The 144179-nt window shown below is 45.1% G+C and overlaps 1 protein-coding gene across 1 annotated transcript; it reads left to right on the forward strand.

The window, feature by feature from the left end:
- The first annotated feature begins 22186 nt into the window (after positions 1-22186).
- On the forward strand, positions 22187-75053 carry ERH (ERH mRNA splicing and mitosis factor). Its single transcript, XM_056546334.1, has 4 exons — positions 22187-22333; positions 41797-41884; positions 55867-55987; positions 74587-75053. Exons 1-4 carry the CDS (start codon positions 22331-22333, stop codon positions 74687-74689), a joined length of 315 nt encoding a protein of 104 aa, XP_056402309.1. The 5' UTR covers positions 22187-22330; the 3' UTR covers positions 74690-75053.
- The last annotated feature ends 69126 nt before the right edge of the window (positions 75054-144179 follow it).

Genomic DNA, 144179 nt, shown 5'->3' on the forward strand with positions numbered 1-144179 from the left:
TTAGTAGTGGAAGCTGTCTTATTGACGGAATCCATTACTAGGCCAGGGCTTAGTGCTAGCCACAAAAACAGCTAGTGCTAACCCCCAATTATTACCCCGGTACCCACCGCCACAGGGGTGCCGGGAAGAGCCGGTACCAACAGGCCCTGAGCGTCAAAAATGGCGCTCCTGGGCCTAGGCGGTAACAGGCTGGCGTTATTTAGGCTGGGGAGGGCCAGTAACAATGGTCCTCGCCCACCCTGGTAACGTCAGGCTGTTGCTATTTGGTTGGTATTGTGCTGAGAATGAAAATACGGGGAACCCTATGCGTTTTTTTTTTTACATTTTTTTATATTTAAATAAAAAAAAAAACGCATAGGGTTCCCCGTATTTTCAGGAGCGCCGGGCCTGTTGGTACCGGCTCTTCCCGGCACCCCTGTGGCGGTGGGTACCGGGGTAATAATTGGGGGTTAGCGCTAGCTGTTTTTGTGGCTAGCACTAAGCCCTGGCCTAGTAATGGATTCCGACAATAAGACAGCTTCCACTACTAACCCTGAAAATTCAATAAAAATAAAAAACAAACACAACACATTGGAAAAATTATTTTATTTAAAAAAACACTCCCCCACAGCCCTCGTTAAACATTTTATTAAAGGGAAAAAAAATAATCTGCCGTAATCCATCAAATCCGCAGTAATCCTCTGCATACACGGATCTGAAACGGAAAAAAAAACAAAAAAAATGGTTATGACATTTCTGGTGCTGTCTGCTGGGGAGAGCACCCATGATGCAATGTCTACCCAAACAGGGAGCCACCAATTGGTGCAAAACTACAACTCCCAGCATGCCCAGACAGCCTTTGGCTGTCTGGGCATGCTGGGAGTTGTAGTTTAGCAACAGCTGGAGTCTCCCTGTCTGGGTAGACACTGCCAGAAGGGTCTGTTCACATTATACAAAACGTACAATGTGAACAGAGCTTCAGATTAACTAGCCTTGTTCCCTTCTGTAGCTCCGCCCCTAATGACGTCATCACTAGGGGGCGGAGCTACACGAACCCGGCCCGGGACTCGAGGGAAGTAAGCGTGACTTCGTCTTCTGTATACACTGTATACAGCTATCTATAGATAGCTGTATATAGTGTATACCGCCCAAAGGGTTAACCTACACTGTCCAGCAGTGTAAGTTAACTCTTCCCTTGCTGGGCTTGCGCATAGCGCACAGCTCAGCAAGGGGTTAAGTGAGCCAGCAATGTGTATACTGTATACACATTGCAGGCTCACTGTAAGTTCTTGCTGGGCAGTAGATATATGATGTATACCTACGGCTCAGCGTCAGCTGTTCTCCCGGCTCTGTAGCCCTGAGAACAGCTGATCCCGACATTAACATCAGGAGGATCGCAGTGGGTGTCAGGAGGAGTGACATCCCTGTGATCTGTCCCTTACTGCAGGTACTAATACTCCCAACATGGAGCACACTCTGCTCCATGCTGGGAGCTGTAGTACCTGCATTAATAGACAGATGGCAGCGAGTGTAACTTCTGACACCTGCTGCGATCTGTCTATGAATGCAGGTACTACAGCTCCCAGCATGGAGCAGAGTGTACTCCATGTTGGGAGTGGTAGTACTTGTAGTAAAGGAAAGATCACTGCGGGTATCACTCCTGACAGCCGCTGCGATCCTCCAGTATAATGTATGGATGCGGTGGCCGTTCTCCTATGGTCCCCTGCAGGGCCATATATATATACACATATTCCTATTTCTCACAGAGAGCTGTGATTGGCTGGAATGATCTGGCCAATCACAGCTCTGCGGGAAATATGAATATGTGTATATATACGTGAGTGCAGGGGACCATAGAAAAGCAGCCACCGCATCTATACATTATACAAGAGGATCGCAAGGGACCCCTGCGATCTGTCAATTAGTACAGGTAACTACTACTCCCATCATGGAAGAGTGTGTTCCATGCTGGGAGTAGTAGTACTACCTAAAAAATGTTTTTTAAAAAAAGTGAAAAACACGCACACACTACATTTTTACTATTGTCGGCTACATTTTTAGTGCTTTACCCGCTCACATAAATTGTTCCCTGTTTAAAAATGAATAAACATTTCATAATAAAAATGATACATTTCGTTAGATACAATTTTTTCCATCACTACTGTATCTTTTTATTATGATTTTTTTATGATACCCTACGAAATTTTAATAAAAAAAGGTATCTCCATAATTTTTTAGGATCGCTAAAGTCCAAAAAAAGAATAAAAAGATTTACCGAATGTTCGGGAAATAACGAATGTATTCGTTACTTTGCTATTCGTATTGTCGTGGCGATTCGGGAATGTTCAAAATATGTTTTCATGCATCCGGATCGGTCCGAATGCACGAAAACGGTAAAATTCGGTAAATTAGACATTCGTGCCGAACCGAATTGCACATGTCTATTAGATACATTCCTGGAACAAAATAACAATAATGCTTATGAAGAAATATAAAATCCCATCCCTACCCCAATATTGCGCCACACCCCTACCCCTTAATTCCCTGGTTGAACTTGATGGACATATGTCTTTTTTCGACCGTACTAACTATGTAACTATGTAACAACTGGAGCGCACATATACAACTCTCAGCATGCCCTGAAAGCCATTTGCTGTTCATGCATCTTGGGAGTTGTAGTTATGCAAGATCTTAATGGCCACAATTTAGAGACCACTGCACAGTGATTTGCAAACTGTGGCCTTTCAGATGTTGCTAGGTAACTACTCACCTCCTGGCTCCCATCAACAGCACGATCGCCAACTGCCACTGCTTGAGGAGGACATGTTCACATCATAGTTCCCCTGCTCTGCCCGGACTACCATGGGTGGGCAGAGCGGGGGAACTGAACTTTAACCCTCGCGCCACCTCCACGATCTGCTATTGGTCGGTCGCTTCTGACCAACCAATAGCAGAGCTGGGTGGGGTGGCACTGCTGCCACCTCACTCCTATCACTTCAGGGTGATTGAAGCTGTCTTGGACAGCCTTGAACACCCCTATTTACCGGGTCACCGGAGACACATATGACCTGAAATCTCTGCCAATCTCCGGTCTGAATTGACAAATTGTCCTAGACAGGTTAATGAATTAATCAAATGTGGCATCCGCCGCCAAAATCTGTTTTCTCCTCCTCAATTTCTCCAGGATGAAGCTGTACAGTCTACTGTGTTATTTCTCCTGTACATCCCTCCTGACATGCATTTCTCTCGAAGCTGCTGTGCAATGAACGCTGACATGAAGACCACTGTACAAACCACGTGCATCTCTGCTTCCCTGTATGGACCCCCGTACATCTCTGCTTCCCTGTATGAACCCCGTGCATCTCTGCTTCCCTGTATGAACCCTGTGCCTTTCTACGTCCCTGAATGAACCCTGTGCATCTCTGCTTCCCTGTATGAACCACATGAATTTCTGCTTCCCAGTATGAACCCTGTGCATTTCTACATCGCTGTAAGAAAGTTTACTGTTCATACAGAGATGTTCATGCCTGTACAAACCCTGTACATTTATTTCTATGTCCTCTTTATGGGGCTAATGAACACCCCATGAAAAAGCAGAAGCCAGCCCGTGCAGTTCGTCCTCCACCTTGCAGCCCGAGGAAACCTGCGTTATACACAGCAAACTAATATATATATATATATATATATATATATGTATATATATATATATATATATATATACAGCGTTATACACGGCACACAAATATATATATATAAATATATATATATATATATATATATACAGCACACTAATATATATATACTGAGTTATACGCAGCACACTAATATAATCAGTCCTGTTGGGATATACTCGCATACACACACAAAAGGGACTACAACTCCCAGCATGTGTCATTCAGGAGTCTTCAGTCTGTGGTATAACACCAGCATGCTGTCTCTGTAGTCTCCTGGGAGTTGTAGTTCACCAACACCTCTATTGTATCTGAGTAGTCTCCTGGGAGTTGTAGTTCACCAACACCTCTATTGTATCTGAGTAGTCTCCTGGGAGTTGTAGTTCACCAACACCTCTATTGTCTTAGTAGTCTACTGGGAGTTGTAGTTCACCACACCTCTATTGTATCTGAGTAGTCTCCTGGGAGTTGTAGTTCACAAACACCTCTATTGTCTTAGTAGTCTCCTGGGAGTTTTAGTTCATCAACACCTCTATTGTATTTCAGTAGTCTTCTGGGAGTTGTAGTTCATACACCAGTGTTTCCCAACCAGGGTGCCTACTGATGTTGCAAAATTACTACTCCCAACATTCCCTGTTTGGGAAACACTGGCATACACACATAACAGGGACTACAACTCCCAGCATGTGTCATTCAACACCTCTACTGTATCTGAGTAGTCTCCTGGGAGTTGTAGTTCACCAACACCTCTATTGTATCATTCGTCTCCTGGGAGTTGTAGTTCATACACCAGTGTTTCCCAAACAGGGTGCCTACTGATGTTGCAAAACTACTACTCCCAGCATTCTCTGGTTGGGAAACACTGGCATACACACACATAACAGGGACTACAACTCCCAGCATGTGTCATTCAGTAGCCCCCCCGCCCCTCCCCTCACACATAGAAATCATCCCCAGTATATTTATTCCCCTGCAGTCTATACATCCTCATCCCGTGTATTATGTCCTCTCATCCCCAGTGTCTCCTCACACACAGCAGTCATTATGGAGGTGAGGAGCTCTGCATGTTCCCTCTCCCCTCCCCCGCTCCATGTTTCCCCCGTGAAAACATCAAACCTCCCCGTGAAGAATGAGGTCCTGTGTGCACAGAGCTGGGGGAGAGAGGAGCTGTGTACATCCTCATTCTCCCCCTGCACTGTCTTGTATTATGCAGGGCTGCGCTCTCGCGCTCTCCATCCTCCGGGAGGGGGGATGAGGGGGCGTGGCTTAATTATCTGCAGACGTGCCATGAAATAATTAAACCCATGGCTCTGCTCCCGCTCCTCCCCGCTGTAGCTTCAGCATACTTGCTCCTCCCCCTTATAGCTTCAGCAAACTTCGGAAAGGGGAGGTCCGATTTTACCACAGGTTTGAAATTCGGCCCCCAGCTGATTTCAGTAGCCGGGGGCCGCTGCTCAGAGCCCCCCAGCCGGTGTGAGGGGATCTCAGGAGCGAGGGCAGAGCCTGAGGTCGCCGTCTGCAGGGGATGATTAAGCCACGCCCCCTAATCCCCCCCCCCCTCCCGGAGGATGGAGTGCGCAGCTCTGCATAATACAAGAAGACATGGGGAGAATGAGGACGTCCACAGGACTGTTGAGACCCAATTAGCTCCTAGCAGGCTATAACTACCCCTCCCCCTTACTACAACAAATACTTAAATAATAACTGACACAACAACAATTTAACTTTTCCGTGGGTGAGAATCGGCCACAGCTTTATTTATAAAATTACTTATATAAATAACAATTTAACTCTAACAAAGACACCGATTGGCTTCTTACCAACCCGAGAGGTGCTGCCACACCGTCCTGTGTGGAGGTCTACCCCGGGTTGACCCCGCTTTCACCGTCTTCTTACCGCCAAGCTGTGACTTACAATAAACAGAGATACAAAAAAAAAGGGAGGGAGGGCAAAACTCCGGGTCCTGGGCAGATTGAGGGGGAAAGGGAGGCACCCCAGCTATAAATACCCAGGGGAGGGCCCCTGAAAGCCCGGGAAACTATTAAACCCCTGATTGGTGCACTCCTTCCCCCCTACCCATGGGACATACCACTGTAGCCACTGGCAAGTTTTACAGGCGGGGGAGGGGGCTAAAACACCTTGCCTGTACATTTCTTAACCCCCTAACTGCTCACCAGTCAGGGGGCAAGCTAGTTATGCACAGCTTTCCCCTCCACTCCTCCCTCCCCCACACACATCCCCTCCCTTCCCCCTGCTCTGTCTACACAGGACCTCATTTGTCACGGGGTGGTTTCAAGTATTCACTGGAAAATACAGAGCGGGGAGAGGACGTGTGTGTGAGGAGACTGCACTGCACGGGCTGGGGATTTCACCTCACACCGGCTCAGGTGAGGAGGCCGAGCATGCAGGCGGTGGGAAGGGTGGTTGTATATGTATGTAATGTATCAGTGGCAGGTGTATGTATAATGTGTGCATATGTATGGTGTATGTGTCGTGTATATATGATGTGTGTATGGTATCTGTGTATGTGTGATGTGTGTATGTAATGTATGATATAGGGGGCAGTGTATATATGATTGGGCATATGTATGGTGTATATTTATGGTGTGAGTGTATGTGTATATATGATGTGTGTATGGTATATGTGTGATGTGTCTATGTAATGTATGATGTGGGGGGGGGGGGGGAAGCAGTGGCGGGTGTATGTATGATGTGTCGATGTATGTAATGTATGATATAGGGGGCAGTGGCCGGTGTATGAATATGTGTATGTATGATATGTGTATGCATGTATGTTTTGTTCAGGGGCGGACTGACAAGTGCTATCTAATTATAATTTTTTTTTGTGGTTTCTGGCCACCTGCACTAAATTTCACCTCCAGAATCCCACCCCTTCATACTCACCTGCCGACCAAGAGCCCCACGGATGCACGCAAACACGCCCGAACCAATACTACAACTTCCAGCATGTTACACTTTATAGTTCTACAGTTTAGGTTATGGTGTAACATGCTGGAAGTTGTAGTATTGGTTCGGGCGTGTTTGCGTGCATCCGTGGGGCTCTTGGTCGGCAGGTGAGTATGAAGGGGTGGGATTCTGGAGGTGAAATTTAGTGCAGGTGGCCAGAAACCACTAAAAAAAAATAATAATTAGTTAGCACTTGTCAGTCCGCCCCTGAACAAAACATACATGCATACACATATCATACATACACATATTCATACACCGGCCACTGCCCCCTATATCATACATTACATACATCGAGTTGGGAGTTGTAGTTTTGGTTTAGGTCCACTGCAGAGCCATATGCTGCATCTGGGTATGCTGGGTGTTGTAGTTACTAACTGTAATTCCCTGTATTCCTTGACAAATCCTATGGCTCTGCAGCTGACACGAACCAAAACTACAACTCCCAGCATGTTAACACAATAACCTTAACTGTCCTACTATACAGTGCAACATGCTGCAACACCCACACAACCATAGGCTGTATCAGGGCATGCTGGGTGTTGTAGTTATCTAGTAACTAAATGCAACTTCCAGCATTTTCTGACACATAAATTAGAGTAAATAAAAGGCAGCACATAAACTGGAGAAGCAGAACCCCCCCCCCCCCCCAGTAACACAGCACTGTTCAGTGTTATCCAATCAAAAGACTCCATATATAAGTCCCTATGAAGACTGAAAAATAGTGATTAAAGTATTTTAAGAAGTGCGTATATATGTGAATAAGCCCCTTTCCTAATAAAAGTTCCGATAAAAACTACAGATCATGCCACACAAGATTACCCTCATCCCTGTATATGGAAAAATTGGAGTTATAAGGGTCAGATGGGGGGGCAATTTTCTGGCCTTGCCTCGGGCGTAAAAGGAGCTAGCTACAGCTCTCCCGCCGCTAATAGCCTGGCATGCTGCGATCGCCAGGGCCACTATTAAACCATGATTAGATCACCGCTGTTAAAGTTGACAGCAGTGTCTAAAGGAATCCTATATCCATCCCTGGTGGTCTAGTGGGGTGAATCGTACTATTTTGGTTGAAATTATTTTATCTACCAGGATAAGTGGATTTTCTTGAGGGGGCAAGTAGATTGTGTTTCGCTTTAGTCCCTTGGACAAGTAGTTTTTTTTTTTTTTACATTTCCACACCCCTGTAGATAGCCCTCTATGCTCACCCACAGCCCCCCCAACACTTTTAATATACTGTACATATGTCCCCTCACATCGTTCATTTTTAAATTCCCTGCTGGGATCCCTGATTGGCTCCCCAGTATTGACCATTCAGGGCTCCCAGCGGGGAATTTGAAAATGAAAGAGAAAAATACATTGTGATCGCAGGGTTGCGGAACTTGCCGCCCGCTTCCCTGCTTAATAACTTATGATCGGATTGGGCCTCAAAAGTGAGACGTGGTGCGATCAATCCCTCAGCCCCTGTACTACAACCCCCATCATGGAACAGAGTCTGATCCATGATGGTGGTTGTAGTACAAACACTAATGTTGCCTCCCCAGCTGTCTGCAGACTCCCGCAGCCAGGGATTTACTACTCCCATCAAAGAAACAAGTCTTTTTCCATGATGGGAGTAGTAGTAGTCCCGGCTGTGGGAGTCTGTAAGCAGAGGTGTTAGAACAGGTCTTAATAGCACGTAGCAAGGGACTAAACTGTAGGAGGGTTCTGCTGATGTTTTCAAAAGGTTGCCTCTACCCTGGTCTATATTTGCGCATTTTTTGAATGATATGCGCCGATTAATGCACTTTATTTAAAAAGGCAAATATAGTAAATATCTTCCACTGCCTATGTCAAAACAGAATTCTGCTTCTCCCAGTATTTTTTGTTAAAATGGCATATATGAAAAAGGCGCAAAAAATTGCGCAAATAGCAAAAAATGCGCAACTATGCGCCTTTTCACAGCAAGAACAAAGACGGGAACAGCTTGATAAATCTCCCCCTATGGGTGGAATATCATGTTTACACATGCCAAGTAACACATTTGACCTATTTCTGATAAGAATATGGCTATAAATATTTTTACATGGGGATTATGGGAGGAATATCATGGTTACACATGAAAAGGAACACAATTTACCTATTTATGATAAGAATATGGCTATAAATATTTTTTTTACATGGGGATTATGAGTGGAATATTATGGTAAAACATGCGAAGAAATAACTGTATACATTGAGGTGCAGCCCGTCCCTACGGTATAGCCGGTAACCGACAGCGAAGTCAGCCCAGTTCTCCATGAACCCAAACCTCTCCTTACTACACCAGCTTCTGAGCCACTTGTTTATCTCCCTAATCTCCTGCTGTCTCTCTGGTGTGGCTCGTGGTACAGGTAATATTTCAGAAAATACTACCTTGGAGGTCCTTGCCTTAAGCTTGCAGCCTAAGTCCCTGAAATAATTTTTAAGGACACTCCACCTACCTCTTACTTTGTCATTGGTGCCAATATGTACCATTACTGCTGGGTCTTCTCCAGCCCCACCCAGCAACCTGTCAACCCGATCTGCGATGTACCAAACTCAAGCGCCAGGAAGATAACAAACTGTTCGGCGATCCCGGTCTTTGTGACAGATCGCCCTGTCTGTCCCCCTAATAATTGAGTCCTCCACTACCAGTACCTGTCTGGCCTGCCCTGCACTCCTCCCTCCCTCCTTACTGGAGCAGACACCCCCCTGGCGGTCAGAGACAGAGTCTTGCTGCAGTACCGCTAGCTCTGAAATGGCATCCCCCTTATCTGCCAACCGGGCAAACTTGTTGGGGTGTGCCAGTTCAGGACTAGCCTCCCTGACACTTTTCCTTCTACCCCGTTTTCTAACTGTAACCCAGCTAACTGCCTGACTGTCCTGCACCTCCGTCCCACTATCCTCCCCCACCTCTACCCCAGAGAGTACTTGCTCAGTGAGCAGGAGACTCCTCTCCGGGTTGTCAATGCATCTCAGTGTTGCCAGTTGCTCCTCTATATCCAGGATCTGGGCTTCCAAATGAACAACTCGCACACATCTCACACAACAATATGCACCCTCAAACTGCTGTTCAAGGATTGCATACATATTGCAAGATGCACATTGGACTGCATTTTCCAACATGGAGGCCATACTAGATTTGGGGATAGAAAAAATTTACAGAAAAGAAAAAAAAAATGAAATATTTCAATTTAACCCCTTCATGACCCAGCCCATTTTCACCTTCAGGACTTGGGCATTTTTTGAAAATCTGACCACTGTCACTTTAAACATTAATAACTCTGGAATGCTTTTACTTATCATTCTGATTCCGAGATTGTTTTTTCATGACATATTCTACTTTATGTTATTGGTAAAATTTCACTGATATTTGCATCCTTTCTTGGAAAAAAAACTAAAAATTTCATGAAAATTTTGAAAATTTTGAATTTTCCTAACTTTGAAAATCTCTGCTTGAAAGGAAAATGGATATTCCAAATAAATTACATATTGATTCACATATACAATATGTCTACTTTATGTTTGCATCACAAAGTTGACAAGTTTTTACTTTTGAAAGACATCAGAGGGCTTCAAAGTTCAGCAGCAATTTTCCAATTTTTCACAAAATTTGATTTTTTCAGGGACCAGTTCTGTTTAGAAGTTGATTTGAGGGGCCTTCTTATTAGAAATACCCCATAAATGACACCATTATAAAAACTGCACCCCTCAAAGTATTCAAAATGACATTCAAAAGGTTTGTTAACCCTTTTGGTGTTTCACAGGAATAGCCGCAAGTTGAAGGAGAAAATTCAAAATCTTCATTTTTTACACTCGCATGTTCTTGTAAACCCAGTTTTTGCATTTTTACAAGGGGTAAAAAGAGAGAAATTTTCTTAAAATGTGTAACCCAATTTCTCGAGTAAGGAAATACCTCATATGTGTATGTCAAGTGTTCGGCGGGCGCAGTAGAGGGCTCATAAGGGAAGGAGCGACAGTGGCATTTTGGAGAGTGAGTTTTTCTGAAATGGTTTTTGGGGGGCATGTCACATTTAGGAAGCCCCTATGGTGCCAGAACAGCAAAAAAAAACACATGGCATACCATTTTGGAAACTAGACCCCTTGAGGAACGTAACAAGGAATAATGTGAGCCTTAATACCCCACAGGGGTTTCACGACTTTTGCATATGTAAAAAAAATTTTTTTTTTTCACAAAAATGTGTGTTTCCCCCCAAATTTCCCATTTTTGCAAGGGTTAATAGCATAAAATACCCACCAAAATTTGTAACCCCATCTCTTATGAGTATGGAGGTACCCCATAAGTTGACCTGAAGCGCACTTAGGGCGAACTACAATGCTCAGAAGAGAAGGAGTCATATTTGGCTTTTTGAGAGCAAATTTTGCTCGGGGGGCATGTTGCATTTAGGAAGCCCCTATGGTGCCAGAACAGCAAAAAAAAAACACATGGCATACCATTTTGGAAACTAGACCCCTTGAGGAACGTAACAAGGAATAAAGTGAGCCTTAATACCCCACAGGGGTTTCACGACTTTTGCATATGTAAAAAAAATATATTTTTTTTTCACTAAAATGTGTGTTTCCCCCCAAATTTCACATTTTTGCAAGGGTTAATAGCAGAAAATACCCCCCAAAATTTGTAACCCCATCTCTTCTGAGTATGGAGGTACCCCATAAGTTGACCTGAAGCGCACTTAGGGCGAACTACAATGCTCAGAAGAGAAGGAGTCATATTTGGCTTTTTGAGAGCAAATTTTGCTCGGGGGGCATGTTGCATTTAGGAAGCCCCTATGGTGCGAGAACAGCAAAAAAAAAACACATGGCATACCATTTTGGAACCTAGACCCCTTGAGGAACGTAACAAGGAATAAATTGAGCCTTAATACCTCACAGGGGTTTCACGACTTTTGCATATGTAAAAAAAATATATATTTTTTTCACTAAAATGTGTGTTTCCCCCCAAATTTCACATTTTTGCAAGGGTTAATAGCATAAAATACCACCCAAAATTTGTAACCCCATCTCTTCTGAGTATGGAGGTACCCCATAAGTGGACGTCAAATGCACTGCAGGAGCGCTACAATGCTCAGAAGAGAAAGAGCCACATTTGCTAATTTTGCTGAAATGGGGGGGGGGGGGGGGGCATGTCACATTTACTGCCAGAAAAGCAAAAAAAAAAAAAAATTACATTTGTAAATACATTTCTTTGGAAAAAGGACATACCTCATATCTGGGCATAAAACAGATCTCCGGGTGCACACTGGTCACGGAGGAACAGGAGGGCAGTCAGGGGCCTTGAGCTTCTGCCTATGGAGCCAGAACAGTGGGACCCCCCCCTCAAGGGGCATTACATGGGGTACACTAATAACTAACAAGGGGTACAGTGGGACATAAAAGGATAAAACAGGTTATGTTCCCAGAATGATGACCCAGAGCATAGCCAAAACTAAAAAATATGCCCACCCCAAACCCTATGCTCTGAATCATCATTCTGGGAATGTGATGTGTGTGGCCGTCCCTAACCTGTTGCCTCAAATGCGCAACCCCCTCAGGTGGAGATAGAGAGCGCTGCGCATTTGAGGCAACATAAAAAGTCCCCGATGATAGTGACTCAGTGACCCATGACCCAGAGAAAAAAATACCCCCAGAGGTCATTTTTTTATTTTTTTTTTTAATGAGAGTTTTTTGGGCAATTTAGTGGTTTTATGGGGTTAAAACTTGGAATGTACTCTGGACTTGGTACATTGGGGTCAAATTATGGAAAATTAAAATGAAAAGGGAAAATTTAGTACTGCATGGAAGTGTGATTGTCACGATGCCGGCTGGCAGGAGGTGGATCCTCTGTGCCAGAGAGGGAGTGGCGTGGACCGTGCTAGTGGACCGGTTCTAAGTCACTACTGGTTTTCACCAGAGCCCGCCGCAAAGCGGGATGGTCTTGCTGCGGCGGTAGTGACCAGGTCGTATCCTCTAGCAACGGCTCAACCTCTCTGGCTGCTGAAGATAGGCGCGGTACAAGGGAGTAGACAGAAGCAAGGTCGGACGTAGCAGAAGGTCGGGGCAGGCAGCAAGGTTCGTAGTCAGGGTGGATAGCAGAAGTTCTGGTACACAGGCTTAGGACACACAAAACGCTTTCACTAGGCACAAGGGCAACAAGATCCGGCAAGGGAGTGCATGGGAGGAGGTCAGATATAGTCAGGGACCAGGTGGAAGCCAATTAAGCTAATGCCAGGTGCACTGGCCCTTTAAGTCTCAGGGAGCTGGCGCGCGCGCGCCCTAGAGAGCGGAGCCGCGCGCGCCAGCACATGACAGCAGGGGACGGGAACGGGTAAGTGACCTGGGATGCGATTCGCGAGCGGGCGCGTCCCGCTGTGCGAATCGCATCCCCGACGGCCATGACAGTGCAGCGCTCCCGGTCAGCGGGACCGACCGGGGCGCTGCGGAGAGAGAGACGCCGTACGCGCTCCGGGGAGGAGCGGGGACCCGGAGCGCTAGGCGTAACAGTGATACTCCCTGAAGCAGTTTTTAATGCAGAGGCCCGGATGATCAGGGCAAGTGTCACATTGATAGGTGGTGTCCTTCCGTATCCCCCTCCTGTTACACACTCTGCATTTTTTCTGGGATCGTCCCTTCTTTCCAGTGTGGGGGACCTCACCTGGAAAGTGTTGGCCTGGGACGATCCTGGCACCTATTACTCCAGTTCCTTCTGAACTCCGGCCTGCTCTTTCCCGGTCAGCAAAGATCAGGACCTTTAGGACTTCTTCTTGGAACTGAAGGTATGTCCCTGTGTTGCCAGCGTTCTGGTACAGTACAAAAGAGTTGTACATGGCAACCTGTACCAAGTAGACCGCAACTTTCTTGTACCATACACGTGTTTTCCGCATGGCGTTATATGGCTTCAGGATTTGATCAGAAAGATCAACTCCCCCCATATACCGATTGTAGTCCAGAATACAATCGGGCTTGAGGACCGTTGTTGTGGTACCTCGCACAGGGACAGGTGAGCTGCCGTTACCATGAATAGTGGTCAGCATAAGGACATCCCTCTTATCCTTATACTTGACCAGCAACAGGTTTTCATGGGTAAGGGCACGGGACTCACCCTTGGGAATAGGTGTCTGAACAAAATTTAGAGGGAGGCCTCTCTGATTCTTCCGCACGGTCCCACAAGCGGACGTCGATCTGGCGGCAAGGGATGTGAAGAGAGGGATGCTGGTATAAAAGTTTGCACGTACACGTGGTAACCCTTATCCAGCAATGGGTACATAAGGTGCCAAACGATTTTCCCGCTAACACCCAGAGTGGGGGAACAATCTGGGGGTTCAATACGGGAATCTCGTCCCTCATACACCCTAAACTTGAGAGTGTACATGGAGGTACTCTCACAAAGTTTATATAGCTTCACGCCATATCACGCCCGCTTCGAGGGAATATACTGGCAGAAGATGAGTCTCCCCTTAAAACTGATGAGAGATTCATCTACAGAGAGCTCCCTAAGCGGTACATAGGCCTCCAAAAATTTGGCCCCAAAGTGATCGATGACCGGCCTCACTTTGTAAAGCCGGTCATAGGTGGGATCACTTCGGGGTGGACATGCCGCATTATCTGCATAATGCAGGCATTTCCGAATGGCCTCGAACCGCTTCCGTGCCATGGCCATATTGTACAGCGGGGTCTGGTATAGGACGTCCCCGCTCCAGTACTGCCTGACACTTGGCTTTTTGACCAGGCCCATGTGCAGCACGAGGCCCCAAAATGTCCTCATTTCGGCTGCACTGACGGCGTACCATTCATTGGACCTGGCCAAAAAAGAATCAGGGTGGTGGGCGATGAACTGCCTGGCGTACAGATTCGTCTGCTCCACCATGTGATTGACCAGGCTGTCACTGAAAAAATAACTGAAAAAGTCAAATTCAGTGAACCCAGCCGTGTCAATCCGGATTCCGGAGTCGCCAACAAACTCCTGAATCCGTGGCTGATAACCCTCTGGGGGTCTCCAGACAGGTTCACCGGAAGGGAGCTCCGGTAAAATTGCCTGGGGGGTCGGACTCCTAGTACGAGCGGCATCACCACTCGCACTAGTGCCAGCCACTGGGGCACTTTCATGGGGGGTGCGTGGCCTCGCCTGGCGGCGTCTCCGCCGCCGTGCAGGGGGCTCATCATCAGTACTAGATGATGAGGAGGACGATGAAGAACACAGGAATGTTGGAACTTCATCGTCCTCACTGACAGATTCGGAGTCGGAGGCAAGAAAAGCGTATGCCTCCGCTACCGAAAATGCCCGGCGAGCCATCGCCTTTTTCTACGGTGGCGGCGGGCGGTGGTGGGGGAGAGGGGTGGGAGGGGGTGTGTGTGGGGGGTGGCGGGGATGTATGTAGTGTGTGTGCTTGGTGTATACTATATATAACGGTGTGTGATTAGAAATTACACACCGTTATATGAACAAAAATAAACAGCTGCGGCCAAAAAAAATGGGGGGCCAAATGCAGCGCCCTGAATCCCTAATAGGGCCCGGGTCAAGCTAAAAAATCTCAGGCAGACCCTTGGGGACCTATTAGGGGGTCAGGGGGGGGATTTTTTTTTTTACTTTTATTTTACTGTTTTACACTATTTTTTCCTACCTTTCCCTGGGGGTTTTTCTGTCCCTGCTCTATGGGGGATCGTCGGTCCTGAGGGGGCTCCAATCCTCACAGGGGGGGGGGGGTCCCTGGCACCTTCGAGCAGCTTTGCCCGCTGACTGAACTCAGCTAACGGGCAGAGCTGCAAGAAGATGCAGTTAACCCCTCCCCCGCCGGCTGCTATTGGCTGGACGATCGTCCAGCCAATAGCAGCGCTCTTGGGGGGGTGACGAAATCGCAACCTCCCCATAGATACAGTGGGTGATAGGGGGTGTATTGTACACCCCCGATCACCTTGTATCTTCGGTTCAGCGGGTCACACGTGACCCGTATGACCCGAATCGCGGCAGATCGTTAGTGTGAATTCACCAACGATCTGCCGCGATCGCCGACATGGGGGGGTCTAATGACCCCCCTGGGCATTTGCGCGGGATGCCTGCTGAACGATATCAGCAGGCATCCCGGTCCGGTCCCCGCCCGGCGCGCGGTGGGGACTGAAATTCCCACGGGCGTATGGATACGCCCTGGGCCCTTAAGTACCAGGACGTCAAGGCGTATACATACGCCCTAGGTCCTTAAGTGGTTAAGGGGTTAATAACTCTGGGATGCTTTTACTGAACTTGATTCCGAGAATTTTTTTTTAAAAATTTTTTAAATGTTGCACTTTTCTAACTTTGAAGCTCTCTGCTTGTAAGGAAAATAGACATGCCAAATAAATTATATATTTATTCACGTACACAAAATGTCTACTTTATGTTTGCATCAGTAAGTTGACCTGTTTTTACTTTTTGAAGACATCAGAGGGCTTCAAAGTTTAGCATCAATTTTTCACGTAAATTTCAAAATCGGAATTTTTCAGGGACCAGTTAAATTTTGAAGTGAATTTGAGGGTATTTATGTTAGAAATCCCCCATAAATGACCCCATTATTAAAACTGCACCCCTCAAAGTATTCAAAATGACATTCAGAAAGTGTGTTAACCCTTTAGGTGTTTCACAGGAATAGCAGCAGTGGAGGAGAAAATTCAAAATCTTCATTTTTTATACTAACATGTTCTTGTAGACCCATTTTTAGAAGGGGTAATAGGAGAAAAAGCCCCACAAAATTTGTAACCCAATTTCTCTCGAGTAAAGAAATACCTCACTAAAATGCTGTTGTTACCCCAAATTTGTAATTTTCACAAGGGATAATAGGAGAAAATGCTCCTAAAATTTGTAACCCCATTTCTCTTGAGTAAGCAAAAACCTCAAATATGGATGTAAAGTACTACAGGGCTCAGAAGGGAAGGAGTGAGAATGGAATTTTGGAGAGAATGGGATTTTGGAGAGCAAATTTTATTGTAATGGTTTTTGGGGGCCATGTCGCATTTAGGAAGCCCCATGGTGCCAGAACAGCAAAAAACAAAAACAAAAAAACTACACCCCTCAAGGAACGTAACAAGGGGTACAGTGAGTCTTAACACCCTACAGGTCATTGATGAACTTTCGTTAAAGTGGGACATAAAAGTGACATTTTTTTTTTTTACTAAAATGCTGGTGTTACCCCCAAATTTTCCATTTTCACAAGGGGTAATAGGAGAAAAACCCCACAAAATTTGGAACACCATTTCTTTTGAGTATGGAAATACCCCATGTGGGTATAAAGTGCTCTGCGGGCACACTACAGGGTCCAGAAGAGAAGGAGCGCCATTAAGCTTTTGGAGAGAGAATTTCCATTGTGTGCTCTGCCAGAACAGTGAACTCCATTTTGGAAACTACACCCCTCACAGAATGTAATAAGGGATTCAGTGAACATTTACACCCACTGGCTTTTGACAGATCTTTGGAACAGTGGGCTGTGCAAATGAAAAATAGCATTTTTCATTTTCACTGACCACTGTTCAGAAAATCTGTCAAACACCTGTGGGGTGTAAATGCTTACTGCACCTCTTATTACATTCCATGAGGGGTATATTTTCCAAAATGAGGTCACATGTCTACTATTATGGCATCACTTGGGCTTTGTAAACGTACATGGCCTTCAATTCCAGCCAAATTCTGTCTCCAAAAGCCCAATGGCACTCCTTCTCCTCTGAGCCCTGTAGTGTGCCCTATTACCCCTTGTAAAAATGAATTTGGGGTAACACCAGCATTTTTGTAAAAAAAAATTAATTTTCACATCCAATTTTAACGAAAATTTGTAAAACCCCTGTGGGGTGTTAAGGCTCACTATACCCCTAGTTACATTCCTTGAGGGTGTAGCTTCCAAAATGGGGTCCCATGTGTTTTTTTTTTTGCATTTATGTCAGAACCGCTGTAACTATTAGCCACCCCTGTGCAAATCACCAATTTAGGCCTCAAATGTACATGGCGCACTTTCACTCCTGAGCCCTGTTGTGCACTTGCAGAGCACTTTACGTCCACATATAGTGTATTTCCGTACAAATTTTGGGGGTCATTTTTTCCTTTTACCTCTTGTGAAAATGAAAAGTATGGGGCAACACCAGCTTCTTAGTGTAAAAAAAAAAAAAAAAATGACACTAACATGCTGGTGTAGACCCCAACTTTACCTTTTCATGAGGGGTAAAAGGAGAAAAAGCCCCCCAAAATTTGTAACGCACTTTCTCCCGACTATGGAAATACCCCATATGTGGCCCTAAACTGTTGCCTTGAAATACAACAGGGCTCCCAAGTGAGAGAGCGCCATGCGCATTTGAGGTCTAAATATGGGATTTGCATAGGGGTGGACCCAGATGCAAGTATTACAATTGCCTATACCAAAAATACCTTACGGCAGTGTTTTCCAAACAAGATGCCTCCAGCTGTTGCAAAACTCCCAGCATGCCTGGACAGTCAATGGTTGTCCGGCAATACTGGGAGTTGTTGTTTTGCAACAGCTGGAGGCTCCGTTTTGGAAACAGTGCCGAGACGTAAGGGTGTGTGTATATGTAGTGTCTTACTCTTATTTTGTGTCAGTGTAGTGTAGTGTTTTTAGGGTACATTCACACGGGCGGGAGTTCACAGCGAGTTTCCCGAAGGGAAAATTTTCCACAGCTCAAGCTTGAAGTGCCTCCAGCTGTTGCAAGCCTACAACTCCCAGCATGCACTGACAGACCGTGAATGCTGGGAGTTGTAGTTATGCTGGAGGCACACTGGTTGGGAAATACTGAGTTAGTGACAGGCTACCACAGTGTTTCCACACCATTGTATCTCCAGCTGTTGCAAAACTACAACTCCCAGCATCCACGGTCTGTCAGTGCATGCTGGGAGTTGTAGTTTTGCAACGGCTGGAGGCACACTGGTTGCGAAACACGGAGTTAGGTAGCAAACCCTAACCCAGTGTTTCGCATCCAGTGTGCCTTCAGCTGTTGCATAACTACAACTCCCAGCATGCACAGACTGCCAAAGGGCATGCTGGGAGTTGTAGTTGTGCCTCCAGCTGTTGCATAACTACAACTCCCAGCATGCCCTTTGGCTCTGCATGCTGAGAGTTGTATTATACAACAGCTGGAGGTACACAGCCCTCACCTCCAGCTGTTGGAGGTACACAGAATTCACCTCCAGCAGTGATGAGCGGCATAGGCCATATTTGAATTTGCGATATTATGCAAATATATATATATGAATATTTGTCCTATATTCGCAAATTTTGCATATTTGTTCACTTTTTTTCATGCACATGCGCGAGTATATCTTTCAACTAACTACTTTCCTATTGGTCTGAATTGACATGGGTTGTCCCAGGACCCCCCAGGGGTTTGCATGGGGTGTCTGCTGAATGATTTCAGCAGGAGGTGAGTGCCAAACACTGCCCGGTTACCGGCGGTGAACAAATACGCCGAAGGCATACAGGTACGCCCACCCTTGTCCAGCTCCTCTTCTATGATGGGTGCTCAGATAGCTGCCAGGACCCGTGCCTAATGCCGGACATCACCGATCGTGGTGATGCCCAGCATTAACCCCTAAGATGCCATGATCAAAGTTGATTGCGGCATCTAAAATACAAAAAAATAAGGCTTTGTGGCAGCCCAGCGGAGCTGATCAGGATCACTGCGGTAAAACTGCAGAGTCCCGATCAGCTGAGAGGACGGTGGGAGGGCCCTTATCTGCCTCCTCGCCATCCAATCTGTCCCTCGATGCTCCAGTCAGCCATGGCAGGCTGGAGCAGTAGAGAGCACAGATAACACTGATCTATGCTATGGCATAGCATTGAACAGTGTATGCAATCTAATGATTGCATGTTATAGTTCCCTATGGGGACTATAAAATAGTGTAAAAAAAAATGTTAATTAATGTGATTTAACCCCTTCCCTAATAAAAGTGTGAAAATCACCCCCTTTTCCCATTTAAAAAAAAATATATGTAAAAAAAATTTATACATAAACTTATGTGGTATCGCCGCATGCGTAAATGTCCGAACTATAAAAATATATTGTTACTTTAACCATATGGTCCATGGCGTATACGTAAAAAAAATACCAAAGTCCAGAATTGCGTATTTTTGGTCAATTTGTACAAAAAGTCCAATCAAAACACAAATGGTACCGATAAAAAGAGATCACAGCGCAAAAAATGCACACTTGTATACCGAAAAATAAGTTATAGAGGACAGAAAAGGACAATTTTATGCACATTACCGTATGCGGAAAAATAAAAAAAGTTATAGAGGTCAGAAAAGGAAATGTTTTTGTACCAAAAGTTATAATAATAAAAAAAAAAAAAGAAAATCAAACTTATATAAGTGGATATCATTTTAATCGTATGGACCTACAGAATAAAGATAAGGTGTCATTTTTACCGAAAAGGGCACTGCATGGAATTAAAAGCCCCTAAAAGTAAGAAAATTTTTTTTTGTTTCGCCATAGATTTTGTGGGCGAAATGCCTGATGCCATTACAAATAGCAAATTTTTAACACAGCTACGACTATGGAGCAGAAAAGTCACAGAGAAGAGGAGGCCAAACCTCCCAACTTTTGCTGAGAGCAAAGAGGGACAAGCCACCCCCCTGACAACACTCACGGCCCTCCCCTAACCACGTCCTCAGTCATGCCTGCACCTTCAGAATGGGAATACCAGAAATAATTTTGTCAGTCTGTCACCTAAGTTTTGGAGGACCTCCTATACTGACAGATTGACAACAACCCCCATCATTACCACTACAGACCATATAAGTGATTACATGCAGTTATATCAGATGACTGACAACGATCCCCATCATTACTACTATAGACCATATAAGTGATTACATACAGTTATATCAGGTTACTGACAAAAACCCCCATCATTACCACTACAGACCATATAAACAATTACATACAGTTATATCAGCCATTCACTTTACTTTTTCTTCTCCAGCTTAGACTGCCATGATGATTTCTTCTGGCTACGACTCCACTCCGGAGCTCATGGTGGGGGAAAAAATTTAACAATGCCCCCCCCCCCTTAGTAGAATGGGTAGCAGATGTCCCCCACTTTAGGTAGGCAGCAGATGTGCCCACATTAGGTTGGAAGCAGATGTCCCCCACATTAGTTTGGCAGCAGATGTCCCCCACATCAGGTAGACAGCAGATGTCCCCCACATTAGGTAGGCAGCAGATGTCTCCTTCATGGTAGATTCCACCCCCCCCAATAGTAGGTGGCAGATTCCCCATAATGGGCAGCAGTACACCAATAGTAGGTGGCAGTACCCCCATAGTAGGCGGCAATTTTCCCCATAATAGGTGGTTGTGTCCACCATAGTAGGCAGTGGTTTCCCCCATAGTAGGCAGCAGTTTCCCCCATAGTAGGTGGCAGTGTCACTTTCAGTAGCTGGCAGTGTCCTCCCCACAGTAGGCAGCAGTGTCCCCCCACATTAGACTGAAGAAGACTCCAAAGATTGTCGGCACTCGCCACGTCTTCAAGTTTCTTTCTTTATTGATACTCACATATCCATTACATAGTGAGGAGGGCATACAGAGGGGGGGGGGGGGGGGGTACCACAAGGTGACAGGACTGTTTCACACTATAGCATGCTTCAAGTGGCCTCCCCCCACATTAGGCAGCAGCAGAGTTCCCCACATTAGGCAGCAACAGAATCCCCCCCTTTCAGGCAGCAGCAGAGTCCCCCTTTTTGGCAGCAGTAAAGTCCCACTTTTAGGCAGCAGCAGAGTCCCTCCCCCCCAATTAGGCAGCAGCCGAGTCCTCCCTTTTAGGTAGCAGCAGAGCCCCCCCATGGTTGACAGTGGCAGTTCTCTCCCCCTCCCCGATACTTACCTACTGTGACTCCTCTGTCTTCTTCCCAGTGGCTCCCTCAGCACGTCCTCTTCTTCTTCCTCTGCGCTCCGGTGTCTGATGACAACACTTGTGCGCCGGAGCCAATGGCTCTTCACCCTGTCAAACTTCCCACTGAGCGCCATATTTAACTGTAGATGCCTCATTAGGAGGCATTTACAGTTAAATGCGGGACATGTGGGGGCTGTTCTGAGACAGCGGGACATCACCCCAAAAGCGGGAATGTCCCGCCGGAACGGTTGGGAGGTATGGAGTAGGTAGTGTTACTAAGTGTTGTTCTGAAATTATTTATTGGTTTTCGCTTGTGTGTGCTAAAAAAGTGGTATTCTAAAGTGATGTATTGTTTTTTGCTTATGTGAGCCAAATTTATCAACCTCCTGTGATAGTATGATAAATATGTCACAAAGAAGCAAAACTAAAGTAATGAAATGAACCCCCCCCCCCTGAAAAAAAAAAAATATATATATATGAAAAAAAATTCAAGTGTAATTTTTTTCTTTTTTCAATTTGGTTTCACAATTTTTTAAGGGGGTCAATTCTGACTGCCTCTGTTGTGGGTATATAAGAGAAAAAGAGGGCAGCGCCCCAACAAAGACCCGGCATCCTAATGATAAACTGTAAGATGTACATCCAACAAACTCCATGACTGTAAACACAGCAACAACGTCTGAAAAACAGTAAAATATCGCGAGATTCATTGAAATCCCGGTGTCCGCGTACGTCCTCAGATACGCCTTGCGTGTGAGGTCATTTCCGGCTTGCCTCACTACATACAGCCTCGTTTTTGCTGAACCTGCAAGTAGTCCTTCCGGGCGCATTTACGGTTGGTTTCTGTTTGCTGCATTGCTTGAGAATGGTGAGTATGGTGGCGTCGGCGTGTGTTATACTTTATAATGCATCTGTATTGCTGTGTTATTTCCTCAGACTCAGCGTCATAGAAGTGCGTGCTCTATCTATATGTATTGAGCGGGCGCCTACTGTGGCTTTTATTGGTCATGAGCTCGTACTGGTATGCCATAACTAGTGTGCTCATTTGGAGCCGATGAACAAATGTTCATGAACTCACTTTATGCTTATGGGTGTATTGCATATGAATAATACAGAAAAAAGGGTTTTGGGAGTTCAACATGGATCAAGAAAATATCCCAACCGAGTATACTGTTACACACTACCCTATAGGCGAGATTTATCAAAACCTGCGCAGAAGAAAAGTTGCCCATAGCAACCAATCAGACTTCTTCTTTCGTTTTTAACCCCTTAGGGATGCAGGGTTTTTCCACTTTTGCATTTTAATTTTTTTTTCCTCATCACCTTCTAAAAATCATAACAATTTCAATTTTGTGCAAAAAATTCCATATGATGGCTTATTTTTTGTGTGCCACCAATTCTACTTTGCAGTGACCTTAGTCATTTTACCCAAAAATCCACGGCAAAACGGAAAACATTCATTGTGTGACAAATTTGAAGAGAATTTCATTTTGTAACTTCTGGGCTTCTGTTTCTGCGCATTGCATTTTTCGGTAAAAATAACACCTTATCTTCTGTAGGTCCATATGGTTAAAATGATACCCTACATATATAGGTTGGATATTGTTGTACTTTGGAAAAAAAATCATGACTACATGCAGGAATTTTTTATTTCTCATCTAACCCCTATCACTATTTTTTTTATTTTTATGCCGTGTACGAGCTGGTATGAGGACTCATTTTTTGCGCCGTGTTCTGAAGTTTTTATCGGTACCATTTTTGTATTGATCTGACTTTTTGATCGCTTTTTATTCAATTTTTTTCATGATATAAAAAGTGACCAAAAATACGCAATTTTGGACTTTGGAATTTTTTTTTTTCATGTACGCCATTGACCATGCGATTAAATTAACAATTTTTTTATAGTTCGGACATTTCAGCATGTGGCGATACCACGTTTTTAGTCAACTGAGCTGCTGGGAAGCCTTTACTTTCAGTCGCGGCGGTCAACTTTGATCGCCGCGTCTGAAGGGTGAATAGTGCGCAGCACAACGATCGGTGCCGCGCGCTGTTAGCCCAGGGTCCCGGCTATAAATAGCAGCCGGGACTGACCCGGTTTGACCCCGTTTTAAACACTGTGATAGGACGTACAGGTACATCCTTAAGAGGTTAAAAAGACAAATGAGAAATGAAAGAAATCTGGTTGCTATGGGCAACTTTTCCTCTGCACAGGTTTTGATAAATCTCCCCGTGTGTCAAATTATACCTACAACAACAATACTATACAGTCCTATGTTGAGAATAGAAGAGGAATGAAGGAAAGGATATACTAGGGGTCCTCAAACTTTTTAAACCGGGGGGGGGGGGGGGCAGTTCAGTGTCCCGTTGGAGGGCCAGACAATAGATAATAAAAAAAAACTAACAAATTACTGTGCACACCTTATTAGTGAATTACCCCTTTTAAGTATGCAGCACAGTCTATGGCTATAGCAGTAGGTCTCGGGACCAGTGGTCGAAGCACCGAAGATGACGTGCCGCTGGTCCCTTACCAAGCTGGCCAGCGCGCGTCTTCCTCCTTTTCTGTCCTCGGCGTCTTCGTTTCCATGGGCGCATGCACGGGATGTCAGAGGCGGCCCTGCGTGTGTAAACTTAAGGCGGGGCCGCAGGGAGTTAATAGTGATGGGGGCATAGGTGTGGAAATAAATGTAAAAAAAAAACTACATGTCCAAGGGACTAGAGCGGAACACTATCTACTTGTCCCTCAAGAAAATCCACTTGTCCTGGTAGATAAAATAGTACGATTCACCCCACTAGACCAATAGGGCTAGATATAAGATCCCTTTTAGACGCTGCTGTCAACTTTAACAGCGGTGATCTAATGGTTTAATAGCCGGCCATGGCGATCGCAGCATGCCAGGCTATTAGTGGCAGGAGAACTGTAGCTAGCTCCTTTTACACCCGAGGCAAGCCCCCCCCATCTGACCCCTATAACTCCAATTTTTCCATATACTGGGATGTATGAGGGTAATCTTATGTGCCGTGATCTGTAGTTTTTATCGGAACCATTTATTATCAGAACTTTTATTAGGAAAGGGGCTTATTCACATATATATACGCACTTTTTAAAATATTTAAATCACTATTCTTCAGTCTTCATAGGGACTTATATATGGAGTCTTTTGATTGGAAACCACTGAACAACACTGTTACTGGGGGGGGGGGGTTCTGCTTCTTCAGTTTATGTGGTGCATTTACTCTAATTTATGTGTCAGAAAATGCTGGAAGTTGCATTTAGTTGCTAGATAACTACAACACCCAGCATGCCCTGATACAGCCTGTGGTTGTGTGGGTGTTGCAGCATGTTGCACTGTGTAGTAGTACTGTTAAGGTTTTTGTGTAACATGCTGGAAGTTGTAGTTTTGGTTCGGATGTGTTTGCATGCATCTGTGGGGCTCTTGGTCGTCAGGGGAGTATGAAGGGGGCGGGATTCTGGTGGTGCAATTCAGTGCAGGTGGCCAGAAACCACTAAAAAAAAAACACAACTGGCAGCAGCACTTATCAGTCCGCCACTGCCCCCTATATTATACATTACATACAGACACCATATACATACACCCGCTGCTGCCCCATAATACATTACATACACACATCACACATACTTAAACCATACATATACACCTGCCGCTGCCCCCCATTATACACCCACCGCTGATACACCCCCCCCCTAATTATGCATTACATACATATACAACCACCCTTCCCGCCGCCTGCATGCTCGGCCTCCTCACCTGAGCTTCACCCCCCCCCCCCGCTCTATATTACACAAGAAGCAGGGGGAGAGCGAGGACGAACACAGCTCCATCCCCCTCCCGCTGCTCTGTCTCCACAGGACCTTAATCCACCACGGAGAGGCTGCAAGTTTGCACGGGGGAGAGAGGAGAGGATGCACTGCACGGGGCTGGGGAGGATTTCTGTGTGTGAAGGAGATTAGACTGCACTGCACGGACTGGTTCGGAAATCTCGCCTCACACGGCACCTCAGGGGGTAAGAGCAGACCTGTGCCTGCACAACTCACGTCTGCAAAATCTGCTCCCAGCTACAATCACGTAGACAGGCAGAAACGCCGTGGGGGAGGGGGCGCGGTGGGGGTTCTCTGAGCAGCGGCCCCCGGCTACTGAAATCAGCTGGGGGCCGCTGCCCCCTCCATACACTCTGAGCGCCGGTGTGAGGTGCAGACTTGCATCGGCTCCTGCGCCTCACACAGTCATTAAAGAGAAATACGGGGGAAGTTGGTCGGTCCCTGCTTGCCCGATACAGTGCTAAATATACGAAAAATGCAATGTCCTAAACTACTTGTCCGGGGCGTTATTTCATCTGTAATTATACATCCGTTTTTACACAGAAAATTGATGTTTAATAATGGATGAATACTCAGTGAAAGGAGCCTAATCTGTCTTTATTTTTTTTTTTTTTTTAAATTGGGCTTGCCATTTTGCCTTACATAGTAACATAGTTCATAAGATTGGAAAAAGACCAGAGTCCATTAAGTTCAACCCATAACCCTAATGAGTCCCTACTAAGTTGAGTTGATCCTTAGTTGTGTTAACAGCATTTAGTTATGATTTACTGAAAGCCTCATGGGTATAGGTGACAATAGACAGGAGCTTTCCCATTCACGTGAATGGGGAAGGTGTCTGGGAATGCTTTGTGACTTTTGAAGGTCATTCTATAGGTAGGGAAGCTGACCACTGAGCTTCAGCTATTGCGTGGTGGGGAATTCCTCTCGCCCGACGCCCGGGACATGCAGTTCCGGGCAGTTGAATTTTTCCGGCCCTTAGCCTTGCTTCAGGCAAGCATGGCCGGACCTGACAAGCACAGTGGCACTCAGCAGTCTGTATGGAGCGGGCTCTGGACTTGTGCCTGCTCCATACTCTGCAGCCCCGGCTGTTTTTAGTAGCCGGGGGCCGCCATTAATAGCCCGCATGCGGAGATTGCCATGGCTTGCTATTAACCCGTTATATCGCGTCTAAAGGGACATGTGAATGCTCGCTAGTGGGGTGGATGAACGCCCCCCCTGCAGCGTGATCGCGGTGGGAGGGTGATCCACTATATAAGTAGCCGGAGGGCTTACCTCTGTTCCCTGGCTTCATCATTTATAGAGCCTGGCTGGACTAGGCTCTAGCAATGGATTGCAGAGCACACAGATCATGAGTTCAATAGAACTCTATTGATCTGTATGAGGAATCTAATGATTCCTCCTAAAAGTCCCCTAAGGGACTAATAGTGTGTGTGTGTGTGTAATGTAAATGTAAAAAAAAAAAAAAAAAAAAAAATACCAAACCACAGAGTTGTAACTTTGATAATATCCCAGTAAAAAAAGTTAAAATTTTGGTATTGATCTGACTTTTCAACTATGCAAAAAACAGATTATGGCGCAAAAAATTAGCCCTCATACAACCTGGCATGCAAAAAAAATAAAAAAGCTACATGGGTCAAAAAAGGCAATTAAAAAACAACTTGAAAAAGTTCAGCTTTATTTTTTTGTAAAACATGACAAACTATACAAATCTGGTATTGCTGTAATCAGGCCGGCCTAAAGTACCAAAATAATATGTAAGCTCAACCACAAGGTAAATAGCGTAGAAAAGAAAACGATAAAATTAGCAAAAATTGTTTTTTACTATTTAAATTTCACTTCAATTTTTTTGGGTTCGGAGAATGTTATAAAAAAATTAAAAGGTATCATTATAGTAGGTAGTTATGGCTATTATAGGGCGAGGAGGAAAAAATTAGTGTAAAAGCAAAAATTGGTCTAGACAAGTGGATCGTCATGAGGGACAATTAGATTTTGCTCAGTTTTTTTTGTCCCGTCGACAAGTAGTTTTTTTTAATTAAATTTCCACACCCCTGTATTGTGAATCACTGTTTCGGATAGATATACTGTCTGAGTACACGGACAAATGCGAAACACTCAGATTAGTAAACCTCCATAGAAATGTCACAGAACAAATCTACCCTTAAGGACCAAGGACTTACCGGTACGGCCTTGGTCCTGCTCTCCTGATATAACGCGGGGTTACACGGTAACTCCGCATCATATCACGGTGGGCCCGGCGTCATAGTGAAGCCGGGACCCGCCGCTAATAGCGCGCAGCGCCGATCGCGGCGCTGCGTGCTCTTAACCCTTTAGCCGTGCGCTCAGAGCTGAGCCGCGCGGCTAAAACCGAAAGTGAAAGCTGCCGGTTAACTCAGTGGGCTGTTCGGGATATCTGCAGCGAAATCGCGGCATCCCGGACAGCGGGAGGGCCCCTACCTTTCTCCTCGCTGTCCGATCGCCGAATGACTGCGCAGTGCCTGAGATCCAGGCATGAGCAGTCATGCGGCAGAATAGTCGATCATTGGTTTCCTATGAAAAACCAGTGATCAATGATGATCAGTGTGCGTAGTGTTAAAGGTCCCTATGGGAGCTATAACACTGCAAAAAAAAGTGGGAAAAGTGAGTGAATATAATTTAACTCCTCCCCTATTAAAAGTTTGAATCACCCCCCCCCCCCTTTTCCCATAAAAAAAAAACAGTGAAAATAAAAATAAACATATATGGTATCACCGCGTGCGGAAATGTCAGAATTATAAAAATATATAATTAAACCGCACAGTCAATGGCGTGCGCGCAAAAAAATTCCAAAGTCCAAAATAGTGCATTTTTGGTCACTTTTTATATAATTTAAAAATGAATAAAAAGCAATCAATAAGTCCTATCAATGCAAAAATGGTACCGTTGAAAACTTCAGATCACAGCGCAAAAAATGAGCCCTCATACCGCCCCATACACGGAAAAATAAAAAAGTTATAGGGGTCAGAAGATGACAATTTTAAACGTATTAATTTTGCTGCATGTAGTTATGATTTTTTCCAGAAGTCCGACAAAATCAAACCTATATAAGTAGGGTATCATTTTAATCATATGGACCTACAGAATAAAGATAAGGTGTCATTTTTTAACAAAAAATTTACTACGTAGAAACGGAAGCCCCCAAAAGTTACAAAACAGTATTTTTTTTATTTTTTCAATTTTGTCACACGATTTTTTTTTTTCCCGTTTCACCGTAGATGTTGGGGCAAAATGACTGACGTCCTTACAAAGTAGAATTGGTGGCGCAAAAAATAAGCCATCATATGGCTTTTTAGGTGCAAAATTTAGAGTTATGATTTTTTAAAGGCAAGGAGCAAAAACGAAAATGCAAAAAAACGGAAAAAACCCCGGTCCTTAAGGGGTTAAAGTACAGATATGAAAAATTTAAAATAGCTTTATTATACAATAAAAAGGTACCAACATGGAGTAAACAAACACAGGGATAAATGTGGATAAGAACATTTTGCAGAGTTACAAACAAGGTAGAGTGTGACCTAAAATGGAAGATGTGCCTATATATTAGGCCCTCCCCTTTTTTTTTTTTTTTTTTTTTTAAAGACTTGCCCTGCCTTTGAGGGGTCAGGTTTGCACTTGACCATGTTTGAGTAGGTATTGGTATATACAATATATAGTTCCTAAAAATTGTATCTTTACTTAGCAAGTAGTGATAGTAAATTGAGATATAATTTGGCTATGTTGGAATGACCAATTAATCAAGCCAATTACACCCTAATGTTACACTACTGGTTAAATAGTCCTTAATACCTAGCTGCTGAATATAACAGCAATCAGACCACTAAATAAACAGTGGACCAGAAGATAATCAAAAATTTTAACAGCAAGATGCTCAAACCACTAACTAGTCAACAATGGACTAATGGGCTGTTTACCCGGGGAACTTGCAGGTCCCAGTCAGCTGAGAGGATGGGCAGAGGGTTTCTACTTAGCTCTGTCCCGTCTGATCGGCACTGCAGTCCTGAAGGAAGCCATGGCAGCCTGTAGCAATGAATTGCCTACAACACTGATCAATTCAGGGCTTTAGCATAACATTGTTACTTTTGACCTTTGAGTCAGCGGGGGCCTGACGAAGCGCGCAAGCGCGATAACGGACCGTTCCCCCACCCCGCTCCACCTGTCCACTCTCCCTGTACGAATTCAATCGCTGTAAGCTGATATGAAATCAAGAGCTGCCGACATACCTCAAGACCTGGTGAGTGCATCATTTCTATGTGCCTTTGCTTGGTATACATTATATTTTTAGTTTGATGAACAGAGCGGGCTTCTGGTTCTGGAATTCATCGACGTTGACCGGGAGAAGAACACCAGACAGGTAAAATGCCTTCACAGAGGGTTTTATTGTGGATAATGCAATGCGTTTCACCACGCATGCCTGGCTTCATCAGGCCTGATGAAGCCAGGCATGCGTGGTGAAACGCGTTGCATTATGCACAATAAAGCCCTCTGTGAAGGTATCTTACCTGTCTGGTGTCCTTCTTCCGGTCAGCGCCGATGAATTCCTGAACCAGAAGCCCGCTCTGTTCATCGTGGTCTTACATCAGGATATATATATATGTATTTTTTTTTTTTCCCCTTACATTATAGTGATCTTACTCCACAAGGAGCGCCTCCGCCTCTCTTCTTTCCTCTATATTTTTATAGTTTGGACATTTATGCAGGTGGCAATACAATCATACCACCACATGATTTTTTATTTTTATTTTTTTAATAATCTTATATAAACACCTTTGGAACCAAGGGCGTACCTGTACGGCCTGGTCCCGCTCCCCTGCTATGACGTAGGGTCACAGACTGACCCTGCGGCATAGCCAGGTGGTCCCGGCGGCTATCAGCCGCCAAGACCTGTGTCTAATGCCAGACATCACCGATCGCGGTGATGCCGGGCATAACCCCTGTAAGTGAAAGTAAATGGTTTCCGGAAGCTCAGCGGTGAAATTGCGCTGTCCCAAACAGCTGAGGACAAGATGAGGGTCCCCTATCTGCCTCCTTCCGATTGGTGATCTGCTGCTCAGCAGGCTGGAGCAGCAGAGCACTGATAATGCTGATCAATGCTATGCTATGGCATAGCATGGAACGGTGTATGCAATCAGTCCCTGTTTAGTCCCTACTGGGACAAAAAATGGTGGTAAAAAAAGTTAATATGTGAATTAACCCCTTCCATACTAAGTTAAAATCACCCCCATTTTCCAAAATTCCATATAAAAAAAATATGTAAACTTAATAAAAAATAAGCATATTTGGCGATACCGCGTGTGTAAATATCCAAACCATTTTGTATCTCTAAAAAAATAATCAAAAAAGTGAGCAAAAAGTCTCATCAAAACAAAAATGGTACTGATAAAAACTTCAGATCACGGCGGAATAAAAAAAATGAGCCTTCATACATCCCTGTATGCGGAAAGTTATAGGGGTCAGAAGATGACCATCTTAAACATACAAATTTTTACCGAAATGTGCGTTGCGTAGAATCGGAAGCCCCTAAAGTTACAAAATGGCTTTTTATATTTTCCTGGTTTTGCCGTAGATTTTGTGATGAAATGATTGTCATTACAAAGTAAAATTGGCGCAAAAAAAGCCGTTTTGTAGGTGGAAAACTGAGTTTTGATGGGGAAAAAAATGAAAAATGGCCCAGTCCTTAAGGGGTTAATCGGGGGGGGGGGGGGGAGGGGGTGGCGGGGTGGTAATTCAAACTTTTATTAGGCAAGGGGTTAAAGGGGTACTGCAATGCAAACCCTTGCTGACACCTCTGTCCATATCAGGAACTGCTCAGGACAGTTCCTGATACAGAGGTGTCAGCAGAGAGCACTGTGGTCAGACAGAAAATAAATTCAAAAATAAGAGCTTTCTCTGGAGCATACAGCAGCAAAGTACTGGAAGGATTAAGATTTAATAGAAGTAATTTACAAATCTGTTTAACTTTCCGGCACCTGTTGATAAAAAAAGTGTATGTATATATATATCCACCAGAGTACCCCTTCAAATCACTTTTAAAACTTTTTTTTTTTTGAACTATCACATGCAATCTTCAATTACATACTTTTCAATGCTATGGCATAGCATTGATTAGTCATCAGTGCTCCATTGCTCTAGGCAGAACCAATCAGATGGCAAGGAGGCAGGTAAGGACCCACCTGCTGTCCTCAGCTGATCTCGACACCTCTGAGCCAGCCAGGAAGTGTTTAACATTTTAGACGCCGCAGTCAACTTTGAGTGTGTCTGAGGTTAATGCCAGGCATCACTGCGATTGATGTCTGGCATTAGCCACGGGTCCCGGTGGCAGATTGCCGCTGGGACCACCCCGCTATAACCCACATTTAACTCCTGAGCGCACGTCATAGAATGGGAGCAGGCAAAAGGGGGTACAGGTACGCCGTTCCTCAAAGGGGTATTCCGGGATAAAAAAATGTTATCCCCCTATCCAAAGGATAGGGTATAAGATGTCTGATCGCGTGGGGCCTGCCGCTGGGACCCCCCGCGATCTCCCTGCAGCTCCCAGTAATTTTCAGTCTTCACTTTGCAGTGGTGTGGAATTTATCAAGTGCGAAAGTCGCACGTAAGCAAAAAATGTTGCAAGACCCCTTAAAAAAAACTTGCAAGTGTAAGCCAGGTCAGACTGCATCGCAACAGTGGGCAGGTAATTTGCAGGTGGGTGACAAGCTTGTCACCCGACCGCACATCTTCCGCTCGCGCAGCAAAACTACAACTCCCAGCAGGCCCTTACAGTGATGACATGCTGGGAGTTGTAGTCGTGCAACGCGGACAGGAAATGTGCATGTCACCTGCCCCGTTCGCATGGCTGCAACTCCCAGCATGTCATGTTAGGGCATGCTGCGAGTTGCCCTATGCGACTTGTCACCTGCACGCACATCTTCCGCCCTCGCCACACGACTACAACTCCCAGCATGTCCTTGCTGTAAGGACATGCTGGGAGCTGTAGTCATGCAGGAGGGTGACAATAAATATACTGACCGGTTTGCCGTGTTTTATTTTTTTGTAACAATGGTCCTCCCCCACCCTGGTAGTCAGGCTGTTGCCGCTTGATTGCTATCTGTCTGAGAATAAAAATAGGGGGAAACTGTGTTAGTGCAAAAAAGTGTGGGGTTACCTATATCTTCATTCTCGGCCAAATACAAACCAAGCAGCAACAGCCTTCCATTACCAGGGTGGGTGAGGACCATGTTTCTGGCTCTCCACAGCCTATTAACTCCTAGGCCCAGGAGCGCCAGGCCTGTTGGTACCGGCTTTTCCCAATACTGCTGTGGCAGTGAGTATTGGGGTAATATTTGGGCGTTAGTGCTAGCTGTTTTTGTGGCTAACGCTAAACTCTGGTTTAGTAATGGACTCCTTTGATTAGACAGCTTCCGCTACTAAGCCTGTAAAGTAAATTAAAAACATGTTTAAAAAAATAAAAAAAATTCCAGAAAAAAAAATGGGGAACATTTTTTGTAAACTGATTGGGATTTATGCCAAGTCGGAGTTCTCCCCAGAACTCTGACTTGGCATAAATCCCAATCAGTTTGAGACTTTGTAGCCAGAGCTGATCAGAGGGCATGCCACCTTTATATGGTGGTGTGATGAGAAACTTTTTATATACTTCTTACCCAGAAAGCCCGCGGAGTGCTAATTACTTTTTTTTTTAAATCTGTTTTACACTGGAAGCAGTGCCTCTCCCTGAGGAAAATACTTGTCCCATTTAGCTATGTGTGTCACACTCACACACTCAAAAAACTACTTGTCCGAGGGACTAAAGCGGAACACAATCTACAATTTTCCGTATACTGGGCTGTATGAGGGCTCTTTTGGGGCCGTAATATGCTGTTTGTATCGGTACCTTTTTGGCATTGATCAGACTTTTTGAACTTTTTTTTTTCATTTTTTCTGGGAAATTGTTATAAACAAAAATTCTGTTTTTTTTTTACATTAACGCTATTTACCGTACAGGATATAAAATGTAATTTTTAAAAGTTCAATTATGCACACGCCAATACCAAATATGTTTACTTTTATATGGAAAAGGGGGTGATATGAATTTTTAGGGTATGTTCACACGGGTGGATTTATTTGCAGGTTTCCTGCTGCGTATTTGAAAGGGGGCGGTCTCTTCTCAGCTGTCCGCAGCAGATTTTCTGAGGCGGAATTTACACTGGAAAATCCAGCGCAAGCCCCATTGAAGTCAGAAGGGTCTGCGGCGGAAATTCCGCCGCAGAAAACCTGCTGCAGAGGAGAGACCCCCCCCACCTTTCTAATGCGCAGCGGGAAACCTGCAAATTCGCCCGTGTGAACGTACTTTTAATATGGTCTTTTTTTCCGTTTTTTCATTTTCAGTTTTTCCTCCTTAACTTAAAAAAATAACTCTTTAAAATTTTTACCTAAAATTCTATATGATGGCTTATTTTTTGCGTCACTAATTCTACTTTGTAATGACATTAGTCTTTTTAACCAAAAATCTACGGTGAAACGGGGGGAAAAAAATCAATGTGCGACAAAATTGATGAAAAAAAAATATTGTAAGTTTTGGGGCTTCCGTTTTTACACAGTAGTTTTTTGGCAAAAATGATACCTTATCTTCTGTAGGTCCATACGGTTAAAATGATAACCTACTTGTAAAGGTTTGATTTTGTATCACTTCAGAAAAAAATCATGAATACATGCAGGAAAATTTATACGTTTACAATTGTCATATTCTGACCACCTATAACTTTAATTTTTTTTAATACTTTTTCTGTGTTCAGGGCAATATGAGGGCTCATTTTTTGCGACGTGATCTGAAGTTTTTGTCGGTACCATTTTTGTTCTGATCAGACTTTTTGATCACTTTTTATGCACTATTTTTTTTTGCGTGTACGCCATTGAACATGCTGTTTAAAAAGCGGTATATTTTTATATTTAGGACATTTCCGCAGGCAGCGATACCACATATGTTTTTATTTACAGTTTTTTATTTTTTATTTTTTTTTTATTCTTGGAAATGCCGGGTGATTCAAACTTTTATTAGGGGAAGGGATAATTGAAAGGGTTAAAGGACAACTGTCACATATTTTCTCCCGCACTATCCACATGTACTGGTGGATAGTGCAGGAGACGCTGATTAAAACGAGCCCTACCTTGGTCTGATCCTCGCCACCATTCGCCCGCAATTGTAGTTTTAATCCCTGTGTATATCCGGATGTAACTGGCAAAGGCGGGGCTTCTGCAGGCTAACTGACACTGACGGCAGCGCCGCTCATGAATATTCATCTCTCCCTCTGGGAAGAGGGAGAACAGGAGGGATGAATATTTATGAGCGGCGCTAACATCAGTGTCAGTTAGCCCGCAGAAGCCCCACCTTTGCCAGTTACAGCCGATATATACACAGATTAAAACTACAATTGCGGTGCGAACGGCGGCGCGGATCAGACCAAGGTAGGGCTCGTTTTAATCAGCGTCTCCCGCACTATCCACCAATAACGGTGGATAGTGCGGGAGAAAATACAGTTTTCCTTTAATGATTTTTTTACACTTATGCAAGATTATAGCTCCCATAAGGGGCTATAACATTGCATTAACTGATCTTTTACACTGATTGATCCATCTCCATAGGAATGGATCAATCGGTGTTTTCGGCGATTGAATGCTCAAGCCTGGATCTCGGGCTTGAAGCATTCAATTGGCGATCGGACTGCAGGAAGGAAGGTGAGAGACCTTCCTCCTGTAGTACAGCTTTTCGGGATGCCGTGATCCCGAACAGCTCCCTGAGCTAACCGGCAACTTTGACTCTCGTTTTTAGCCGCGAGGCTCAGCTTTGAGAGTGCGGCTAAAGGGTCAGTGCCGCGCGCTATTAGAGGCGGGTCCCAGCTTCATTATGACGCCGGGGCCGCTGTGATATGCGGGGTCACCGTGTGACCCCGCGTTATATCGCAGGACCGGGACCCAGGACATACCCATACGTCCTGGGTCCTTAAGAGGTAAAACTTGTGTGTGTGTGTGTGTGTGTGTGTGTGTGTGTATGTATATATAATATAATTTTATTATAATTATTATTTTTTGTGAGCCAAATTTATCAATTTATTTAGTAAAACTAAATAAATTGGATATCATTGTATGGCCCTACAGAGTCAAGATAATGGGGGAGATTTATCATTGTGTCTATTAGTCATTTATGCTTTTTGCTTACATTTGACACGGGGAAGGGGAGTTGATAAATTTGGCCAAAAAAAAACTATAAATCCTTTCAGAACACCACTTTATAGAAGTCCTCCTCTTTGCAGCTTTTCTGCACGAGAAGTCTCAGTTGGAACTTGTAAACACAGTTTGGTAAGCCAGGTCGGGGCTGGTGTAGTTTGGAATCCTAATGACTGGAATTTTTTTTGACTTTGCTACGGGGGCTGTAAAGTTAGTGTAGTTCATAATAATATAGTGTCTGTACGTGTGTGTGAAATTTTTCTCACAATTCTTCTGTGATTTTCACCCCACTATTTATTTTTATCAGCATACAAAATTACTGTTGTCTCAGATTTTTTTTTCCCCAGCTTGCAATGCGGCTGAGACATGACTCACTAGTCAACTGGTTACAGGGAGCCTGTCTGCTTCAATGGGTGGAGGGATCAATCTGCAACTAATGCAACAGCTGTAGGCACCCTGATTGAAAACCACACTGATTTAAATGGATGCAGCTCATTTATGTTTCAATGGGCGGGGTGGCTGATGTGTAGGAGGGAGATGTAATTGTGGGATTTGTAGTAAAAAAAAGTCAAACAGTGAAATACTAGTTCACAAACAGCTAGGCACAGTGTTATAGTAATCTCACAACATAGCAATTTAGCCCCAAGACAAGCGCAGATCCTTCCTAAGCGTGTCCATTATTGTCTGCCAGGTACGTACTAAAATCACCTTATGCTGGATAACCCCTTTAACACGTGTTTTCTCGGTCGCTCTTCATTGGGGGACACCTAACTGATGGGTATATGCTCTTGCCACTAGGAGGCGCTGACACTAGGAAAAGTCAGCTTCTCCCTGGCAGGATATAGCCGCCCACCTGCAGTGAGGCAACCAGTTTTAGCTAGTGTCACTTGTCTGGAGCTCTCCAGACCTGGTCTTTTTTTAAATTATTTTATAGTAAGGGCTGTTTAGTCAGGTTCTTTACTCCTTTTTGTTTCCCTTTTCAGGTGGGGGTTCAGGAGCATGGCGCTACCTGTTCCCCCATTTGCGGCTAAGGGGCACGTCCCTTGACGAAGATTCCAATGCACCGTTAACCCCTTCCCACCAACAGCCAGCGCATGGGGTTGCACCGTGGCTCCAGGTCCCCCTATTTTTCCTGCTCGTCTTGGGCTGTAGCAGCATGACGTGATGCAGGTGACTAAAAAGCTGGCTGAGGACGTCTCCAGGTGAGCATGTGAAGATAGGTGAGTATGTAAAGTGTGAGGTGAGTATACTTCCCTTCCCTCCTCTCCCCTAGCAGTACGAGCAGTAGTGTACTACGGACAGTGAGGGCCCTATTTCTGGGGCTGTTTTGGGGAGTCTAATTCCTATAGACCATCAAAATGGCCCAGTAAAGTACCCATTCTTCCCATACACCATCTATTATAATAAAAGTGCAATCTTTATTGATAGTTGCGCACAAAGAGTTAATTTAAAATCACAGGTGCCAAATAGCTCTTCCTTATCTGAATGCATATATATATATATATATATATATATATATATATATATATATATATATGCTGACCATATGGTTCAGCCTAATATTTTGAGTTCTTGGCTCTGGAAGGCCTGCAGTGCAATCCAGATGCTGATCAGGAATACCCCCCAATGTTTTGGGAGTCCGGACAGTGAGGGGTTAAAGGGGTACTCCGTTGCTTACACATCTTATCCCCTATCCAAAGGATAGGGGATAAGATGCCTGATCGCGGGAGTCCCGGAGCTGGGGACGCCTGGGATCATGCACGTGGCACCCCGTTGGTAATCAGTGCCCGGAGCGTGTTGGGGGGGGGGGGGGGGGGGGGGGACGGGACTGGACAAGAGTACGGTGGTCAGCAGTGCCTTCCGGCGGAGTTTAGCTCCGCCCCTCCTTTTCGGGAGGCGGCGACGCTTTGTCCACCAGCCCTCCCGAGGCTGCGGCCCGGCTGGAGCCTGTCCGGGCTGTGACTATTAGCCTCGGAGCTCTGTGGTTAGCAGACGCCGCTCCTGAGGCTGCCACCTGTCTGGAGGGGAATTGGTTGCGGGACTTAAGTCCCCATTGCAGAAAATATATATATATTAAAAAAATGCAGCTTTTCAGTCACTTTAGTGTACTCTGGCTCCTTCTTGTGGCTAATCATGGCATTGGCCTTATATTTGTTTAATTGTTGATGTCTGCACCTGGATTCCTAGAGTCACCATCTAGCAGCTGGCCCACCAGTCCCTCTCTCCAGTGCGAGATGTCCAATGGAATGACTCGCCCATACTGGTAGCCCGGCTGGTGTAGTATGTGGAGGACTGTCCCGATATGTTCCACACATGGCTGATTGCTTCAGTTCCGATACCCCACTGCTGCGTGCGGTATGTGGAGAACTGACCGATGTCTCTTCAGGACCCATACCAGTAAGCCAGACAGTGGTCTGCATGGTTTCCTCTGCCATTTATCACACGTCTCACGGCTGAGATGCCTATGGCTGCAGTTCTGATACCCCACTTCTGGGGGCGGTATATGGAGGTCTTCCTGGTGTGTATTCAGCATACCAGTATGTCAGACAGTGGTCTGCTTGGTCTCCTCTGCCGTTTGTCTCTTGTTTCACGGCTGATGTATCTGTTACTACAGTTCCGATACCCCACTGAGTGCAGTATATGAAGAATGGACCCGATGTGCCCTCCGGACCCATACCAGTAAGCCAGACAGTGGTCTGCATGATTTCCTCTGCTGTTTATAATGCATCCCACAGCTGAGGTGTCTGGGCTGCAATTCTGTTAGGGTACGATATATAAAGACCTGACCCGATGTGCCTTGAGGACTCTAAGGCTCGTTACGTCTTCCATGGACCCATGTTGCATCTGCGGCTGGAGTTCCGGTTCCTCACTACTGAGCGAGGTACCAATGGTATGTATGGTTGTCTTCTGTGGATCCACGCCAGCAGGTCAGTCGATGGTCTGCATAGTTGACTGCTCTGCCTGTCGTGCATCGACCGGCTGCTGTTCGGTGACTGGTGTTCCAGTCCCTCTCTACTGGGTAAGGTACCGATAGATGCCAGTAAGCCGGACATTTCCTCTCTACATAGTGCCAAGGGTAAGAGCGGTTGTCTTTTGTGGCTCCATGCTGGTTGGTCCATCAGTGATCTGCATGGTTGCCGCACTGTCTGTCAATCCTCCGACAGCTTAGGTCTCTGCAGCTTGGGTTCCAGTACCTCATTGCTGGTGAGGTGCCAATGGGATGCATCGTTGTCTACTTTGGACCCATACCACCCATACGACAGTCACGACAGTCAGCCATCTGCTGGGTTGTCTTCTCTGCCTGTCCTGCATCAACCAGCGGGTGCCTGCTTTTTCGGTGCCTCACGATTGTGTGAGGCATTCAGACTGGGGGTTCCTTTCCTTGCTATGGTCCCATACCGGTGAGCCAGTCAGTGGTCTGTATGTCTGTCATACATCACACGTCTGATGTATCTGAGACTGCTGTTCCAGTACCCCTCTACTGAGCGAGGTGCCGATAACGTAGCCAGTCTTCTATATCACATACTGTCAGTCAGGTAGTGGTTTGCAGGGTTCCTGCGCCACTTGTCACATATCACATCCCTGGTGTATCTGCGTTGGTCTTCCACATTCTCACTATGGCGTGAGGTTTCCGCCTGGATGACTTGCTGTCCCTTGGGGACTCATACCAGTTAGCCAGACAACTGTCTGCATATTTCTTCTGCAAAGTGTCTCTCGGCAGAGGTTTTTTGGCGGCTAGGGTTCCAGTACCCCACTGGTGTGTGTGTGTGTGTGTGTGTGAGATATACATGGATCTGTCCCAGCGTGTCCAAAGGACACTTTATGGGATGTGAAGGATGCATTCTACGGTCCCTCTGCTTCCCTCTCTCTCCTGTGGGCAGTGTTTATTTGTCTCCCCGCCCTTACACCTTGTTTTAGGTGCTCAGTTATCTCCGGTCTGGCTGTTCGTTTTTTCACTAACGCCTGGGGGGTTTGCTTGCTCGGCCAGGCTGCTACCTTGGGTCATCTTCCGTGCATGGTTTCACCGTGATTGGTGGTTCCCCACTGCCAAGGTAGTTTTACTGTAGTCTGAGTTCCCTCGTGTGCCTTTTGCACTGCGCCTCTTACTGGTTACAGGGTACAGGGTTGCCTGCTTGCCTGATACTGTCTACAGGCGGGTTTCTTTTCCCCTCTGTGTGTCTGTGTGCAGCACCAGACGTGCCTCACGGTTTCTAGGCCAAGGGCCAGTCTGTCTGGTGTTATAATCCACCTGGTCATCTCCCACATTCTGCTGCTGCTGCTGTTGTCCAGTGTCTCTCTCCCGGGTGTTGTCCCGCAGAGTGTGTGCATGTGGGTTCTTGGGACCCCTTTTATCCTATAGATCACTCTGTCAGCCTTTTTTCCTGCTCCTCGTTACTTCTTCGTTTCCTGAGTCTGCGGCTTCAGACTTGGTGTTTGGCACTGTTAGGAGATGGGGTGTGGATTTATGTTCTTCGTTCTTATGTCGCTCTGTTGGTCTGCTGTGGGCATACCTCCCTTCCTGCTGGTCCTTTTGGATGCTGTTGTCGTGGGGTCCTCATCCTGTGTTCCTACATATGCTAGGACTGCTTTGTAGGATTAGAGCCATCTTCCTCTGCTCGGGGTTGGTGCCCGGGACTTCCGGTGACTGTCTCTGCTGTTCTGTGGCAGTTGGCACCTCTGTTCTGACTTGGGGCCTGCTGGGGCGCCTGTCGGTTCAGTCCCTCCCTGTACTTCTGGGTGTCCTTTTCCGGGGTCTCTGTCCAGGGGGAGTCTGGCACATCCTTTTCACTATCTGGATTAATCATCAACGGCCCTTGTATTTTTTGCCCGGCTTTGGGGTATGGGGCTCCACTCTCTCTTGGTTCGCACGGTGGCTCCTTCTGGTGGCGAAGGTGGCCGCTGGAGCCGGGGGGCTTTGTCCACCTGGTATTTGCTTTTTCCCTGCTCCTTCTGCACCTAGCGCGTTTGCCACTCCCCTTTTCCTTGGGGTGCGAGGATCAGGGTGCTTGTCGAAGGTCTCCACTTGTGTTGTCGAGGCGACCCTTGTTTTTTTTTTTTTTCCCTGCTAGAGGGACTCTTTGGTTTTTGCTACCACGCATTCAACGGTGGATTTTACAGTCTAGGCTTGGGTGCTTTCTATCTGCTATCACCGCCTAGTGCTCTGTATACCCTTCCTACCCCTTTGTCCGGGTCAGTCATACTGCATCGACTCCTCGGTTCTCTGGAGTAGTTCTTCCTATGCCTGGACCCTGGGAGACCAAGCTGGGCTCTCATTGGTCCTCCTCCTTTCCAGTTTCTGACGGGATGTTCCTTGGGGCTGCTCAGGTCTTGGTCCACTCTGATCTCTCAATGTTGGTCCACTTGATTTGGTGTGCCTTCCTTTCAGGCAGCTCTTCTGTTGCGTCCAGTTCCCGACTCCCCAGCGATCCGTTCGTCGGGGTGGAATTTCTGTTCTGCTCTCCTTCCCTTATTTCTGGAAGTTTTCTGGCGGGAGAGCTTTTTCGCAGTCATTTGGTTCCCTTTTTCCTGTGTTTCCTCGTCTCTCTATGACCCAGGTGCCTTGGATCTCTATAGAGGATGGACCTCCCCCTTGGTGTTCTGGTCCTTCTCCTCGGATGGGAGGTCTTACGGGAACTCTTCTTTTTCTGGGTCTTGTATGTCTCCGACCTGGGGACTTGTCCATAGTCCTTCCGGGCATGCGAGTTCAGTCTTCGACTGTCTCCTTTTCGCTGGTTGTTTTTTCCCATCCTAGGGGACTGCTTTGGTACCTCCCATCAGTTAGGTGTACCCCCCCCCCCCCCCCATGAAGAGAGACCGAGAAAAGGAGTTAATTTTTTATTTTTTTTTAACTCTCCACAAAATCTTTCTCGTAGCCTTCACTGGCTCGCACCCATTACTACTTTTTCCGGTTCTTGGGTTGTTTCCGGGATTCCTTTCTAAGGTCCTTCAGACGTATTTCCTCTCGGGCTTCTCCTACTGCTTTGTGACAAACTGGTTGCCTCACTGCAGGTGGGCCGGTATATCCTGCCAGGGAGGAGCCGACTTTTCTTTTTCCTAGTGTCAGTGCCTCCTAGTGGCAAGAGCATATAACAATCAGTTAGGTGTCCCCTAATGAAGGCTACGAGAAAGAGAGAGATTTTACGGTGAGTACAAAAAAATATTTTCTGGCAAGATCCAATTCAAGCTACATGTATAGAGGACTTGAGTTTGGATATAAAAGTTTAATGTATATTTTAAGCATAATGTATTTTATTTTCCAGTCTCACACAATCCTGCTGGTCCAGCCTACAAAGAGGCCTGAAGGAAGAACATATGCAGACTACGAATCTGTCAATGAATGCATGGAAGGTATGAAGTAGGTTTTTGGCAAGTTCAAGTACTGTGTGGCAGGTGCAGAAGCATTTTTAGCCTCTCAGTCATCGCACTAGGTGCAGATTACATGAGGTTAAGCTGCTTGAGATGTCGGGTCACCAGACTGCTACTAAAGTGGCAACTGATGCAATGAAAAATGAATATTGATGCATGCTAGCTGCATTTTACTGGGCAACACAACCCATGGGCTGTCATCTGTACACTGCTACAAGTTGCCCATTGCAAAGGGTGCTTCTTTCATTTTGCAGAGGCCTTGATAAAAAATGAAAGGAGTGAGCTGGACAGGTTTTGATAAATCTCCCTCATCAGTGTCTACATGTGTCTGAGTTTCTATTTCTCTGCTCTGGCCACGCTCATAACATGTTAGGGTGAGTTCTAAGTGTGTTTTACACTTTTTATTTTTTATAAATCTAATATAATGGAAAAGGGTGGGGGGGGGGGGGGGGGCGAATGTTATTGGATGCTAAAAAATGTCACAATGCTCCGGCCCCTGTATTGCCGGTCATCAGGCACAGCAAGTTTGCTTTGGGCAGTGATGACAGTGGGGTGCTGCAGCTGTGATCACGGGGTCCCCTATCCTTTTGTATAAGGGATAAGATGTCTAGGGGTGTAGTACCCCTTAACGACCACGGACCTAAATGTACATTCTGGTTTGGTGGTACTGTGCGCACCAGGACGTACATTTAAGTCCTGTGTATGACTGCGAGCATCGGAGTGGTGCTTGCGTCATACATGGCAGGTTCCGGCTGCTATCAGCCGGTAATGGCCGACATCCGCGATAGCATGGATGTCCGCTATTAATCCCTCAGATGCTGTGATCGGCACAAATCACAGCATCTGCGGCAATGTGCATGTTAAAATAGATGATCGGATCACCTGCAGCGCTGGCGCGGCGATCCGATCATCTGTAATGGCGGACAGAGGGCCCCTCGCCTGCCTCCCGTCTCCAGGCGAATCCTGCTCTGGTCTGACATCGAGCAGAAGATAGCCGATAATACTGATCAGTGCTATGCTTTATGCATAGCACTGAACAGTATTAGCAATCAAATGATTGCTATAGATAGTCCCCTATAGGAACATAAAGTGTAGTTTAAAAATCTCCTATTGTACAAAATTTTTATTTTATATTTTTGTACCACAAAAAAAGTATCCTTATTTATTTAACATTCAAGAAAATTTTTTAGAGAACATGTAACATATAAAGTATACATGACAAGGTTCAATGAGTGACCCAACAGCCTTGAGGGGCCGGAGACAGGACGGGCCTGCAAATTTACATCAGCATACAACATCAACAATACAAAAGTCTGCCCTCACCAGGGGATCCATGGCAGTAAAATAGAGCAAAATTAAGCCCAAGAACATAATGCAACAAGAACAGGTACAGGGAAGGAGCGACAATGGGATTTTGGAGAGTATGTTTTTCTGAAATGGTTTTTGGGGTGGCATGTCACATTTTAGGAAGCCCCCATGGTGCCAGAACAGCAAAAAACATGGCATACTACTTTGTAAACTATACCCCTCAAGGAATGTAACAAGGGGTCCAGTGAGCCTTAACACCCCACAGGTTTTTTATTTTTCGTTAAAGTCGGATGTGTAAATGTTTTTTTTTTTTTTTTTTTTTTTTTTTTCTCACTAAAATGCTGGTTTCACCCAAACTTTACATTTTTGCAAGGGGCTATAGGAGAAAATGCCACCCAAAATTTGTAACCCCATCTCTTCTGAGAATGGAAATACATGGGGTATTTCCATTCGCAGAAGAGATGGGGTTACAAATTTTGGGTGGCTCCTATAGCCCCTTGCAAAAATTTAAAATTTGGGTGAAAACCATCATTTTAGTGAAAAAGAAAATATTAACTTACACATCCGACTTTAACGAAAAGTGTGGACGTCAAGTGCACTGCTGGTGCACTACAATGTTCAGAAGAGGAGTCACATTTGGCTTTTGGAAAGCAAATTTAGCTTAAATGGTTTGTGGGGGGCATGTCGCATTTAGGAAGCCCCTATGGTGCCAGAACAGAGAAAAAAAACAACCTCACGGCATACTATTTTGGAAACCACCCCTCAAGGAATGTAACTAGGGGTACAATGTGCTTTTACAAAGCCCCCCCCCCCCCCGTGGTGCCTGAACAGTGGACCCCCCCCCCTCACATGACCCCATTTTGGAAACTACACCCCTCACAGAATTTAAGGGGTGCGGTGAACATTTACTCTCCACTGCTGTTTGACAGATCTTTGGAACTGGATCTTGGGCTGTGCAAATGAAAAATAAAAGATTTCATTTTCACGGACCAGAAATTGCTTTACAAATTTTGGAGGTCTTTTTTTTTTTTTTTTTTTTTTTTTTTTTTTTTCCCCTTGTGAAAATGAGAAATATAGGGTAACTCCAGCATTTTAGTGAAAAAAATATATATATATATTTTTTCATTTTTCCATCCAACTTTGAAGAATTTTTAATGAGGCACTGTCATTGTTAAAGGGTACCTCTCATCAAATAAACTTTTGATATATTTTAGATTAATGAATGTTGAATAACTTTCCAATAGCATGCTAATGAAAAATATGCTTCTTTCTATTGTATTTTTCCCGATCAGCATGAGTCAAATGCTTGCTGACCAGACTGGAGTCCTAAACACTCAGAGCTGCCAGCCTGCTTTGTTCATAGCCAAACAGGCTGTGAACAAAGCAGGCTGGCAGCTCTGAGTGTTCTCCTTTGTGAACAAAGCAGACTGGCAGCTCGTAGTGTTTAGGACTCCAGCATGAGTGTGAAATGCTTGCTGCCAGGACTGGTAGGGAGACCCCTAGTGGTTATTTCTTCAAAGTGGAAAATTAAATAGAAAGAAGCATATTTTCTAATAACATGCAATTGGGAAGTTATCCTGCATACATTAATCTATAATATATCAAACGTTTTTTTGATGAGAGGTACCCTTTAAAAACTTTTCATATATTGCAGGACTCATTATAATGACATTTCACAATATACACCTGTTAAAAAAAAATACAAAATAAAAAAAATTTTCACCTGAAATTCAAGCTCAAAATAGCCGCCACTAGGGGTCTTTTAGCCAGACAGACTAGTCTAGATTTTACAGCATACTGGATACCAGCCGTAAAGCATACCGGTATCCAGTATAGGAGATTTCTATTGTGTATGCAAAACTACAGATAAAGGATGTGTGTACATGCTGGGAGCTGTAGTTTTAAAACAGCTGGAGGCAACACTGCTCTCAGTTATTTACAAACACTGCAGCTTCAGTTGTTACTTAACCACAACTCCCAGCATGCTGAAATAGTCAAAGCTTTCTCAGACTCCTGAATGACAAAGAAATTGATCAGACATTCAGGAGTCTGTGAAAGATGATTGACACATAGTGACAACTATGCTGATTAGCATCCAGCTTTACTAGAAGATAAAACAGAACATGTATTCATAAACAAACATGCTGTACTTTAATCAAAAAAATCCTTGCACTAATTTTATAAAGATCTATTCTTAAATTTATAAATTTTATCCTGTTATGAATTCACCATAATGTCTTCTGATTACTGCAGGCAAGCTCCAAGTATCTTTCTCTGGTTTTATGCTGTCATGTTACACAGAGAGGAAAGGGTTACAGAGTAGAGTACTGATTGGCTGACCACCCAGGCTTGGTCCTGTGAGGGAGACAGACTCACACGCCCCCTCCAGCCTGCACAATGAAAAAGTAACTCTCCAGCAGATAAATGCTTATATCTCTGGATATATAGGTCCGAGACACCTAAAAATGATATGCACATGATCAGGATTGGGTTTTCTTTAAAGCGTACCTGTCAGTGCAAACACCTGTGGGGTGTTAAGGCGCACTATACTCCTTATGTTCCGTGAGGGGTGTAGTTTCCAAAATGGGGTTACATGTGTTTCTTTTTCTGCGTTTATGTCAGAACCGCTGTAAAATCAGCCACCCCTGTGCAAATCACCAATTTAGGCCTCAAAAGTACATAGTGCGCACTCACTCCTGAGCATTGTTGTGCATCCGCAGAGCATTTTACGCCCACATATGGGCTATTTCCGTACTCGGGAGAAATTGTGTTACAAATTTTGGGGGTATATATATTTAATTTTTTTTTTCTCCTTTTACTGCTTGTGAAAGTAAAAAGTATGGGGCAACACCAGCATGTTAGTGTAAAAAAAAAGAAATAATTTTACACTAACAAGCTGGTGTAGCAACCAACTTTTCCTTTTCATAAATGGTAAAAGGAGAAAAAGCCCCCCAAAATTTGGAGTGCAATTTCTCCCGAGTACGGAAATGCCCCATATGTGGCCCTAAACTGTTTCACTTCGGAGCCCTGTCATATTTCAAGGAGAGAGAGCTCCATGCGCATTTGAGGCCTAAATTTGGGAATCACTAGCATAGAATACCCCTATGTAATCTCTAACAGGGTGCCTCCAGCTGTTGCTAAATTCCCAGCATGCCTGGACAGTCAGTGGCTGTCCGGAAATGCTGGGAGTTGTTGTTTTTGCAACAGCTGGAGGCTCCGTTTGGGAAACACTGCCATACAATTATTTTTTTATTTTTTAGGGTACGGTGGCGTTACGGTGAGTTTCCCGCTAGGAAGTTGCGGTGCGGCGCAAAATTTGCTGCAGCCCAAACTTGGAGCAGGAAACTTGCTGTAAACCTGCCTGTGTGAATGTACCCTGTACGTTCACAATGGGGGGGCAAACCTCCAGCTGTTTCAAAACTACAACTCCCAGCATGTACTGACTGACCGTGCATGCATGCTGGGAGTTGTTGGTTGGTGGGGGTTTGCTTTCTTAAAGTTCATTGGTTTTTGTGACCCCTCGAGAGATTCCCTTATTGAAGAACAAGTTATAATGTATATTATGTATACATTATGAGCACTATTTCCTAGGTGTCCTTCTACTTGCACATCAGTTACTTTATCAGATCTGTTTAATATTAAGTCTAGTAGGGCGCCCCCTCTGATCGGGCCCTGTACCATTTGGGACAGATAATTGTCTTTAGCTATAGTCAGAAACCTGTTTCCTTTGAGGTTCACAGGTCTCAGTCTCCCAGTTTATATCAGAACCAGGAAAAGAAGAGTAGAAAATGGGGGTACTAGACGAGCGCTACTGCTGGAATAAAAGGATGCGGAACGCCAAAGCACAGGACAGTTTATTATGATTTAGAACAAACGGACAACGCGTTTAAGCAAAAGCATGTGCCTTCAGGTCCATAAAATAAATGCTAAAAAGGATAGCACAATGGGTACAAGGATATACGTCATTACACATGAGAGGGTATTAAGAATTTTTTGTAAATTCTGTGTGTACACACATGTGTGTACACACAGAATTTTCAACAAATTCTCGAGCAGCACAACTGCCGCTACTACACTCCACTTCACACTCTCCAGGTGAGGTGCTGTCACCATTGATAACCTCAGTGGGACATAACACCACCCAGAGTGCAGTGGTTCTTGACAATTCTACTGCTCCTTCACAGTTTATATCAGGATAGTTAGTCCCCCATTATTATCACCTCATTTTCATTTGCTGCCTCATTTGCTTCAGTGGTTGATCTTCTGCCTCTTTCTTTATGTTTGGTGGCTTATAACAAACCCCTACCAGAATTATTTTTTTTTTATCTCCATATATTTCTACCCATAATGACTCCACATTATCTTCCTCCCATATATCCTTCCGCAGTTCGGACAAACTCCTGCCCCTTTCCGTTTTGTCCGATCCTTCCTGAATAGACACTATCCCTGTATGTTGACCGCCCAGTCATAGCTATCGTCCAACAGTCTGTTATACCCACTGTCATAATTTTTTCTTCAGACATCAACCACTCCAGTACCGCTGTTTTTTAGTGGACATATTTCTGCCATTCGTCATCATGCAATACAATGGTGTGTTTTTTTTGTTTGTTTCCCCCCCCCCCTCTTCCTATGAAGCCTATCCCTATTAACTATTCTATCCCTTCCCTCTGTTCCACCACTAGGTATATTACTAAGTCCCCCCTCTCTGTCTACACCATCTCCCCCCCCCCCCCCCCAGTCCCTAGTTTAAACACTCCTCCACCCTTCTAGCCATCTTCTCCCCAAGCACAGCTGCACCCTCCCCATTGAGGTGCAGCCTGTCCCTACGGTAGAGTGGGTATCAGACAGTAAAGTCGGCCCAGTTCTCCATGAACCCAAACCTCTCCTTCCTACACCAGCTTCTGAGCCACTTGTTTACCTCCCTGATCTCCCGCTGCCTGATCTCCCGCCGCTGGTGTGGCTTTTGGTATAGGTAATATTTCAGAAAATATTACCTTGGAGGTCCTTGCCTTAAAGGAGTACTCCGGGATAAGAAAACTATCCCCTATCCTAAGGATAGGGGATAAGTTTCAGATCGCAGGGGGTCCGACAGTCAGCGGCCAGGGGCTGTGTCTGACCACCGCATGAAGCGGCAGCCGACACGCCCCCTCAATACATCTCTATGGGAGAGCCGGAGCGCGGTGGTCGAAATGAGCTATTTCGGCAAAGAGCTGAGAGCCCCGTACAGAAGATCACGGGGGTGCCCCAGCGGTCGGACCCCCGCGATCTGAAACTCATCCCCTATCCTTAGGATAGGGGATAAGTTTTCTTAGGCTGCAAGCTTAAAGGAGTACTCCAGGATAAGTCCCTGAGATCATTTTTAAGGACACTCCCCCCTACCTCTTGGTCATTGGTGCCAATATGTACCATGACTGCTGGGTCCTCTCCAGCCCCACCCAGCAACCGGTCAACCCGATCCGCAATGTGCCCCACTCTAGCGCCAGGAAGCAAACACACTGTTCGGTGATCCCGGTCTTTGTGGCAGATAGCCTTGTCTGTCCCCCCCCCCCCCCCCCCCCCCCCATTACACAATAATTAACACATGAAAGAATAAAGTTACATTAACCCCTTAAGGACCCAGCCATTTTACACCTTAGGACCCGGCCATTTTTTGCACATCGGACCACAGTCACTTTAAACATTGAATCAGAATGATAACTAAAAGCATCCCAGAGTTAGAGTTTGTTTCTTCGTGACATATTCTACTTTAACATAGTGGTAAAATTTTTGGGTAATTTGCATCCTTTCTTGGTGAAAAATCCCAAAATTTGAAAATTTTGCATTTTTCTAACTTTGAAGCTCTCTGCTTGTAAGGAAAATGGATATTCCAAATATTTTTTTTTTTTTTTATTCACATATACAATATGTCTACTTTTATGTTTGCATCATAAAATTGATGTGTTTTTTACTTTTGGAAGACACCAGAGGGTTTCTAAGTTCAGCAGCAATTTTCCAATTTTTCACAAAATTTCCAAACTCACTATTTTTCAGGGACCAGTTCAGGTTTGAAGGGTCTTCATCTGAGAAATACCACACAAATGACCCCATTATAAAAACTGCACCCCCCCAAAGTTTTCAAAATGACATTCAGTCAGCATTTTAACCCTTTAGGTGTTTCACAGGAATAGCAGCAAAGTGAAGGAGAAAATTCACAATCTTCATTTTTTTTTACTCGCATGTTCTTGTAGACATAAGTTTTCTCCTTTTACCCCTTGTAAAAATTCAAAAAAATTGGACTTGTATTTCTAGCCCAATTTCTCTCGAGTAAGCACATACCTCATATGTCTATGTAAAGTGTTCAGCGGGCGCAGTAGAGTGCTCAGAAGCGAAGGAGTGACAAGGGGATTTTGGAGAGTACGTTTTTCTGAAATGGTTTTTGGGGGGGGCATGTTGCATTTAGGAACCCCCTATGGTGCCAGAACAGCAAAAAAAACACATGCCATACCATTTTGGAAACTAGACCCCTCGGGGAACGTAACAATGAATTAAGTGAGCCTTAATACCCCACAGGTGTTTCATGACTTTTGCATATGTAAAGAGAATTTTTTTTTTTTCACTAAAATGTGTTTCCCCCCAAATTTAACATTTTTGCAAGGGTTAATAGCAGAAAATAACCCCATCTCCTCTGAGTATGGAGGTACCCCATAAGTTGACCTGAAGTGCACTACGGGCAAACTACAATGCTCAGTCGTCATATTTGGCTTTTTGAGAGCAAATTTTGCTAGCGGGGCATGTCGCATTTAGGAATCCCCTATGGTGCCAGAACAGCAAAAAAAAAAAAATCCACATGGCATACCATTTTTTTAAACTAGACCCCATGAGGAACATAACAAGGAATTAAGTGAGCCTTAATACCCCACAGGGGTTTCACGACTTTTGCATATGTAAAAATGTGTTTTTTTTTCCACTTAAATGTGTTTTCCCCCCCAAATTTCACATTTTTGCAAGTGTTAATAGCAGAAAATACCCCCAAAATTTGTAACCCCATCTCTTCTGAGTATGGAGGTACCCCATAAGTGGAGCTAAAGTGTGACTTCTATGAGCATTGTAGTTCGCCCGCAGTACATTTGCATACTTTGAAATGGGGGGACATGTCGCATTTAGGAAGCCCCTATGGTGCCAGGACAGCAAAAAAAACACATGGCATATTATTTTGGAAACTAGACCCCTTGAGGAACGTAACAAGGGGTAAAGTAAGCCTTAATACCCCACAGGGGTTTCACGACTTTTGCATATGTAAAATAAATTTAAAAAAATTCACTAAAGTGGGTTTCCCCAAAATTTTACACTTTTACAAGGGTTAATAGCAGAAAAGACCCCCACAAAATTTGTAAATTTTCTTTGGAATAAGGACATACCTTAATTTTTTATTTTCGCTCCGCGGGTGCTAGGGGTGTGAATCGCCAAGAATTTGGCGATTCGATTCGAATCGCGATACCAGTGTGGCGATTCGATATATCGCGATACCGTCTAGGTGACGATACATCGCGATATATCGCCCACCTGGGAGCATTCATAGATCCCAATAGACGCCGCTGTCAGCTTTGACAGCGGCGATCTAGTACTCCGGTGCTGCAAAATAAAATAAAACGCACTTTATCTTACCTGCCAACGAGCCCGCGGAGCTCCGGTACAGGTGTTGGGTCCCCGGGCTGTATTCTTCTTACTTCCTGTTAGTCCGGCACGTCACATGGAGCTTCAGCCTATCACTGGCCGCAGCGATGTCCCGCCTCCGCTGGTGATAGGCTGAAGCTCCATGTGACGTGCCGGACTAACAGGAAGTAAGAAGAATACAGCCCGGGGACCCAACACCTGTACCGGAGCTCCGCGGGCTCGTTGGCAGGTAAGAAAAGTGCGTTTTATTAAAAATTCCACATCCCTAAAAGAATCGATTCAAAAATATTTTGAATCGATTCTGTATCGGCAAATGAAAAATCGCGATTATCGCGAGAATCGATTTTTTTCTTACATCCCTAGCGGGTGCACACCAGGTCTTGGAGTGGGAGGTCATTGAGGGGCCTTGAGCTTATTATAGCAGCCAGGATGTGGGATCCCCCCCCCTCAAGGAGCATTGATGGGGGAGCACTGAGCCCTAAAATAGGGGAACACTGGAGGGACAACGGGCCATAACTGGGGTAGACAGGTGGGATACAGAGGCCCGTAATATGGGGAACAGTGGGCCAGAAAACTATAAATCATAAAATAATAAAACAGGATATGTTCCCAGAATGATGACCCAGAGCATAGCCAAAACTAAAAAAAATATGCCCGCCCCAAACCCTATGCTCTGAATCATCATTCTGGGAATGTGATGTGTGTGGCCGTCCCTAACCTGTTGCCTCAAATGCAAACCCGCTCAGGTGAAGAGAGAGCGCTGCGCATTTGAGGCAACATAGTCCCCGATGATAGTGACCTGGTGACCTATGACCCATTTTTGAAAAAACACCCCCAGAGGTCTTATCAGGTTTTTTCCTTTTTTTTTGGGGAGAATAAAGTGATTTATGGGGTTATATTTTGGAATGTACTCTGGACTTGGTACATTGGTCAAATTATGGAAAATTCAAAAGAAAGGGAAAATTTAGTGCTCCATGGAAGTGTGATACTCCCTGAAGCAGCCTATGCAGAGGCCCGGATTATCTGGGCAAGTGTCACACTGATACCTGGTGTCCTTCCGCATCCCCTTCCTGTAACACACTCTGCATTTTTTTTCTGGGATTGCCCCTTCTTTCCACTGTGGGGGACCTCACCTGGAAAGTGTTGGCCTGGGACGATCCTGGCGCCTATAACTCCAGACCCTTGGGAAGTCCGCCCTGATCTTTCCCGGTCAGCAAAGATCAGGAACCTTAGGACTTCTTCTTGCTACTGGAGGAATGTCCCGGTGTTGCCAGCGTACTGGGATGGTACAGGTTGCCATGTACAACGCTTTTGTACTAAGTAGACCGCAACTTTTTTGTACCATACCCGTGTTTTCTGCATGGCGTTATATGGCTTAAGGACTTGATCTGAGAGATCAACTCCCCCCATATACCGATTGTAGTCCAAAATACAATGGGGCTTGAGGATCGGTCCCACGGTACCTCGCACAGGGACAGGGGTGCTGCCGTTCCCATGAAGTGGTGAGCATAAGGACATCCCTCTTATCCTTATACTTCACCAACAACAGGTTATCTTGGGTCAAGGCACGGGACTCATCCTTGGGGATAGGCATCTGGACCAAATTTAGAGGGAGGCCTCTCTGCTTCTTCTGCACGGTCCCACAAGCGGACGTGGATCTGGCGGAAATGGATTTGAACAGAGGGATGCAGGTATAAAAGTTATCCACGTACACGTGGAAACCCTTATCCAGCAATGGGTGCACAAGGTCCCAAACGAGTTTCCCGCTAACACCCAGAGTGGGGGAGCAATCTGGGGGTTCAATACGGGAATCCCGTCCCTCATATACTCTAAACCTGCAAGTGTACCCGTAGGTACTCTCGCAGAGTTTATAGAGCTTCACGCCATACCGCGCCTGCTTCGAGGGAATATACTGGCGGAAAATGAGTCTCCCCTTAAAACTTATGACCTCTACCGAGAGGTCCCTGAGCCTCCAAAGGCCTCCAAAAATTTGGCCCCAAAGTGATCGATGACCGGCCTCACTTTGTAAAGCCGGTCATGGGCGGGATCACCTCGGGGCGGACATTATCGGCATAATGCAGGAATTTCCGAATCTCTTCGTGCCGCTTCCGTGTCATCGCCATACTGTAAAGCTGGGTTTGTAGAGGACGTCCCCGCTCCAGTAATGAGCACTTGGTTTTTTGTCCAGGCCCATATGCAGCGTACTTTTTTTTTTTTTTTTTTTTTTAATCACTTTTTTTTTACTTATTTACTCCTACCTGTCCCTGCAATCAGCTGTCCCTATTCTGAGGCTCCTGAGGGGGATCCACGGCTTCTCACTGCTGCACCCGCTGACTGAACGAAGAGAGCGGGTGCAGCAGCGGGAAGGGACCGTTAACCCTTCCTCTACTGGTCTGCTATTGGCTGGACAATTGCCAGCCAATAGCAGCGTTGCTGGGGTGGTGACAGTATTGTCACCACTCCCCAGCAACAGCATTTATTTCCAGGTCATGGGGTCACAAGTGATTTCGCAAGGTATCTCCGGCGATCGCCGACATGCGGGGGTCCCGGGACCCCCCCCCCCTCGGCATTTGCACGGCATGCCTGCTGAAGGATATCAGCAGACATGCCGTTCCGATCTCTGCCCGGCGCGCGGCAAGGACCGGAAAACGCCAGGACGTACGGGGACGTCCTTAAAGCCCAGGGTGCGGGGACGTCCCCGTACGTCCTGGGTCCTTAAGGGGTTAACCTGTTCAGGACACAGGGCATATGCCCTGCATCCTGAGTCCTTAAGGACTGAGGGCGTATGGATACACCCGTGGGAATTCCGGTCCCCGCCGCTAGCCGGTTGGGGACCGGATCGGAATGCCTGCTGAAATCATTCAGCAGGCATCCCAGCACATCGCCCAGGGGGGTCCTGAGATCCCCCCTCCCCCATGTCGGCCAACGGAGAAAATTGCATGTCAATTCAGACATGCTATTTTCTCCAATTCCGGGCTGATCTGGTCTCTGGTGACAGGCTCGGCGACAGCCCCGATCAGCCTAAGGGATAGGAGTGAGGTCGCAGAGCTGTGATCTCCTCCTATCCCCTGCCATTAGCAGAACGGAGTTCTGACCAATGGCAGCGCAGGACCTGGGATCTTCGCTGGAGACTGCTCGATCCTGGCTCCGGTAGGGAATAGTTTGGGGGGGGGGGGGGGGGGGGATTGAAAGTGAAAGTAAAACGTTCTTTACTGTGGCAGCCACTAGGAAGGCCAAACCGCAACTCCCAGTTGGAGGGTCACAGTTTGGAGACCACTGTTACAGTGGTGCCCAAACGGTAGCCCTCCAGATGTTGTAGTTCTGTAACATCTGTCCCTTCAGATTTAGCAATTTTCATGAATTTTTTTGAAAATTGCTGCTCTACTTTGAAGCCCTCTAAATTTTTTTACAAAAATGTTTTATGATGCCAACGTAAAGTGGACATATTGTATTTGATAAGAAAAATAAAATTTATTGTGAATATCCATTTTCCTTACAAGTAGAGTGCTTCAAAGTTAGAAAAATGCTAAATTTTCAAAATTTACATGAAATTTTGGGATTTTTCACCAAAAAAGGATGCAAGTAGCACCGAAAATTTGCCACAAAAATAAAGTAGAATATGTCACGAAAAAAACAGTCTCAGAATCAGAATATTTGGTAAAAGCATTTTCGCGTTAATGCATAAAGCGACAGTGGTCAGAATTGCTAAAAAGGCTCAGTCCTTAAGGGGTTAAAACCAAGCACATTGCTTTTCTTGTGAAATTCCCAATAAGTTTGTCACATGACCCTATTCCTATTGAAAAAACTAAAGTTGGATTCATAATGGCTGACTTCAAAATGGCTTCCATGGTCACCACCCATCTTGAAAAGTTTCCCCCCTCACATATACTAATGTGCCATAAACAGGAAGTTAATATCACCAACCATTCCCATTTTATTAAGGTGTATCCATATAAATGCCCCACCCCGTAGTTTTTGTTTCTAGCACTTATATATCTCCTAAATACCTTCTTTCTGTTGCTCACTTGGTTTGTCATGCTGTGCTTTAGAGGGGACAAGTTCCTCACTCTGCATGACTCATTATTCTTCCCAGAGTCTGCTGTTCTATGCTGGGTCTCCATCAAACTACTGCAGGCCTCTGTTTTTCTGCTGCAGTCTGATAGGAAACAAGTAAGCACAGAGGAGGGCTAGTCCCACCCTAATTACTGGACTTTGTCCATGTCTGTGCTTCAGCTTGCACAAAGATGATGCTGCAGATTGACAGGATTCGGTTCTGAATGGAATGGGGATCCCTAGCCATTTTTTATTTTATTTATTAATTTATTTTTAAATTTAAATAGGTCATGCTTTCTATAAAAAGGATATATTGGGGCTAAATGGCCTTGTGTTTGAGTCTACCATAAGCAGCTGCTTTTATTTTGTGAAATGGCTTTTTCCTGTTAGCGTTCCCTTTCCTCCAACTACAACTCACTGGATCTGTTGTGAGGTCACTTTTCTTCCTCCCACACTTCAGCTACCCCACCCATTGAAGTACACCTGGGACAATTTCCTGCAGCCCTGTGGAGAATGAGCTCACTCTGTCGGGCCCTAGAGTCGAAGATATTCCCCAACACCTCCCACTCAGTGGTCACTCCACCAATTGAAGTAGACAGGCTCCCTTTCAACACCTGTCTAGTGATGTAATGTCTTGGGCCACAACGCAACCTGGGAAAAGCATACTCATTTTGTATGCTGCTAAAAATGAACATCTTGGACAAAGATCACATACCAATGCGAGACCAGCCATCATACACCTATACAGACACTATTATGCACTACACTAAAGCACCTGTAGCACAGGCAAATAAAAAAATCATGGGATACCCCTTTAATGTTTTGCCAAGTTAACAGATAAACATTTTTGAATCTGACAGTGACCATTTAATTCCTGCATTACTACTTTCTTGCTGTCAGTGTTTCTCCCACATTTTTGCATCTCTCATTGCTTTTGTTTTGTTATATAGGGGTGTGTAAGATGTATGAAGAACATTTAAAGAGAATGAATCCAAACAGCCCATCCATCACATATGATATCAGTCAGCTCTTTGACTTCATTGATGACCTAGCAGACCTTAGCTGTTTGGTGTAAGTATATAAATTTGTTCCCTTTATATTAAGTGGGGAAGGGGCCTTGTAAATACAGTGTATGTGTTTTTACTTTTAAGGGTATATTGACACATGGTATCCTGTGTATATTTGACTAGTGGGTGTGATGATGCGTGTCTTGCGCACACCCGACAGCTGTCACCCATTCTGATTATTTTGTTGGCATCCTAGTCTGGCCACACATTGAGTTGAGCCACATGGCTAAAAGTGGAAGTAAAAAGTGCTGGTTAGCTCAGGGAGCTGTTCTGGATCGCCGTGGTGAAATCATGGCATCCTGAACAGCTGTACTACAGGAGGAAGAAGGTCTCTTACCTTCCTTCCTGCAGTCCGATCGCCGATTGAATGCTTCAAGCCTGAGATCCAGGCTTGAGCAATCAATCGCCGAAAACCCTGATCAATGAATCCCTATGGAGATGCATTGAACACTGTTAAAGCTCAGTAAATGCAATGTCATAGCCCCCTATGGGGGCTATAATATTGCAAAAGAAAAGTGTAAAAACATTAACCCTTTGAATTATCCCTTCCCCCTAATAAAAGTTTGAATCACCCGGCATTTCCAATAATAAAATGTAAACAAAAATAAATGTGGCATTGCCGCGTGCGGAAATGTCCGAATAAAAAAAAAATACCGCTAATTAAGCCACACGGTCAATGGCGTACACCTAAAAAATCCAAAGTCCAAAATAGCGTATTTTTGGTCACTTTTTATCATGAAAAGATGAATAAAAAGCAATCAAAAAGTCAGATTAATGCAAAAATGGTACCGACAAAAACTTCAGATCATGGCGCAAAAAAACGAACCCTCATAGTGCCCTGAACACGGAAAAATAAGTTATAGGGGTCAGATGACAATTTTAAATGTATAAATTTTCCTGCATGTAGTTATGATTTTTTTTTCTGAAGTAATACAAAATCAAACCAATACAATTAGGGTATCATTTTAACCGTATGGACCTAGAGAATAAAGATAAGGTGTCATTTTTAACGAAAAATTTACTACGTAGAAATGGAAGCCCCCAAAAGTTACAAAATGGCTGTGTTTTTTTCAATTTTGTCGCACAATGATTTTTTTTTTTCCCGTTTCGCCGTAGATTTTTGGGTAAAATGACTGATATCATTACAAAGTAGAATTGGTGGCGCAAAAAATAAGCCATAATACAGAATTTTCGGTGCAAAATTTTAAGTTTTATGATTTTTTTTAAAGGTAAGGAGGAAAAAACGGAACCCCGGGTCCTTAACCACTTAAGGACCGGGCATTTTTCGGTTTTGCCCTTACCTTTTTTAAAAAATCATAAGGAGGAAAAAACGAAAGGGCAAAAACCGAAAAAACGCCTGGTCCTTAAGGGGTTAAGGACCCGGGGTTCTGTTTTTGCATTTTCGCTTTTTTTCCTCCTTACCTTTAAAAAAATCATAACTTTAAATTTTGCGCCTAAAAATCCTTATGATTTATTTTTTGCGCCACCAATTCTACTTTTTAATGACGTCAGTAATTTTACCCAAAAATGGTAAAACGTGAGAAAAACGCCATTTTGTAACTTGGGGGGGCTTCCATTTCTACGCAGTACATTTTTCGGTAAAAATTACACCTTCTTTATTCTGCAGGTTAATAGGATTAAAATGATACCCTACTTATATAGGTTTGATTTTTGTCTTACTTCTGGAAAAAAAAATCATAACTACATGCAGGAAAATGTATGTGTCAGGCCCAAGGCCTGATTATACACAGATGCAATAAAACACAGGTATGTTTCTATAAACTAAGACCTTGGGGGTGAGGGGTCATTCAGACGGTGTATCCTGTGTCTTTTGTATATTGCAGTTTATTGGGTCTGGCTGTGTTTACATAGTCTTTGAAGTCCTGCATATAATCAACCAGATAAGAGGGCCAGGAAGAGAGATGCCCCCCTGGTGGGACCGGAGGCAGGGATGTGGAAATCCTATAGCCCGACGCCCGGGACAAGTAGTTTTGGGTGCCGGGCAGGTGAATTGTTTATAGATTTAGCCCTGTATCGGGCGAGCAGGGACACACCGACGTCCCCCCTTATTTTTCTTTAATGTCGGTGTGAGGCGCAGGAGCGGATGGAAGTCTACACCTCACACACCTCACAGAGTGTATGGAGGGGGCGGCGGCCTCCAGCTGACTGCAGAGCCCCCTTATCTCCCCTCCCGGAGGATGCAGCTCTACATAAGAAGACACAGCAGGGGGGGGGAGAGAGGATGTTGACAGTTCCGTGCACAGCTCCATCCCCCGCACACAGCTCCCCCCCCTCCCCGGCTCTGTCTAGACAGGACCTAATCCACCAAGGGGAGGTTGCTTGTTTGCACGGGGAAAACACAGAGCAGGGGGAGAGAGGAGAGGAATGAAATCTCACCTCACATCGGCCGGGACTACAGCTCTGATGTCCACTCATGGCGGCTCAGGTGAGGAGACCAAGAATGCAGGCGGCGGCAGGAAGGGTGGTTTTATATGTATGGTGTGAGTGTATGTAATGTATGATGGGGGAGGATGGTGTATATCAGTGTTTCCCAACCAGGGTGCCTCCAGCTGTTGCAAAACTACAACTCCCAGCATGCCCTGGGCATGCTGGGAGTTGTAGTTTTGCAACAGCTGGAGGCACCCTGGTTGGGAAACACTGGTGGATATGTATGGTGTGAGTGTATGTGTGTATGATGTCTGTGTGATGTGTATGTAATGTATAATGTCTAAGTGTGATGTGTGTATGTGATGTATGATGGGGGGGGGCAGCGGCAGGTGTATGTATGGTGTGTGTGTGTGTGTGTGTATGTAATGTATGATGTGGGGGGGGGCAGTGGCAGGTGTGTGTGTGTGTGTGTGTGTGTGTGTGTGTGTGTGTATATATGGGGGCAGTGGCTGGTGCATGTATATGTGTATGCATAAATGTTTTGTATAGGAGCAGACGGGCATTAGGGCAGTTGTGCCATCTAATTTTATTTATTTTTAGTGGCACCCGCACTAAATTGCACCCACAGAATCCCGCCCCCTTCTTACTCACACGACGACCAAGAGCCCCACGGATGCACACAAACACGCCCGAACCAAAACTACAACTCCCAGAATGTTGCACCATAACCTAAACTGTAGAACTATAAAGTGTAACATGCTGGGAGTTGTAGTTTTGGTTCGGGTCAGCTGCAGAGCTATAGGCTGCATCAGGGCATGCTGGGTGTTGTAGTTACTAACTGTAATTCCCAGTATTCCTTGACACAGACTATGGCTCTGCAGCTTACACAAACCAAAACTACAACTCCCAGCATGTTACACAATAACCTTAACTGTACTACTATATAGTGCAACATGCTGCAACACCCACACAACCATAGGCTGTATCAGGGCATGCTGGGTGTTGTAGTTATCTAGTAACTAAATGCAACTTCCAGCATTTTCTGACACACAATGCACCATATAAACTGGAGAAGCAGAACACCCCCCCAGTAACATAAGTTCCTATTGAGACTGAAAAAAAGTGATTAAAATATTTTTAAAAGTGCGTATATATGTGAATAAGCCCCTTTCCTAATAAAAGTTTCCAATTTTCTTTAAATAAAAATAATGTACAAAAATAAAATGTCCAGACTATTAAAATATGATAATTAAACCGTACGGGGAACAGTGTAAATGTAAATAATAGTCCAGAATTGTTCATTTTTGATCACTTCATATGAGACATTTTTTATAAGGTGATCAAAAAGTTACATCTAGACTTTTCTGGGCTCGGGTGTAAGAGGAGCTACAGCTCTCCCGCCGCTAATATCCTGACATACTGCGATCACCTATTAAACCATTAGATCACCGCTGTCTAAAGGATCTTATATCCATCCCTGGTGGTCTAGTGGGGGGGGGGGGGGGGGGGGGGGGGGGTTCAGACTATTTTGGTGAAAATTATTTTATCTGCCAGGACAAGTGGATTTTCTTGAGGGACAAGTAGATTGTGTTCCGCTTTAGTCCCTTGGACAAGTAGTTTTTTTTTTTTTTTAATATATATATATCTCTATCCCTGTATGTCATTTGTTAATTTTTATGCATAGCACTGTGATACCTTTTATCAGATTAAATGTTCAATTAATCAGCTCTGGTCTTTGATCTCTAAATATATGAGCTCACCTCTCTGAAGGCAGCTCGGGTGAAACACGTTTATCTAAGGGTTAATTTGGTGACTTGCTGGGACTAGTAGTGGACACCCAGAGGTCTGGCAGCTTTAACCCTTGCACCATCACACTCTCTCTTGCGTCTTGGCTGGAGAGAGAGGGTGTGATCGTGACAGGATGTTTAAAATTGTCATCTTCTGACCTCTATAACATAATATTTTTTTTTTTTTTTTTTCTGCGTATGGGACAGTATGAGGGCTCATTTTTTGTGCTTTGAGCTGAAGTTTTTAGCAGGGCTGTGGAGCCGGTAGATAAATGTTCAGACTCCACAGTTGTGTTCTTTTTTTTTTTTTTTTTTTTTTTTTTTTTGTACCTCCGACTCCTCTGTATTAATAATATGCAAATGTATTTTATACATTCTTTGAAGGAGAGAAAGGCAACATACGTGTTAGGGCTGGGCGGTATGGCCAAATGTGTATTGCGTTTTCTTTTAACTTATGGTGGTTATATGGTATATAACGGTATTCTCCCCCCCCCCCAAAAAAAATTTATTAGCCCAGCAGTGCTGCCCCATCAAGGTACTACTCACGTCACCCACAAACGCTGCCCTCATCGTCCTGTATGTTGTGGCCGCCAGCGCTGACACTCTATACTGTATCCCTATGCCCAGGCTGCAAAAGGTAAACAAAAATAAGCTAATGCATGTCGGACGTCGGCCTTACGCTGGGGACTTTAACATCGGACAGCCGTCAGCCCATCACTGGCCGCAGCGATGTTCTGCCTCGGCCGATGATAGGCTGAGCCCACTGTCATGTAAGAAGCTGGCTTTTTTTTTATTTTTTTTTATTTTTTTTTATTAGTATACATTTTTCTTTATTATAACAGTTTAACAAATAAATACATATACATAAATCAAAACCCTAGATTCCCATATTCACCCCCCCACCCCTATCAGGAGGAGGGGAAAAAAATGTATTAAATAAATATCACTCTTCCCACTCTACCCAAACTAATCTAAAAGTGTAAAACTTTTTCCTAGATCTACCAGCTCTCCATTTTTCGTATTTCTGAATCTCTTTGGACTAACCTTTCCCATTCAATTACATTGGGGCCCCTATTACCGAAAAGTCTCCTCAAAACTACCACCTTAGCTAGCATAAAAATACGATTTAACAGTTCTCGAACTTTTTTTAATCTGACTGAAGTCTCCAAGGATTACTTCCATCATCGACCAATCTTTTTCTAAATTCAATTTATTTGGGATGTTCTGGAATACCATAGCCCAAAACGCTTCTACTAGAGATGAGCAAACTTACAGTAAATTTGATTTGTCACGAACTTCTCGGCTCGGCAGTTGATGACTTTTCCTGCATAAATTAGTTCAGCTTTCAGGTGCTCCCGTGGGCTGGAAAAGGTGGATACAGTCCTAGGAGACTCTTTCCTAGCAATGTATCCACCTTTTCCAGCCCACCGGAGCACCTGAAGGCTGAACTAATTTACGCAGGATAAGTCATCAACTGCCGAGCTGAGAAGTTCGAGACAAATCGAATTTACTGTAAGTTCGCTCATCTCTAGCTTCTACCTTTTGACATCTCCATAGCAAATTAATTAGATCCACATCCATTGTGCTACATTTAGGGCAGAGAGCATTCTTCCAGCAGCCGATCTTTTTTAACTGTAGCGGTGAGTAGTAAAGTTGATATAATATTCTTAATTGCATGATTTTATACTTTATATTGGTAGAGCATTTATTTACATTCAAAAGTATACCTTCCCATATTTCCCCAGAAATTAACAGGGACAGTTCTGAGAATTAACCTATATAGCTTTTTTAACGTCCCTCCTCCTTCCATATCCATATATTCTACAACCATATGTGAATATAATTTAAATGTATCCTTCCTTTCAGTGCATCTATAAGCTTCACTTGATTGTATATACCAAAATTTGTGTTCAGTTCTCAATCCATGCTCAATCCATTTCAAAACCCTTCAAATCTCCATTTTGAAAAAGCTGTGACACTTATTTAATCCCTTTACCTTTCCAGAAATCACTTCCCACCCTTTTAAATTGTTCAAAGTGATTATCCCATAATCTCGTGTTACTTAAACTTCATACTATATTACATCTTTTAACCTCTTGCCAGGTTTTTCTAAATAATCGGAACGTTGAAATGTGCTCCAAATCCTCTCACTGGAAGACCCGCTTCAACTAATTAAAAAAAAAAAACTCTCATAGTGCCCTCTGTGAGATTCAAATAGTTCTCCCCATAATGTTTCACTCCACCCCATCTCTAAAATATTGGAGATTTTTTGCTAGAAAATACAGCCTAAAATCAGGTAACCCCCCCCCCCCCCCACCCCTCCTCCACCTTCCAAGTGAACCCACCTGTTATATTTCATGTGTACTCTACCTCTCCCCCAAATGAGTCTACCCATAATGGCTTCTAAGCCCCAGAACCACTTCCCCGGGATCCAACTTGGGGCTGCACCTCTTACATATAGTACTTGGAGTACTACCATTTTAATTAACCCGATCCTATCTGAAATAGAGAGGGGCAATTTCACCCACGCATCTAAATTTTTTTTTTTTCTTCTAAGCTTACTCAACAGTGTTGCTGATTATCAGCAGCAAAAGATTCCTTTAATCTGATTCCCAGATAATCCATACTCTCGTCCTCTTACAAAACTTTTACCCCCATCTCTTCCTTAACATTACCTGGGACTAGTGGCATGAGGGATGATTTAGCCCATGGCTTCTTACATGAGAGTGCGCTCAACCTATCACCGGCCAAGGCGGAACATCGCTGCGGCCAGTGATAGGCTGATGGCTCTCCGACGTTCATGTCTCCAGGAAGCAGGTCCGGACCAATGTTTAAGGAAGTTAAAGTTTATTTTGTTTACTTTTTGCAGGCCGGGCATAGGGATACAGTATAGAGCAGTAGTCTTCAACCTGCGGACCTCCAGATGTTGCAAAACTATAACTCCCAGTATGCCCAGACAGCCAACTGCGGTCCGGGCATGCTGAAAGTTGTAGTTTTGCAAAATCTGGAGGTTGGAGACCACTGGTATAGAGAATCAGCGTCGGTGGCTGTAACTCGCCTGTCACGTATGATTAATTCCCCGATGTGGGGACAGCGCGCTGCGGCTGATAATTCATTCCCGAGGGGAGGGGCTAAATCGGTATTGTGGTATGGGTAAAAATTCTTATTGTGCAGCACAAGAATTTCGGTATTCAGTATGAACCGGTATACCGCCCAGCCCTAATACATGTCACAAAGATATCAGTGACTACAGCACTGATGGGACACAGTCAAGAGAATACACAATGATATAAGTGACTTACAGGCAGGGCCAGACTGGAATCAAAAATGGGCCGGGGCATTCTAGAATAAGCAGCCCATTTTTATTTTATTTTTTTATTTTCAAATGCTGGGATCCCCACCAATAACCTTGGTTCTCCAGCTATTGTAAAACTAAAACTCCCATCATGTCTGTAGAATATGTATTTGAAGAGCGCCGGGAGGCGCCTAGTGTTACCGCAAATAAAGAAGGAATGATGAAGTAGAGGCAGGTGGGCACAGGTTGCCAGAAGGTAATGGGTGCTCACCTGGAGAGAGTGGAAAGCTCTTATCAACCCACCTACCGGGGTAACAATGCTGGAGAGAGTTGCCGAGCCAAGGGATCAGGAAAGGGCTTGCCAAACCTGGAGGAAGTACCATGGAATGATGCAAAAAAAAAAATCCTGTGGTTTCCAGCGTGGGAAAAGAAGGATCTGACCAGAGAAGTGATGTGGAACAAAGCTGGGCTGCTTTATTGAGAATAAAGCAAAGTAAACAGGCTAACGTGTTTCGGGAGACAACGCCCCCTTCTTCAGACCAGTACATACAGGGTTTAAATAGTTACATTTGGCGCCAAAATAAAAGGGGAGGGCCAAACTACAATGCAGTGAATAAAGCATCACTTGCAGAAAAAACAAATAATTGACATTTGCATGAATAAAGACAAGTAGAATCAATATGGGAATACAATCCAGGTGGTGACATGCAGGAATGATATGCCAGTGTAGTACATAAGTGTTGGACAGTTGTCACGTCCCCTCCCATAGGCTTGCATTGAGGGGCAGAGCATGACTTCACACAGGGGTGGAGTTGACGTTAAACGCCGCCGGCCCTGTGGAGCGAAAACGGGGACTGATTTTTAACTGGTGTGCTGCGTGCAAGATCACAGGGGTCCCACCTTTTGGATAGGGGATAAGATGTCTAAGCGCCGGAGTACCCCTTTAAGACAGACTTCATTATTTTTAGGGCTGAAAATAATATTTCGCCACTGACTCTGGTGGGTGGCATTGCAGGAACTATTTAGGAGTCGGAGTCTGTGCATTGTTTGCCAACTCCAGGTACCTAAAATTTACTCAGACTCCTCGATTTTTGCATTGATTGCTTTTTATTCCTTTTTTTTTTTTAATTATATAAAATGACCAAAAATGCACTATTTTAGACTTTGTAATTTTTTGGCGCTTACGCCATTCACCGTGCTGTTTACTGTATTTATCGGCATATAACACGCACTGGCGTATAACACGCACCCCCATTTAACAGGGAGATTTAAGTAAAAAAAAAAGTAAAATAAATGACTTGGACTAAATGCCACATCATCCCCCCCGAACTTACCGTATTTATCGTGGTATACCACGCACCGGCCTGTAACGCGCACCCTCATTTTACCAAGGATATTTGGGTAAAGTTTTTTTTTTACCCAAATATCAATGGTAAAATGTGCGTGTGTGTATACCCCGATACAACCCCAGGAAAGGCAGGGGGAGAGAGGCCGTCGCTGCCCGCTTCTCTCCCCCTGCCTTCCCTGGGGTCTAGCACCCTGCTGCCGGCCCTTCTCTCCCCCTGACTATCGGTGCCGGCGCCCCATTGCTGGCGCCGATAGCCAGGGGGAGAGAAGCGGCGCTGACAGCCAGGGGGAGAGAAGGGGAAGCGGCACCCATTGCCGGAGCCGCTGCCTCGTTGCCTCCCCCATCCCCGGTGGCATAATTACCTGTTGCCGGGGTCGGGTCCGCGCTGCTGCAGGCCTCGGGCGTGCGTCCCCTTCGTCGTTGCTATGCACGGCGCGGCGCACTGACGTCATGCGCCGTGCAGCGCAGGGGATGCACGCCGGAGGCCTGCAGCAGCGCGGACCCGTGTCTCCCGCACTATCCACCACACCAGTACCTGTGGATAGTGCAGGAGAAAACAAGTGACAGTGCGGGAAGGAGACGCCGCTGGTTACTGATTTAAAGTGGCGGCAGCCGTGCTGTTAATACTTAACAAGCAGATGCTGCTGCGACCGCTTTAAATCAGTGACAAGAAGTCTTATTGTAGACGTTTTGCCTTAAATGTAAGTTTTTAAAGTGTGTGTTATACGCCGATAAATACGGTAATTAACTATTTTTTTTTTTGAATTCGGACATTTCTGCACGTGGCGATACCACATGCTGTTTTTTATTTTTTTTATTTTTTTTTTTTTTTGGGGGGGGGGGGAAGGGGTGATTCAAACTTTTTTTTATTAGGGAAGGTGTTAAATGATCTTCACTTTTCTATAAAGCTATAGCTGCACACACTGGGGGACATGTATCAAAGATTTTACCCCTGTTTTGTGTGTATTTTTTTTGCGCAAAATTTTGCGCAAGCCCTTTTTTTGCGCATTTTTTTGAGCATGTTTTGGTAGAGCATGTCCTCCTGATGTGGCCGAAACAGGGTACCTTAGAGTGACATCTATAGTACACATGGATTTATTACCTGCGTACTTTTCCTTTTGCGCCAAAAATTGATGCAAGTGCGTCTTTTTCCCCGCAAATATAAGCCAACTTTAACTGCACGTAGCAATCCTTTCTATTTCTGAAGGAAAGTTCTACTAAGGAACCACCAGAATGTTTTTACTTTCCTATCTCAATTCCTCCTTTGGTTTGCTTTTTATTTTTACTCCTTGGTTATTCCAAAGCACTTTTGAAATAATTTGCATATAGAATATTTGTTTCCAGTTCAGTTATTCATTAGATCACTTGTATATTGGTATTGTTGTTTTATGATCCAACAATTTAATACATTTACATAGGAAATGTTTGATAACTTATCATTGAACAAGATCCGTCACATTAAAATAGCCTTGTAATCCACTTAACACTGTAGATCATTCTCCTTTTATTTTTAAAATTTACTGCTTTCCGTTATTTTTTCCCCAGCGCCCGGTAAGATGGTGGCTCACTGATAGCCAGCCATGTGACCACGGGGGGTTTCTTTCCCCCCACCCAGTCAAATCTGACTAGCTGATAGCAGCGTTTCACTATGAGAATACTTAGCAGCGCGGTGTGTGAGTCCGGATCACGGGGATCGGGACACACACCGCTCTAAGTGTCCCTTACACGTCCCCCGGCGTCACTTACCCGGCTATGCGGTATCGCGAGCGGCGTCCTCCAGGCGGTCCCGCCTGGAGGACGCAGCAGCAGGGCGGCATCTTCATTGGCAGCAGTGAGATCGCCGTAAAGCTATCTCAATGCTGCTTCTGGGAGTTTCAAAACTGCAACTCCCAGCATGCCCAGACAGCCTTTGGCTTTCTGTGGATGCTGGGAGTTGTAGTTTTGCAACATCTGGAGGGCCACAGTTTGTAGACCACTGTATAATGATCTCCAATCTGTGCTCTTCCAGATGTTCCAAAATTACAAATCTCAGCATGCCCACTCTGTCGAGGCATGCTGGGAGTTGTAGTTCTGTAACATCTGGAAGACCACAGATTGGAGACCATTATACAGTGGTCTACAAACTGTGGACCTCCAGCTGTTGCAAAACTACAAATCCCAGCATGCCCAGACTGCCCAAGCATGCTGGGAGTTGTAGTTCGTCAACATCTGACCCTTCAGATATTGACGAAATACAACTTCCAGCATGTCTGGCCATGCTGGGAATTATAGTTTTGCAACAGCTGGAGGCACACTAGTTGGGAAACATTGTTCGTTTCCTAACTTTTTCCCAACCCGTGTGCCTACAGCTGTGCCTCCAAACTATAACGCCCAGCATGCACTGACAGACCATGCATGCTGGGAATTGAAGTTGTGCAACAGCTGGAGGCACACTGGTTTGGAAACACTAAGTTAAGTAAAAAAACTTTCAAGTGTTTTTGCAACCAGTGTGCCTTAAGCTGTTGCATAACTACAACCCTCAGCATGCACGGACTGCCAAAGGGCATGCTCTGAGTTGTAGTTTTGCAACAGCTGGATGTCCGTCCGTCCGTCCCCCCATGTGAATGGACAGGGTACACTCACATGGGCGGAGGTTTACAGGGAGTGCTGCAAGATTGAGATGCAGCAAACTCGCTGTGAACCCCCGCCCGTGTGACTGCACCCTAAAAACACTACACTTAAATAAAATAAGTAAAAAAAACACTATACACATACCGCTACACAGCCCCCCTCCCCAATAAATATGAACGTCTGGTATGGCACTGTTTTCAAAATGGAGCCTCCAGCTGTTGCAAAACAACTCCCAGTATTGCCGGACAGCCATTGACCATGACCATAATCTCTTCACCTTGTGGCACTCTCCTCTTGATTCCCGGCCTTCTGGCTAGGATCAGAGAAATTTTTATAGATCCGGCCGAATGTCCGGGCAGTAGATCTGCACACATTCACTTTTGTCTCACTGTCACTTTTTTCGTGTTGTGTGTTCACAGGATTTGTCAGGATGCGGTAGCCCTTCTGGGTGTTCCTCCTGGCGGTCTAGGGGAGGTGTGTGTGGCCATTAGGTTCCGCACCTCCCTGCAAACACCCCAGGTACTCCTGCTTTGGCAGGGTACCTACCGTTATCGGCTCTGCGGGCAGATACCTTGGCTAACGCCAAGGGGGATGCCGGGAGCATTTGTGGTCCCTTAGTAGCTTCGGCGAAAAGGGACATCGAACCTGGAACCTCGCAGGTACCTTTTGGTCCGGAGGCGAAGGGTAAGGTTTGTTGGGGGGGGGGCGCCTCTCTCCTATCGGAGAAGGGCTTGCAATAGACCGCATCCTTTGTGCATGTTTTTTTTTAGTGTAACACGTTTGCACTTTTTCGTGCACTTTGGGTGAATCGAGAGCACGTTCCTCAGCTTTAGATAAAAAATTGACTGTCCAGGCATGTTGGGAGTTTTGCAACAGCTGGAGGCACCCTGTTTGGGAAACACTGGCATAGAATACCCCTATGTCCACCCCTGTGCAAAACCCTAATTTAGGCCTCAAATGCGCATGGCAGTCTCTCACTTTGGAGACCTGTCATATTTCAAGGCAACATTTTAGGGTCACATATGGGGTATCGCCGTACTCGGGAGAAATTGCCTTACAGATTTTGGGGGGGCTTTTTCTCATTTTACCCATTATGAAAAGGAACAGTTGGAGTCTACACCAGTATGTTAGTGTATAAAAATAAAATTATTTACACTGACATGCAGGTGTTGCCGCATACTTAACATTTTCACAAGAGGTAAATGGGGGGGGGGGACACATTTTTTGGGACACAATTTAGCCAGAGTACGGAGATACCACATGTGGGCGCAAAGTGCTCTGCGGGCGCACAAGACCCAGAAGGTAGAGTGCACCATGTACATTTGAGGTGATTTGCACAGGGGTGTCACAGATGTTAAATGAAGAATAAGGACATTGGTATCATTGATGTGTTATAGTTGGGTGCAAAAAAGTGGTATTATTGTGATATTAAAACTACATAATGAAGAGAAAAAAATTCTAAAACTAATAACGAGGACACACTTACTGTTTAGGTGCAGATACGCTGCAGACAAAGCTCCTACTAAATAGAGCTGCGGTGTAAGTTTATGCTCTGAGGAGAATTCTAAATGTAAAAGCAATTCAAGAAACTAGCTGCACAAGAATGATAAATTTAACGCAGCTGCGCCAAATTTAGAAAACAGGCAGAGGGGTAAGAAACTTCTATTATACACTGGAAATGATACATGTCCCCCACTGAACTTTTACATTGATCAGTGGTTTCTCAAAGAAACAACTGATTCATGCCTGGTTCTCAGGCACTGAGCAGTCATTTGGCGATCGGACACCAGGAGGCAAGGTAGGAGACCCTCCTCGTGTTTTAAAGCTGTTCGGGATAACGCGATTTCGCCGTGGCGATCCTGAACAGCTCCCTGAGCCATGGCCCCGCGTTATATAACGGGAGCAGACTCGTGACGTACCGGTACGTCATGGGTCCTTAAGGGGGATAAAGATTTTCTGCTGTACTGGTGAGTGCTGCCAATATGTATTGGATGTCACTGGCACCCGATTGACAGTTCAGGCAAGTGTTGGTAGAGTCCAACTGCGCATTTAGGCCAGTGCAGAGGAATCGTTGTAGCAGAGGCAGGTGAATAGGGCAGACAGGAATAGCCCTTTATGTGTTTGTGTGTAGCCCAGCATTTCAATTATTTATCATTGTAAGGCTGAGCTTACAGTAGTTTAGACTCTCCCTTAGCCCACCCATAAATATGATGGCTTGGCTGAGCTTCCATATTTATTAGGTTGATAACAAAATTAAACCACTGTCTGTCACTTTTGACTGTAGCACACCTGCTGTTGAGTGACATTTGGGATGCTAGATAAATAGATATAGCTATATATCCATTTATAGATAGAGCTAATCTTCTCTGACATCAAAGAACATATTTTTAATGTTTGAGAACATTCAATTGACTGCTGTGTCCACATCATTTAACCATTCACCATGACTTAACACATAATAACGAAAACCGAACTGGGACAAGTTTCTGCCAAAAGATATGCATGCCATTTCAAATTACACAACAAAGAATAGTTCTCCAAAATGCACATCCAATCGCTACAAATGATATAAAAAAAATTCTAAAAGCTCCAAACAATAACAGTATAACCGAGGGGAAATTATATCACCCTCCGGGATAACAGGTACACCATGGATGATGAAATGAATACAGGCTGCTATCAAGAACTGAAATGTAGTGAAGGAGTTACTGCCTGAGCCTAAAAAATATCAGTACACAAAGGTATATACATGAATAAAATGCAATCAATTTAAACCAAATATGTATAAATATATACCCAAGGTACTAAAGTAACTCCTAAATTGCACCCAAACAGAGACCCACAGATAGATGGACAAATGCCACAAATAATCAAACCCAGAGATAAATGGAATACCAGAGGAAGGTATAGACAATGGCAGCCACAGTTGGAGGAAATGTTACCGGTGTCACCCTGAGACCTCATGCGTTCAATCATATGACTTCCTCAGCAGTACTGCAGTCTCTATACTTTATGTATGGTATAGAATTACTGTTGACCTTTCAAGTGTGCAGCTCAGATGCTTTGATAAAGTCTCCCGGTTCACTGATTATCCATAATCTGAGTAACGTCAATGCGCTGCACATGTAACAAATGTTGTTGGGACCTGTTCTAGAAAGAAATTATTCCTAAATGGTGCACTTATGTGATATGACCCCTTAGACTATATCAAACATTTATATGGCTGCCCTCAGCACCATCATAGGGACACACCTATCCCACTAGGCATGATATCAAGTAAACCGGATCTGCTAAATAGCACTTAACCTCGGTTAACCCCTTAAGGACGCAGGACGTAAATGTACGTCCTGGTGCGGTGGTACTTAACGCACTAGGATGTGCATTTACGTCCTGTGCATAACCGCGGGCATCGGAGCGATGCCCGTGTCATGCGCGGCTGATCCCGGCTGCTGATCGCAGCCAGGGACCCGCCGGCAATGATCGACGCCCGCGATCTCGCGGGCGTCTGCCATTAACCCCTCAGGTGCCGGGATCAATACAGATCCCGGCATCTGCGGCAGTGCGCGATTTATACATAGAACATAGATACATAGATATACATACAACAGATCAGTATTAGCAATCATGGTATTGCTATGAATAGTCCCCTATGGGGACTATTCAAGTGTAAAAAAAAAATGTACAAAAATGTAAAAGTAAAAAAATTAGAAAAATCCCCTCCCCAATAAAAAGTAAAACGTCCGTTTTTTCCTTTTACCCCCAAAAAGCGTAAAAAATTGTATAGACATATTTGGTATCGCCGCGTGCTTAAATGTCCGAACTATTAAAAAAAAATTTCATTATCCCGTACGGTGAACGGCGTGAACAAAAAAAAGTCCAAAATTGCTACTTTTTTAATACATTTTATTTAAAAAAAAATTATAAAAAATGTATTTTTTTACATGCAAATGTGGTATAAAAAAAGTACAGATCATGGCGCAAAAAATGAGCCCCCATACTAGTCTGTGGATGAAAATATAAAAGTTATGATATTTAGAAGGCGAGGAGGAAAAAATGAAAACGTAAAAATTAAATAGTCCTTAAGGGGTTAAAGGAGATCTGCAACGGTATATATAACTTATCCTCTATTCCAGCTGGAAAAATAGTTATTGGGGTCATAATAGGACATTTTAAAACATACAAATTTTCATGCAAAAAGTTAACAGTAGTAAAACAAAATCAAACCTGTATATGCTGGGTATCCTTTTAATCGTATGGACCTACAGAATAAATGTTTGTAATTTTTTAACGAAAAGTGCACTTTGTAGAAACGGAAGACCCCAAAAGTTACAATTTATTTTTTTTTTTCCTTCAATTTTGACCCACATTTAATTTTTTTTTTTTTTTATTTATTTTTTGTAAAATCACTCATTACAAAGTAAAATTGGTAGCACATAAAACAAGCCTTCATTTGGGGTCTGTAGGTGAACTGAAAGCGTTATGATTTTTAAAAGGTGAGGAGAAATAAACAAAAATGCAACAGAAAAACCCTTTAACCCTTTAAGGACTGGGGTTTTTTCCGTTTTTGCACTTTCGTTTTTTCCTCCTTACCTTTTAAAAATCATAACCCAATCAATTTTCCACCTAAAAATCCATATTATGGCTTATTTTTTGCGTCACCAATTCTACTTTCCAGTGACATTTGTCATTTTACCCAAAAATGCACGGCGAAACAGAAAAATTATTGTGCGACAATCTAAGAAAACGCCATTTTGTAACTTTTGGGGGCTTCCGTTTCTACGCAGTGCATATTTCGGTAAAAAATGACACCTTATTATTCTGTAGGTCCATACGGTTAAAATGATACCCTACTTATACATTTTCCTGCATGTAGTTATATAGGTATGATTTTTTTCCAGAAGTACTACAAAATCAAAAGTTTAAAAATGTAATCTTCTGACCCCTATAACTTTTTTTTTTTTTTTTTTTTCCCACATACAGGGCGGTATGAGAGCAAATTTTTTGCGACGTAATCTGTAGTTTAACGGTACCATTTTTGTTTTGATCACTTTTTATTCATTTTTTAATGGTATAAAAAGTGACCAATACACTTTTTTTTGGACTTTGGAATTTTTTTGCACGTACGCCATTGACCGTGTGGTTTAATTAATGATATATTTTTATAGTTCGGACATTTACGCACGCAGTGATATCACATAGTGTAAATAAAATAAAAAATAAACCTGTTATTTTTTTTCATGGGAAAAGGGGGGGGATTCAAACTTTTATTAGGGAAGGGGTTAAATGACCTTTATTAACCCTTAATTTTTTTTACTTTTTTTTTTTTTTTTTTGAAGTGTTATAGGTCCCTATGGGACCTATAACACTGCACACACTGATCTCCTATGCTGATCACTGGCATGTATTAACACGCCTGTGATCAGTGGTATCGGCGATTGACTGCTCCTGCCTGGATCTCGGGCACGGAGCAGTCATTTGTGGATCGGACACCGAGGAGGCAGGTAAGGGCTAGGGATCGACCGATTATCGGTATGGCCGATATTATCGGCCGATAATCACGATTTTGGGCATTATCGGTATCGGCAATTACCTTGCCGATAATGCCCCGCTCACCGCACTGCGTCGTAACCCCCACCGTAGTGCTGGGCGGTATACCGGTATGGATTTTTGCCTATACCGGTCGGGCCCCTCCCCCACCCTCCGAGTCAATAAAAAAAATTTTACTTACCCGTAATGGGGGTGGTCGGGGCCATCCCTCGTTCCTGTAGTGTCCGGGGGCGTTCCAGGTGAAGGGTGAACCGGTCCTTGCTGTCCTTCTTCTCCGGCGGTCATCTTCTCCACTCCGGGCAGGCTCCGGCCTAGTAGCTGCATAGACGGCGCTACGCTGTGACGTCAGGTGCGTCGCTGCGCAGTGGCTTCTATGCAGTGTACTAGGCCGGAGCCTGCCTGGAGTGGAGAAGATGACCGCCGGAGAAGGACAGCCCGGACCGGTTCACCCTTCACCTGGAACGCCCCCGGACACTACAGGAACGATGGATGGCCCGGACCACCCTGACAGGGAGAGAAGCGGGTGGCGGCGGCCTATGGCACCGCAAAAGCCACTGCAGTGATTTAAAGCGCCAGCTTTAAATCATTGATCTGCAGCGTTGTGTTGCGGGGAGATAAATATACCGATATTCCGGTATAAGTTATCGGCTATCGGCCCTAACCTCCACTGATTATTGGTATCGGCCCTAAAAAACGATATCGGTCGATCCCTAGTAAGGGCCCTCCCGGTGTCCTGTAAGCTGTTCGGGACGCCGCGATTCCACCGCGGCGGTCCCGAACAGCCTGACTAGCCGGGATACTTTCGTTTTAGAAGCGGCGAGCAATTATGAACACTGCTTCTAAAGGGTTAATACCGCACATTGCCGCGATCGGCGATGTGTGGTATTAGCTGCGGGTCCCGGCCGTTGATGAGCGCCGGGACCGACGTGATGTGACGCTTCATATCGCGGGAGCCGGCGCAGGACGTAATGTGCTCTTGAGCTTTAAGCACAAATAAAATGTAGAAAGCTTAATTATTTTTTTTTAAACAAAGTATTAGACATATGTTACCATAAGGAGTGCAATAGCAAACATTTAGGTTTGAGGGTGCCCATTTAAGTCCTTATGAAGTTAATTATTCTGTGGTATATGTATGAAGTGACCAAAATAAACAATTTTTATTTTTTTTTTTTTTTTTACATTTACGCAATTTACCGCGCAGTTTAAAGTTTATATCTTAATAGTCCGGACATTTACGCAGGCGGCGATACCACATGTTTACCCGGCAGATATGTTTAGGTATCGGACACGTGTACATGTACTTGTGCAAATGTCCAGTATCCGTCCCGATACAGATACCAGTATTGGGACGTCCCAACTTTTTTGTTATAGAATTCCTCTTGGGAGCTTTTTAAATGTTATGTCTTATATAAAGTTGCATAATTTGAGATAAAAAGCAAGAAAATGATGCACACCCAATCATAGCAAATGGTACATAATATTTATCTTTTGTTTTTCTTGTGTATAGTGGCTCCCCCCCCCCCCCAGCTATATACATGCACTGATAAAACCACCATTTACCTAAAGGTACATTTATTTATACAAATCATAACGTTTTAATAAAATACTGCTGTGATGTTCTTCTGCAGGTATCGGGCAGACACTCAGACTTATCAGCCCTACAACAAAGATTGGATCAAAGAGAAGATTTATGTCCTCCTTCGTCGGCAGGCTCAGCAAGCGGGAAAATAAAAGCCTGTGAAGCGTGGTCCAGTGGGCACTAGAGGGCGTTTTTGTTTTGTAATATAGTGGATTGTGTTTTGTTTATGCTATAGGGGACAATGTTTTAGATTAAAATGGAAAATGTTAATGTTAAACTTTAAACTTTTTTTCTGTAAAAAAAAAAAAAAAAAAAAAAATTTTTGTGCTGACCAGCAGAGGTAAAATGGTGACTGGTTTTATGCTATTGTACCCCTAACAATCTTTGCATAGTCAAGCTCCACCAGTCGGGATAGCTGCATTGTGCAACATTTTTCAAAGACCCTTTTTGGCTAGATTCACTAAACCCTAAATTTAACATTTTAGACAAAAATAATAAAATTACTTGGTAGTTAAAGTGTGTTGTCTTTATATAATTGGAATTGAGCTGCAATACCACGCAACTTTAGGACAAGTGTGGTGCTGTTTTTTGGAAGAGATCTGATCATTTTTCTAATCCAGAATAACCCCTTTAGACTAGGTTCCCACACAGGTTTTTCAGGCATTTTTGGAAAACTGCCACTGCAGTTGTTGAACTAGTCAGAAGTGAACCCAGTAGGAAGTATAGGTTCTTTCTTTTTTTTTATATTTCCCCTTTCTTGTAACCCCTTAAAGAGTACCTTTCAGATCCCACAAAACCTGTTACTCAGTACCTCTACCTGATCATGTACATGTAAAAATTTTCTCTACCCCCCCCCCCCCATATTTCACAAAAAATAGCATATTAAACTTGCTCACTGTCTTTTCAGTTGTCTCAAAGGGACGGGGCGTGTCCTTCTCTGGCCTGCAATGTGCGGACTCCTTCCCCCTCCCTCACTCTGCTGAATCACTGCTCTCGGGTGAGCCTGGCAGTCCTGCTCTGTAAACATTTTCTCTCTGGTTTCATGCTGTGTACACACTGTCTGTCTTTCAATTTTTCACCTAAAAATCCATATGATGGCTTATTTTTTGCACCAGCAATTCTAGTTTTGTAATGACGTCATTGATTTTTTTTTTTTTTTTTTCCGTTTCGCCGTAGATTTTTGGGTAAAATGACTGACAAAAGTTAAGAAAAAAACGCCATTTTGTAACTCTTGGGGGCTTCCGTTTCTACATAGTACATTTTTTGGTAAAAATGACACCCCTTTATTCTGTAGGTCCATACGGTTAAAATGATACCCTACTTATGTAGGTTTGATTTTGTCGTACTTCTGGAAAAGTTCGAAACTACATGCCGGAAAATTTATACGTTTAAAATTGTCGTCTTCTGACTTGATTTTTTGCACCGTGATCTGAAGTTTTTAGCGGTACCATTTTTTGCATTGATAGTGCATTTTTGGTCACTTTTTATATGATTAAAAAGTCCTATTTTGGACTTTGGAATTTTTTTTTGTGCGTACGCCATTAACCGTGCGGTTTAATTAACAATATATTTTTATAATTTGGACATTTCAGCACGCAGCGATACCACATGTGTATTTTTATTTACGCTTTTTTTTTAATGGAAAAAGGGGGTGATTCAAACTCTTCACTTTTTTTTGCAGTGTTATAGCTCCCATAGGGACCTATAACACTGCACACACTGATCTTTTACATTGATCACTGGTTTCTCATAAGAAACCAATGATCGATGATTCTGCCGCTTGACTGCTCATGCCGGGATCTCAGGCACTGAGCAGTCATTTGGCGATCGGACAGCAAGGAGGCAGGTAGGGATCCTCCAGCTGTCATGTAAGCTGTTTGGGATGCTGCGATTTAGCCGCGGCTACCCGAACAGCTCCCTGAGCTAACCGGCATGGTTTCACTTTCATTTTAGACGCGGCGTTCAACTTTGAACGCCGTGTCTAAAGGGTTAATAGCGTGCGGCACCGCAATCAATGCCGCGCGCTATTAGCTACGGGTCCCGGGCCGGGCCCGCCCCGCGTTATAGATTGGGAGTCGACTCGGGATGTACAGGTACGCCCTGGGTCCTTAACATGTTAAGGACCCAGCCATTTTTTTGCACATCTGACCACTCACTTTAAACATTAATAACTCTGGGATGCTTTTACCTTTTCATTCTGATTCAGAGATTTTATTTTTATTTTTTTCCCGTTACATATTCTACTTTAGATTAGTGGTAACATTTTGTCGATACTTGCATCATTTCTTGGTGAAAAAATTCCAAAATTTGATGAAAAAATTGAAAATGTTGCATTTTTTTTTTACTTTGAAGCTCTCTGCTTATAAGGAAAATGAATATTCCAAATTATATATTGATTCACATATACAATGTCTACTTTATGTTTCCATCATAAAGTTGACATGTTTTTACTTTTGGAAGACATCATAGGGCTTCAAAGTACAGCATCAATTTTTCAGGGACCAGTTCGGTTTTGAAGTGGATTTGAAGGGCCTTCATTATCCTGCGTAAATTAGTTCAGCCTTCAGGTGCTCCGGCGGCTGGAAAAGGTGTATACATTCCTAGGAAAGAGTCTCCTAGGACTGTATCCACCTTTTCCAGCCCACCGGAGCACCTGAAAGCTGAACTAATTTATGTAGGAAAAGTCATCAACTGCAGAGCCGAGAAGTTTGTGACGAATCGAATTTACTGTAAGTTCGCTCATCTCTAGCCTTCATATTAGAAATACCCCATTATAAAAACTGCACCGCTCAAAGTATTCAAAAGGTTTGTTAACCCTTTACGTGTTTCACATAGCAGCAAATTGAAGGAGAAAATTAAAAATCTTCATTTTTTACACTGGCATGTTCTTGTAGACCCTGATATAAAATTTTTACAAGGGGTAAAAGGAGAGAAATCTTAAAATGTGTAACCCAATTTCTCTCGAGTAAGAAAATGCCTCATGTGTATGTCAAGTGTTCGGCGGGCTCAGAAGGGAAGGATTTTGGAGTGAGTTTTTCTGAAATGGTTTTTGAGGGGCATGTCACATTTAGGAAGCCCCTATTTTGGAAACTACACCCCTCAAGGTGTAACAAGAGGTCCAGTGAGCCTTAACACCCCACAGGTGTTTGATGACTTTTCGTTAAAGTTGAATGTGTAAATGATAATTTTTTTTTTCACAAAAATGCTAGTTTTCCCTCCAAATTAAAAAAAAATTTCAAGGTGTAATAGGACAAAATGCCCCCCAAAATTTGTAACCCCATTTCTTCTGAGTATGGAAATTAGAGATCGACCGATTATCGGTATGGCCGATAATCACGATTTTGGGCATTATCGGTATCGGCAATTACCTTGCCGATAAGCAGATAATGCCCCGCCGCCCCAACTGCACCGCGATCGCCGACCCACCGCACCGCGACCGCCCCCCCGACCCACCGCATCGCACCCCCCAACCATAGTGCTGGATTTTTGCCCATACCGCTATACCGGTCAGGCCCCCCCACCCACCCTCCGAATCAATAAAAAAAAAAAAAGTTAACTTAACCGTAATGGTGGTGGTCTGGGCCATCCATCCTTCCAGTAGTGTCCGGCGGCATTTTGGGTGGAGGGTGAACCGATCCGGGCTGTCCTTCTCCGGGGGTCATCTTCTCCACTCCGGGCAGGCTCTGGCCTAGTGCCCTGCATAGACGCCGTGTGCGTCGCTGCGCACTGGTGCCTATGCTGCGTTACTAGGCGTTAGAAGGACTGCCTGGACCGGTTCACCCTCCACCCGGGAATGCTGCCGGACGCTACAGGAAGGAAGGATGGCCTGGACCACCCTGACAGGTAGGGGGAGAGAAGCGGGTGGTGGTGGCGGCGGCCTATGGCACCGCAAAAGCCACTGCCGTGCATTGATTTAAAGCGCCCGCTTTAAATCAATGATCTGTAGCGGTGTCGTGGGGGGATAAATAGCCGATAACTTATACCGGAATATCGGTATAAGTTATCGGCTATCTGCCCTAAAAAAAAAAAAACGATATCTGTCTCCCTAATGGAAATACCCCATGTGTGGACGTCAAGTGCTCTGCTGGCACACTACAATGCTCAGATGAGAAGGAGCACCATTGAGCTTTTGGGAAAAAAATTGTTTGGAATGGAAGTCAGGGGCCATGTGCGTTTACAAAAAAAAGCCCCCCCCCCCCCCCCCCAAAATGTGTATTGCAATTTCTTCAGAGTACGGAAATTCCCCATATGTGGCCCTAAACTGTTTCCTTGAAATAAGACAGGGCTCCGAAGTGAGAGCTCCATGCGCATTTGAGGACTAAATTAGGGATTGCATAGGGGTATTCTACGCCAGTGATTCCCAAACAGGGTGCCTCCAGCTGTTGCTAAACTCCCAGCATGCCTGGACAGTCAGTGGCTGTCCGGAAATGCTGGGAGGAGTTGTTTTGCAACAGCTGGAGGCTCCGTTCTGGAAACACTGCCATACAATGTTTTTCATTTTTATTGGCGGGGGGGGGGGGGGGGGGAGGCAGTGTAAGGGGTGTATATGTAGTGTTTTACTCTTATGGGTTAGTGTAGGGTTTTTAGGGTACATTCGCACTGGCGTGTTACGGTGAGTTTCCCGCTAGGAGTGTGCACTGGGGCGAAACATTTTGCCGCAGCCCAAACTTGAAGCGGGAAACTTGCTGTAAACCTGCCTATGTGAATGTACCCTCCAGCTGTTTCAAAACTACAACTCCCAGCATGTACGGACAGACCGTGCATGCTGGGAGTTGTACTTTTGCAACAGCTGGAGACACACAGGTAACAGAATCTAACTGAAGGTTTTCCAACCAGACTCATTATTTTCCAACCAGTGTGCCTCCAGCTGTTGCAAAACTACAACTCCCAGCATGTACTGATTGCCGAAGGACATGCTGGGAGATGTAGTTATGCAATAGCTGGAGGTACACAACAACTCCGAACATGCCTGTTTAGGCATGCTGGGATTTGCGGTTTTGCAACATCTGGAGGGCTACAGTTTTAGAGAACACTGCAAAGTGATCTCCAAACTGGTCCTCAAGCTGTTGCAAAGCTACAAATCCCAGCATGCCCAGACAGCATGCTGATGAGAGAGTCTCCTATGACTGTATCCACCTTTTCCAGCCCACTGGAGCACCTGAAAGCTGAACTCATTTATGCAAGCTAAAGTCAGCAACTGCCGAGCCGAGAAGTTTGTGACAAATCGAATCACTGTAAGTTCGCTCTTCTCTAATCTAGACCAAAAGTGATTACCTTGAGTCCTTTTTGTGTAGCCCCCCCCCCACAAATGCATAATTTGAGGAACATATTTTTTGTCCTGTCTGAAAAGGAAGAAATGCGCCCCATATTTTATTGAGCTGCTCGTCCAGTGTTTGGAAATACCACTTAAGCCATATTAGGTTACATTGCTACATGGTGGGACCCAAAAGGAGAGGATCGCTATTTGGATTTCAGGACATCATTATAAAAAAAAATATAGGTCCCACTCCATGCCTGCAAGGCATTGAAGCTGGCAGAACCATACCGCACACCCAAAAGTGACTTTTTTTTTTTTTTTTTTTTTTTTAAAACTGCACCCCCAAATGTATTCACTTGGGTTAGTAGTGCATTCTTTTAGGCCCTTTTGTGTTGATATTATTAGCATAGGTTAGTGTAAAATATTGAAATTCATTTTTTTCCCCACATATGCATAATTTGTGGGATCCTTTTTTTTTTTTTTTTTTTTTTTTTTTTTTTTTAAATTGCTTTTGAAACGAATTAAATGCACCCTAATCTTATTATGCTGCTTGTCCCATGTTATGGAGTACATAATTGGTTGCATGGTCACATGTTGGGACCCAATAGGAGAGGAGCACCATTTGGCTTTCAGGATAATTATATTTAAATTAGCTCACCACACCACCTTCACAGTAGTGTGTCCTGCAAAACAGCTCAGGCTCCATTTAAGAAGTCTCAGAACTGATTGAGATTTATGCCAAGCCAGAACTCTCTACAGAAGGAAAGAGGACCCATCTGCAGACAGCTGTTTCGGGTTTATTGAAAGAGCTTTATTGTCCATTCAGTCATTACAAGTCATGCAATAAATTACAATCACACAAAGCATGACAGTACAATACACAGCAAAGGTTCCCTAAGCTATACATCGCACACCATGCTACTCTAACACTCCACTCAATCCTGTAATAGAAAAGCACAAGAGATCGAATGACAAAACAATACAATCTTTGATCGGGGCGGGGGCATGGGGGGTATGGGCGACTATGTGGGGGTGGGGGGGCGGATCACAGGGCCAAACTGCTGGGCTGTATCTTCAAGGAGACATGGGAGAAGGAGAGGGGTCTTCACTCCTCCTCATCGACGGCCGGCCTGTCTAAGATGGAATAGTCTCTAAGCAGGCTGTTGATGAACCTGCGGCAGCCCTGGACGGACATGTTCTCCCTTTTGATCACGAGGCGATTCCTCGCAAGCCACACTGTGTCCTTAAAACAGTTCATAAGGCGCCAGGCCTCCTGGATGGCTTCCACGTTGTGGGTCCCAGGGAACAGACCGTAAAGCACAGAATGGTACGATAGGCAGTTCCTGGGTACAGAGTCTCTGAGTTCATGTTCCAGGGCGTCCAACAGACCCTGTGCAAAGGGGCACTGCCATAACACGTGCAATGATGTTTCCTCCACATAGGGGCATCGGGGGCAGTACTGGGTTGTGCACAGGTTGCGGGCATGCATGAACGACCTGAGAGAGAGTCCTCCCTTGACGGCCATCCACAACAAGTCCTTGTGTCCATTGGTAAGCTGCTTTGAGGCCACATTAGTCCAAACTGTCTCTGCAGTGGCTGCTGGGAGTCCCGGAACCAGCTCAGTCAAGTCCTTAGCTCGGATGAGCTTGTAGATTGTTTTCGGCTTCCATAGGTCAGGTTTCAGTCCTTCCGACTGGTGCTCCCTCACAAACCGGACAACATCCCCATAGAACCAGGGAGCGTTCCAGTTGTAAGGGATGGAGCTGTCCCAGCCAAGCTGTCTCCAGAGGGGCATGAGAAACAAGCGAGACATGGACCTTCCCGCTGAGCCAGTCTTTTCAACAAGAGTCTGCTGCACGCTGACACATGCAAAGGAGGCCCTCAGCAGAGTGGGGATATCGGGTATTCCCTTCCCACCCTTGCGGGGCTCCTTGTACATCACAGTCCTCTTGACTCTGTCCATTTTGCCCCAGATGAAGCGAAACACTGTCCGGGTGATGGCCTTGCAAACGGTGGTATGGGGAGGCCAGGCCTGTGCGGTATACTGGAGCACAGGCAAAACTTCACTCCGCAGGACAAGTGCCTTGCCTTCAATAGAGAGCTTTCTGGAGCTCCACAGTCTGATTTTAGAGTTCATCTTTCCTAGTCGGTCTTGCCAAGACTTAAGGGCCGCTCCTTCCTTCCCGAACCAGACTCCAAGAATTTGAATGAAGTCCGGCCTAACAGTAATGGGGAAGGGGGTGGAAGAAGCCAGGTGCCATTCCCCGAAGAGCATGGCTTCCGACTTCCCGCAGTTGACTTTTGCCGCCGAAGTCCTCGCAGGTCTAGATGAGTGCAGTCACCGAACGCTGGTCAGCGCAGAAGACGGTCACATCCATGTAGAGTGAGCACTTGACCTTGTAGCGATCTGGTCCTGGTGCGGTGATCCCTCTGATCTCTCCATTCTGCCGGATAGCCTCAGCGAAGAGCTCTATAACACAAACAAAAAGAAGAGGTGAAAGAGGGCAGCCTTGTCTAAACCCTGAAAGGATGGAAAAGGGGTTAGTCTTCCAGCTGTTCACCAACACCGTGCTGTAAATATCAAAATACATGACGTTAACAAAAGAGCAAAACATCTTCCCCAGACCTAGCCTGCGCAAAGCCATGCCCATGAATGCGTGGGAGACACGGTCAAACGCCTTCACCTGATCCAAACTGACCAGGGCGGCGTGGCCACGACGGTCCTGGATGTAATGGACCGTGTCTCTCACAAGGGCAAGGCTGTCAGCAATCCTGCGACCAGGAACGCCGCAGGTCTGGTCCGGATGGACGATCTGCCCGATGACAGATTTCAGCCTATTGGCCAGCACCTTGGTGAGGATCTTGTAGTCCACGTTCAGGAGAGAGATGTGACGCCAATTTTTCAGGTCACATCTCTCCCCCTTCCGCTTATACAAGATCGTGATCATCCCTTCCCTCAACGACTGAGGCATTCTGCCCCCCACAACCATCTCCTCGTACACCTCCAACAGGTCTGCACAGATCAGGTCACCCAGCGCTACATAGAGCTCGGGGTCCTGCCGGTCTTAAAGGATTTAGCGGCAGAGATCAGCTCCCCCACCGTCAATGAATCGTCCATAGCCGCCGCACCTGTGGGATCAACAACGTAGTGATACCTGACAGGAACCTCTCGGCGGCTTCGGGGTCGGATGACTTGGGGGCGTAGAGGTTGCTGTAGAAGTCGGAGACGACCCCCACCACCTCCTCCTTGCCCCTCCTCATGTGTCTGGTCTCATCTCGTAGCTCAGTCAGGGGCGTGTGGCCAGCATGGAGCTGCCTAAAAAAAGAAAGAGTTACACTTCTCACCCTTCTCCAGGTTCTCCACCTTGGAACGAAAGACGACTCGCTTGGATTCCTCCTCAAAGTGCCTTTTCAGGCTCTTTTTGGTCTCCTCCAGCTCCTCCCTGACGTCCCAGCCACACTGGAGCAGGTCCTGCAGGGACCGCAGCTCGCGCTGCAGTTTCCTGAAGTCCCACTTCTTCGCACACGCCTGTTGTCTGCCTTTTGCCTGAAAGAAACAACGGAACTCGACTTTAACATATTCCCACCAATCGCTGATGCAGTTAAACAGACATTTGTCATTACGCCATACAAGGTACGCATCCCTAAGTTCCTCCATGACCTCCCTCTGCTCCAACAGGGCACAATTCAACTTCCAGGAGCCTGGGCCAGGTGGGAATCCATGGCCCAGAGTCCCCCAAAATCGAATGGCCCTGTGGTCAGAGAAGAAGCAGGGTACCATAGAGTACGACACCTTTCTGACTGCTCTAGAAGTGAAGATGAAGTCTATCCGAGAACGGAGCGAGCCATCTGGTTGGCTCCACGTATAGTTTACGGAGCCGTTCCCGACGGACCCAACAACGTCCTGCAAGGATGCCTCTGTCACCATCTCAATCAGCAGCTTAGACGTCACATCCAGGTTGGTGGATGTGCCAGAACTGCGCCCGTCCATCTCAATCGGGCGGTTGAAGTCACCACCCAACATTACTGCCCTAGTGGTGGTGAGCTGAGCCCGCAGGGCCTGGAGAACCTCCAGTCGGACATTATTCTCAGGGGAAGCATACACGTTGATGAGCCGCACGGGCTCACCCGCCCAGGAACCGTCTGCGATGAGAAGTCTGCCACAGACGAGCTCACAGACAGAATCAAGTGCAAAGTTACCTCCCCTGATCAGGATGGCCACCCCTGCAGACCTACTGTCACCCCCACCAGACCAGTAGGAAGGGCCGTGAGACCACCGGCTTGCCAGATGGTTGTAAGACCTAGAAGCAGACAAAGCACATTCCTGCAGCATGTAAACATCACACCTCTGAGAATCTAAGGACAGTCTGAAATCTAAACCTAGCTCTAATACTCCTCACATTAATGCAGAAGATGTTGAGATCAGCCATAGGAATAAAAAGAGAGGTTAGTTCAGATACTAGTTACCACTCCGGTCGGGCGGGTCCTCTTCTCTGGCGCCTGTCAGCTCCTGTGGCTTCTCATAGCGCCCTTCCAAGAACTCGTCGTAGACCGGGTTGGCCGGTGCATCTAGGATTTCTTTGACCTCTGGGTCCTGCAGCAGCTCCTCCATAGACTGAGCTTGGACCTGCTCCGCTTGGGCCTGCTCCATCTCCTCCTCTCCATCTGAAGCTTGAAGGCTCTCGCAGACCTGCTCCATCTTCTCTATATCTGAAGCTTGAGGGGTCTCACAGGTCTCGATGATCTATCTCTTGTGGGACTCATCTGATGCATTGTCCCTTCCTTTCCTCTTCCTCTGTATGGTACCTGGGGGAGGAAGCACAAGAAAAACCTCCGAAGAGCGGGCACCAGCAGCTGGAGGGGGGTTAGGTGCTGCTGGGCCAGGAGAGAAAGGAGGCTGGGTGAGGCAGGGCAGGGGAGGGCCGGGCAGGGGAGGACGGGGTAGGGGTGGGGCGGGAGGGGCGGTGGCTTTCGCCTTCTTACCCTCCTTGGTCGGCTTGGCCATCCGTGCTGCTGGCTCCGGAGCTAGGGCTGGCTTCGGTGCTCTCGCTGCCACAGATGCCCATGTTCTCTCCCTCTGGGGGCAGTCCTTGTAGCTGTGGGCCGCCAATCCGCAGAGGTTGCAGGTCTTGCTCCTGGGGCAATCCTTGGTCGTGTGACCTGTCACACTGCAAAACCTGCAGGCAATCCTCCTTACAGTGCCTGCCCTCGTGGTCCATCTTGCCACATCTCCTGCAGGTCTGCGGCATGTCCGGGTAGAAGATAAGTCCTGTGGAGTTGCCCAAGGAGAATGTCGGGTGGCAGGTGCTGTAGTCCATCTGGAGAAGCAAGATTCCTGTTCAGTCTGACGACCACAGACCACTTGCAGGTCCAGTATCCGAGGGAGTTCAGGATGCGGGTGGGCTCCCTCACCACGGTGGAGAAGCGCTTCAGGAAGGTTGAGATGTCCTTGCCTGGGGTGTGTGGGTTCCACATTGAGACCGTCACCTGCCTCTCCTCTCTTTGAATAGGGCAGTTGCCCACAAAGCGAGAGAAAGGATATTCGTGACTCGCTGCTTTCACCGCCTCCCAGTATCTTCTACAGGTCCCAATGGTGGCAAAGGTGATAGAGAAGATTCCGGACATGAATGTTGCTATTCCAGGGGTATCAGCCATGGAGAAGCCTTGATCCGCCAGCATCTTCTTGCAGAACACGTCGTGGGACATATCCGGCACCCTTCCGTCCACAGGCTTCAGCTTCAAGGCAACAGTTTGCCTCATCCAGGGCTCCAGCTTCAAGGTTGGGGATTCTGCCACCCTTCTGCCTTGCTGTGGTGGAGGTTGAAGCTTGCTGTGGTTGGGGCTGGGCCTCTCCTGCCCTGCAGCCTCCTGGGTGGACTTGCTGGTTGAGGCCATGGCTTCTTCCAGCAGGCTCTTTTCCGCTTTCTTGCTTGTGGAGAGGCTTTGCAAAGTCTTCTTTCCCAGGTGGAAGGAGCTATGCAAATCCTTCTCCGGAGGCAGCAAGTTTCTTGGAAATGATTCTGCGCCGCCTTTGTCTTCGCCGAAGTTCCGGAATTCGCCGCCAATTCCCTTCTTCCAAGTTCTTTGTTGGCTTCTTCCGGAGCTGCAGTCTTCAAGATCCTCTCCTTCTTCAGATGTTCCGAGGCAGGCAGGAGATGATCTTCAGGTGGTATGCTCTCAAGAATTGCGGATCTAATAAGAACGAAAAGTACTGCAATCGTACTGCGCAAAATTTCTACCACAATGCTGGGAGATCTTCAGATTACCACTTGTCACAGACAGGTGTTTGCTCCTCATCAGTACAGAGCAGGGTGATCTGGCTTGGCTGTGGTGAGAGGCCTGTGGCTTTAAACGGGGTCAGTACTTTCCTCAGGGAGAGGACACCTCTTCAGGTGTAACGGAGATTCAAGTTAGGCCATTTAGCACTCCGCGGGCTTCTGGGTAAAAAAATATTTAAATTAGCTCACCACACCACCTTCACAGGTAGTGTGTCCTGCAAAACAGGATAATTATACAACAGGATAATTATACAAATTATAGGCCACACTTCATCTTGCAAAGCATTCCCTAGCGTCCCTCAGCAGCACAATATGGGGTGTCTACGCCCCTGTGAGCCAATAGGACCTGGGATTTTTTAATGAATTAAGATAAAAACAACATAAGGACCTCCCTTAAGGGCTATATAATCGCCCTGCTCACACCAAAACAGTGAGTTTTTTTCTGTCCTGATGTGAGTACGGTCACTCCAGTAGCTCCCCGTTTCTTCTTTACTCAAACTTTATTTTTTATACAGTAGGTGCGCTGCTTACCGGGTCCTGGGCGCTGCTTGGCTGTGTGGCTTCTCCGGTGCTAGGCGCCATTTTGTTGTGGCCAGCCAATGTGTTGTAGCCCTACTTCCAAGTTTCTAGGGGTTGCTGGCTGATCGCGGTCCCGGGCAGCGGGCGCCATTTTCTTGTAGTTTTTTTTCCCCCTCTTGTGTCAGAGGGTGGTGCCGCGCGTCTTCCGGTAACCCGGAAGCAAAAATCTTGCAGCGTTCTTCGCTGACTTAGGAGGATTAAAGTTGAGGAGTATTTTTTTTTTATGTAAGTATTTTGCTGGAGCATAGGGATTTAAAATGGGGGGAGATTATAATCCTTAGATTACCTAGGTAGTTGGGCCATGACCCGAAAATGGGCGTGGCTTAAATTTTTGCACAATTTTGCACGTATTTTAACTCCCCTGTTCCTTTGGCTCATTCTCTTGGAGCCATAGTGTGGTAGTACTGTGTGCTGTTGTATGCAGAGTGTATGCTGTATCTTTATACTGCTTTCTAACAGTGTATTGCTTTCCTAAGAACGTAGGTTAGGTTCCTATGGGTCCAAAAAAAAAATTCCTATACTTGCTATAGATTTTTTATATATAGATACATTATTTATTTTTTCTAGATGTCCTCTATGGAGTCCGGAGGGTCAGGAGGGTGTAGAGAGCCCCATGGAAAATCCTCACACAAGCGTAAACATCTAGAGTGCGTTTCCTGTAGAAACCCGCTTCCTGATGGGTATGATTACCCTATCTGCTCTTCTTGCCGTCCCAGACTTCCATCAAATCAGGAACCATCTGTGCAGGATATGTTTGTGTGGGTGAAGGATTTTGTTTTTAATTCCATTAAGGAATTGAAGGACTCCCTGGCTGTTGCCCCGCCTGTCAGTAAAAGACCTAGGAAAGGTGATGCCCCGATCCTTGTCCATTCCGAAGAGGAATTCAGAGTCCTGGATGAGACCAGATCATCCACCTTGGAGGATGAAGAACCGCAGGGAAAGACTTATTTCCCTGCAGATAAATTTCCCAGGTTCATTAGGGCAGTGCTATCCGAGGGTGCAGCAGCTGATGAGGTCCCGTCCACATCTAGGGGACCCAGAGTTTTTTCGGTCAGTGAGTCAGTAGCAGAACTCATTAAGAATGAATGGGTTAATCCTGAGAAGGCGTCTGTTCTCAATAAAAGATTCAAGACTTTATATCCTCTTGAACAATCTAACTGGATAAATCCACCTAAGGTTGATTTTGCGATTACTAAAATCTCCAAGAGGACCGTAATTCCGTCAGACAACGGATTAAGTCTAAAAGATCCAATGGATCACCATATGGAGGTCACTCTTAGACAATCTTATACAGCATCATCAAGTCAGCCTCTTATGAAGTAATAAGAGCGATGAAGTCCTGGATTTCCAGAGTACAGGAGGATGTAGACTCTGGGGTCAGTAGAAGTGACATTCTCAAGTCCTTCAAGTATATCAATTTAGGGATGGATTATTTGCTGGACTCCAACCATCAACAAATGAGCAGCCCGTAATATGGCCTTGTCCTCGGCGGCCAGAAGAGCCCTTTGGCTAAGACCTTGGCCTGCGGACAGCCACTCCAAGTATATTTTATGCAATTTGGAGTTTAACCCGGGCAAACTGTTTGGTCCGGAATTGGACACCATTATGGAGGAGCTGTCGAATAAAAAAAGGGAAGAATCTGCCATTATCAGACAGGTCCTTTCGAGGCTGCTACGGTCAGTCAAGAAGAGATCGCTCTCCACAGAGGACCAGACAGCAGAGAGGATCTGGATGAGGCAGAGGTTCCTCCTCAGCAAGAAGAGGCTCCTCCAGAGCTAGAGGCTCAAAAAAGTCAGAGTTCTGACTCACACGGCACTCCAGTAGGAGGCCGACTTCTGTTTTTTCTTCCAGCCTGGCAGGCGTTAATAAAAGACTTTTGGGTGTTAAAAATTGTAGAGAATGGTTTTTTCTCTATCGGCTCCATTGGGGGACACAGACCGTGGGTGTATGCTGCTGTCTCTAGGAGGTATGACACTATGGCAACAAAGAAGTCGCCTCCTCCCAGCAGGATATACCCGCCTCCAGGCCCTGAGGTAATCAGTTTTAAGCTTTGTGTCTAAGGAGGTGGACATGGTCTGGAGTTCTCTCCAGACCAGGTCTTATGTTTTTTTATTTTCCTAGATTTAGGGATGTGTTAGATTTTTTATTCCATTTTCTTTCCTGTTTCAGGTGGGGACTCAGGAACTGCGTCTCACTGTTTCTCCTCGCTCGCACATGGTAGCCCGGCATGATGCAGGTGATGAAAGCTGACTGAAGACTTCATAGGAAGACTTCATTAGGTAAGTTCTTCTGACTGAGGTGAGTATATTTCCCTTTCTCCTTAGGTGCAGATTTGCAACATCTGGAGACCCTCAGTTTTTGGCCCACCTTTCTCATGGGTGTAATGGGGCTGGCCTGGACAGGGGGTCCGCTCTGAGCGCCGGCTTACTATCACCTTCAGCAGAGGCTGCTGCCGGCGGCATCTAGTCCGCTCGATTCACATTCGCATGTGCGCTCGGGGCAAGGGGCGTGCGCCATTACTTCTTGTTAATACTTCGGCGCGAAATGTCCACCAATCAGCGCTGTGCGCACGATTATGGTGGCAGGGGCCAATCAGGGGTGCCCCCTGCTCCTAACACGCCCCTCCCTAGCTATTGGCCTGCATTTCTCCTCTCTGACAGCCTGGAGACCACCACGGGTTCGAGCCCGGGGTGGGACAGAGTGTTACAGTATTGTGGTTTAATTTTTAAAATAGGTCCATTGTGGTCTATAGGGATATCAAGGCATGTGAAACAGTAAGATAAGCAGACTGTATCAGCAACACAGTGAAATGGAACACAGTCTTGGGTGAGAGGCCCAGATCGGCCTCCCTCTAAACAGTTAACTGGAGTGTTGGCCACTCCTTTACTCTGTTAATACTGTAACTCTAAACTGTCTGGTTCTGCTGAACCACTTGTTCTGCCTGCTCCACTGTGCCCCCAGACCCCCCTGCTACTCTACCCCGGTTGTTCTTCCAGACCCGGTGGGTTCGGCGGCCCCTCCAGCCTGGGTTCCCTCCCTCTCCCAGTCTACATCCGACTTGGCTCAGGTCTCCCGTTATGTGGGACTGCCTTGGAGAGGCGCTCACTACACCGGCCCTCCGGAGGGTCCCGCTCTCCCCTTATTCTGACGCTCTCGCAGCATCATAGGGGTGTGTCATCTGACTCATCCCCCGAGTCTTCTGGCAGGCACGGGTGCTCCCTCCCAGGCAGCGCCCCGTTACTCCGACCTGTAGAAAGCGTCGCCGCTCTGGCTCTCCAGACCCACGTACCAGGTCCGTCTCTCTCTCTTCCAGGGCCGCCTCACACGTTCCCATTCACCTGGAGAACTTGTGGAAGAAGTTTCTGATTCGGCCTCCGATTCAGAGGACCGCACGGATGTGCCTAATGTGGTGTACTCATTGGTTGCAGCCATAAGAGACACCTTCCAGCTAAAGGACCCAGGAACTTCGGACGTGGTCCAGAAGTTTCCTTTCATCGTGTCTGACCTCTTCCAGGGCTGCCTCACCTCGTTCCCATTCACCTGGAGAACTTGTGGATGAGGTTTCTGATTCGGCCTCTGACTCAGAGGACCGCACGGATGTGCCTGATTTGGTGTACTCAGTGGTTGCGGCCATAAGAGGCACCTTCCATCTAAAGGACCCAGGAACTTCAGACGTGGCTCCAGAAGTCTTTCTTTGAGCTCGACCGGCACTCAAGACTTTCAGCTCTCACGCTGAATTTTACGCACTGCGGGTATCAGCCTGAAGTTACCGTGACAAGAAGTTTCAGGAAACGAAGAAGGTTCATTGCTCGGTGGACCTCCTCTCCAACTGTGGATCCGCCGGTCTCCCGCCTCTCCCGCCTAGCCGGCCGTTGGCTGATGCGGCTGCCTTCAAGAATCCAGCGGACATGAAGGTGGATATTTTGGTAATCTCTGCCCTTGAAGCAGCAGGTTCTTCCTGCTTTTGCTTCTGCCTGGGTGTCAAAGGCCTTTTTAGTATGGTCTTCCAACTCCGCCAGGGTAGTCTTCAAGATCTCTCTGGAGGATTTATTTAATCTAGCTCTCCGATACTCCGCAGCCGGAGATTTTTTTGTGTTCCGCTTCCATGCGCAGCCACTGTGCTGCCTTTACCACAAGCTACCTGGTAGCCACCGTCCCTTCATTTGGCTTTAAGCCTGGAATGCGGACGCCACCTTCAGGAAGTGAGGCGACAGGACGGAAAAAGAGTTCTTTATTACCTCTGGTAAGACTCACAGAACCGTTTTCCGTCGTAAGTTCTCCTTCCGGTTCTGCGGACCTTTGGTACCAACAAAGGGTCCAGTCAGGCGCCTTCATGGGAAGAGGGCTCCTCTTTCCGATCCCATTCCTCCCGGAGGTCAGCTATCCGTTTCGGCCGTTTGGAGGCCCCATCAGGCACCCGTAGGCCTTCCTCGGTCTAAAGGGTCGCCCCCACCCGCCAGCCTCTCTCGGGTTGTTGGTCGCCTCTTACCCTCCGGGATGTCTGGACATGCAGCTTCAGGGGAACGTTTTCGAGGTTTATTCCAACCTCTCTGTGGTCTCCAAGAATGGCGTTTCTGTTCGCCCAGTCTTGGTTCTGGAGTATCTCAGCCAGCATCTTGCGTTCCCATCCCGAATGGAGTCTCTCCGTTTGGTGCTGGCGTCCATGCTTCAAGGGGAGTTTTCGTTCCTCGGTGGACATCAAGGATGCCTGCCTCCACTTCTCATTGTTTCCTGGTCATCAGCGGTACCTCCACTCTGCAGTTTCGGACGGTCATTTTCTATTGTGGCTATCCATTTGGGTCTGGCCACTTCTCCGCGGACCCGTCTTCTCTCTTTCTTGCAGTCAGGATTGGAACTGGGGTTGTCTCTCAGTTCCCTTAAGGGTCAGGTTTCGGCCCTTTCTATTCTTTTCCAGCGTCCTCTGGCTTCTAATTCTCATGTCCGGACCTTCTTTCAAGGAGTGGTGCATGCTGCCCCTCCTCACCTTCAGGTGACCGATAAGGTGACCGATAAGGAGGTGACCTTAAGGTGACCGATAAGGAGGGGCAGCATGCGCCACTCCTTGAAAAAAGGTCCGGACATGAGAATTAGAAGCCAGAGGATGCTGGAAAAGAATAGAAAGGGCCGAAGCCTGACCCTTAAGGGAACTGAGAGACAACCCCAGTTCCAATCCTGACTGCAAGAAAGAGAGAAGACGGGTCCGCGGAGAAGTGGCCAGACCGAAATGGATAGCCACAATAGAAAATGATCCCCTTGGCACTTGAATCTGGTTCTGGGGGTACTCCAAGGTGAACCTTTTGAACCCCTTGGGGAGGTGTCCTTTCGCCTCCTTTCTTGGAAAGTGGCGTTTTCTTGTTGTTATCACCTCCATTCGGAGAGTGTCTGAATTGGCAGCTCTCTCCTGCCATTCTCCTTCTCTGGTGCTTCACCTGGACAAGGTTGTCTTCCGGCCAGATCCTTCCTTTTTGCCTAAGGTTGTTTCGGCCTTTCATCTCATTGTTCTTCCTTCCTTTTGTCCCGCTCCTTCTCATTCTAGGGAGCATTTACTCCACAAACTGGATGTGGTTTGGGCTGTTAGGTATTACCTCTCTATCTCTTCTTCGTTTCGTCAGTGCGATTCCTTTTTCATCCTTACAGAAGGTCGTCGTAAGGGACAACCTGCTTCCAAGGCTACCACTTCTCAGTGTATCGGGTCTGCCATTTCGGAAGCCTATCATTGTAGGGGGAAGATACCCCCCTTCAGGGTTGTGGCTCATTCTACCCGTTTCTGTTGGGGCATCCTGGGCTCTCCAGAACAAAGCCTCGGCCTCGCAGATTTGCAAGGCGGCTACTTGGTCGTCTTTGCACACTTTCTCGAGGTTCTACCGGGTTCATACCTTCGCATCGGCTGATGCTAGTCTGGGCCGTAAACTGCTGCAGGCAGCAGTGGAACAGCCGTCTGCCTTACTGATTATCTGCCCACCCAAGGGACGGCTTTGATACATCCCACGGTCTGTGTCCCCCAATGGAATCGATAGAGAAAAGGAGATTTTTTAACACTTACAGTAAAATCTCTTTCTCGAAGGATCCATTGGGGGACACAGCTCCCTCCCTTTTGGGTTTCTCTTTGGTTCTCTGTCCGAGGGTGTGTTCAGTTATATATTTTTTTCTGGTTCTCGGACAGTTCGTGTTTTTCCTTGACCTGTCAGTCCTCTTCTATTGCTCTGGTACTAAAACTGATTACCTCAGGGCCTGGAGGCGAGTATATCCTGCTGGGAGGAGCCGACTTCTTTGTTGACATAGTGTCATACCTCCTAGAGACAGCAGCATACACCCACTGTCTGTGTCCCCCAATGGATCCTTCGAGAAAGAGATTTTACAGTAAGTGTTAAAAAATCTCTTTTTTCTCCCCCTTATATCTGACCCTCAAGAGAGGTTTCTAAAGTCCACAATCCTAAAGACTCCAAAACAGGAGGTTCTGGAGAGATCCATCTTAGATCTCATTGCAAGTGCTGCAGTAGAGGCAGTTCCCCTTACAGAGAGAGGCAGGGGAGTTTACTCTCCTGTTTTTCTTGTTCCAAAACCAGGAGGAAAGTGGAGGCTCATCATAGACATCAGCTACCTGAATCGGTTCATAATAAAAAGGAAGTTTCGTATCGAAACTATAAAGTCGGTCAAGACCATCTTGCACAAGGACGATTACATGGCATCACTAGACCTCAAGGATGCCTACTTTCACATACCGATTTATCCTGATCAAAAAAGTTTCTCCGGATAGCAGTCTTCCTCAGAGGAGTACTTCACCATTTACAATTCCGAGTCCTTCCCTTTGGGATCTCAACAGCCCCATTTGTATTCACAAAGTGGTATCTTCCATGATGGCGGTCCTCAGGGTTCAGGGTATAGAAGTGATACCCTACCTGGACGATTGACTAATTATAGCCAGGACCCAGGAAGAACTTTGTTTCCATACCACCATAACGCTGGAATTACTCCAGAATTTAGGATGGCTGATAAATTTCCAGAAGTCCCATCTAATACCCTCCACGGTGATAAACTTTTTAGGTTTTCAGGTGGACTCTCACAATATGGCAATCTACTTGTCACCAGCAAGGAAGGACAGAACATTCAAGGGATATCAGTTCCATCAGATACATTGCAAAGTATCCCTGAGGACCCTGATGAGATTTTTAGGTCTCCTATCCTCCACAGCGGAAGCTGTCCCGTGGGCCCTATGGCACATGAGAACTCTCCAAGCAGAGATTCTTCAGGCCTTCTAACTATTTCTCCCACAACTCGCAGATCCCTACAGTGGTGGGCCGTTCCCCAAGACGGAATGTCTGTTATAGAACCTCCGTGGTTACTGTTGACAACAGACACCTCAGGGTCAGGCTGGGGAGCCCACCTACTGGGAAGAAAAGTAGCTGGCAAATGGAGTCTAGAAGAACTAACTCTCATCCAATATCAAGGAGTTGAGGGCAATATACTACTTACTTCTGCACTTTGCCCCCCTTCTGCAGGGGAAAGCTGTCAAGGTGAGATCAGACAACATGTCGTCTGTTTATTATTTAAACAAGCAGGGAGGAAAAAGAACTACTCTACTACTTCAACTCATAGACCGCTGGGGTCTTCCAGAAGTCGACTTACTGGCCACACGATTCAACCGCAAACTCGACTGATTCTGTTCCCTGTATCCGGCAGACAATCCGTCTTGAATAGATGCAATGACGATCCCTTGAAATTTCAGACTGGCCTACATCTTCCCACCAACTTCCATGATACCCAGGGTATTAATGAAGATCAGACAGGATCAGGCCTCGGTAATATCCATCATTCCCTTTTGGCCCAAGAGATCCTGGTTCTCCCAACTCATTCGGATGAGCAAAGGGGATTACTGGAGACTTCCCCTCAAGCAGAATCTAGTGTCCCAGGGCACTCATCTCTGCCACAACCTCCCAACACTCAGTCTGACTGCATGGAGGTTGATAGGTCCTTATTGAGAACAAAAGGGTTTTCGGACCGTATACTTGACACGTTATCTCACTCTAGCAGTGAGGCGACAAACAAGACCTATGCCAGAATTAGTGTTACGCCGAGCGCTCCGGGTCCCTGCTCCTCCCTGGAGCGCTCGCGGCGTTCTCCTCTCTGCAGCTGCACTGACACTGCCGACGGGGATGCGATTCGCATAGCGGGACGCGCCCGCTCGCGGATCGCATCCCAATCCACTTACCTGTTCCGGTCCCCGTCTGTCACATCCTGGCGCGCGTGGCTCCGCTCTCTAGGGCGCGCGCGCCAGCTATCTGAGATTTAAAGGGCCAGTGCACCACTAATTGGTGCCTGGCCCAATCAGTGTAATTAGCTCCCACCTGCTCCACGCCTTTATAACCTCACTTCCCCTTCCCAGCATTGCCGGATCTTGTTGCCCTTGTGCCTAGTGAAAGCGTTTCCTGTGATTGCCATACCAGTGTTTCCAGACCTTCTGCCGTTTCCATTGACTACGAACCTTGCCGCCTGCCCTGACCTTCTGCTACGTCTACGGTTGAGCCGTTACCGGTGGATACGACCTGATTGCTACCGCCGCAGCAAGACCATCCCGCTTTGCGGCGGGCTCTGGTGAATACCAGTAGCAGCTTAGAACCGGTCCACCGGTACGGTCCACGCCAATCACTCGCTGACACAGAGGATCCACATCCAGCCTGCCGAATCCGAACAGTAGATCCGGCCATGGATCCCGCTGAGGTGCCGCTGCCAAGTCTCGCTGACCTATCCACGGTGGTCGCCCAGCAATCCCAACAGATCGCCCAACAAGGACAGCAGCTGTCGCAGTTGACCGCCATGCTACAGCAACTTCTACCACAGCTACAGCAGCAACCATCTCCTCCGCCAGCTCCTGCACCTCCTCCGCAGCAAGTGGCCGCTCCTAACCTCCGCTTGTCCCTGCCGGACAAATTTGATGGGGACTCTAAACTCTGCCGTGGTTTCCTGTCTCAATGTTCCCTACATTTGGAGATGTTGTCGGACCAGTTTCCTACAGAACGGTCTAAGGTGGCTTTCGTAGTTAGTCTTTTGTCTGGAAAGGCCTTGTCATGGGCCACACCGCTCTGGGACCGCAATGATCCTGCCACAGCCACTGTCCAGTCCTTCTTCGCTGAAGTCCGTAGTGTCTTCCAGGAACCAGCCCGGGCCTCCTCTGCTGAGACTGCTTTGCTGAACCTGGTCCAAGGAAGTTCTTCTGTAGGCGAATACGCCATCCAGTTTTGTACCCTCACCTCAGAGCTTGCCTGGAACAATGAGGCCCTCTGCGCAACCTTCAAGAAAGGCTTATCCAGCAACATCAAAGATGTACTGGCCGCACGAGAAATTCCTGCTAACCTGTCTGAACTTATCCATTTGGCCACCCGCATCGACATGCGTTTTTCTGAAAGACACCAGGAACTCCGCCAGGAAAGGACCTTGATCTCTGGGCACCTCTCTCCCAGTATCCTTTGCAATCTACCCCTGTGCCTCCCGCCGAGGAGGCTATGCAAGTGGATCGGTCTCGACCTGACCCATGAAGAGAGGTCTCGTCGCAGAGATAAAAATTTATGCCTGTACTGCGCTAGTACCGAACATTTCCTAGTGGACTGCCCTATTCGTCCTCCGCGTCTGGGAAACTCACGCACGCACCCAGCTCACGTGGGAGTGGCATCTCTTAGTGTGAAGTCTGCTTCTCCACGTCTCACTGTGCCCGTGCGGATTTCTCCTTCTGCCAACTCCTCCTTAGCTGTGGCCTTCTTGGACTCTGGTTCTGCAGGAAATTTTATTTTGGCCTCTTTTGTCAATAGGTTCAGCATCCCAGTGACCCGTCTCGTCAAGCCGCTCTACATTTCTTCTGTCAACGGAGTAAAATTGGACTGCACTGTGCGTTACCGCACAGAACCCCTGCTTATGAGCATTGGACTGCATCACGAAAAAATAGAATTTTTTGTTCTGCCCAACTGCACCTCTGAAGTCCTCCTCGTTCTGCCATGGCTCCAACCTCATTCTCCTACCCTTGACTGGACCACCGGGGAGATCAAGAATTGGGGTACTTCGTGTCACAAACGATGCCTCACATCTGCTCCCACTTGTCTAACTCCTGAGGTTCCACCCATACCGGCTCCTCCCAAAGCTTACCAGGATATTTTCGGCAAAAAGCAAGCTGGGATTTTGCCTCCTCATAGCCCCCTTCCTGGTAACTCTCTGCCCCGTGGCAAGCTTCACCCTCTGCCCCCCCCTCCCCATTCCCACTTCTTCTGGATTGCCTGCCATTGATGAAATTACCCAGGACTTCTCTGTCATCCGGAAGGAATCTCAAGAATCGCTCCCTATGGCCTCGTCTCGTATGAAGGGACAAGCAGACAAAAAGAGGGGGAGACCTAAGGGGGGGGGTACTGTTACGCCGAGCGCTCCGGGTCCCTGCTCCTCCCCGGAGTGCTCGCGGCGTTCTCCTCTCTGCAGCGCCCCGGTCAGACCCGCTGACCGGGAGCGCTGCACTGACACTGCCGACGGGGATGCGATTCCCATAGCGCCAGCTCGCGGATCGCATCCCAATCCACTTACCTGTTCCGGTCCCCGGCTGTCACGTCCTGGCGCGCGCGGCTCCGCTCTCTAGGGCGTGTGCGCGCCAGCTCTCTAAGATTTAAAGGGCCAGTGCACCACTAATTGGTGCCTGGCCCAATCAGTGTAATTAGCTCCCACCTGCTCCACGCCTTTATAACCTCACTTCCCCTTCCCAGCATTGCCGGATCTTGTTGCCCTTGTGCCTAGTGAAAGCATTTCCTGTGATTGCCATACCAGTGTTTCCAGACCTTCTGCCGTTTCCATTGACTACGAACCTTGCCGCCTGCCCTGACCTTCTGCTCTGTCTGACCTCGCCTCTGTCTAGTCCTTCTGTCCCACGCCTTCTCAGCAGTCAGCGAGGTTGAGCCGTTACCGGTGGATACGACCTGGTTGCTACTGCCGCAGCAAGACCATCCCGCTTTGCGGCGGGCTCTGGTGAATACCAGTAGCAGCTTAGAACCGGTCCACCGGTACGGTCCACGCCAATCCCTCGCTGACACAGAGGATCCACATCCAGCCTGCCGAATCCTAACAATTAGAAGAGTCTTTCTTACATGGTGTGATGAAAAGAAGATTGATTCTTCTTCTCCCTCTATACCAGCAATTTTGGAATTTCTGCAGGATGGATTTGATAAAGGACTATCGCCTAATTCTATTAGAGTTCAGCCTGCTGCTCTCTCTGCAGCTCTCCAAAAGCATCTTATTCAGGAACCAGTAGTAAAAGCCTTTATTAAAGCCATTACTAGAATTCGTCCTAGAACTGTGAAACCTGTCGCTTCATGGGATCTGGCGTTGGTCTTGCAACAGCTCTGTGCTCAACCCTTTGAACCCCTGGAGCAGGTGGAACTTAGGTTCCTCACTCTAAAAGTAACCTTACTACTGGCGGTCACTACCGCAAAAAGGGTCAGTGAACTTCAGGCCTTAGCTCCTACTGAACCATTTACCTCTTTCTTACCGGGGAAGGTTCTTCTGAGATTTCTTCCTTCCTTCCAAAAGTTGCTCCCTTTGCAAATATTAATCAGGTTATTTCCCTTCCAGAATTTTCTCCTGAGCCGGAATGCTCTCAGAAGAACCTTACTTCCCTAGATATGGTAAGATGTCTAAAAATGTATCTAGATAGAACTAGATCCTTCAGAAGAGCTGAAAATCTTCTTGTCTTATATCAGGGGTCAAGGAAAGGTGCTAAGGCATCCAAACCTTCCATTTCCAGATGGATCTGTGAATGCATAAGATTATGCTATTCCCCTAGAGGCTTAGTCGCGCCAGAGTTCACTAGAGCACACTCTATGAAGAAATATAAAATCTCATCCCTTCCCAATATCGCGCCACACCCCTACCCCTTAATTCCCTGGTTGAACTTGATGGACATATGTCTTTTTTCAACCGTACTAACTATGTAACTATGTAACACTCCACTAGGTCTATCTCTACCTCTTGGGCTGAACGGAATTCTGTACCGCTGGAACTCATTTGTCAGTCGGCAACTTGGAGTTCTCCTTTGACTTTTCTCAAACATTATAGAGTAGATTCTTTTTTGTCTAGCGAAACCTGTTTCGCCAAGACCGTTTTGAATTCTGCAAGGCATGAGAGCCCTCACTAGGGGTCATTCTTGCTAAATCCCCATATTGTGCTGCTGAGGGACGCTAGGGAAGACTACATTTAGTAAGTTAATTTGTTTTCCCTTAGTCTCCTCAGCAGTACAAGCCTCCCTCCCTTATTTAGTTTTTTAGTTATAATTTTCTCACGGTCTTGGTGTGAGCAGGGTGATTATATAGCTCTTAAGGGAGGTCCGTAAGTTCTTTTTATTTTAATTCATTAAAACATCCCAGGTCCTATTGGCTCACAGGGGCGAGACACCTCATATTGTGCTGCTGAGGAGACTAAGGGAAAACAAATTAACTTACTAAATGTTGTCTTCTAGCTGTCAGAGCAATATCGCGTCCCCAGAAGTGACCCCATTTTCGAAACTACACCCCCTAAAGTATTCACCTATGGCAAAAGGGAGTACGTTGAGACATTATTGTGTCGCTGGAATTATTTCAGTCCGTGGAAAAAATTAGAAACTAGCTTTTTTTTTTTTTTTCCACAAATGCTTTATTTGTGGGACATCATTTTGGTACATTGCTTCTGAAATGGAGGAAATGCGCCCCATATTTTATTATGCTGTTCATCCCGGGCTGGGCAGTACCCCCACTTAGGCTATGTATGGTTGCCTGACTGCCTGGTACGACCCATAAGGAGAAAAGCTTTCAGGACATCAATATATGAATAATAAACCCCACTCCATGCCTGCAAAGGATCAGAGCTGGCAGAACGATACTGGACCCCAACAAGTGACCCCATGTGGACCATGATTTTTGGCTCGGAAAGAAATATGTATTAGCTGGACCAGGGACCGCTCTGATGGCTCCTTGGTCAGCAAACATCTGCAGTTCCTGATGGATATATCTGTCATGTTGTGGCAATCGTAGTCCCTATTCATAATGTATTTCTAGGTAGGGTCACATGGAGGATATCAGCAGCGTATTTTTACACTGCGAATGTCCAGATGGCTCACATGAGTGAGCTCACTGCTGCAGATGGGTAGCTCAGTGTGTCCGCTGGTGACTGAGGGCAGAAGATCTGCTGTGATGAGTGGGGACACAGAGCTACCCAGCTGCCGATTGGCAGCAGATGCTCTCTTTGTCACCTTACACATTGTGTGTTTTTATTTTTTTATTATTTTTTATGTATTTTAATTTACATTTTTTTACTCTTATTTTTTACACTTTTTCACACTTTTTTTTACACTTCTATTTTTTATTCTTTTTTTTACACTTTTTTTTTTCTAATGCTGTGGATTACTTAGTATTCCAAAAAGGAAGAGGATGATCCAGCGTTCAGGTAAAATCTCCAGCTTTATTGAAATCTTTAAAAGCAGAATTCACTCCATAGTGCACAGAACAAGGTCCTCTGGATGCATTTTGAGCGGATCTTTATCTTTATCACAGACTACAGGGCTCACACCTCACCTCCCTTAAAAAAGGGAAGGAGAAGAGGAGGAGTATGTGTGTCATATGTTCACAAGTGTGGAATAAAAAGAAATTAACAATAAAACTACTTAAACATGGAGCCGTACTCAAACGCATGCAGTGTGAACAAGACCATACATGTGAAGGCGAGGCATAACAGCAACGTTCATGTAAGCTGAAACCTCACAATCAGTCTGATCTGTTTGCATATGCATTCACAGGAAACACAAACAGACAAGCTGATAATGTAAACAAGAGTATATACCTGAATATAGTAATTCAATTAAGCAATAGAACAGTATATAATCATCTAATCATAAAAGAAAGAAAAAAGGGGGCACTCATGTTTTAGCTTTTCAAATTTATTCCATGCTCATTACTAGTGTTGCTCGCGAATATTCGCAATGCGAATTTTATTCACGAATATCGCGAATATTCGTGAATATAGCACTATATATTCGTAATTACGAATATTGGTTATTTTTTTTTTTTTTCACAGTACACATCACAGTGATCACCCCTCTGTGCTTCCAGCTTGTGTGGTGTAAAGAAGGCTCTAATACTACTGTGTGAGACTGGTGTGCAAATGTTCGCATATGCGAATTTTCACTTATGCTAATTTTTTTATATGCTAATTTTCGCATATTTTAATTTTTGCTTATGCTAATTTTTTGTATGATAATTTTCGCATATGTTAATTTTCGCATATGCGAAAATAAAACGAGAATATTTCGGATATGAGAATATTCGCGAATTTTGGCGGATTTTCGCAAATTCGAATATGGCCTATGCCGCTCAACACTACTCATTACAACTGGGACGCCAAGCGGTCAGTGCAGGACGCCAGACCACAAACAGGTAGGAGCCAGGATGGTGATAGCTATTTTGCACCTATGCCGGCGCTTCTCCAGACCACACCACCTGCCTGACGTTGGCCAGGTAAAATACCTGCTGGTCAGGTATGTCACTGCAGAGGGTGTTGCTCTCTCATGTGGGCGTTCAGCCCTGAACAGGGGCGTGCATTAAAAACACAATACCAAAAATATACATTATAACAGCATGCAACAAGCAGTAATGTATGCATTAAGAAACAAATAGAAATTACACAAAAGCGCTCATGTCTAATCGGACATTCAAACAGAAATTACCTAGAGCCCTGGTTTTAATAATCCATTTTCCCTCCCGTTGCAGGAGGGCTTTTTTTATTTCTATCCCTCTTCTGAACTCAATTTGTTCTATCCAACAGAATGTAAGATATTTTACATTATTCTCATGATCATCTCTTACATGTGCAATCAATCTAGGTGACCTTTTTCCAGTTCTAATAGAATTTATATGTTCACGAAACCTGATGTTCATTGGTCTTGTAGTACACCCTATATAAAACCATTTACATTTGCATACAATTGCGTACACAACAAAGCTGCTTCTGCAGCACATGCTGTCTTTGATATGAACTATTTCCCCACCAAGGGTTGCACTCTTTTAGGTGGAAAAATAGGAGCACCAGTTGCAGGTTCCACACCTGTAGTTTCCTGGGCTCAGCGGTTTTTCTAGCCATGTTTTTTTGGGGTCGACCTTTAATTTACTTTGTACTAAAATATCTATGATGTTCTTACTTTTTTTGAAAACTATTAAGGGATTGCTTTCTGCCATATCTTTCAAATCTGCATCATTTTGGATCAGGAACCAGTTTTTTTTATTACCTCTTTGATATTATTTGCCATTGGGCTATATTTAAAGGAAAAGCAGAAACGTAAATGAGAATGACTATTCCCCTCTATATTAGTGGTTCTGTTGCTCATTCTTATTTTTTTTCTTTATTTTACCCTTTAATAAGTCGCTAAGGCTGACTCTTTCCACTTTTTTCATTGCTTCCTGTAGAACTTTTTGTGGGTACCCTCGTACTAACAGTCTTCTCCTGAGCTCTTCTGCCTGTGTGAGGTAATCAATCTCTCTACTGTTGATTTTTTTGAGCCTTAAGAATTGTCCGTAGGGGACTGCAGATTTCGTATGTTCTGGATGGTAGGATTTAAAGTGCAGCAAAGAGTTACATGCTGTTGGTTTTCGGAAGCCCTGGGTCACCAGAGTATCTCCTTCCAGTGACACCAGGACATCCAAAAATTCCAAAGTTTTTGGACCTATTTTCCATTGTGAATTTAAGGTTCATATAATTCACTGAGTTTAAATACATCACAAACTCAGCGAATGAGGTTCCTGTATCTGTCCACACCATAAATATATCGTCGATGAATCTCCAATAGCATGTAACATGCCTCAAGTATGGAATTTCTGTGGAAAAAAATGTATCTTTTTTCAAAGGCGGCTACGTACAAATTTGCAAGGGTACACGCCACAGGAGTGTCCATTGCAACTCCACCCGTCTGTAGAAACCACTCTTCTCCGAACTTGAAGCAGTTACCTGTTAAAATAAGATGCAATGAATCGCAAACAAAGTTAATGTACCTTTCACTTTTTTCTGATTTTTCCAACAATGCTCTGATTTCCTCCACACTTCCTGCTTGAGAGATACTCGTATACAAACTCTCTATGTCTATAGACGCCACGATACAGCCCTCTGGCCAATTGAGCCCTTTCAGGGTACAAAGAAATTTGTTGGTGTCCGTAACTAGCGATGGTATCTCACTAAGCAGGGGGTGTAGGAGCCAGTCTATGTATTTAGATAATGGCTCCATTAGTGTCCCCACCCGGAGACAATCGGTCTCCCAGGTGGGGACGCCAATGTTTTATGTATTTTCGGGAGGAAGTACCAATTGGCTTCACGTGGATTAGATGGAAAAAATTCTCGGCCATCCTATTTGTAAGGACACCGGTTTCTACTTAATGTCGTAGCAAGGTTTGTAACTTGGCTGTTAATTTAGGTGTGGGGTTATTTTTTTATTTTCCGTATGACCTTTTATCACTGAGCTGTTTTAATGCTTCTGAGATGTAATACTTCTTTTTCATTAGCATGATGTTCCCCCCCTTTGTTTGATTTTTTTATAACTATGTCTTCCCTTTTTCTCAATGTATCTAATGCTTTTCATTCTTCTATTGTTAAATTAGGGGGGGGGGGGGGGGGGGGGGGGGGCTGGAGGATATTTTAAAGCTCTGATATCCTCCAGAAATCTTTTCTGAAACATATCAATGCTACCTCCTACTTGAATAGGGGGGCAAAAGATCGATATAACCCCTCCCATAAATTTCTGTGAATATTGGGCCATTGGTTTTTACAGTGCTAGATGAAGCCACTGAAGCAGAGTTAAATTGTCTGGAGGACATGATTGATTTGTTATCTGAAGGGGATCCTACCCCTAAGTCTGACATATTATTGGTCCTTGAATTTATGGGAGGGGTTAAAATTGACCTTTTGCCCCCCTTTTCAAGTAGGAGGTAGCATTGCTGTCACGATGCCGGCTGGCAGGTGGTGGATCCTCTGTGCCAGAGAGGGATTGGCGTGGACCGTGCTAGTGGACCGGTTCTAAGCCACTACTGGTATTCACCAGAGCCCGCCGCAAAGCGGGATGGTCTTGCTGCGGCGGTAGTGACCAGGTCGTATCCACTAGCAACGGCTCACCTCTCTGGCTGCTGAAGATAGGCGCGGTACAAGGGAGTAGGCAGAAGCAAGGTCGGACGTAGCAGAAGGTCGGGGCAGGCAGCAAGGATCGTAGTCAGGGGCAACGGCAGAAGGTCTGGAACACAGGCTAGGAACACACAAGGAACGCTTTCACTGGCACAATGGCAACAAGATCCGGCAAGGGAGTGCAGGGGAAGTGAGGTGATATAGGGAAGTGCACAGGTGAACACACTAATTGGAACCACTGCGCCAATCAGCGGCGCAGTGGCCCTTTAAATCGCAGAGACCCGGCGCGCGCGCGCCCTAGGGAGCGGGGCCGCGCGCGCCGGGACAGGACAGACGGGGAGCGAGTCAGGTACGGGAGCCGGGGTGCGCATCGCGAGCGGGCGCTACCCGCATCGCGAATCGCATCCCGGCTGACAGCGGAATCGCAGCGCCCCGGGTCAGAGGATGTGACCGGAGCGCTGCAGCGGGGAGAGTGAAGCGAGCGCTCCGGGGAGGAGCGGGGACCCGGAGCGCTCGGCGTAACAGTACCCCCCCCTTGGGTCTCCCCCTCTTCTTAGAGCCTGAGAACCTGAGGAGCAGACTTTTGTCTAGGATGTTGTCCTCAGGTTCCCAGGATCTCTCTTCAGGACCACAACCCTCCCAGTCCACTAAAAAAAAAGTTTTCCCTCTGACCTTTTTGGAAGCTAAGATTTCTTTGACAGAGAAGATGTCCGAGGAGCCGGAAACAGGAGTGGGAGGAACAGATTTGGGAGAAAAACGGTTGAGGATGAGTGGTTTGAGAAGAGAGACGTGAAAGGCATTAGGGATACGAAGAGAAGGAGGAAGAAGAAGTTTATAAGAGACAGGATTGATTTGACACAAAATTTTGAAAGGACCAAGATAGCGTGGTCCCAACTTGTAGCTAGGGACACGGAAGCGGACATATTTAGCGGAGAGCCATACCTTGTCTCCAGGGGAAAAAACGGGAGGAGCTCTTCTTTTCTTATCCGCGAACCTCTTCATGCGTGAAGAGGCCTGTAAGAGAGAATTTTGGGTCTCTCTCCATATAATGGAAAGGTCACGAGAAATTTCATCCACAGCGGGCAGACGAGAGGGCAAGGGGGTAGGGAGGGGGGGAAGAGGGTGACGGCCGTACACCACGAAAAATGGGGATTTGGAGGAAGATTCAGAGACCCTGAAGTTATACGAGAATTCGGCCCATGGAAGGAGATCTGCCCAGTCATCCTGGCGGGAGGAAACAAAATGTCGCAAATAATCCCCCAAGATCTGGTTAATTCTTTCTACTTGTCCATTGGACTGGGGATGATATGCAGAAGAAAAATTTAATTTAATCTTGAGTTGTTTACAAAGAGCCCTCCAGAATTTAGACACGAATTGGACACCTCTATCCGAGACAATCTGCGTAGGCAACCCGTGAAGACGAAAAATGTGTACAAAAAATTGTTTAGCCAACTGAGGCGCAGAAGGAAGACCAGGAAGAGGGATGAAATGTGCCATTTTGGAGAATCGATCAACGACCACCCAAATAACAGTGTTGCCACGGGAAGGGGGTAAATCAGTAATAAAATCCATACCAATCAGAGACCAAGGCTGTTCGGGGACAGGCAGAGGATGAAGAAAACCAGCGGGCTTCTGGCGAGGAGTCTTATCCCGGGCACAGATAGTGCAGGCTCGCACAAAGTCCACAACATCCGTCTCCAGAGTCGGCCACCAATAGAAGCGGGAGATGAGTTGCACAGATTTCTTGATGCCCGCATGACCTGCGAGATGGGAGGAGTGACCCCATTTGAGGATTCCGAGGCGTTGGCGTGGAGAAACAAAGGTCTTTCCTGGAGGAGTCTGCCTGATGGAGGCAGGAGAAGTGGAGATCAGGCAGTCAGGTGGAATGATGTGTTGCGGAGAGAGTTCAACTTCTGAGGCATCCGAGGAACGAGAGAGAGCATCGGCCCTAATGTTCTTATCGGCAGGACGAAAGTGAATCTCAAAATTAAATCGGGCAAAGAACAAAGACCACCGGGCCTGGCGAGGATTCAGCCGTTGGGCAGACTGGAGGTAGGAGAGGTTCTTGTGGTCGGTGTAGATAATAACAGGAAAACTTGATCCCTCCAGCAGATGCCTCCATTCCTCAAGTGCTAATTTAATGGCTAGAAGCTCTCGATCCCCGATGGAGTAGTTCCTCTCCGCTGGAGAGAAGGTCCTAGAGAAAAAACCACAAGTGACAGCATGCCCGGAAGAATTTTTTTGTAGAAGAACAGCTCCAGCTCCCACTGAGGAGGCATCAACCTCCAATAGGAAAGGTTTGGAAGGGTCAGGTCTGGAGAGCACGGGAGCCGAAGAAAAGGCAGACTTGAGTCGTTTAAAGGCGTCTTCTGCTTGAGGAGGCCAGGACTTGGGATCAGCATTCTTTTTGGTTAAAGCCACGATAGGAGCCACAATGGTAGAAAAATGTGGAATAAATTGCCTGTAATAATTGGCGAACCCCAAAAAGCGTTGGATAGCACGGAGTCCGGAGGGGCGTGGCCAATCTAAGACGGCAGAGAGTTTGTCTGGATCCATCTGTAGTCCCTGGCCAGAGACCAAATATCCTAGAAAAGGAAGAGATTGGCATTCAAACAGACATTTCTCAATTTTGGCATAGAGTTGATTGTCACGAAGTCTCTGAAGAACCATACGGACATGCTGGCGGTGTTCTTCTAGATTGGCAGAAAAAATTAGGATATCGTCCAGATATACAACAACACAGGAGTATAACAGATCACAAAAAATTTCATTGACAAAGTCTTGGAAGACGGCAGGGGCGTTGCACAGGCCAAAGGGCATGACCAGATACTCAAAGTGTCCATCTCTGGTGTTAAATGCCGTTTTCCACTCATCCCCCTCTCTGATGCGGATGAGGTTATAGGCGCCTCTTAAGTCCAATTTAGTAAAGATGTGGGCACCTTGGAGGCGATCGAAGAGTTCAGAGATGAGGGGTAAGGGGTAGCGGTTCTTAACCGTGATTTTATTAAGACCGCGGTAGTCAATGCAAGGACGTAGGGAGCCATCTTTTTTGGACACAAAGAAAAATCCGGCTCCGGCAGGAGAGGAGGATTTACGGATAAAGCCCTTTTTTAGATTCTCCTGGACGTATTCAGACATGGCAAGAGTTTCTGGGGCAGAGAGAGGATAAATTCTGCCCCGGGGTGGAGTAGTGCCCGGGAGGAGGTCGATAGGACAATCATAAGGCCTGTGAGGAGGTAGAGTCTCAGCTTGTTTTTTGCAAAAAACATCCGCGAAGTCCATATAGGCCTTAGGGAGACCGGTTACTGGAGGAACCACAGAGTTACGGCAAGGGTTACTGGGAACCGGTTTTAGACAGTTCTTGGAACAAGAGGACCCTCAACTCTTGATCTCCCCAGTGGACCAATCCAGGGTTGGGGAATGAAGTTGAAGCCAGGGAAGTCCAAGGAGAATTTCCGAGGTGCAATTGGGGAGGACCAAAAGTTCAATCCTCTCGTGATGAGATCCGATGCTCATAAGAAGGGGCTCCGTGCGGAAACGTATGGTACAGTCCAATCTTTCATTATTTACACAATTGATGTAGAGGGGTCTGGCGAGACTGGTCACTGGGATGTTGAACCTGTTGACGAGAGAGGCCAAAATAAAATTTCCTGCAGATCCAGAGTCCAAGAAGGCCACAGCAGGGAAGGAGAAGGCAGAGGCAGACATCCGCACAGGCACTGTAAGACGTGGAGAAGCAGAGTAGACATCAAGGACTGTCTCACCTTTGTGCGGAGTCAGCGTACGTCTTTCCAGGCGGGGAGGACGGATAGGACAATCCCTCAGGAAGTGTTCGGTACTAGCACAGTACAGGCAGAGGTTCTCCATACGGCGTCGTGTCCTCTCTTGAGGTGTCAGGCGAGACCGGTCGACCTGCATAGCCTCCACGGCGGAAGGCACAGGAACAGATTGCAGGGGACCAGAGGAGAGAGGAGCCGAGGAGGAGAAACGCCTCGTGCGAACAGAGTCCATATCTTGGCGGAGTTCCTGACGCCTTTCGGAAAAACGCATGTCAATGCGAGTGGCTAGGTGAATAAGCTCATGTAGATTAGCAGGAATTTCTCGTGCGGCCAGAACATCTTTAATGTTGCTGGATAGGCCTTTTTTGAAGGTCGCGCAGAGGGCCTCATTATTCCAGGACAATTCTGAAGCAAGGGTACGGAATTGTACGGCATACTCGCCAACGGAAGAATTACCCTGGACCAGGTTCAACAGGGCAGTCTCAGCAGAAGAGGCTCGGGCAGGTTCCTCAAAGACACTTCGGATTTCCGAGAAGAAGGAGTGTACAGAGGCAGTGACGGGGTCATTGCGGTCCCAGAGCGGTGTGGCCCATGACAGGGCTTTTCCGGACAGAAGGCTGACTACGAAAGCCACCTTAGACCTTTCAGTGGGAAACAGGTCCGACATCATCTCCAGATGCAGGGAACATTGGGAAAGAAAGCCACGGCAAAACTTAGAGTCCCCATCAAATTTATCCGGCAAGGATAGGCGTAGCCCAGGAGCGGCCATTCGCTGCGGAGGAGGTGCAGGAGCTGGCGGAGGAGATGACTGCTGAAGCTGTGGTAGTAACTGTTGTAGCATAACGGTCAGTTGAGACAGCTGTTGGCCTTGTTGCGCTATCTGTTGTGACTGCTGGGCGACCACCGTGGTGAGGTCAGCGACAACTGGCAGAGGAACTTCAGCGGGATCCATGGCCGGATCTACTGTCACGATGCCGGCTGGCAGGTGGTGGATCCTCTGTGCCAGAGAGGGATTGGCGTGGACCGTGCTAGTGGACCGGTTCTAAGCCACTACTGGTATTCACCAGAGCCCGCCGCAAAGCGGGATGGTCTTGCTGCGGCGGTAGTGACCAGGTCGTATCCACTAGCAACGGCTCACCTCTCTGGCTGCTGAAGATAGGCGCGGTACAAGGGAGTAGGCAGAAGCAAGGTCGGACGTAGCAGAAGGTCGGGGCAGGCAGCAAGGATCGTAGTCAGGGGCAACGGCAGAAGGTCTGGAACACAGGCTAGGAACACACAAGGAACGCTTTCACTGGCACAATGGCAACAAGATCCGGCAAGGGAGTGCAGGGGAAGTGAGGTGATATAGGGAAGTGCACAGGTGAACACACTAATTGGAACCACTGCGCCAATCAGCGGCGCAGTGGCCCTTTAAATCGCAGAGACCCGGCGCGCGCGCGCCCTAGGGAGCGGGGCCGCGCGCGCCGGGACAGGACAGACGGGGAGCGAGTCAGGTACGGGAGCCGGGGTGCGCATCGCGAGCGGGCGCTACCCGCATCGCGAATCGCATCCCGGCTGACAGCGGAATCGCAGCGCCCCGGGTCAGAGGATGTGACCGGAGCGCTGCAGCGGGGAGAGTGAAGCGAGCGCTCCGGGGAGGAGCGGGGACCCGGAGCGCTCGGCGTAACAATTGCTATGTTTCAGAAAAGAGTTCTGGAGGATATCAGAGCTTTAAAATATCCTCCAGCCCCCCGCCCCCCCCCCCCCCCTAATTTAAAAATAGAAGAAAGAAAAGCATTAGATACATTGAGAAAAAGGGAAGACATAGTTATGAAAAAAAATCAGACAAAGGGGGGGAACATCGTGCTAATGAAAAAGGAGTATTACATCTCAGCAGCATTAAGACAACTCAGTGATAAAAGATCATACGAAAAATGAAAAAATAACCCCACACCTAAATTAACAGCTAAGTTACAAACCTTGCTACGACAATAAGTAGAAACCGGTGTCCTTACAAATAGGATGGCCGAGAAACTTTTTCCATCTAATCTACGTGAAGCCAGTTGGTACTTCCTCCCGAAAATACATAAAACATTGGTGTCCCCACCTGGGAGACCGATTGTCTACGGGGTGGGGAGATTAATGGAGCCATTATCTAAATACATAGACTGACTCCTACACCCCCTGCTTAGTGAGATACCGTCGCTAGTTAAGGACACCAACAAATTTCTTTGTACCCTGGAAGGGATCAATTGGCCAGAGGGCTGTATTGTGGCGTCTATAGACATAGAGAGTTTGTATACGAGTATCTCTCAAGCAGGAAGTGTGGAGGTAATCAGAGCATTTTTGGAAAAATCTGAAAAAAGTGAAAAGTACATTAACTTTGTTTGCGATTAATTGCATCTTATTTTAACAGGTAACTGCTTCAAGTTAGGAGAAGAGTGGTTTCTACAGACGGGCGGAGTTGCAATGGGCACTCCTGTGGAGTGTACCCTTGCAAATTTGTACGTAGCCGCCTTTGAAAAAAGATACATTTTTTCCACAGAAAATCCGTACTTGAGGCATGTTACATCAACGATATATTTATGATGTGGACAGATACAGAAACCTTATTCTCTGATTTTGTGATGTATTTAAACTCAGTGAATGATATGAACCTTAAATTCACATGGAAAATAGGTCCAAAAACTTTGGAATTTTTGGATGTCCTGGTGTCACTGGAAGGAAATATTCTGGTGACCCAGGGCTTCCGAAAACAAACAGCATGTAACTCTTTGCTGCACTTTAAATCCTACCATCCAGAACATCCGAAATCTGCAGTCCCCTACGGACAATTCTTAAAGCTCAAAAAAATCAACAGTAGAGAGATTGATTACCTCACACAGGCAGAAGAGCTCAGGAGAAGACTATTAGTACAAGGGTACCCACAAAAAGTTCTACAGGAAGCAATGAAAAAAGTGGAAATAGTCAGCCGAGCAACAGAAACCCTAGTATAGAGGGGAATAGTCATTCTCGTTCATGTTTCTGCTTTTCCTTTAAATATAGCCCAATTGCAAATAATATCAAAGAGGTAATAAAAAAGAACTGGTTCCTGATCCAAAATGATGCAAATTTGAAAGATATGGCAGAAAGCCATCCCTTAATAGCTTTTCAAAAAGTAAGAACATCAAAGATATTTTAGTTGTACTAAAATATCTTTGATGTGCTTACTTTTTTAAAAGCTATTAAGGGATTGCTTTCTGCCATATCTTTCAAATCTGCATCATTTTGGATCAGGAACCAGTTCTTTTTTATTACCTCTTTCATATTATTTGCAATTGGGCTATATTAAATTATATTAAATTATAGTAAATTAAAGGTCGACCCCAAAAAAACATGGCTAGAAAAACCGCTGAGCCCAGGAAACTACAGGTGTGGAACCTGCAACTGGTGCTCCTATTTTTCCACCAAAAAGTGGGTGGGGAAATAGTTCATATCAAAGACAACATGTGCTGCAGAAGCAGCTTTGTTGTGTACGCAATTGTATGAGAATGTAAACGGTTTTATATAGGGTGTATAAAGAATGAAGAGATGTCCAGCGCAGATTCCAAGCAATACGAAAATTTATTCAGCAGTAACACGACATGATGACAGGTAGGTGACGCGTTTCAGCCACAATCTGCGGCCTTAGTCATACAACAATACAATATAAATGAATCTCTTTTATAAGGGAGAGAGGCAGGGTTCTATCCAGCAGGAAGGGTGTACCCGGTGAGTGCAATCACCTTCAGGGTTAACCCATTGCTGGAAGTTAACTCGCTCATCCCCCGTACAATTGTGATATAAGATAAAAATGCATGGTTTGTGTGAACACATGCTAAAAATTACAAATATTACAAAAAGACCCATATTAAATGGGATTCACAATTATAAAAAGTTCTCATGTGCGGATTAAATAATGGTGTCTGTAGATTAGCCATGAACCAATATTTAATGGTCACTATATAGCTTATAAAAATAGCAATTTCATATGAAAAATATTTATCAAGTGTATACAATATAATAATTTGCGAAATTTTGTACGACAAACACCATGTCTTAGAGAAATGGGAAGACGAATGGAAATATACGAAATACTGAAACAGACTCATATATATTAATGTTGCGAATTATTTGTCTGGATTTTCTTCATATAAACAAGATCACATGTTGGTAACGATAGTTTGATCCTAAATAATTAGATAATATTCATTATATTATATGGAGAGCATGAAGCGGTATAAATTCAATTTAATTATCTGTGTATTCTCAATATTAGATATTTTAAATACTAAATTCGCAATATATATAAAGAGTCATAATTTTAATAATGCAATATTACATCTTGTCTTTGATTCAGGCCTTGGGGGTACCTGGTTTGTAATTTTATTATCCAGTAAACTTCCCTATCCAGTAGTTTTTGTTTAATATTTCCACCCCTAATTGTGTGGGCAACTTTTTCTATTCCCTGGAGGCTAAGACCGGAGAAATCCCCCTCATGGTTTTCTGCACAATGCCTACTAACCATGGATAAATGTCTAGTTTGAAAATGAGGAATATCAGACAGGTGTTTTCTGATCCTCGCCTTTAGGGGATTCGTGGTACACCCAACATATTGAACTTGGCATAGTTCCCATGTCATTAGATACACCACGTTATTGGTGTTACAATTTATGTATCCAGACATGTTAAATGTTTCTTTTGTTGTGGTGGAGAAAAAAGTTTTACTGTTTTTCATAATTGTACAACAAATACATTTCAGGTGTCCACATTTATAATTTCCTTTCACTTTTAACCAGGTAGAATTTTTCTTTTCTGTTGAACTATAAAGACTGGGAGAAATATACTGCCCAATGGTTTTTGCTTTTTTCGAAATACATTTATATCCATTTTCAAATATTTTTATGTAATGACTATCATTCGCTACCATTGGCAGATATTTTTCCACTATCTGGCAAATTTGTCTAAAATTTTGGCTGTAATTAGTAGAAAAAATAAGTGGTTTTTTATGATTCTGTAATATATGTCGCTTAAGTTTTTTGTTGTCTCCATATATTAGCTCGCTTCTATTTCTTTTACTGGCAATATTTTTTGCTCTTTCTAGTGACCATTTTTGATATCCTCTCTGACTTAATCTTTGCGATATATCGTCCACTTCACGATCAAAGATCTCTGGAGTGGAACAATTACGTCTGGCCCTTAACATCTCCCCCAATGGTAGATTTTTAATTACGTGGGGGGGATGACAAGACCCTGCCTGTAATATGGAGTTTGCTGAAAGTTCCTTACGGTATGTCGAGGTCTCAATCTTGGCATTTATTACATCACCTCTCAATGTTAAATCCAAAAAATGTATTTCATTTTCGTGACTATGTAATGTAAATTTGAGATTGCAAGGATTATGATTTAGATATTCACCAAAGTGCTGTGTAGTTGGCATAGACGACCTCCCGATAAACAGTAGGTCGTCTATATACTGACCATACCACAAAATATGCTGACCACAACTATTGTTATGGGAAAACAAAAACTCCTTTTCCCACCAACTCATAAAGATATTTGCTAATGAGGGCGAGAATTTTGCTCCCCATGCTCGCTCCGGTGATCTGCAGAAAAAATATACCATCAAACATAAAAAAGTTGTGTTTCAGTAAATAATCTACCACCAAAATAATAAAATCCTGCAGATCCTCGGAGTATGGAGCATATGTGGACAAAAACCATTCTAAGGCAATACATGCCTCCTTGTGTGGAATGACCGAGTAAAGGGCCGATACATCAGCTGTTATCCATCTCATCCCGCGTTCCCACTTGATGTTGTCCATAGCAACCAGAACATCTCTGGTATCTTGGAGGAAACCCGGGATGAGAGGGACCAACGGCTGAAGTCTAGAATCTACCCATTCACACAATCTCTCATTGAGCGAGCCAATTCCGGCAACTATGGGTCGCATTTGTGGAGGAAATACATTCTTGTGTATTTTCGGCAGTGAATGGAAAATTGACATGATAGGATTAGATACCTTAATATAATCACCTTCTTTTGTTGTTAGATGACCCTCACTTATGCCTTGATCCACTATATTAAAAAGGAGGTTTTTGAACTGTGGTGTCGGATTGGTCCTCAATATCCGATATGTATTGGTGTCAGATAGCATTTCCATATTTAATTGCATATAAAGTTTACTACCCAACACCACAATTCCACCTCCCTTATCCGCTTCGCGAATAACAATTTCCTTTGCTGACATAAGTTCTTTGAGTGCTTTTCTCTCATGTGTATTGAGATTGTGTTTAATTGGGGGGATATTTTGGGACAATTTATAAAGGTCTTTTTCCACCAAGGCTTGAAATTGATCAAGGACCGGGGTACGGGACATAATGGGGTAGAAGCTGGGGTTAGGGGTACAAAATACAGGTGTAATATTTTTTCTATGCGATGATAATTGTTGTAATTCGGAGAGGGTGGTGAGCTCTTTGAATGTGAGTCCCTCCACTCTCTCCGAATATGCATTCGTATTCATAGGTAATTGTATACCAATAGCATCTAAATCAGAATTCTACCTGAATTAATTAATCCTTGCAATCTCAAATTTACATTACATAGTCACGAAAATGAAATTAATTTTTTGGATTTAACATTGAGAGGTGATGTAATAAATGCCAAGATTGAGACCTCGACATACCGTAAGGAACTTTCAGCAAACTCCATATTACAGGCAGGGTCTTGTCATCCCCCCCACGTAATTAAAAATCTACCATTGGGGGAGATGTTAAGGGCCAGACGTAATTGTTCCACTCCAGAGATCTTTGATCGTGAAGTGGACGATATATCGCAAAGATTAAGTCAGAGAGGATATCAAAAATGGTCACTAGAAAGAGCAAAAAATATTGCCAGTAAAAGAAATAGAAGCGAGCTAATATATGGAGACAACAAAAAACTTAAGCGACATATATTACAGAATCATAAAAAACCACTTATTTTTTCTACTAATTACAGCCAAAATTTTAGACAAATTTGCCAGATAGTGGAAAAATATCTGCCAATGGTAGCGAATGATAGTCATTACATAAAAATATTTGAAAATGGATATAAATGTATTTCGAAAAAAGCAAAAACCATTGGGCAGTATATTTCTCCCAGTCTTTATAGTTCAACAGAAAAGAAAAATTCTACCTGGTTAAAAGTGAAAGGAAATTATAAATGTGGACACCTGAAATGTATTTGTTGTACAATTATGAAAAACAGTAAAACTTTTTTCTCCACCACAACAAAAGAAACATTTAACATGTCTGGATACATAAATTGTAACACCAATAACGTGGTGTATCTAATGACATGGGAACTATGCCAAGTTCAATATGTTGGGTGTACCACGAATCCCCTAAAGGCGAGGATCAGAAAACACCTGTCTGATATTCCTCATTTTCAAACTAGACATTTATCCATGGTTAGTAGGCATTGTGCAGAAAACCATGAGGGGGATTTCTCCGGTCTTAGCCTCCAGGGAATAGAAAAAGTTGCCCACACAATTAGGGGTGGAAATATTAAACAAAAACTACTGGATAGGGAAGTTTACTGGATAATAAAATTACAAACCAGGTACCCCCAAGGCCTGAATCAAAGACAAGATGTAATATTGCATTATTAAAATTATGACTCTTTATATATATATTGCGAATTTAGTATTTAAAATATCTAATATTGAGAATACACAGATAATTAAATTGAATTTATACCGCTTCATGCTCTCCATATAATATAATGAATATTATCTAATTATTTAGGATCAAACTATCGTTACCAACATGTGATCTTGTTTATATGAAGAAAATCCAGACAAATAATTCGCAACATTAATATATATGAGTCTGTTTCAGTATTTCGTATATTTCCATTCGTCTTCCCATTTCTCTAAGACATGGTGTTTGTCGTACAAAATTTAGCAAATTATTATATTGTATACACTTGATAAATATTTTTCATATGAAATTGCTATTTTTATAAGCTATATAGTGACCATTAAATATTGGTTCATGGCTAATCAACAGACACCATTATTTAATCCGCACATGAGAACTTTTTATAATTGTGAATCCCATTTAATATGGGTCTTTTTGTAATATTTGTAATTTTTAGCATGTGTTCACACAAACCATGCGTTTTTATCTTATATCACAATTGTACGGGGGATGAGCGAGTTAACTTCCAGCAATGGGTTAACCCTGAGGGTGATTGCACTCACCGGGTACACCCTTCCTGCTGGATAGAACCCCGCCTCTCTCCCTTATAAAAGAGATTCATTTATATTGTATTGTTGTATGACTAAGGCCGCAGATTGTGGCTGAAACGCGTCACCTACCTGTCATCATGTCTTGTTACTGCTGAATAAATTTTCGTATTGCTTGGAATCTGCACTGGACATCTCTTCATTCTTTATATTACTATACGAGTTGTGGTTCAGTCTCGTCCGAGACGCAGAAAGGGCGTACGAGTGAGCTGTGCCTAACACTTTGGACTATATAGGGTGTACTACAAGACTAATGAACATCAAGTTTTGTGAACATATAAATTCTATTAGAACTGGAAAAGGGTCACCTACATTGATTGCACATGTAAGAGATGATCATGAGAATAATGTAAAATGTCTTACATTCTGCGGGATATAAAAAATAGAGTTCAGAAGAGGGATAAAAAAAAAAAGCCCTCCTGCAACGGGAGGGAAAATGGATTATTAAAACCAGGGCTCTAGGTAATTTCTGTTTGAATGACCGATTAGACATGAGCGCTTTTGCGTAATTTCTTTTTGTTTCTTAATGCATACATTACTGTAGCTTGTTGCATGCTGTTATAATGTATATTTTTGGTATTGTGTTTTTAATGCACTCCCCTGTTAAGGGCTGAATGCCCACATGTGAGAGCAACACCCTCTTGTTACGCTGAGCGCTCCGGGTCCCCGCTCCTCCCCGGAGCGCTCGCTACACTCTTCCCGCTGCAGCGCTCCGGTCAGATCCACTGACCCGGGGCGCTGCGATTCCGCTTCCAGCCGGGGTGCGATTCGCGATGCGGGTAGCGCCCGCTCGCGATGCGCACCCCGGCTCCCGTACCTGACTCGCTCTCCCTCGGTCCTGTCCCGGCGCGCGCGGCCCCGCTCCCTAGGGCGCGCGCGCGCCGGGTCTTTGCGATTTAAAGGGCCACTGCGCCGCTGATTGGCGCAGTGATTCCAATTAGTGTCTTCACCTGTGCACTTCCCTATATCACCTCACTTCCCCTGCACTTCCTTGCCGGATCTTGTTGCCATTGTGCCAGTGAAAGCGTTTCCTTGTGTGTTCCTAGCCTGTGTTCCAGACCTCCTGCCGTTGCCCCTGACTACGATCCTTGCTGCCTGCCCCGACCTTCTGCTACGTCCGACCTTGCTTCTGTCTACTCCCTTGTACCGCGCCTATCTTCAGCAGCCAGAGAGGTGAGCCGTTGCTAGTGGATACGACCTGGTCACTACCGCCGCAGCAAGACCATCCCGCTTTGCGGCGGGCTCTGGTGAAAACCAGTAGTGGCTTAGAACCGCTCCACTAGCACGGTCCACGCCAATCCCTCTCTGGCACAGAGGATCCACTACCTGCCAGCCGGCATCGTGACACCTCTGCAGTGACATACCTGACCAGCAGGTATTTTACCTGGCCAATGTCAGGCAGTGGGTGTGGTCTGGAGAAGCGCCGGCATAGGCGCGAAATAGCTATCACCATGCTGGCTCCTACCTGTTCGTGGTCCGGCGTCCTGTGCTGACTGCTTGGCGTCCCAGTTGTAATGAGCACGGAATACATTTGAAAAGCTAAAACGTGAGTGTCCCCTTTTTTCTTTCTTTTATGATTGAACTGTCTGTGCCACATTCATGGGGAGAGCACAACGTAAAGTTTTTGTAATTCTCCGCACCTTCACCATACCAGCAGTGAACCACTTGTAGTGCAGACTTTCGCTTTCAGTGCCGGCTTCTCTGCTTTACCTTTATTATATAATCATCTAATGTTACATGAATTGCACTAGACAAATTTACTCAGTCTATCAGCAATTCTTGTCTGATGTTAAGACCTGCAAGTGTCTAGCATAAATTGCCAATATGCCTCCCTATTTTGGAGTGGCGATGTACCTTCCGTACCACTGTTTATTCAGTACATGAATGACAATCAGTACAATCTCAAATTCACGTTCCCTATGTCGCTGAGGGAGATTTCTTTTCTAGATTTAAACATCACAGTAGATAAACACTGCCAAATCCAGACTGCCACATACAGAAAACGATCATCTGGCAACACATTGTTGAGACCCAATAGTAATCACCCGATCCCTACAATTAAAGCCATCCCAGTAGGTGAACTGACATGTCTAAAAAGAAACAGCAGTAGTGAAGTCATATATCAACAGCACAAACAGGGAAAGATAAATAGGCTAAAGGACAGGGGTTACACAAACAGGATTATTGAAAAAATAGTATCACATAAAGACCATATGTCATTACTGTCCAATACAAATAGGCAAAAAAACAGTAACATGTCTTTTCAACTAAAAAAAGGGCCTAATGCTTGCATCAAGGTCCGCCGCTATGCAAATCCCAAATTTAGGCCTCAAATGCACATTGTGCTCTCTCACTTCGGAGCCCTGTCGTATTTCAAGGAAACAGTTTAGGCCACATATTGGGTATTTCGTACTCTGGAGCAATTGCGTTACAAATTATTATTATTTCTCCCCTCCTTTTGAAAAGGGAAAGTCGGGGTCTACACCAGCCTGTTAGTTTAAAAAAAAAATTTTTTTACACTAACATGCTGTTGTTGCCCTATACTTTTTATTTTCACAGGAGGTAAATTTGTAACACAATTTCTCCTGAGTAAAGAAATACCCATATGTGGACGTAAAATGCTCTGCGGATGCACAACATTGCTCAGGAGTGAAAGCGCACTATATACATTTGAGGCCTAATCTGGTGATTTGCACAGAGGTGGCTGATTTTACAGCGGTTCTGATATAAACGCAAAAAAATAAATACCCATGTGTGACCCCATTTTGGAAACTACACCCCCTCACGGAACGTAACAAGGTGTATAGTGAGCCTTAACACCCCACAGGTGTTTGATGAATTTTAGTTAAAGTTGGATGGGAAAATGAAAAAAAAAATGTTTTTCACAAAAATGCTGGTGTTACCCTAAATTTTTCATTTTCAAAAGAGAAAATAGAAAAAAAGCCCCCAAAATTTGTAACCCCATTAGTTACAAACATACCCCATATGTGTATGTAAAGTGCACTGCTAGCGCACTACAATTCTCAGAAGAAAAGGAGCGCCATTGGGCTTTTGGAGAGAAAATGTGTCAAGAATTGAAGGCCACATGTGTTTACAAAGCCCCCATGGTGCCAGAATAATGGACCCTCCCACATGTGACCCCATTTTAGAAACTACACCCCTCATGTAATGTAAAAAGGGATACAGTGAGCATTTATGCCCCACAGGTGTCTGACAGATTTTTGGAACAGTGGTCCGTGAAAATGAAACATTTTATTTTTCATTTGCACTGCCTATTGTTTACATGTAGTCAGAGCAACTGTTGGTGCCTGGGGTGTGCATATAAAACTTAACTTTTACTTTATCAAATATTAATAAAATATAGTATATATATCAATGTTTAAGTGATGTATATATGATTATTGTAAATCACTAGTATCATTGGTCTACACTGGCCTCTGCAGGGCCCAACCAGTCCAGTGTGACCAATCACACTAGGTGGCTCAAACACACCATAGGGTGACCACAGTATTAAACCACAACGTGTTTCTACCTGCTGGTACTGAGCAGGTGTCCTCAGGAGGTATAGGTAGTGATCAAGTTAACAATTAGCTAGAGGACTGTAACATCCATTCTAGCTCCACAAAATTGGCTAAAATGAAATTATAGCTTTATATTAAGACCGCTATCATAATAGATAATGATACACCATAAAGTGACTTGGGTGCCTGTAAGAAAAAAGTATTCTATCCCTACGGTATTTGCTCATTCAGAGCTTGTGCAACTTGATAACCTGTAGGGAGAAAAAGCAAAGGCTTTCCCTAACAGTCACATGTGGTATACAATTGCGGTCTGTAGCAATCTGCCTCCATGATCTCCACCTGCAAAAAAATGAGGAAACCGATATTGAACATATTCCCTGTGGAGAAAAGAGCCAGTACTGTACTCTCACAGACTGCATGTAACTTACGGCTAGTTGTAAGCAGAGTGCTTAGACGTGTCCCCGCTCTCCGCTGGGTGCCGGAAGTGTCCGGACACTCTCACCTGGTACGGTGAGATGTGGCGTCTGTCGTCACTTCCGCCGGCAGGGCTGCTTTAATCGGTGCGGTGCGCACCACCCTCTGTGACGCAAACAGATGGGCGTGCATGAGAAATGTAAACAAATACACGCCGCACTGACAACAATGAAAGCAGATGCCGGTGAGTGACAGTTAAACTAACAAATGATGTTAGTAGATCCCATGAGGCGGATCCTAGCATTGGCAAATCACTATATTAGATCAGGTGCATTGCATATTGGGGACTACATAACTACAACACAACCAGCTAGGATTATTGCCACATTTGACAAATTAGCAACACCAATACGGGACATAATTAATCGTCATTGGGAAATCTTGAGAATGGACCCTGACCTGCATGAAATAGTGGGGACAAAACCAGAGATCACCTACAGAAGAGGTAAAAGTCTGGGTGATCTACTGGTACACAGTCACCTGCATAATTCAAATCTACAGGGCCAGACGTGGTTAAAAAACAGAAACCTCCACAGAGCTGTTTTCAGTGCGGTCATTGTCGCGCTTGTCAACATATTCGAAAGACAGCAACAGTCCCCACGTCCACCCACAGGATTAAACAGTTCATTAATTGCTCTACTGTGTCTGTGATCTATGTAGCCATATGTACCTGCCCTATGCTTTATGTTGGTAAAACTATCCGCCCACAAAAAAAACGAGTATTGGAGCACATAGTCGACATACGGCATTAACGTGACACACCAGTAGCGGTTCATGTTGACACCAGTACACAGAGGAGCAATCAGTGATATTAAATTTGTGGGTATTGAGAGAATAATCCCCTAAGAAAGAAAGGGCAACCTAGACAGGCTGCTCGTACAAAAAGAGTGTAGATGGATCTACAACTTGAACTCCATCTCGCCAAGGGGGTTGAATAAACAACTTCAGTTTGCACGTTTCTTGTAATGCGACATGGGTTCCCGATTGAGGTGACCATCAGGCAGTAAGGGGCGACCTTAGGAGGTCGGTTAGGAGTTATATATTCACCTCCTCCCTTGAAAGAGGGTATAATAGACTAAGAGCAGGAGGTTCCTGTGCGGGACCGCCCTTTTTAGGGCGGCCCCCCCGCCTAGGTTTAGGTCAACATTGTAGGGCATAACAGGGAAAGGATAGGTTCCCTAGGGCCCTATTATCTACCTGTCATCTTCCCCATAGGGCTTCCCATCTCCCCATGTCGCAATAACAAAAATAAAATAATATTTTAAACAAAATAATAACAATAAAAACTATAATGGCTCCGGTGCGTGATCTAGATGACCCTCAGTCCCACAATTGGCTAATAATACAGTTGAATATCATATTCATCCTGACATCTTTATCACAACATAATCAAATTTTCTTGCACATTATTTTGGACAAATAACTGCTATCTATAAACATAAAGCTATTTCCACTTGATAATTTGCCGTCAGTCTGTAGCACAATGTCCCCAATATGCAATGCACCTGATCTAATATAGTGATTCGCCAATGCTAGGATCCGCCTCATGGGATCTACTAACATCATTTGTTACTTTAACTGTCACTCGCCGGCATCTGCTTTCATTGTTGTCAGTACGGCGTGTATTTGTTTACATTTCTCACGCACGCCCATCTGTTTGCGTCACAGAGGGCGGTGCGCACCGCACCAATTAAAGCAGCCCTGCCGGCGGAAGTGACGACAGACGCCACATCTCAGACACTTCCGGCACCCAGCGGAGAGCGGGGAATACTTTTTAATTCTATCCGACATACCTCGCACGTTCCAAACTAACAACTTAAATGAAGACATATTAACCTACAATAAAAAAAAATAAAAAAATAAAAAAGAATATAAAAAAACTCTCTCCGCCTCCCCATGCTGTCCCTCCCCCCTTCCAATTCCCTTCCTCCCCCCCCACACTAGGATAGGAATGCATAGTAGAAGTACGGTGCATTATGGGGAGGGGGGAAGGGGGGCTTCCCCCCTCCCCATAATGCACCGTACTTCTACTATGCATTCCTATCCTAGTGACATCCCGCAGGCCCCCCCCACCCCACCAGACGTAGATTTAATACTCAGCTAATACTTCCAACCCCTAATGCCACGATAATATCTTATACTACATGCCTTCTTTATCCATCCAATCTGAGACTTCCTGTGAGGTTCCAAATATTATTACCTTTCCCTTATGCTCTACCCGGAGTCTCGTTGGAAACAAAAGGGAGAAGGGCACCCCCGCATTCTTTAACCGCCTTTTTATCTCCCAAAAGGATGCCCGTTTCCTCTGAGTCTCCCAGGAGAAATCCGGATATACAAAAATGTTCTGCCCATTATACTGTAGGTTCCTCACCTCTCTTGCCCTCCTAAGAATCGTATCCCTATCCTGGGAGGTATATAACTTGATTAGAATAGTCCTAGGGGGGCTCCCCGGAGGGGGTATTCGCCTTGGGACCCGATGAGCTCGTTCGATCCCAAACATTGGGGTAAAGTGCCCTTCACCTATCACATCCTTCAGCCATCCACTGCAGAACTGGATAGCAGAATCCCCCCCTCTGCCCCTTCAGGGAACCCCACCATCCTTATATTACAAAGTCTAGATCTATCTTCAAGGTCAGTGAGCTTATCTTTAATGGATATCTTCTGCAGAACTGGATAGCAGAATCCCCCCCCCCCTCTGCCCCTTCAGGGAACCCCACCATCCCTATATTACAACGTCTAGATCTATCTTCAAGGTCAGTGAGTTTATCTTTAATGGATATCTTCTCCTTTTTTAAATCATTGACCTCCTCTTCCAGAACATTGATGCTTTTTTCTATATTAGGGGCTTCTTCCTCTAGTCTGGAAATCCTATCTCTCATCTTAGTCATATCGTGTCTTATCAGTGATACCTCAGTAGATACCCCCCCCCCCCAGTTGTTTATTTATCTCCTCAATTGCACAGTTAGATTTTTTTTACCCCTCCCAAGATCTCCTCCAACAACTGAGTACCCATGGGGGGCACGGTCTGCCTGTCCTCAATTTCTTCCACCTCCAGAACCGAGTACCTAGAACCTGTTTTACTAGGAGAGAGATCCTTCTGGGTTCTAGTTTTAATACCCACAGCTGGAGACTTCCATATTTTATCCAGTTTACCCATAGCCCCCTTATCTTTCTGTGGCAAGCTACCCCCTGATCTTCTGGGGTTCACCTTAGGGGCCATTTCTCCCACTTTATCTCTTCGCTTTATACTTGTAAGGTGTACGTATCACCACCCAGGTGCTACCTATTATCTTAACAAAATTATACACCATAGGCCCCTCCCACCCAATAATTTGCATCCAATTATTTACAACATACAAAGGTGAGGATTCGTGGCCCACACGGTTCTGGGATACACTTTGGACAGATGATATCACAGCCTGATCTATCAGTATCCGCCGCCAAGTATAACATAATAATATACAACTAAGAACTCATTAGCATATTCAAGCTCCCCTTGATAGACAGTCCAGTCTCCCCCTAAAGTCACTGATCTTATAGGCCCTCTGTTGGATCCAAGGCAAGAGTCCAATTTCATGGAAGAGGGGGTCTACTAAGGCCCAATTGTTCGATTTGGTCCGTGAGTCCAGACTTCTCCAAGTCGCTAGAAGAAGTAACCAGGCAGGGTATCTGGCGTCCAATGTTGTCTATTCCACATGGGACCAGTGATGGGGGCTGCTGCTGTTCATAATTTTGCAGAGATGTTAATGACTGGTTTAACCGGCTTAAAGGCTGCCAAAATAATTATCAATGTGGTATGAGATCTTTTTCTCGATTCTTTTCTCCTTTCCACAAGAGAGGGTCTGGCCCAGCCTGATAGAGTCCCAGCAAGGAGCAGCGGGGCCCCACACGTGCACTCCTCCACCTCAACGCCGCTACACCGCACTGTGAGGCAGGGGCCACCATATATGGGCTTCCGGAACAAGCCCGGCACTCCTCTCCCTTACTGGCTGCAAAAGTCCGCACCTCCCTCTCTCTCACCTTCTCTCCGGCGTCTCCCTCCGCAGCACACGGGGGGGAGAGAAAACATCTGCTCCGTCTCCTGTCAGACAGCAACCCCACGGAGAGCATCGCGTCACCTCCACCTCGCTTCTCCCTCCTCCTGCGGCCCAATCCAGGGACTAGCGCCCCCAGCTCTCGCGAGGTATCCAGGTAGGCATGGGGTCCTGGCGGCATTCCTCTAACAGCGTCCCGGCATCCCGGGGTTCGTTTCGGCTCCACGTCCGTCCCGAGGGCTCAGGGGGCGGGGGCGGAGCCCCGGAGCGCGCGGCCCTAGCTCATGCCACCGTCACTTCCTCTGCTGAAACCCAATATCTCTCTAGTAAGGACATACCTATGTTAATTGTTCAGCGGGCGCAGTAGAGGGCTCAGAAGGGAAGGAGCGACAAATGGTTTTTGGGGGGCATGTCACCTTTAGGAAGCCCCTATGGTGCCAGGACAGCAAAAAAACATGGCATACCATTTAGGAAACTAGACCCCTTGGGGAACGTAACAAGGGGTAAAGTGAACCTTAATACCCCACAGGTGATTCACGACTTTTGCATATGTAAAAAAAAAAAATTTTTTTTTACCTAAAATGCTTGGTTTCCCAAAAATTTTACATTTTTAAAAAAGGTAATAGCAGAAAATACCCCCCAAAATTTGAAGCCCAATCTCTCCCGATTCAGAAAACACCCCATATGGGGGTGAAAAGTGCTCTGCTGGCGCACTACAGGTCTCAGAAGAGAAGGAGTCACATTTGGCTTTTTGAAAGCAAATTTTGCTCTGGGTGCATGCCGCATTTAGGAAGCCCCTATGGTGCCAGAACAGCAAAAAATTAAAAAAACACATGGCATACCATTTTGGAAACTAGACCCCTCGGGGAACGTAACAAAGGGTAATGTGAACCTTTATACCCCACAGGTGTTTCACGACTTTTGTATATGTAAAAAAAATTTTTGTTTTACCTAAAATGCTTGTTTTCCCAAAAATGTTACATTTTTAAAAAGGGTTATAGCAGAAAATACCCCCCAAAATTTGTAACACAATTTCTCCCGAGTACGGCGATACCCCATATGTGGCCCTAAACTGTTGCCTTGAAATACAACAGGGCTCCAAAGTGAGAGCGCCATGCGCATTTGAGGCCTAAATTGGGGACTTGCATAGGGGTGGACATAGGGGTATTCTACGCCATTGATTCCCAAACAAGGTGCCTCCAGCTGTTGTAAAACTCCCAGCATGCCTAGACAGTCAGTGGCTATCTGGCAATACTGGGAGTAGTTGTTTTGCAACAGCTGGAGGCTCCGTTTTGGAAACAGTGGCATACCAGACGTTTTTCATTTTTATTGGGGAGGGGAGGGGGGCTGTGTAGGGGTATGTGTATATGTAGTGTTTTTTTTACTTTTTATTTTATTTTTTGTTAGTGTAGTGTAGTGTTTTTAGGGTACAGTCGCACGGGCGGGGGTTCACAGTAGTTTGTCGCTGGCAGTTTGAGCTGCGGCAGAAAATTGTGCATGCTGGGAGTTGTAGTTTTGCAACAGCTGGAGGCACACTGGTTGTGAAACACCGAGTTTGGTCAACAATCTCAGCGTTTTGCAACCAGTGTGCCTTCAGCTGTTGCAAAAGCTACAACCCCAAGCTGGGAGTTGTAGTTATACAACAGCTGAAGGTACACTTTTCCATAGAAAAAATGTGCCTCCAGCTGTTGCAAAACTATAAGTCCCAGCATGCCCATAAGGGAATGCTGGGAGTTGTGGTGGTCTGCCTCCTGCTGTTGCATAACTACAGCTCCCAGCATGCCCTTTTTGCATGCTGGGACCTGTTGCTAAGCAACAGCAGGAGGCTGTCACTCACCTACTGCTGCTGCTCCGGGCACAGGTCAGTCCCTCGCCGCCGTAGCTCCTGGGGCCCCGATCCCAACAGGGATGCCGGGGATCGGGGTCCCCAGCTCCCGGGGTCTTCTTCCCGCACCCGCTCACGTCCTCTGGCATGGCGGCGGAGCGGGTTGCGGGAGTGACACCCGCAGCAGGCGCCCTGATTGGTCGGCCGGGAAACCAGTGCCACCTCACCCCTGCTGGCTATGGCTGTTCGGGGCCGTCAGAGACGGCCCCGATCAGCCAGTAATTCCGGGTCACCGGGTCACTAGAGACCCGATTGACCCGGAATCCGCCGCAGATCGCTGGACTGAATTGTCCAGCGATCTGCGGCCATCGCCGACATGGGGGGACATAATGACCCCCCTGGGCGATATGCCGGGATGCCTGCTGAACAATTTCAGCAGGCATCCGGCACCGGCTCCCCTCCAGCTAGCCCTGTATACATACGCCCTGTGTCCTTAAGGACTTGGAAACGGGGGCGTATGGATACGGATGTCCTTAAGGGGTTAAAATGCAATATATATATTAGATGTTATATCACAGAAATACCGTAAAATTACAGGTTTGATTGAGCCCATCGGGCCACAATGAGTTCAATGTCTCTATCCAATAAACTTCTCTTTGTAACAGTTTTCTTTTAATAACGGCTTCAGTTGGCCCTTCTACTCCTTCATTTACCATCCATCTTAATTCACTGAGTTGATGTCTGTATTCTACAAAGTGTTTGGCTACCCCAGTTTCTCCATACTTTTTAAGCTGTTCCTCTCCTATTCCTTCATTCTTCATTTTCCGGATTAACGACCGATGTTCATTAATCCGGCATTTCACACTTCTAGCTGTTTGACCGACAAAAATACGTCCACAAGGACATTTTAGCAAGTAAATTACCTGTTTAGAGTCGCAACTATAATAACCATTGACAGAATATTTATTCCCTTTCAAAGGTTGGCTAATCTAATCACTTTTAATAATACCATTACAGTTTTGACAATTTAGACATGGGTAGGTTCCTTTCTTTTTTGACTGTAATAAAGTTTGTTAGACAGCTAAACGAATGTCACCCTTTAATTGAGTTTACAGTTGAAGCACATCTCCAACAAATCCATTACTTAGATGTGAAAGTTGTTAAAAATGGGACACGTCTGAATACTACCCTGTATAAAAAAGAAGCAGATAGAAATAATTTACTACTGCGTCAAAGTCAGCATGCTTCCCAGACATTTAAAGGGATACCACGGGGATAGTTTATCAGAGCACGTCGTATCTGCAGTACAATAGAGTAGTGATGAGCGGCATGGGCCATATTCGAATTTGCGATATTTCGCCAATATATGGACGAATATTCGTCATATATTCGCGAAATTCGCATATTCGTTATATTCCTTTTTTGCGCATATGCGAAAATATGCTCATATTCGCGAATATTGAGCCCTCCCTTCTTTAATGGTATTGGGAACTATGACTAGTGCATTAACTCTGTGATTTTTTGCCCATTGAAACCAATAGGCCCTTTGTGGTCTATGGGGATCTCACAGCATGTAAAACAGTAAGCTAAGCAGGGCTATCTTGGCAGCACAGTGAGTGGGAGACCACCATGCGTTCGAGTCCCTGGGTGGGACAGAGTGTTACAGTTAACCTTTTCTTTCCTGGAAAAGCAGCTGAGTTGCCCATAGCAACCAATCAGAAAGCTTCTTTCATTTTGCAGAGGCCTTGAGAAAAATGAACGAAGCAATCTGATTGGTTGCTATGGGCAATTCAGAAGCGTTTCCTCTGGACAGGTTTTGATAAATCTCCCTCTATGGGGGAGATTCATCAAAACCAGTGTAACGGAAGAGTTGTGCAGTTGCCCATAGCAACCAATCAGATTGCTTCTTTCATTTTTGAAAAGGCCTCTGAAAAATGAAGGAAGCAATCTGGTTGCTATGGGCAACTCAGAAACTTTTCCAGGAAAAGCTGCTGAGTTGCCCATAGCAACCAATCAGATCGCTTCTTTCATTTTGCAGAGGCCTTGTGAAAAATGAAAGAAGCGATCTGATTGGTTGCTATGGGCAACTCAGAAACTTTTCCTCTGGACAGGTTTTGTTTAATCTCCCTCTATGGGGGAGATTCATCAAAACTAGTGTAGAGGAAGAGTTGTGCAGTTGCCCATAGCAACCAATCAGATCGCTTCTTTCATTTTGCAGAGGCCTTGTGAAAAATGAAAGAAGCAATCTGATTGGTTGCTATGGGCAACTCAGCAGCGTTTCCAGTAAAGTAAAGTTTAACCACAACACTGTAAAACTCTGTCCCACCAAGGACTGGAACCCGTGGTGGTCTCCCATCCACTGTGCTGCCAAGAGGGTCCTGCTTAGCTTACTGTTTAACAAGCCATGAGATCCCCATAGACCACAATGGGCCTTTTGGTTTCAATGGGCAAAAAAATCACAGAGTTAATGCACTAGTCACAGTTCCCTATACGATTTAGGGAGGACTCAATATTCGCGAATATGCGCATATGCGCATAACATTTAGTATATGCGAAAAAAACTTATATTCATAATTACGAATATATAGTGCTATATTCGCAATATTCGCGAATTCGCGATTATGTGATATTCGCAATTAAAATTCGAATTGCGAAAATTCGAATTGTCAATATTCGCGAGCAACACTACAATAGAGGAGTACGTAACAAGAAAGTACGTAACAAGAAAGGAACCTACCCATGTCTAAATTGTCAAAACTGTAACAGTATTATTAAATGTGATCAGATTAGCCATCCTTTGAAAGGGAATAAATATCCTGCCAATGGTTATTATAGTTGCGACTCTAAACAGGTAATTTACTTGCTAAAACAGCTAGAAGTGTGAAATGCAGGATTAATGAACATCAGTCGTTAATCCGGAGAATGAAGGAATAGGAGAGGAACAGGTTAAAAAGTACGGAGAAACTGGGGTAGCCAAACACTTTGTAGAATACAGACATCAACTCAGTGAATTAAGATGGATGGTAATTGAAGGAGTAGAAGGGCCAACTGAAGCCGCTATTAAAAGAAAACTGTTACAAAGAGAAGTTAATTGGCTAGAGACATTGAACTCATTGTGGCCCGATGGGCTCAATGAAACCTGTCATTTTACGGTATGTCTGTGACATAACATCTAATATATATGCTGCGTTGTAAATACATGGTTTTAACTTAGTTATTTGTTATAAGATTTTAACACTTACCTTCTCATTTCAGAGTTAACCTCTCGCAAGATGACTATGTAATAGTGCACGGTAGGGATGCTTGAGAAAGGAGGTGTGGCCTCCTAAACGTCAGAAGTGTCCGGCGCTCATTTGCGGCTTCTCCTTCGTGAGAGGAAGGTGAACCTCATGGACTCTGGTAAGCCCGGAAAAGGGTGAAACACAAGCCGGAGACCATATGGGCAGTCGTGCAGTTCAGTGAGCACTTTGGGTGAATATTGCTGTATTATCGTTAAGAAGTAACCGCATGGTTAATGATACTAAAAGCAAGCTTTTTAAATGCAAATCGTGTGCAGCGTGATTTTTCTCTATGTCTGAATACGGATTGAGCCTCCGATTGTCAAGTCACATGATATACCTAAAGTGCATGTATATGGTACCGCTATTTATGCTCTGGACTTTGTTGCTCATCGTACCTTATGTTTTTGAAAAAAGAGGACTGTTAAATATTAACAAGATGTCCTTTGAAGCAAGGCACTGATAAAACTGCCGACACCTTCAATTTCTCCGAAGGAGACCGCAGCAATATATTGGCAGCAGCTGAACTAGCTGGGTTCTCTCTGAGTAATGTGAAAGTAGGTATCAAAATAGACTTTGCCAAGAAATTGTTACAACTTAGAAAGAAAGAGACCAGCTTATCACTGCATGCATGTAGATACATTAGCAGAATACCTTAAGGTACAATGTATACCGAGGGGATTGAGAAGTAGTGTTGAGCGGCATAGGCCATATTCGAATTCGCGAATATATGGACGAATATTCGTCATATATTCGCGAATATTCGCATATTCTCGTTTTATTTCCGCATATGCGAAACTTCGCGTATGCGAAAATCAACATGAGTGAATATTGGCCCATACAAAATTAACACGCGCGAAAATTCGCATATGCGTAAATTCGCATATGCGAATTTTCGCACGCCAGTCTCACACAGTAGTATTACAGCCTTCTTTACACCACACAAGCTGGAAGCAGAGAGGAGTGATCACTGTGATGTGTACTGTGAAGAAAAAAAACAAACAAAAAAAAAAAAACGAATATTCGTAATTACGAATATATAGCGCTATATTCGCGAAATTCGCGAATTCGCGAATATGCGATATTCGCGAATAATATTCGAATTGCGAATATTCGCGAGCAACACTATTGAGAAGCACCTTAACCCCTGCATTGTTTAAAGAAGACCGAGAGTACATTAAAAAGTGGTACGCTCTGTGCAATACCCATTCACTTGATTTGATGTTTTTGACAGTCCAATATTTGCAGAGTGCTATTAGTGACATTCAAGGCGAAATAAAGAAAATGGAGGAAGATCTGAAAAAAGAATCGACTACAGAACAAATAGAAAAAATATGTAAAGATATTCAGAACAATATAAGTATATTGAGATCATCTATACTGCAAACCAAATTGGTGAAATTTGAAAGGAACACAAATGACTACCAGTTGGACCGTGTTTACACCTGGACGGATGAAAGACGCAAAGCCCGGAAACAACAATGGAACCTTAATAGAACATCTTCAGGTGACCTAATGAGTTCAGAGAGTGAATCAAGCACCGGGGAGAGAAATAATAAAAGAAATGATAAAAAGGTGAAGGATCTAAATTTATGAAAGAATCGATAGGAGCGAGACCTAAAGAAAGAAAACCGATTAAGAAGAAGGAGTATATTGAAAATAAAGGAGAAGTGAAAACAAGAAGTGCAAAGAAATTACAAGAGAACAAAGAAGGTGAGCTGTTAATTAATATCTCACCCATTGAATTAACGGAACATCAAAAAGAGGTTGTGAACAAGGGCCTGGGATTCGTCCCATCTTTTGAATTAGACAAATTTGTCTTTAAAGTTGAGTTCTTTAACCCCTTAAGGACTCAGGGTTTTTCAGTTTTAGCACTTTCGTTTTTTCCTCCTTACCTTTTAAAAATCATAACCCTTTCAATTTTCCACCTAAAAATCCATATTATGGCTTATTTTTTGCGTCGCCAATTCTAATTTGCAGTGACATTAGTCATTTTACCCCAGAATGCACGGCGAAACGGAAAAAAAAATCATTGTGCGACAAAATCGAAAAAAAACCTCCATTTTGTAACTTTTGGGGGCTTCCGTCTCTACGCAGTGCATATTTCGGTAAAAATTACACCTTATAATTATTCTGTAGGTCCATACGGTTAAAATGATACCCTACTTAATTTTTTCGCACTTCTGGAAAAAATCATAACTACATGCAGGAAAATTTATGCGTTTAAAAATGTCATCTTCTGACCCCTATAACTTTTTTTATTTTTCCCCGTATAGGGCGGTATGAGGACTCATTTTTTGTGCCGTGATCTGAAGTTTTTATCGGTATGATTTTTGTTTTGATCGGACTTTTTGATCACTTTTTATTCATTTTTTAATGGTATAAAAAGTGACCAAAAATGCGCTTTTTTTTACTTTGGAATTTTTTTGCACGTACGCCATTGACCGTGCGGTTTAATTAATGATTTATTTTTATAGTTTGGACATTTACGCATGCGGCGATACCACATATGTTTATTTTTATTTTATTTTACACTGTTTTATTTTTTTTATGGAAAAAGGGGGGTGATTCAAACTTTTATTAGGGAAGGGGTTCAATGACCTTTATTAACACTTTTTTTTTACTTTTTTTTGCAGTGTTTTAGGTCCATTAGGGACCTATAACACTGCACACACTGATCTTTTACACAGATCACAGGCATGTATTAACACGCCTGTGATCAGTGTTATCGGCGCTTGACTGCTCCTGCCTGGATCTCAGGCACGGAGCAGTCATTCGCCGATCAGACACCGAGGAGGCAGGTAAGGGCCCTCCCGGTGTCCTGCAAGCTGCTCGGGACGGTCCCGAACAGCCCGACTGAGCAGCCGGGTCACTTTCACTTTAGAAGCGGCGGTCAGCTTTCGGCGATGTATGGTATTAGCCGCGGGTCCCGGCCGTTGATGAGCGCCGGTACCGACGTGATATGATGCGGGATCGCGGCGCGATCCCGCTTCATATCGCGGGAGCTGGCGCAGGACGTAAATATATGTCCTGCGTCGTTAAGGGGTTAAGTTTTGCCGATCACTATGCCTGAAAATGTTTTTCTTTGATGTGAATAGTGGTAGAGAAAGAAAAAATTATCTGTGTAACTTACCGTTAAAACTTAAAAAACTGAGCCGTTTTGATCCTAGTGTGAACAACCCTCTACTGGAGAGCTTCCAGAAAGCGGTCATCAGAGAGGTTTGTGAACACTGGGATGAAAATCGGGGTAATGTAAAGAAAAACCTTACTTTTGCACAAAGAAATGCTTTGATAGAGCTTAAAAATGATGAAAGAGTTGTAGTGAAAAAGGCGGATAAGGGGGGTGCCACCGTAGTGTGGGATAAGGAGTTATATATGGAAGAAGCATTTAAACAACTACGTGAAGACAAAGTGTATATTAAATTAAGGGGAGACCCAGTAGTGCAGTTTAGTAGGGACATCAATATGCTGCTGGAAGAAGCTATGTGGCATTATAGATGCCGTTACTAAACAGGCACTCATAAATGATAACCCTAGGACACCCATCCTTTATTTGCTCCCCAAGGTGCACAAGGATATGGAGAGACCCCCGGGATGACCTATAGTCTCGGTTGTCGACTCCATCCTGTGCCCCATGGCGATAAATGTTGATAGCTATTTACAGAAAATAGTGAAAAAATTGGATAATTGTTTGAGTGATACTAATGAATTTCTTGACTGTATTGAAAAACTAGTGGTGACCAGTGACACATGGTTGTGTACATTGGACATCAAAAGCTTATATACGAATATACTTCCAGGAGAAGCACTGTTAATAATTAAAGATGAATTATTGAAAGATGCCAGTCTAAGTAATGCCAAAATAAAATTTCTAATGGATTTGCTGTAGATGGTATTGACTAAGAATTATTTTAGGTTTGGAGAAGAGCTTTTTCTACAGATACAGGGGACTTCAATGGGGTCCCCTGTCGCACCTAGTGTAGCTAATATTTTTATGTCCAAGTTCGAGGAGCGCTTTATCCCATCACTGCCCTTGAGCTCCCATGTGGAGACATGGGTACCTTATGTGGATGACGTGTTCCTCGTCGGGACTAGCACATATGAACAATTACAAAAATTTGTTAGACAGCTAAATGAATGTCACGCTTTGATTGAGTTTACAGTTGAAGCACATCTCCAACAAATCCATTACTTAGATGTGAAAGTTGTTAAAAATGGGACATGTCTGAATACTACCGTGTATAAAAAAGAAGCAGATAGAAATAATTTACTACTGCGTCAAAGTCAGCATGCTTCCCAGACATTTAAAGGGATACCACAGGGACAGTTTATCAGAGCACGTCGTATCTGTAGTAGAATAGAGGAGTACGTAACAAATAAAGAGATGCTTTAAAAAAATTTGTGGAACATGGATACAATGAAAGTTTAGTAAGAAAGGTGGGCGATGAAGTACTAGAGATCCCAAGAGAGAAATTAAGAAAAAAGAAAGAAAAACAGGATAAGAAAGAAGGAAATGAGAATATTGCATTTTTGTCCACGTATGATAGACATGCTCATTTAATCAAGAAAACTATAAATAAATATTGGGGGTGTACTCCGTGCAGACCTGAAATTCGGTTCACTATTTAGGAGTTTCCCACGATTTATTTATAGGAAAGGCAAAGCGATTGCAAATCATCTGGTTAAAGAAGACGTTAAAAACAAAAAGACACCAAAACAAACTTTCTTACAGTCAAAAAAGAAAGGAACCTACCCATGTCTAAATTGTCAAAACTGTAATAGTATTATTAAATGTGATCAGATTGGCCATCCTTTGAAAGGGAATAAATATCCTGTCAATGGTTATTATAGCTGCGACTCTAAACAGGTAATTTACTTGCTAAAATGTCCTTGTGGACGTATTTATGTCGGTCAAACAGCTAGAAGTGTGAAATGCCGGATTAATGAACATCAGTCGTTAATCCGGAAAATGAAGAATGAAGGAATAGGAGAGGAACAGGTTAAAAAGTACGGAGAAACTGGGGTAGCCAAACACTTTGTAGAATACAGACATCAACTCAGTGAATTAAGATGGATGGTAATTGAAGGAGTAGAAGGGTCAACTGAAGCCGCTATTAAAAGAAAACTGTTACAAAGAGAAGTTTATTGGATAGAGACATTGAACTATTTGTGGCCCGATGGGCTCAATGAAACCTGTAATTTTACGGTATTTCTGTGATATAACATCTAATATATATACTGCGTTTTAAATACATGGTTTTAACTTAGTTATTTGTTATAAGATTTTAACACTTACCTTCTCGTTTCAGAGTTAACCTCTCGCGAGATTTGATTAATATGTAATAGGTGATGGGTGCACGGTAGGAATGCTTGAGAAAGGAGGTGTGGCCTCCGAAATGTCGGAAGTGTCCGGCGCTCATTTGCGGCTTCTCCTTCGTGAGAGGAAGGTGAACCTTATGGACTCTGGTAAGCCCGGAAAAGGGTGAAACACAAGCCGGAGACCATATGGACAGTCGTGCAGTTCATTGAGCACTTTGGGTGAATATTGCTGTATTATTGTTAAGAAGTAACCACATGGTTAATGATACTAAAAGCAAGCTTTTTAAATGCAAATCGTGTGCAGCGTGATTTTTCTCTATGTCTGAATACGGATTGAGCCTCCGATTGTCAAGTCACATGATATACCTAAAGTGCATGTATATGGTACCGCTATTCATGCCACCCCTCCTATCCCTGCTATTGGTCGTCAAGAAGCGATGACCAATAGCAGATCGGGGGTGGGTAGGGTTAAAGTTCGGTTCCCCCGTCCTGCCCACCGACGGTACTCTGGGCAGAACGGGGGAACTGTAGCGTGAACGGCGGCGGCGGTGGAGGTCCCTTACCTGATCGGCTGCGGCGGGCGGCGATGACATGCGGCTCCCTGGTGAAGACTGCGGGGGGGTGCTAAACTTTGCAGTGATCTATAAACTGTAGTCCTCCAGATATTGCAAAACTACAACTCCCAGCATGCCCACACAGCAGTTTGCTGTCTGGGCATGTTGTGATTTGTAGTTTTGAAACATCTGGAGGGCCACAGTTTGGAGATCACTGTGCAGTGGTCTCTGAACTGTAGCCCTCCAGATGTTGCAAAATTCCAGACCCCAGCATGCCCAAACAGCTTTCTCACCATGCTGGGAGTTGTGGTTGCATACCTCCAACTGGTGCAAAACTACATCTCCCAGCATGCTCTTCAGTGATCAGTACATGCTGGGAGTTGTAGTTTTGCAACCACTGGAGGCAACCGGGTTGGAAAATACTGAGCTAGGTAACAGAATCTAACTGAAGGTTTTCCAACCAGTGTGCCTCCAGCTGTTGCAAAAGTAGTTTTGCAACAGCTGGAGGTTTGCCCCCCCCCCCCCCATGTGAATGTACAGGGTACATTCACACAGGCAGGTTTACAGTAAGTTTCCTGCTTCAAGTTTGAGCTGCGGCAAATTTTCTGCCGCAGCGCAAACTCCTAGTGGGAAACTCACTGTAAACCTGCGCCAGTGCGAATGTGACCTAAAAACACTACACTACACTAACACATAATAAAGGGTAAAACACTTCATATACACCCCCTTACACTGTCCCCCCCAATAAAAATAAAAAACATCGTACTGCAGTGTTTCCAATACGAAGCCTCCAGCTGTTTCAAAACAACAACTCCCAGCATTACTGGACAGCCACTGACTGTCCAGGCATGCTGGGAGTTTAGCAACAGCTGGAGGCCCCCTGTTTGGGAATCACTGGCGTAGAATACCCCTATGTCCAGCCCTATGCAATCCCTATTTTAATCCTCAAATGCACATGGCGCTCTCTCACTTCGGAGCCCTGTCGTATTTCAAGGAAACAGTTTAGGGCCACATATGGGGTATTTCCGTATTCGGGAGCAATTGTACTACACATTTTGGGGGGATTTTTCTCCTTTTACCTCTTATGAAAAGGAAAAGTTGGGGGGCCTGGCTTGGCTGCGGAGCGAGATGGCTGCTTAACCACAGAGCTCCGTCTTCAAGCACTCATATCAGCGACAAGAGCTTCTTCAACTGACCGTGTTCTCACCTGGCTGCCGTCTAAAACTCCCCTCCACATCATGTCCACCCGACAGAGGAGAAATGTGAGTAACAAGCTCACAAAGCTTACCGACTTCTATGCTCCCCCGGGAAGACACCGCTTGCAAGATGGCGCGGCTTCTTCCTCCCTCGGTAGCCGCGCATCTCCGTCAGCTCCTGCCAGCATGACTAGCAGGTACTGGCAACCTGGAGCACGGCGCAGCTCTTCACTACCCCGGTCCACGGTACCACATGTCCGGGGATCTAACGGCAGAGCCGTCGGACAGTAGAAGGGAGGGAGAGTCTCCTCGCAGCTCCCAGTCTGTTCTCCCGGACGCCTGCGCCTCGGCCCCGAACTCCCCGGCCTCCTCCAGCCCTCTAAAAAGGCGCCCGCGTCTAGAGGAGAATGTCACTGGGATACTCGTCTCCCCTGGGCTTGTTGACACCCTTCCCCTCCCAGATGATTTATTCGGGGCCATGCCGGCAGTGGAGGTTGAACTGACATTAAAGCGCATGTTGCAACTCTTAAATACCTCCATTACCTCTCAGCTGAACCACGCCATCCAACCTCTCCGCTCAGCCGTTAAAGTTGACAGAACACTTCTAGACATGGTTAGTTCCTCAAGCATCAGTCCCTTAAAGTGGTCTGATCACTCCCCCATCCTACTGGAAATCAAGGAGCATGATGCTCCTTCACCCACTTATATCTGGAGAAGCAATGAGTTTCTCATGAGACACCCCACGGGTTACTAGCGGACATGACCTCCTATTTTAACAATAACACGACTACTGATGTGTCAGCTACCACGATATGGAATGCCCATAAAGTCATGATTAGGGGCTCCTTTATTAAATTGGTTCAAATATGTAAGAAAGAAAAGATTAATCGACTTAATCAACTCTTTGATGAACAGAAACAACTTGATACCCTTAATAGCCTTACTCTTCCCCACAGTTAATTCAACAACTCCGTGATATACATTTCAAAATACACACCTTCTTTTCCAACGACTACGCTAGAAAGATGAACAAACTAAAATCACAATATCATGCATTTGATAATAAGGCCGGTAAATTCCTAGCGTCTAGATTGAAGGCCAAACATTCCAAATCTAGAATTCCCTACATTTGGGATCCCTCTTCCAAGTATAAATTATTCCACCCCCAATCTATAGCGAACAGTTTTATGGACTACTACTCTAAATTGTACAACTTAGCAAATGATAAATCCACTTTCCAACCCACCCAAGAAATAATTTCCTCATTTCTTGCACGCATCCGACTGCCCCACATTAATACTTCATACCTTAACGCACCTATACTGCCTGCTGAATGGTTAGCCGTGGTCAAGACACTTCCCGGAGGTAAATCCCCAAGCCTGGACAGCTTGTCCACCTGCTATTATAAAACCTTTAGCACCCTTTTGGCCCCACATGCTTTAGCCTTTTATACCGAAGCGGTGGAACAAGGTTTGATGCCCAGTGAGAATCAGGAGGCTCTAATAGTCACCCTCCCGAAACCGGGTAAACCAGCAGATAGACCTGGAAATTTCTGGCCTATCTCGCTTTTAAACGTAGATGCCAAAATATACGCTTCAATAATAGCTAACCAACTTGCTCCCATACTCCCTCAACTAATTTCTCATGACCAGGTGGGATTTGCACGAGGACGCCAGGCTTTTGAAAATACTAGAAGAGTGTTAAACCTACATCATCAGCTTGATGTTAGTGGCACCCCATCCCTGTTCCTCTCCCTGGACGCCGAGAAGGCGTTCGATCGCATCAATTGGGAGTTCGCATTCTCGGTGCTCCAGGGGATGGGATTTAGCAGTCCAATCCTGAGAGCTATTCAAGCCCTTTATTCAGCTCCAAATGTCAGAGTCTTTACTAACGGTACTCTCTCAGACAGGTTCTATACCACTAATGGGACCCGCCAGGGATGCCCCTTGTCCCCGCTTATATTTATTTTATGCATTGAACCGCTAGCGCTGGCATTTAGAAACAATTTGCGCATAGAAGGTATAGTGGTGGGAAACTCCACTCACCTTATTTCCTTATACGCAGAGGATGTGCTGCTGTCCTTAGGAGACCCAGGAAAGTCCTTGGCGGAATCCTTATCCCTATTGTCAGAATATAGTAAAGCGTCCTACTATAAGTTGAACACCTCAAAATCCCACCAATTCACATACCACATTCCCTCATGACAACATTGAAAAAAACTTTCCCTTGGACTGGAGAATGGATCACATTACATATCTGGGAGTTAAAATTCCCGCTAAATTCTCTAAAATACTAGAATGTAATTATACTCCTTTTCTTCATTCCATGGCTGCAGATCAAGCTGGGTTGGGGAAATGCGAAATCTCTTGGTTGGGCAGAATAGCCTCATTTAAAATGTTAGTCCTGCCCAAGCTACTATATTTGTTTAAGACCATCCCCTTAACCCCACCCCCCTCCTTTTTCACACAGGCCACCAAAACATGTCTAATTTCATATGGAGAGAAGGTAGAAGGAGAGTCTCCTTGGCATTACTATATAGAAGACGAAATGAAGGGGGGGTGGGCCTCCCTGACCTGCACAGGTATCATAGCGCTACCCTGATATCTCAACTCAGGACCTTGTGGCACCCGACTTTACTCCCACCTTGGGCATTGCTGGAACTCCACAACTGTGAACCATCAGATAGCAAATCCCTATTGTTTTTAGCTCCCTGGAATTTGCCCCCTCCAAGAAATATCTCTCCTTTCACACAAGCAGGGCTCCGGTGTTGGGAAAGCCTACATCGCCTTAAGGGTACCTCCCATGCTCAGTTTCCTTCAGATTGCCCCCTGGGTTTTATACAGAGGAACATCCCCGAATTAGATCTATCTCTTTGGATCTCTAAGGGCCTGACAAATCTCAAACAAATATTCCAAGGTACACATATCTCCTCTTACGAACAACTACAACGCACATACTCCCTCCCATCGCATGACTTTTACAAATTTTTGCAAATTAGACACTTCCTCCAATCACACAAGGTTTGGAAATGGATATTTGATCCTGTCCTATATGAAGTCTTTTCCTCCAACAGAAAGGGCCTTCGCCCAATATACGACAGACTAAACCCCACAACACATCTAACAACATTTTCACCTCATAGATCATGGGAGAGGGAGCTCTCTTGTTCTTTCTCTCTTGATGACTGGATGGCCACTTTCGAGTGGTCGCGCAAATCTTTACCTTGTGTAACACAACTGGAAGCGGTGGTTAAAACTAGATATAGGTGGTATCTGATAGGTGGACCCCAGATAGGCTGCACTCCATATACCCAGGGACCTCCCCAGGCTGTTGGAGAAATTGTGGGGAAAAAGGTACGCTTTCCCATATTTTGTGGTCCTGCCCATGTCTGAAGGAGTATTGGAGGGATGTGGAGACCATTATCCGAGACGTGTGCCACTACCAGGTTACCCTCACACCAAATTTGGCCCTCTTACTGTTAGGTATAAGGGAGCTCCCTCCTTCAATGAGATCTTTAATTTGAAAAATCTTGGCCTTTGCTAAACTGATCATTACTAGGCACTGGAAATCTCCTGTTTCTCCTATTGTAGGGGAATTGATCACCCTGCTGCGCATATCGTACCTAAATGAACGAGCAGTGGCATACAACTTGGATCATGGTAGCAAAAACCTACTTTCTTGGCACTTGTGGACAGACTCCATTTATGCTGTGAACACTTCCTGATCTGACTATCAATGCCTCCTTTCCTTCCCCCTCCCTTCCCCCCCATCCCATCCCATAGTTCAAAGTTGATTGTTAGTTATTTTCTCCTGTGCTTATGAAGTTACTGGATATTGTGAGCCCTGTGATGATTGGAGAACTGAACGCATTGTACTTGATTATTCAACGCTCCATGACTTACTGTATCATTTGAATTGAGGACTGTTCCCTATATGTGCATATGTCTGTCATATGTCCGGATCATCTGCTTCATTGTTATTATGTACTTAGTTTTGTATTACCCGTGAACATACCTTAATAAAAATTCACAATAAAGGTAGTGCGGCACTGCTTGTGGTGTCCTGGGGTGTAAGACGGCAGATGGGTGCTAGTGTAGCAGTGTTGCTGTAGGAGGTGCTCAGATATGACGAGCAATTTTCAGACTCAGTACGTAAGAAACAAAAAATATCGGCACTCACCAATTCAGCTTGCAAGTCTTCTTTATTGAAGCATACTTACAAATAGGGTACAGCAGAGAAGGGTAGTGGGGGGACAGTGAATGGCTACCGAGCTCCTGTTTCGCACGCTTGGCGTGCTTCGTCCGGCCATATCTGGAGGTACCTATGACTGCTATTTATGTGAGTGAACCAAGTGATTCACCTATCATGTACCTGCACACCTCTCACGTGTGCAGGTGACGTGGAAGGTGGGGGAGTGCACTAAAAACAAGGTTTTAGAAGCACGCTGAGAGCTCCGTCCTGTCATTTAACCCAATGTTGCCTGTGGCATTGGTTTTGACTATCCATAGTGTTTCTATGCGCAGTAATTTTTGCTCTATCCGCTCATATTTGTTGCTAATGATTTTTTCTATGCCTACAAAACGTAGAACTTCAGGATTATTATTATGGACCTCTTTTACATGGGTTTGCAGACCAGACGCTCCTGGTCTTCCAGTGCGTATGGTATAGAAATGTTCCCTGATTCGCGCATCTGGAGCTGGCGTTTGGTCTGCCCTATATAAAAGAAGCCACATGGACACATTATGGCATATACTACGTTTTTGGTGCAGCAGGTAATCAAATCTTTTATAGTGTGAAACACCGGGCCCAGTCTAATATGTTTTGTTTCCCAGCAGTAATTTACAGTTTTTACACTTGAAATTGCCTTTAGGTGTAATATCATTTAGCCAAGTTTAATTTCCTTTTTCTGTGTTTTTTCTCTTACTACTTTTTAGTTTATCACCTATGGTGGCATTTTTTCTATAGGTTATACGAGGTTTCATTATTGCTCTTTTATTCAAATCCTCATTGGCTTCCAATAGGAACCAGTTCCTCCTTATTGCTCTCTCAACTATAGGGTTCATGGGGGAGTTCTGGAAAACAAAAGTGAATCTATCTTTTCGTCTGTCCACTTCAAAGGTAGCTGTTTTGTTTTTTAATAGATCTCTTCTGTTAAGGTTTTCTGCTTTCAATCTGCAGTGTCTTATTATTTCATCTGGATAATCACGTTCTGTAAGCCTTTTCTCCAATTCATCTGCCTGTATTTTATAAGTGGTATCGTTACTGTTGTTTCGTTTTAAGCGGACAAACTGTCCATATGGGATATTGTTTTTAGTTATAGATCTATGCGAACTATAGTAATGCAGCAATGTATTTTTCGCAACAGGTTTTCTGTAATTTTCTGTTACTATGTGTCCTTTTTCTATAATAAGCTTCAAATCTAGGAACTCTATAGTGTTACCACCATAGTTATGGGTAAAGTGCATATTCACCAGATTGTTATTAAGATATGCTGTAAATTCTTTAAACAATGTTTCTGTACCTGTCATCTACATACTATAATGTCATCTACAGAACGATGGTAAATTTTGATGTAGGGGAGATAGGGATTATTGACGCTGTACCCATAGATGTTTTCAAAATGTCCTAGAAATAGATTTGCGTACGTGCAGGAGACCGGTGTCCCCATAGGGGTACCGGTCTTCTGCTTGTACCATTGATCTTTGTACATAAAAGTACTATTATTAAGCACAAATGAGAGGCCTTCTGTAACGAAATGAATCATGTTATCTGACACATTGGCATAAGCAAGAGTTTCTTTTACAGCCTGTATACCTGCTGAGTGTGGAATACGAGTATACAGGCTGGTTACATCTATGGAACACAAGCTATATCCCTCCTCTGTATGAACATCATTCAAAATTTGGAGGAGGTGCTTAGTGTCTTTGACATAGGATAAGATAGATGTCTGTAACGGGCTGAGTACCCAGTCTAGATATTGGGATAGGAATTCGGTCGCTGAGCCGATCCCGGCTACAATTGGACTGCCTGGGGGTCGGCTCAGCAACTTGTGGACCTTGGGTAAGTGATACCAGCATGCAGGTTTGGCAATATCTGGTAATAATTTTTCTGCATTTTTTTCTGAAAGTGCTTTACTGACCACATGTCTGTGCAGGAGGGATATTTAAATTAGTAAGTATTTTAGGGGTTGGATCGGTCGGCAAGGGGGTGTAGGTTTCTGTGTCAGCAAGCTGTCTCATAGCTTCCTCTTCATATTTGGCTGTGTTCTGCACAACGACATTGCCTCCTTTGTCTGCACGAATCACAGTTAGATCTTTTCTTTTTTCTAGGTTTTTCAAAGCCTGAACTTCAGGACCAGAAAGATTAGGGGTAGGGCTAGGGTAAATCATGGCTTTCACATCTTTCATTACTGCTTTAGTAAAAGAGTCAATGCTGCTGCCCTGTGCTATTGAAGGAGTAAATTTAGATTTTTTTCCTTTTTTGAAAAATCTATTTTCTTCAATGGGGCTGGCAGTTGACTTTTTATTATCTGCAAACTCAGTAGCTAGCATTGTGATACACTCACGATCAGTCTGGTCGGTGTCAGGAGGAAAGAAACCCAGAGAACCAATACAAATCATTTTATCACTCTCATTTGACTGTTGACTATGTGGGGATTTATTGGAAAAAAAACTTGTGTAAGCTAATATCACGGACAGCTCGTGCCAGATCTATTTCAAAGGCAGTCTCATTGAAGCTTTCGGTCAGACCATAATTCAATCCCTTAGCGAGGAGTGAAAGGGTAGCAGTGTCCAATGGATCTTCTGTAAGATTTATGACGTTAGAGTTTAACTTTTTCCTCTCCAAGCTGCGGTTCTCTTTTTCTTGTATTCCTGTACAGGTGGAACTGTGCTCGCGTCTTCTCTTCTTCGGTCTCCCTCTTCTGATTCTTTTTCTTTTCCTAAAGGGACATTGTCTGTAGGACTGTGTTCAGATTGTATATTACTTTCTGGTTGCGTTTTCTTGTCTGCTGCGGTTTTTAGGTTCTCTGCAGGGACCTTGCTTGTTTTTTTAGTATTATAACTTATTTCTAGGCTTTTGGTTATTAGGCTTGTTAACCTGATGTTGACTGTGCCATAGAAACTCTTGATTATTATCGTAGTCCCTTTTATCCCTGATGAACTTGTCTTTCTTCTTACTTTTCAGGTCTTCTTGTAGAGGTAGTAGTTTATCTTTGAGTTTATCCAAAAATATGTTCTTTTTATATATTCCAGTTTAGCTGCCTGTAGTTGTTCTGAGATCTTATCGTGCTCGATGCGGGTGTGTGGACTATATGGAGTAGCTTGATTGCATACTCATGATGAGCCTCAGTCCATGCTTTAATGAAGATGTCATCGTCTTGAAAGACTGCTGGTGGCTTAAACATTCGTAGACCTCCTGGGGTCGGTCACATTGAGCGTAGGACTGCAAGGAGTGGATTGTCCAAAAAGTGGCAATTTCTTTTTCAGAAAGGATCATTATCCGATGTTCCAGAGTCTTCAGACTTATGACCTCTATGTCTTCCTTGAGATTGCAGTCAAGGAAATATCCCCCCACTTCTCTTCCTGTATGTAATGCTACATCTAGTTGCTCCAACATTCCATGCTTGTCTGTTTCCATTGTTTCCAGGTGTGGTACACCCTAGCTGACTGGCAGGTCGGCTATGCGTGCTCAGCACTCAAAGTTTAAAGATCGGTAACAGTTCACAATAAAGGTAGTGCGGCACTGCTTGTGGTGTCCTGGGGTGTAAGACGGCAGATGGGTGCTAGTGTAGCTGTGTTGCTGTAGGAGGTGCTCAGATATGAAAAGCAATTTTCAGACTCAGTCCGTAAGAAACAGAAAATATCGTCACTCACCAATTCAGCTTGCAAGTCTTCTTTATTGAAGCATACTTACAAATAGGGTACAGAAGAGAAGGGTAGTGGGGGGACAGTGAATGGCAACCGAGCTCCTGTTTCGCACACTTGATATGCTTCGTCCGGCCATATCTGGAGGTACCTGTGACTGCTATTTATGTGAGTGAACCAAGTGATTCACCTATCTGACACACTGTAATAAACCTCCTCCCCATGTAATCTCCTTACTGCT

Source organism: Hyla sarda, chromosome 11 (assembly GCF_029499605.1).
Source record: "Hyla sarda isolate aHylSar1 chromosome 11, aHylSar1.hap1, whole genome shotgun sequence".
NCBI classification, from domain to species: Eukaryota; Metazoa; Chordata; class Amphibia; order Anura; family Hylidae; genus Hyla; species Hyla sarda.

What these genes read in the sequence shown, in the direction of transcription:
- ERH (XM_056546334.1), top strand. An exon ending in TGTCAATGAATGCATGGAAG is followed by an intron (nt 41,885 to 55,866) that starts GTATGAAGTAGG and finishes TTTGTTATATAG; the next exon opens with GGGTGTGTAAGATGTATGAA. An exon ending in GCAGACCTTAGCTGTTTGGT is followed by an intron (nt 55,988 to 74,586) that starts GTAAGTATATAA and finishes GTTCTTCTGCAG; the next exon opens with GTATCGGGCAGACACTCAGA.